The sequence below is a fragment of the Cynocephalus volans genome, chromosome 10 (genome assembly GCF_027409185.1).
Source record: "Cynocephalus volans isolate mCynVol1 chromosome 10, mCynVol1.pri, whole genome shotgun sequence".
Taxonomy (NCBI): domain Eukaryota; kingdom Metazoa; phylum Chordata; class Mammalia; order Dermoptera; family Cynocephalidae; genus Cynocephalus; species Cynocephalus volans.
In genome coordinates this window covers 15711892-15833787 of record NC_084469.1, presented here as the reverse complement: position 1 = coordinate 15833787, position 121896 = coordinate 15711892, and the positions used below count along the sequence as shown (strand labels likewise).

Here is a 121896-nt window from a genome sequence, read left to right as displayed (position 1 = left end):
TCCCAGGGATGCAGAGATGGCTTAGCATAAGCAAATCAATAACTGCATTAATAGAAAGACAAAAGCCATGTGATAATTTCAATTGACACAGAAAAAGCATTTGACAAAATTCAACATTCCTTCATGATAAAAACTCTTAACAAACTTGGTATTGAAGGTATGTACCTCAATACAATAAGGGCTATATATGACAAACCCACAGCTAACATCATACTGAATGGGGAAAAGCTGAAAACTTTCCCTCTTAGATGTCAAATTATACTACAAAACCATAGTAACCAAAACTGTAGGGTACTGGCACAAAAACAGACACATAGACCAATGGAACAGAATAGAAAGTCCAGAAATAAATTCACACACATACAGGTAACTGATCTTTGGCAAAGGTGCCAAGAATACATATTGAGGAAAAGACAATCTGTTCAGTAAATGGTGCTGGGAAAACTATATCCACATGCAGAAGAATGAGACTAGACCCCTCCCTCTCACAATATACAAAAATCAACTCAAAATGGATTAAAGACTTAAATTTAAAACCCAAAACTATGAAACTACTAGAAGAAAACATAGGGGAAACAAGCCATAACATGGGGCTGGGCAAGGATTTTTAAAATAAGTCTTCAAAAACACAGACAATAAAAGCAAAAATAGACAAGTGGGATTACATTAAACTAAAAAGCACATCAAAGGAAATTGTTAACAGAATGAAGAGACAACCTACAGAATGGTAAAAAATATCTGCAAACTATACATCCAACTAGGGGTTAATAGGAAGAATATATAAGGAACTTAAAAAGCTCAACAGCAAAAAACCCAAATAACCAAATTGAGAAATGGGCAAAGGATCTTAATAGACATTTCTCAGAAGAGAAATGACCAGTAGGCATATGAAAAAAATGCTCAACATTACTAATCATCAGGGAAATGCAAATCAAAACCACGAGTAGATACTACCTCACTCCAGTTAGAATGACTGTTTTCAAAAAGATAAAATAAGTGTTGGTAAGGATATGTAGAAGAGGGAACACTTGCACACTATTGGTGGGAGTGTAAACTAGTACAGCCATTATGGAAAACAGTATGGAGGTTCCTCAAAAACTTAAAAATAGGACTACTATGTGGTCCAGCAATCCCATTACTGGATATATACCCAAAGGAAATGAAGTCAGTAGGTTGAAGAGAGATCTGCACTCCCATGTTTACTGTGGCACAATTTACAATAGTCAAGATATGGAATCAACCTAAGTGTTCACAATGGATGAATGGGTAAAAAAAAGTATATACACACAATGGAATACTATTCAGCCATGATAAAGAATGAAATCCTGTTATTCGTAACAATATGGATGGACTTGGACATCAATAAGTCAAGTAAGCCAGGCACAGAAAGACAAATTCCGCATGATCCCACACATATGTGAAATCAAAAAAACATGTGAAATTTTTTTAAAAAGTTGATATAGAGATGGAATAGAACAGTGGTTACCAGGGACTGGGGAGACAGAGGGGAAGGGAAAACAGGGAGAGGTTGGCCATATTGAATTACAATTCAATATGAGAAATAAATTTTGGGGTTTATTGCATAGTATGGTGGCTATGGTTAATAGTTTTGTATATTACATAATAGCTAGAGGAGAGGCTTTTGAGTGTTTTTGCCACAAAGAAATGATAAATGGGTAAGGTGATGGTTACATTAACTACCCTGACCCAGTCATTATACAGCATATATATCAAACATCAGAGTGTACCCCATAAGCATGTAAAATTACAACGTGTCAATTGAAATAAATGGGAAAAGAGTTTACTGTAGGACTTATCTCTGTTTTAGGTTAGTTATTAGGTCTAAAATTCTGAAACTATCCTCATAAATCTTCTACAAGGAAAAAATGTTCAAGGTGAATAGGCCACACATACTTTTTGCTTTTAGAGGCATTATGTCATCTGATCTTTACAACAAACATACAGTGCAATTATTTTCCACATTTTACAGATGATCGAACAGAGTTTGATTCGTACAAGTTTAAAAAGCACATAAAATTTACCATCCTAACCATTTTAAGTATACAGTTTAGTAGAGATAACTCTATTCACATTGTTGTTCATTTGTGTAATTTTGAAAGATTATGGCAGCAGTTCAAAAGTAATTTGGTAAATTTGAAAATTCAAGTGTTAGAAACACATTAGAAACTTTTGTATTATCTCTAATGGCCATGTTACTATAAGGGTTATTGTTCATTAATATGGGAATTAGCTGAAAATTAGTTTTCTTTTTACCTACACTCTTCTCATTAAGCATATTTTACCTTTTTGCTTGTATTTATGACATAGACTTACTTTTAGTCTTACATTGAGGGCATTGGTGTGATTCATAGTATTATTATTTCCCAAAGATGTGAGAAGAAAATTAACAGTGGGATTCCAGACCTCTGAAATCAACCTGATCTTGAAACACCATACAGGCACAGTTTAGACAGAGCTACTGTATGTAATTTAGTAACAGCCTAAGAAAATGGACACAGTTCTTTCCAGGGCAGCAGACATAAGCAGCAATAAATACCCAAGCGCTACAGCACAGGATGACGTTATTCTGGCTTTGTGCCGTTTATAACGAAAACCTGGAAAGAGCAGAAATCCCTTTGAACTTATATTTGCAAAACTTTATGTCTATTATTTTATCTTCTGAATTTCCTTTATTTTCTGTTTATTTCCTCATACCACCACTCTGTTGGGTGCAGAATTTGCTTAGATATGTTTGAGTGGCCCTGATTTACAGGTGGTAACTTGCTTACCCGGAGAAAGGTATTGGGGAGTGAACTGGATGCAGTTTAGCTGTGGCTCAATAGAGGGAGTAGAGGAGCTGAGACAGGAGCCAGCGAGAGAACGTGTCTGATTAAGTAAGTGTTGTGTGCGCGCACCGGGAGGAGGGGAGGGGTGGGGTAGGGTGGGGGGTGCCTCTAGCCGCTCCACCCTCACTTTGTCAGCAGGTAGAGAGCGTGATTGCAATCCCAGGGGGGGGAGTCAGAGCTAGAACACCAATTACAAACCGCAGGCTTCCTGCTCTAGGGAGCTGATCCAGAATTGTCTTTCTGGAAGGGAAGCACTCGAATCCTTCCGAACTTTCCAAGTCCATCCATGATTCAGAGATACTGCCTTCTCCCTCTGGGATTTTCTGTGTTTCTGGTAGTGAATTGTTGCTGATGTGCTTGCAACCTTGCTTCTTTTCTCTTTCAAGATTTGATCATTTTATATGCTGTTCGGAGAGAAAAAGAACTTTTGTTAGGAGATTTCGGGAATGATTTTGGATCTTCTATAAGTGTTTTTAGAGTTCTTGGAGACAGTAGCTCTCATCCTGGAGTAAGTTTCTGCCTTTGATCTGCATGGATTATTTTTTCAGGCTGCGGAATTTGTTGGCACCTACCTGTAGTGTGGGGCACTTGGTTTGGTTTGCAGAGTAAGAAGGTGGAAGAATGAGCTGTACTTGGTTAAGCAGTGGAAACCTTTTTTGAGCAGAATCTATAAAAGCATAATTGAATTTGTTTCATCCCCGTGGATTGCAGTGGGCCCAACAGCGCAACAGGTTTGCAGATTTCTTTTGAAATTCTTTTTTTTTCTCCCGCCTCTGCCTCAGCAAAAGAAAAGAATCTATTTAACAAGTTCTTATTCAATTGCTTGTCTTTTCAGCACTTATTCTGAATACTTTATAAGATTTTTAAACTTGACCTCAGAACGCAGCGGGCTTTGTGGGTGAAGTGCGTTTATATTTACTTAAGGGTGCACATTTTAGAATCCTTTTCTGTATACAAAGACCCAAATTCTCATATGTGCCTAGAAATAGCACAGATCTACTCTACTCAGGCTTACTTGTGTTTTTTCAGGGTGTCCTACTTAGAGCCTGTGACTTATCACCTCTCTACTCCCCCTATCTCTTATTCCCCACCCCCTCAAGGAATTTGAAAACAAGTTAGGAATAATCTTTTGTTTTTCTTATGAACCTAGAAAATTACAGATTATAGATCTGGATATTAAGGTAGTTTCCAAAAGCATCTCATGGGAAATTAAAGTGGTTGGCATTCTCAAGCTGGAGAATAAAGTCTGGAATCTCTAAGAGAGAAAGAAAAATGGAGATAGAAATATGATTTTAACTGGGAAAAAATTAGAGAGATAACCTTTTCAAATATTCTAATTTTTAAAGTTGGAAAAGGTTGTGATGCTCAGGATTATGCTCTAATATGTGAAGATATGTAAATTAGCACCTAATTTATAGGCAACTTTTGGTAGAACACAGAAAAATTATAGTATGTCCGGGTTCATGAAAAGTATATAAATTCAGTGGGCCTCAAACTTTGACTACACTGAAATAACAGGTTAATGTGGAAACTTCTGAATACTTGTTGTAGCATCTTTGGACATCCCTCAAAGTGTGACCTGAAATTTTGTTTTATTATTGTTCCCTCTCTTCCCCCATTAAAAAATAAAATCTTCTTGTAGTCTTTAGTCATTTACTATTGACACGTTTTGTGGCTTAAAGAGGGCCATCTCTTCATTTTCTGAGCTGGAGTTTTTCTCTCTCACCTTTGATGCATGACCTTAGCTTTTTACTTTGCCTTGTTTGGTTAATGAACATTGGATTTAGTGCCTCAGCAACTTGATACATATGGAAGTCAACACCAAGTGATCTGATAGAATAAAAATTCATGATGTGACACTTAATCTCAAGCAAAGTTGGAAATTCCAAAGAGAAGTGGTGATATCTTTACTAGTCATAGTGAAGATGGGAGAAAATGACATACCAGCAGCAGAAGTGGGCTAAAAACATCCTCCTGTCTGCCCAATCAGGAATGCTGCCTGTTTTGGGGAATATACTTTAGAGAAAGGAAGGGCCAAAACTACGACTTGGCTTTCTGAAACTGAAGCATAAATTCTCTTCTCCTCCGTTTGTCTGGATCTGAGAAACCCGCATTTGGAATTAGCTAGTGGAAGCAGTATGTATGGCCAAAGTGCATTGCTGCAGCTGGTAGCATGAGTGGTGGCCACCAGCTGCAGCTGGCTGCCCTCTGGCCCTGGCTGCTGATGGCTACCCTGCAGGCAGGCTTTGGACACACAGGACTGGTGCTGGCAGCAGCGGTGGAGTCTGAAAGATCAGCAGAGCAGAAAGCTATTATCAGAGTGATCCCTTTGAAAATGGACCCCACAGGAAAACTGAATCTCACTCTGGAAGGTGTGTTTGCTGGTGTTGCTGAAATAACTCCAGCAGAAGGAAAACTAATGCAGGCAAGTATAACTTTATTATATTTCACTTTCCATCTGTTTGAAATATGCCTTTTTCCTGTGGTCTCCTGAACAAAATACCATACAAGAAAACTTAACACTGCTTAGCTTTCTATTTGTTCCATTCTAAAGCACATTCTTATGTTATACTCAAGAAGAAATATATAAATCCTGTATTTTAGAAGATTGTCTGTCTGCTTATTTTTAACTAGTATTGTATAGCCTTTTTAGATACACATAAAAAAAACCTTTCAGAATATTTAAGTGATATATTCTGTGCACTATTTTTAGATAGATGAAATTTATGGGCTTGTATTTAATTGGCCTGAGGACTGTACTTTACATTCTATTTAAATTTGAAGTGAGCACTGAGGGGGTTGATTTTAATGGTCAGCAACACCCTGAAATTCTAGAATGCCTTTGGAGCATATTTGATTACTGTGTCACTTTTAAATTTTAGTCAAGCTTGAGTGCTACTACTGACCTTATACCACGTGTGACACCCTATTGCTAAGCCCAAAATGGAGAGGACTGGATTACAAAATGGACACAAGGTGCAAACCTGCCTCCTGATCACTTTGGTCTTGTCCACACATAATCATCATTTTCAAAAATTTAAATTTTACATATGTGTGTTATTGACCCACAAAGTTTTTCAGACACATTTTTGCAGGCTTTCAGGCTGTGAATTTTGTCTAACTCATTCATAGCCTGTTCTTTATATGTTGAATTTACTAACTGGCTGGGGCCATAGCATTTCATAGACCAGTTGCTCATTCCTCATGGCGAAGACTGAGCCTGAAGGGCTGTACCTTTTTAATGGGCATTCGACAGTCCTACTCCATAAAACGATGTTGTTTATTGATGAAAATTTATTTTATAAACGTACACTTCTTGCTCTAGCTCTTGGATACAGGTTAGAATGTTCTTAAATATGATCTAAGCATCCAAACTCAGATTTTTATTTTGTAATATGAGCAGGCTGTGAACAGAACCAAAGTATTGTATGCATTTAAATTTTTGTCTACTTAGAGAAAGAAGGTAGGAAAATGAAACAAATTATAGAACTCTTTTCAAAACACAGGTTTTTAAAATATATGGTTTAGTGGTTCTTCATTATCACTTCTTAGGCAATAATTTGAAAGCTGGGATAAATGAAGTAAAAGAATTGGGTGAAATGGAAGGCTGTGCTATTTAGAAAAATAAACAGGAAGAGTGTTTCTGAAAAAAATGGCATAAGATTTTTTGGATGAGTCTATCATTTAATTTGGACTGTAAGATGGAATTAGGAATAAAAGTTGAAATCATAAATTATTTTGAATACAGCAATTGGAAAGGAAACTTCGTTCCTGACCTTGCCTAGTTAATACCCTGAAGCATGAGTTATGTGCTCCATTTTAATTTTTACCATAAATAATTTCACTATAGAGCCATATTTTAGTATCTTGGAGGTCTTTGAGAGCCACAATAAATTTTATGCCTTATTAATGTCCTGTGATAGCATGTTCAAGGGGTTAATCATACATTGCATAAAATGGTTTCCTCTTTTATTTTAAATCTGTTGACTTCTATTATCATAAAGCTCTATGTAAAGTTTCTGTGTTTTCACAAAGGAAAAGGTAAACAAGAGGTACCAGTAGGCATTTTCTTTTCCATTCATTATTTTATTAATCTTTATCATATCATCTCATTCTGCCCTTTTTCTCACTCTGGCAGACCTCGCTATCTTGTTTTTTGTTTTTGTTTTTTCAACTATTAACTGTGAACCTGTCAGTATTTGTTTCTGTACTTTGTGAAGAGGGAGTCTCACTGAATCTTGGCGAGCACTTTCAGACTTTACAGTGGACGTAGTTTTATGTCATTGGCAGTGATCAGCCTTTACCTTGTCTGTCCACATATGCTTCTTCTAGGTCAGTAACAAATTTCTGCACTCGCCTTGTATCAATCTCTGGATACGTTGTGTTGGTCCTGCTTTATTGTTTGTTAATCAATTTTTAATCCACAACAGTTATTAAATTTTCTAATTTTGGTGTATGTGCTGCCGAAGCAAGCACTACTAAATTTTCTTAATAACCTCATTTGAGAAACCTTATCTCTAAAAACAAAAAAACAAGTTTTAAATTATATATGTCAGTCTTTGTTTTTCTACTATTTGATTAACTCTTTCAAAGAACTCTGGTGTGTTAGAGACACGTGGTTTACAGTTCTAGAATCTTTGCTGTTTGTTCTTTATCAGATTACACTACAACTCAGGTTTACTCAACTGTGGTTGACCCAGCCTTCCATTTAACTGAAGTTCTGTTGATATCTCCTGGAGTTGTGCTTTGCTGCACTTTAGCTTTGTTGGCAGATATTTATACCCTGGTGTCACAAATCTAAAGGCACTCTTCTCTACTGGTTTTGAGGAATTTTGAATAATTCTATGTATCCTTCTACCTATGAATTATTCCAGCTGCCTGTTAGGATTGGTTGTCTCCAAAGATCAGCTCTTTGTAAAATTGGGGGTGCTGTGCACTGGAAAATGTAAAGGTATGAGAAAGTGATTTAAAAAAAATAATAACCTTGTGGTTTCTGGAATTCTCAGAGAGTTTCTGAAAATTAGACATTTCTTCACATTTTGCTTAATTAATTCAGGATATGCACAATTTCATAAGAACCAAATTAACTGGATTTTCATTTATATTACACTTTTGATTTTCCTTAGACAAAGGGAGACATTCCTTGACAATATGCCCTCAATTTGTTTAATAATAACATAGACCATAGCATTGCTTCCAAAATAATCTCGCTTGTCTCATCTTCATCTGATGGCTGTATATTCAAGGGCATTGAAAGTCAAGTTTGATGAATTTTTGTCCAGATTCTTATCCCTCACTCTGTGCTTAGGTTTCTCTTTGCCAACAGTAATCTCTGCTTTATAAGGTATATTCGAAGTTTCAAATTATAATACTCTTCTAAACGTATTAAAAGAAAGTCAAACTAGAAGATGAAATGTTGCCTTTGCTCTATTGCCTTCTATTTCTAAAGTTCTCTCTTTTCCATTTCAAAACTTCCCATCTTAGTCCTGACCAAATGATATTACTTTCCTTTCTGTTTTGCCTGAGAGTTGCTTCTTGGCATTATTATACATCATTTCAAATCCTTGTGCAGGTTTGCCATTTTCTTTAAAGTATCTAATTCTTAGGTTTCCCCTACATTTGCCAAAACCTTTATCTCTTCCTCTTCTCTGATTTCCTTCTACCTTTTTTTCCTTTTGTTTCCCACTTAATTTGTATATTTGGGTTAACATTCCTCTGCTATTCTGATCAGTGTTTCTCTTTCTAGCCATCAAAAATCCAGGTCAAGGAAATTTTCCAGATCTCCTAATTACTTGGCGGTGACTGATAAAGAGGATTAAATGATAGTAGTTACAATTTCTTACAATTTTTATTTTCATTTGAATATATTCTTTTTCTCCTGGTTTATACCATTGTAGGGGGAAAACGTGCTAGAGCTTATACATTGTCAAACTTCCAGTTTTTTGGTTTGTTTACCTTTTATCAATGTTTGTTTCTATTACTATTTCTAGTAACGTTTTTGCTATTACTTCTAAAAATGGTTAGTCTCACTTTCTTTCTCAATCCTGTTCCTTATTTATAAATATTAGTTAGAGGGACATTTCAAAATTAATCTTCTTTCTTCTCAGAATAAGGATCTTAGTGTAGCACAAGAAAGGTCACCAATTCTTTAACTATCACACTCTTGCTGCTCGGCTGGTTGTCCCGGATTTTTTTAGACTCCAGAATAAGGTTATGATGAAGATTAGAATGTACTGCCCTGAGGCTTCACACCTATAATGGGAGCAGTGGTAGTTTAGCATTTGGCCAGTAGCAATGAACACCTCCTGGACAAATTCCCCTTTGCACGATGTCTCTGCTTGCCTCTTAATTTTACCTATTAGTCAACACGTAGTTATCCCATCTTTGCATTTTTACTTTATTGGTAGTCAGGGCCTGCAACTTTATAATTAAAGTTTTGGTCAAAGCCAGAGAGACAAAGTGACTAAACTGCAGCATAAGGGACTTGACTTTTAATTCTGACTCTGCCACTAAGTAGTTGTGTGATTTGGGACAAAATAGTTTTTGCCTTTTTATGCTTTGGATTCCGTGTCTTTGAACTTGAGGGATTGAAATATAATAGCTGCCAAACGTGTGCTATATACTTTACATGTATTAGCTCATTGAATTCTTATAATAACTTTATGAGTAGACGTTCATTGCTTTTACTTTTTACGTTTTATAGATAAAGAATCTGAGGATTAACATGTTAATATCTGCCAAGGTATTAGCTAGTATTAGCCAGTAAGTGACATAGCTGAAACTTGAACTGTAGAGCCCATGCTTTCCAGCTCTAAAATTCTGTATATCTGAGAATGCCACCAATAGACAGAACCCCAGTGTAGGCTTTGTATAAATAACTAATTTACTTCCAGAGCAGAAAGTAATGAAAGCGACGAGTACCATTTTCTGAGGTTGACCCAGAGTACACAATATCCTACCACCTTCTAATAATCTCTATATTTCTTCTATTTCTCTCATTTTGCATTTCACTTGCAAAGAATTTCTATTTACTCAGTATCTCTCTTTTAACATAACATCTTTCATTACCTTACACTTCATCTTAAAACAGTCTGTGGTAAGTTATCTCATATAGGAACCTGAAATTATAGACTTCGAAGCAGCATGTATTTATTTAACTGAAATTGCTCAAGTTAGAGTTCCTTAGGTGCAGAGATTTCAAAGTAGGTTTTGTGATTTTGCTTTGATGCCAGCCTTTAAAAGAAGTACAGAGTAAATATTCAAGGTACAGTCAACTCTTAGTTATTTATGTCAGTGGAGGTGCAAAAAATCCAATTAATTAATAATTGACTTTGGAATGTGGTCCAAAGTACACCGTCAGACACAATTCCTCTGTGTACACAAATGTTCTTAGGTTCGTGCCTCCCATGATCCCAGCTCGGAGCCTTCTGGAGTTGGCTTTTAGAGCTTTCTAGACCGGACTGTTGTTAGAAGCCTGGCACCCAGAGGAGAGAAAGAAGATGCAGATATTTTTAATGGTGTACTTCATGTGTTTAAATCTAACAAAAATTTTTAAGTTCAAATTAGTAAATCTCTCTAGTTAATAGGAGGTTATAAATGAGGTGTGCCTCTGGTTGTTTTGCCCCTCTCAGGCTATTTAGTATTCATTTAGCAGATTCTGGGGGTGGGCATTCCCTTCGATTTGTAGTGAAGTATGTATGTATGTGTGTGTGTGTGCAGTAACTTTTTTCCTAAAAATTAGCTATAATTTACTGTTTATACAGTATTAAAGGTATTCCTGGAGCTCGTGGTTTTGTTTGTTTGATTTTGTTTTCAGTATAAAGTCTTTACATTTTGTTCACTGGAAAGAGTTTTTGGAACTTCTTTGTGCTTCATTTTTCTTTTATTACCTTCAAATTACTAAGTACAGTAGAAACAAAAATGTTATAAATGAGCAATGTGTTATTATAAATGTCTTGTCAGGAACCAGAATTGGTAGTGGGGTACTGTTAGAGCAGTGTGTGAGAACGACGTCCCATTGAATTTATGTAGTGACTGAGGCAGTGTCTTAGGTGTAGTGGGCACTCAATAAATAACAGGATGCTGGCGCTGAGCAACTCTGAGGGCCGAGAGAGAACTCTTGGATGAAACGAGTTTATGTCACCACATTTTAACATATGTTATAAGAGCTAATATTTCGAGTGTTTGGGGTTTGATATAGCGTGCTGTGTTCCTTTCCACTCCTGACTTACTGACAGCCTGTTGTCTCCTTGATTGCTACTTCAAAATCATAGACATGGCTGTAATCAATATGTTTGAGGTGCTCCTGTATACAGCATTTTTACACAGCATTTCTTTAGTTTAATAGATAGCTCAACTCCTGCTTTTTAGGAAATTCTGGTTTTCCCAGAAAGATTTATAGGGGTGCTGATTTTAAACCCTTGATTGTAAAATATTAGCGTACAGTAGTTACCCCATCTCTGTGGAGATATGTTCCAATACCCCCAGTGGATTCCCGAAACCGTGGATAGTACTGAACCCTGTATATGCCATATTCTTCCATATACATTTATACCTATGATAGTTTAATTTATAAATTAGGGATAGTAAGAGATTACCAACAGTGACTAATAATAAAATAGAGTAACTCTCACTCATAACTATAAAAAATTATGTAAATATGTTCTTTCTCTCTCTCAAATATCTGACTATACTATACTCACCTGTTTTCAGACAGTCGTTGACTGTGGGTAACTGAAACCTCAGAAAGCAAAACCACAAATAGGGGAGGCTACTGTATGTCCAAAGGACTTCACCTTAGTCCTTAAACTTGTGATTCCCAATTCTGTTTTGAGATATCCTAAAGCAGTGGTTTTAAATCTGTTGTGTGTGTGTGTCACAGGCCCCTTTGAGAATGTGGTAAAAGTTATTGACCATATACACAAAATAGACATTTACTTAATACACACAATTTTGCATAACATCTCAGTAAGTTGAGAAATTCTCTGAGATACGTCTAGAGATCTAAAAACTCCAAATTAAGAGCTGCTATCATAAAATAATCCCAATTATTTCAAGAAATGAAACCAATTTCTCAAAACTAATTTTCCCTCAGCTTGCTTAATTTTAAAAGGATTTGTGTGCATTACTTGAAGTCAGACAGACAACAGTATTATGACAGAACTATAAAAAAGTGGCCTGCCCTTAGATGAAGGAACTCTGGAAGTAAAAATTGGTGTCTAACAAAGATCTGCTTATGTATAGTAAAGAAGTTCTGCTCCCCAAATACAAAGTGAAACTGTGCATCAATTCAAGAATGTTTACAACTCTTCAGCGTTATAATTTCACTGAAACACCCATAACAATAAAGGATATTTTACTAATATGTTTTGATATAGGTAGAACAATTGTGGCTCTATGGGGTGTATTTGGTTACTAAATTCAGAGAACAGAGGCTGTAAAACAAACTATAACTCTGGTTACTTTCCACCTCTTTGCTTTCTACTCCTTAAGTTCCATTGCTTTCCCTAGGGTAAGATTCCTTGGGCCCTTAAATTTCTGTTTGTTCTAATGGAAAATTTTGTATATGTATATTTTTATAGCTGAGGTTTGTTGTTGCTTGCTTGTTTGCCTTTAAATAACACATAAGCTTCTTTACATACTCTTTTATCTGGGTTCTAAACAATACAGTTCATGGATAAATTTTGTTTTATTTTGCTCTATACTTTTTAATATATTCGAGTTTGTGTTTAATTTGAAAATTTAGAAACACCAAAATAATCAAAATGATTTAAAAGTTAAGGTTTTTTAAAATTGTAAGCATGAAGGCCCACATTATTCTTTAAGATTGGAAATTAGGTTATTTAGAAATTGTGATCACTGAATCTAATGCAATGGTAGTTGTTCAAGATGGCAACATAACTATCTTCAAGACCACTCTTTGCTTGTTTGTTTTTAAGTCTAGAATACTTGTGTTAAGATGTAATTTGGCAATAATACAACTGTAATTTTAAATAGCACATTTAGTCATATAACTATCAGTTTTGTGCATGCTAATATATCAGAAAGGGTACTGTTGTACTTATGTAAATATATGACAATTGAGAAATACTGTTGCTATTGTTATTTCTCTAGAATAATTTGGATGAGACTGAAGACTTCATGTTTTATGTCTAGTAACTATTTCCCGTAAAATGATTACAGAGTCTCGTTCTTTTTTCCCTTCAAACCATTTTCTACAGTCTTGTAAGTTATCTAATCTTTTACCTGACCCACATTTTATGTTCTTTTATTTTGATATCTTCTACTTAGAATCACATTGATTATCTTCCTTTAAAATTCCTTTTTTTTTTTTGACGGCTGGCTGGTATGGGGATCTGTTACTTTAAACTTCTTGTGGCCAAGTTTCTTTAACTTTGTGAAGGACTCTATTGGCCTTATATTGGAACTAAGTCCTATTCAGTTTTCCATTTCTAGAGTAAAATATGGTTTTGGTAGTGGCGAAGGGAAGAGGAGTAGGTATTCCATTTGTGAAATATAATCATCCGCTTTTAAGCTCCAAAAAAAGCTAGTCCAGTCTTTTCATTTTACAAATGAAGAAATGAGCCCAGAGAGATTATTGTTTGCCAGTCAAAGAACTGTCAGTCTGCTGCTATATCTTACTGGCCAAAATTTTTAGCAAAGTTTGTTTATTTACTTTAAGCTTTATTTTAATCATTGCAGGGAAATTAAAAAGCAGATGTTGGCAGAAATTTCCCCCTGACATTCCATTAAGAAGACATCATAGACTGCTGCTGTAGAATCTTTCCTCTTTGATATCTAGTCAACTAGAAGACAAACTTTGAAACAAATGAATGAACAAAAAGTACTTTGCTGCAGTTTAGCATTACTTTACATGGTGCATATGTCATTTATTCTGCCGTAGAGTCCCTGCACACCAGGTGGTCTGTAGTCCCAGATCATCTCCTCAGAGCAGTGGAGGCACTGTGTGAAGTCTAGGCTGAGAACCTTTCCAAGACTCAAGGCCGCACTGGATTCCCTGGATGCCTTATGACATGGTTCTCCTAATGCATACCAAATAACTGTAGCAAGCACTGTAGGAATTCAAAGGACAAGACCTCATCCTAGTCCAGCCGAGGGGATATGATTTTCATTGTCTCAGGAGTCGTTCAAATGACTGTGGTAATTCTGTCTCAAGTTCCCTAAGACTGAAGAAAAAACAAGCAAACATGAAGTTTTAACATAGGCAACTTCAAGTGGCTTAAAGCTAGAGAACACCCACAACTCAGTCATACCTTCTAACTTTTCACTTTCTAACTTTATCAGTTAGATACAGATTATAATATTCCCTGTGTAATAGTCCTGCATGTGTAATACTCATGTGTAGCATTTTCTTTAGAAGTCCAAGTTACTAGACACTATGGCTTTCTTTTCAAATTGCAAACTGACTTTTTTAATATGTGGAAGAAGTTCCTGCTAAATTATAGTAAAGTTAAAAGTAAATTTAGCTTTAAACACAATTCAATGTATTGAAAATTCTGTTTGAACTGATAGCTCAACTGGCTCACTTTTAATTCTTTACAAACTGCATTCTATAAAGGAAGAAATAAATACCAAGACCCTTTATGTTGAAGGTGAAAAGCATGTGAATATCTATTTCACAAAATTTGTTTCTAACACTAAGTTCTTTTTTCATTATTGACTTTAGTCATAAATATGTGTTAATCTCATTCTCTAAAATGTCTTGCTTTTAATATAATATGAGGGATATAAAGAACAACTCAAAAAATGTACATATCTGCTATGACAACATTAGGTTATCACCTGCTCTAAAGTTTAGTAAACTATATAGTATATGTCGTATATTTTTTATCTTCATTAGAGATTATGAGGGCACTTCAGAGAGTTAATGGAAGGAATCTCATATATTTTAATTCTATTTTTCCATGAGTTTTTGAAGTACCCTTATATTTGGGATTATTTAGTTGCCCCCTTTGGGTATATGAAAAGTCTATAGGTGCCTTATGACCATTTAAAAAGTGAAAGCAAGTCACTTAACCTTCCACCTGTTGGATTGGGGTTGGTGGGATAACTAAATAATCTTTAAGATTTTTTACAGCTCTAAATTTTTAAAGTTTATCCTTATTCTAGAAAGAGACTTAATATACTAAAAAAGATGTGCATCTTTCCTATTTTATTTCTTTTCCCTAGGATAAAATTTGTTTGGTAGGTAATACAAAAAAATCTGAGCAAATTACTTAAAGTCACACAACAAATTGGTAGCAGAACAAAGCATCGTAATCACTTGTACTCCCAGTCTGATGGTCCTACACTGTCTTTACATTCCAGTTAACACACACAAAAAGGAAACTTTCTCTGGAGTTTTATATTTTAAAAGATCTGTAGTGGATTGAGGGCTCTTATTCTAAATCCTTCTTCAAGGCTGTCCCAGTGATCAAACCACACTGACTTCAATCACTAACCTACACCTAAGTGAAACTAACCTTTAGAAAGACCTGAAAGAGCCAGATATACTAGAACCAGGCTGGGCCATGGTAGTAAGAGGAGTAGAATGCATCTGATCCTAAAATACTTTGTGAAGGTGAATTAATAGAGATAAGCTGAACAATTACTCTGGAAATAAAATTTCAGAGCAGCTGGTAAGTGTTCATGCATGGGGTTTGGGGGATAGAGCTCTAGTATGTAAGCATCTGGAGGCATCTGGGAGGAGTGGAAATGGGGCCATCTGATTAGTAACTGTGCCTGTTATCAAACCGTGACTTTCTACATTGTGTATCCCCAGAGTTGGAAAACTTCTGCTGGCAAAAAAAAGAGAAGGGCCGCTGTGCTGTTGCTGAGGGCCATACAGTAGACACAAAAGCTCCTTCTTAGAGGCCTTCAGCAGAGGCAGCTTGTACAGGCAGGCCTGTTCCTCTCAAAGACTGGGAATCAGATTCTTTCCCCAGGGGGTTTCCAACTAGTTTGCACTTCAGAAAAACCTTTTCTTTCTCCTGCTGTTCACGCCCTGCAAAGAATTTTCTTCCAACCAAAGAAATTGTTTTATAATCAAAGATCCTTGTCCTTAGTTGTTGGACATCAAAGAAAGTTTGGAGGAGACTGGGGGATTATGTGAGTGCCTAGAACTTATTTTGAATGCAAACTTGCAATATTAGCAAGTCTCCCAAAGAATATACTCTTCTCAGAGCTGGGAGAGAGCCTAATATAACGAGGTCTTTATTCTTCATTGGTTAGATGTGCCCCAGGCAGGTACAAATGAATTGTGTAGCTCTATCTGGTCTTAACCCATGTATGTTTGGTTCTTGAGGTACAGACCTACTGCAAGAGGTCCCCCTACCTTATCCACCCTTTTAAAAGTTGGTATATAGAAACATTAAACATTATTGATAAACCTGAAACAACCTAAAAAATCCATTTCAACGTCAATGCTTCAACTCTTGGGAATTTGGGGTTTCTCTCAGGGTAGTTGATAATATCACCAAAGGTTGGGAGCCACATTCCCTGCATTCCCTACTGTTGCTGGGTATTGATGATGTCATTTTCTCCCACAAAGGAAAACCTCAGCGCCCTTAGGGCCCGAACTCAGGACTTGGCAGGTAAATGAAGGAGGAACTTAACTTTTGGATTTAAACTGATTGAGTCAGGCATAAAGAGGTACAACCACATTAAGTACGAGCGTCACAACCTCATCTCTGGGGCCTGAATGGACCATTTATCATTTAAGGAGAATTAAAATTTTAACTTTAAGAAATTATTTTCTGAGTAAGAACAGTGATTCATTTAATACTTTGGTTCTTATACATCAGGACATTTATAGGGCACTGCTCTCAGAGATTTTGGCCCCCTCTTCAATATCTTTCTCTGAATCCATGAATTTTCTAAGCTTTTCTGCAACTCATTTATAGATTACCTAGTTTTCCTTCCTAGAGCAGATTAACAACAACAGAAAAAAGAATTAGGAAAAATAAAATGATGGATAAGGCAGATTTAGGCAGAATTATGCTCTAGAAGACTTCCAATCTCTTCCTGCCCCTTCACTGCAACCACAGAATAGTGGTTGGAAATAGAATTCAAGGAACACCAAAAATGCTCAAAACTTCCAATAGTTGCAGCTACAGTTCCCCTGCAAAAATCTTTGAGCACTCTTCCTCAGTGCCTTCTTGTGATATCCTTGTGTCAGGAGCCTATATCATCATCACAAAGGCTTGCCCTGAAGACAAGCCTGGTAAAAATGTCAGTTGTTTATATTTGCTGCTAGAAACAATCCATTATATTTTTACTCTGTTCTGAACTAACATGCCATATAGTTTTTTAGAGAGTCTTTTTCATAGAATCATCAACTGAGCATTCTCAAAAATTCTGAATGCTTGAGTTTGTACTGGGGAGGTACTAAGGATCTGTGAGGTAAGCAGGAATTGCTAAAGATTTTTATTTCACTCAGCAGTGCTAACTTGCCTGTGTTACTCCTATGCAGGTATTAGATTACAGTTTTGTTTTGTTTTTATGTTGGGAATTATATGAGTAAAATTAACTGAAATGAAAGAGTGTCCCTTTAGTCTTTATAGGGGAATAGGGAGTTGAACTGTAAGGGAAGAGCCCAACCTGCAACTCAACTTTCATTTTCATAATTTTATTTTTCTTGAGTTGACGTTTGTTTGAACTGAATTAATGCTTTTATATAAAATGCCCTAGTTTTTTATGCAATGTCAGTCTTCAGGGTATGGAACAGAATTTGGCATTTTGTTTCCATTTTTATTCTTTTGTTTTCTAACGGGAAGTTTGAGTTGGAGCCTGTCTGGCAGGATTCCATACTTCTACCATACCACCTGTCCTGGCAGAGACAATGGAAGCAAAAGTCAAGTTCTTTATGACTGCACCTGCCTTGTAAGTGCTGCCGGAAGATCTGATTTTTCTCCTGTAGTTAAAACTCTACCCAGAAACTCTAGTACTTGGCATCCAAACAGTGGGTGCATACCCCAAAACTTGGATGTCCCAATTTCAGGACTAATTCTCCCATTGACTACTAGGATAGTCTTTGCATGACATTCAACAATTATTTTATTGTTTGTCGCATGGAGGAGATTTAACTTTCTGGTTCTCCTGGTGTTCAAGACTTTTGTGAGAGCCTACTAATGATAATGAATTGTTTGGTAATTTATTATTCAAACATTTCCTTGTGCAATTCTGCATTTAAAGAGCATGAAGGAAAATATGATCTACTCAAAATAGATCAGGAACATATGTCCCAAGTCAGACGACCACGCAAAGTTGCCAGGGGTGAGAAGCTACCATTTCTCTTTGCTGCTATTTCCTTTTCCCACAAATGTGGGTTACCCTACTGGCCACCACTTGAATGCTGTCTGATTAAGCAGTTGTTTTGGAGGCCATCTAACATCCATCATGAGAACTTTTTTCCTTTTGAATTATCAGAGTGTTTCTTCGGTTCCCTCAGGGCAGAGTTACTTCATTATCTTCTAACTTTATGTATAACTGGAGGCCTTCTGGCTTAAGAACATAATTTCTATCACTAATCAAATAATTGAAGATAATATACTCACCAAATGGTGCTCTTTGCACAGTATCCACATAAAAGGATGTAATATGATAATGAAGCAGAAAGGATGTTCTAAAATGAATGGCAACCTCCTACAGTGAAAAGAGCTCTCAGTAGACTTGTATTTTAATCTCAGCTCTGATCCTTCTTAAGAAGTTTTATGACCTTAAGGAAATTTGCTTAACCTCGTTGAGCTTGTGTCTTCGTGAGTAAAATGAGGATAATAGTAATAAATGGCCTGACTATCTGAAATGAAATAAGGTGTGAGAATTGTCTTTGAAAATTACAAATGGGGGAGGGAGGGAGGTTTTGGTGATGGGGAACAATAATCAGCCACAATGTATATCGACAAAATAAAATTTTTTAAAAAATGATAAAACAAATGTAAAGTATTATTATTATTAATAGTAATTAGACTTGAGCTCCTCATTCATCTTGTTACTGTCAGAAATGTTAATTACTGTCAGAAAAGTGTGAGGGTTATTGATTTAGGCTCAGTTACTAACTTTTTGAATTCAATTTGGCGTTAGGCAAAAATAACTAAGCAAGACTATGTATTTTTTATGTAGCTAAAAAGACAAAGCTTTAGCTTCAAAATTTTGTGGGCCAAGGGCCTACCAAATGTTACTGTAATGTAGTACAGGTAGCCTTAGTGGCTTAGAGAATGAGTAATAGCGTATGAGTTCTGGGGTGGGAACTTCAGTTCTGTTACTGTCTTGCTTGTGCTATGGTGAATCACCTGGACCTTTGCCTGCCCTGGACCTTTGTACATGTGGCTGTTCTGCATTGGTAAGCCTTTGTCATCCTTCCATGATCAATGAGGTGATCACTGACACAAAGCAGCTGCTTTCTAAGTTTTTGCCTAGAAAGATCCTAGAACCACGTTATATATCGCTCTTAACATCTTCCTTTCTGAAATTTTAGTGTATTTCTTTTCATTGCTGCTACTCTGAGACAACCACGTGGAATGCTGAAGCTTCAGCTTCCTGTGCAGCTTGCAGTCATGTTTCTAAGGGAAAGAAGAGAAGGACTGTTCAGGATTGTGAAGGGGACTCATTTGCCCAGTTCATTATACTGTGCTGGTCCCCACGTGTTCTTGGAAGCTCAGCAGATAAGATTCTGTAGCCTGCTTGGAAATTATCCCACAAGGCCCTGAAACTCCAAGTTCCCCATCTAAGAAGTATTGGATCAAAATTAGAATAAGCAATGTTTTAGTCATAGCACCTATCAAATATTTGTGGCCCTGAAATAATTTTCAGGTAAAGACCATGCTTTGAGCCATCTCAGAGGCTGATATGCTGCAGTATGAAAAATCTGTATGGAGTGTTTGATAACTTTACCAGTTTGAAGTCTCTTTCCAAAATAGGTAAATAATGGGATAAAGGTAATTATGGGTTTCCTCATCTTTTCTACTTACCTGTTCCCTGTTATGATTAAACACACACAGCTATAACTCTTTTGGAAACAAACTCAATTACCATTATTATCCTTTCAGCACTTGCATGGTATTATAACTCATTTCAATCACTAGTACAACACAGCAAAGGTGGGAGTTAGGAGACAATTGGCAGGGGGGTGGGGGTGGAGAGGGGAAAATATTTTCCCTTTTATTGGTTTTGGGAAGTGTCCTTCCTCTCTGGGCACTTTGTGGGGAAAACTGTTTTCTTCCCAAGGACTAATAAAGATTAGTGAGAGATGTCTGCAAAGCATTTGAAGCTCTTTGAAATAAAGGCAGGGATAAACACTCAGTATCACTGTTATTATCATTAAAAAGAAAGCCCAGCATGTGACGATTTGGGTCACTTCCAGCGGCCTTGTTTGATGCTCATGTTCCTTTTTTTGACCTTTACCTCTTGATATCTTTATACCTTTATTGAGGCTGTTGGACAAAGTCTTGAGATCCTAAGCAATAGGGTGTTAAGAAAGAATCACTGCTAGCCTCCATTTCAATGGGTGGAATTTCTGAAAACGTGTTTCTGTCTTGAGATAGATACCCTGTTCCAGTTTGACATTCTTGGTGGCAAGGTTAATATCTGGTCATTTGAATTTTTATTTCCCATTCTGTTCCTTACCTCAGAGTTGAGAGTTTTAAAGGAAATTTCTTATTAAATAAAATAAATACTAAATTAACTGGAATTTTTAAAATTTGGAATTAACTGTACTATGCTTATGAACTAGAGATAAATTAAAAGAAAGAAGCATGTATAAAGTACCTAAAAAACAAATAATACCAGAACTTCCTAGGGATATTAGAAGTTCAGCCCAGTCTCTTACACTTCAGTAAGTTATTTCATTCTTAAAATGACCATAATGTTATCCTTGTAGTGTTATAAGATACCAAATAAAGGCTAAATTATGTTCAATATGATGTATTTGGTCAGGAAAGTATACCAGTATGTTTTAGAAAGGGTTTCAACAGTACAGTTTGAATTTAAAAGGACTTCTTGGTTCTTGAAAAGGTAGATAAATCACAAATTTTGTTATAGTTCAAGGATCTGTGCTAATGAAAATAACTTACTCCCTGATTGGCAACTGTATTTGAGAATCAGGTGGAATTATCTCTGTCACTCTCTTTTTTTAATGGTGTTGGTCTTTCCTTTTCAGTTTGTGGGGTTGCTGTGTTTTGTAAAAAAGAGCACATTCTTCATAATTCTAGTTGATGAATTGTTTAATTGTTTTAAGTTTTAAATGGTTATCCTACAATAAATTTTGCTTGTACATACACACACACTTTTCTCCTCTAGTTTTTCAACTGAGTCTGTTTTCTATTAATCCCCACCCCAATTTCTGCATCCCTACACACACAGATTCTTTTTTATTTCTAAGCTTAGCTTTCACTAAATAAATGTGAGCTATAGAAAAGAAACTTGAATCTTTCCATCAGAACCAAAGGAACTCAAATTTTATAGGAAATTGAAGTTGAGAATGAAGTTGTAAATCTCGTGCCAACCACTGTTAGAAAATTATTTAAAATTAATATCATATTTGGCTTTGTACCAAAGCAGGTACCATGAAACCTCTGTGGTAATGTGTGTGTTTTTGTGTGTGTATACACGTAAAGGATAAAAAAAAAAGTGAGCGTTTAGGTTAGAATGAATATATAAATATGTGTATATAAAATATAGGAAATATGTTTTATATTCTATATATAGAATATATGTTTTTTTAAATGCTCATTTTAAGTCCTTTAAGGAAAACTACTTTCTCAAAGCAAACCTTGGACCAGTCTCTAAAAAGAGCTGCTGCCTTTGGAGACCCTGAAGCCAAATTAATTTTCTGGCCTTTGAAATTTTGCCTATGGAGAGCATGGTCACATGCAAAATGGATAACCTTAGTACACTACCCCTTTTTGTTCCTTTTCTTCAAGGCCCTTCTCCCACTCATAATTTTAGTTAGCTTCACTTAGCAGAAAATAATCAAATCGAACCTCTTTCCTAAACTGACTTCTTCCCTGCCGCCGTGTCTGAAGTTCAGCTTGTGAGATCTGAGTGTTTTCTTTTCCCGCTGAGTTTTGCTTGCTCATCTCTCTTTAGTTGTGTGGGCCATCTTGCCCCTTAAGTATTTTAACCTGCATAATGGTCCTTCCGTTTCTTCTCTCTCATTTTCGTTTTGGGATCATTTAAAAATCTGTGCCCATTGTCAAATCAAATCTTCTTACTATGAAAATTTGTCATCACCTTTGACTCTTCCGTATTATGTTGACCTTACTTAAGTTGGGATTTTGATGACTGGGCCTGTTCCCTTCTAAGCCGTATACTGTACCGGGTTCACTGTCTGCGTTTCCATACACATTATAAAATAACCATCATTTTGTTGAATAAGCTGGCATGTTGCTGCTATTGCTCATCTGGAGACAGTTTTCTGCAGGCTGAACAGCACGCCAGGCTACATGACAACAGTGTCTTCCCATCAGGAAAAGATCCTTTTTTTTCCCTCCCTATCAAATGGAAGCTTAGATTTTAGAGAAAATTACAAAATACAGAAAATGAAAAAGAACTGAAATCACAGCATCTGTGGTCTTCTCTATCCTTAATAGCAAGGCAGCTTCCTAGAGGATTTTATTGTAATATGTTGATGAAATGTGTATAGTTATTCCTTTACAGTTTGTTTAGAAAGTAGTTTTAAAAAAGTAGTAGAAATTAGCTAGAGAAACCACGTTTCTTTTCTTCCTCTCAAGCTGCAGAACCAGTCTAATCTTTTTTTCTTTTAGTTTGTTTAACACTTGATCTTAATAGTGAGAAAGAAACTAAGTTGTATGATATTTCTTCCAAAAGAATATTTCTGATTTTTGTGTTTTATAGCTTTCTGATTTCATTGCCATAGTAGATTTACTAATAGGGAACGGTGACTATCTCCAGGAGTTCAAGTGTACACAATAATAAGCTGTCTCTCTTAGAGAAGGAATAACTTCCTAGCTATTGTTACAGTCTGGGTTTGGGTGCATGCATCTTACCATGGATCCAGACTTCTGACCAGAAATAGTTGACTTGTGTGTCTGTTTAAAGCTGGAGAACTTAACATCACATTATATTGCCTCATATTGACAATAATGTTTCCATAATCTTTGAATAGATAGGGTATGCTATGACAGACGACTTGGCTGTCTCAAAGCCATTACCTTATGTTTTTTCCCCCAAAGATTTTCAGATCCTGTTTAATATTTGATAGTTTTGCTAGATAGTGAAAGCAGAGATTGTAATGGTAATCTCTAGAGGAGGGCAATCAGTGTTTCTTATCTATTTTCCATATATTGTCAATCTGTCCAAGCAAACCTATTATATGGAAACCGATAAGGAGCTTTGTTTTCTTCTTGATATACTTGCCTGCCCAGCACCATGCCCCACTTTGGAGAACCCTGTGATAGAGTTTCGGCTCTCTAGATAAGATGGAATATCTGTAAAATTGCTGAACCATTGTGCCTCCATGGATTTTCACAACCCTGAAGGTAAGAAGAGTTGGAAGGATGAAAGGGCGCTACTTTTTTCCCCCAAGAGTCTGAAAGTTCAAAGACACAGCTGGTGTTTCAATGGAGCCAGTGCACCTGGAGCAGCCCAGTTGCTGGAGAGGCAACTATTACACTATACCCTTGCTGTTGTTATTTTCTGTTATTACACATACCCTTCCTGTTGTTACTCATTGAGGCGGCTCTTGCCCTCCCCTGTGAATCATCTCCTCAAGTCGTTCTGCCCTTTCGTTGGCCTGCTTTGAACTTCTTGTGTATTCATCTCTTCTACACAGTGGATATAAGTCCTCCAGGTGTGCTCTCACCTGTGTGAGGAGGGTTGTTGAACTATGTTGTTGTGGAACTATGTTGTTTCTGCATATTTCAAAACTGTGGTGATATTACACTCTAAGTTCTTGTTCAGTTGATTTCTTCTGTTTCCCTAATAACTTTCAAAACTGTTTCTCTCCATTTGTACAATATCCAACACATTACTTTTCTTCATTCTATCTGATATCAAGTCACAGATTAACTAGAGACAGGTTCTCGTCCTCCTTTGAGGCTATTTTCTGGAAAAGTATGGGGCAAGATTCTAAGAGATTCTCTGGAATTTCTTCTAAAATTCACCATCAAAGGTTTCCTTTCGTAGTTTTGCCTCTCAAGCTTACCATCAACTCATATTGTTTCTACAGTTTCAGTGCAACCATGATTTCTGTATGTATTCTAAAAATCAAACTGAACTCTAATCTTTCTCCTGGACAGAAGAGCATCCCCAGAATAGAAGAATCTAGGGAATGTTGGAAGTGCTTCTCCGAAGCAACCCAACAATATCCAATTGGGTTTCTATTCAGGGCATTGCACGTGGATTGTTGTCTGTTGTAGAACACATAAAGCATTACAATAATCTCAGAAGTCAAATCAGTCCTTTTCCTGACCTACACTGTAATCAAAATAGCAATGTCAAGTTCATCTGCTCCTGAAGGAAGATAACCTGAAAAATATAGTCTTTTAACGTGAAGGCCTATCCCCCACCACACACGATGGGTCACCTGCTGCTCCATAATAGCAACATCATCCAGCAAGTTAGGACAGGAGAATAAAACAACCACATCCAATTGAAGCTGTAAAGGAAATTCAAGGAAACACAATGCAATAATGATGATTATATTCATATATGAATAAAAGAGCATGAATTTTATCCACTGTTGCCAAATTTTCTTGTGAAAGCATTTTGTGATAAGTTATGTGATATCTTCAACATCACGAATGGAACTAAAGAAGCCGTAAGACCCCTCCTTAGATTTTGAAGACTGTTATTCCCCTTTGAGAGAGTTGTTGTAATGATAACAATTAGATTTGGAGTGTGTGTGCAACTGCCTTATATGTTGACGTTAGATTTATATGTCTTAGTTGTGGGGGCTGCCATTTATTCCACTTTCAAATGTATTCAGAAGCCAATAGGTGCTTAATAAAAACATAGTAATAACTTCCATTTTCCTTTGGAGTTCATAAGTTAGCATACAATTAAATCATGACTAGACTCAGTGTTTCCTGGCTTCGGTCCTCTTTCATATTTGTGTCCCTAGGAAGCTTTTCCAGCACTATTGGTGATGTCTATTTTCCTGTAATAAGTTAGCTGGTTTCCCATTATATCTCATGATTACTAATCAGTATGTATTTGTGTGAAAAACATTTTGGTAATTCTCAAACAGATGCCATTCAGTCTCCTGGGACTCACCCCAATAAAGAGGTGTTTTCTTAGCTCCCCCTAACTTCATTTGCTATAATTTTTCAAGTCTCTTATCCTGTCCTGGCCTTAAGGAGATGTTCTTTTACAACTTGTGCATTGCACTTGGAAACAAACAATATACCTTCCTCTTTCCTCTGTCCCCTGCTCCATAGTAATAAGTCCATTCTTCCCAATCTATTGTCTTAAGGGCTGCTTGCTCTGTCATGTGGTGTAGATTTCTGTTTCATCTCAAGGGTCTTGTTTCCCTACTGCCATCATCCTCTAGCTGCCAGCTGCAAAGACTCTTACCTACAGCTCCTAAATTGCTTAGAAAGGAGTCTGGTTCTCCTGGACCCAGTACTGACCTTGACCCTTTCCCCAGTCCTGAGTGAACATGGAAATTCAGCGTCCTCGGCACGTAATTCATCCCTGTACTCTGACTTTCTTGCTCTGGCCTCAGGAGAGAGAGAGCACATTTTGAACACTCCTCCTTTTGTGTCGGCATCTCTGTGAGGTGCTTTGGAAGGACTCCAGCCAGGCATGGAAGGGCTCTTTGATAATATCTGACGGGTGGGTAAGAATTTCAGGCACCTGGCCAAGATACACATTGCCTGTAATCGTTAACTCAGTCTGTAAACAGTTCAAACGGCACCGAGAGGCCGTCAGTTACTACATTAGAAGAAGCCTTTCATCTCTCTTGCTCAGAAGCCAGACGTCCAGCATTGGCCCCCACTGTGGCGATTGGAGCCATGGTGCTCTGTGCACAGTCACCAAGACCCAAAACATGCAGGCACATACGATGGAAAGTGCTCCAGATGACTGACTTTCAAACTTTTATCATTGGAGTAATAACTAAGTCATTAACTTCCTTTTGTTCTGCACCTGGCTGGTGCTGGAGAGAAAAGGGGGGAAGAAACCAACTGGACCAGGAATAAACAGTGGGGAAGGGATTATCATCTGGAATCAGAAATTTTCATATTTCAGCCCAATTTTTCTACCCACACTAATTTCTGAAAGCTTCACAACCTCATGCTTTACCCTTTCATTTTGCCCCTTTATTCAACATTGATTCCTTTTATGTTTGTTCCTCAGGGTACTCCATGTGTCCAGTAAGCTTTATGATTACTCAATATCCTAGTGCAAGGCAGAATGCTGGGCCCTGAAGAGGACCCAAAGGAGCGTAAGATAACAAACATTCCTGCCCTCAAGGTGCTCACTAACTGAGACCTGAGATAATTCCACCATGAGAGTTCATAATAAGTGCCGAGTAAGGCATACCACGGGTTTCTATAGGAGTTCACAGTAGGAAGAAGGAACAGCCATGTGGACAGGATAGTGGTGATCAAGGAAACTCCTTTCCTTTCTGTGAAAAAAATTTTTGCAGTGCTTTTTTAAAACTAGCTTTTTTCTCTCATGTTTCTCATTGATTTTCTTTCGGTTTTTATTAAATTGCTAATTTTGCTAGGCCCGTATTGAGTGTTCTAGACACTTAGTAAATGGAATCATTAAACCTCTTTTAGAATTTAGCTGATGAGCTAGAGATTTGCAGAGGTGGAGTTCTGAGACCTGTTATGTCTTCCCATTGAGTATTCTGGTATCAAAAGATGATGTGATAAAACTAAGAACAGCTTACTCTAAGCATCTTAATCGCACAAGACCCTTTTCTGATTAATATTTTAAAAGATGTTCAGATTAGTTTTAAGGCTGCTGTTGCTGAAACAGTTTGTTCCAGATAGCACAGGAACAGAATTTAGATTAGGGCACAGGTTTTAAATAAACAGGTGAAATAAAATCCTGCACTCACCAGTATTCAAGGTGAGCATCAAAGTTCCAGTTTTTGTCCCTTACACAAGAATCCCAAAGCAGCTAGATTCTTTTCCTTCACAAAATAGTCTTAACATTTGCCTCTCTTTCTTCAGCTGAAGGAAAATGATAAAAGCCATGAGACATTCTTAAAAAAAAAAAAAAAAAAAAAAAAAAAAAGATCTGCTTTTATAACTTAACTGAGGTTCTCATAACTTATTAGTTAGAAAGCTTTGATCTCATGTCTTCTATTTGCTTTGCTTTGTTTTTTATTTTGCTCAGCTTTCTGGGTCACCTTTTCATTCACTTAACATGTTTTGGATTTGGGGGTTGTCTCTTTCACACCATCCGGGTTTTCTTTGCCGATTTTTGTTGTTGTTTGGTTTTTTTTGTTTTGGTGGCTGGCCAGCACAGGGATCTGCACCCTAGATCTCGGTGCCTTAGGGTTATCAGCACCCCTGTTCTAACAAAGGGAGCTAACCGGCCAGCTGAATGTAGCTTTGGAGGAGCACATATAAAAGAGTAAGCAGCCCTTGAGGATGTGCAGACTTGCAGTCCATCATGTGCTCTGCTTCTGATTTACCAACTTGCTGAGGATGAGCAGTGTATCCTTTCTTTCATCTAAGGCAACTAATACTTTACCCTACTTCATGGAAAAAGCAGTAGCTCAATATTAAAAAGAAATTAAATCCTTTGGAAGAACGTGGGCACGAAAGCAAACAAAATCATGTTTTTTTACCATTTGCCCAGCGTTGTTATTTGTTCATGGTAAACAGGAGAGTGGTTATTTGACAGCATGTGTTAGATCACATTTATGTAGTAGAATTGTATAAATATAGAATTATAAGGTATTCGTACAAGGAAGCTTTGAGGGATGCTATTTGATCTGCTCAGTTCAATGCCCTGGTTAATTCTGAGGTTACATACAGGTTTAATATGACAGGTAAATAATGGAGGAAGCCCTTGCTCTTCTACCTGAATGTGGAGTTTGTCTTTTGGGAAATGATCAGTCTTGAATTTCAGCTTCCCACCCTGGTTGTTTTCCTTCTACATGTAATAAGGGAACTGCCTAGAATTGTTTTGGTCCCTCCAGATCAATAATGGTTCACAAATTTTCGCATGTATCAGAATCAGTTTTAGAAGGCTTGTTGAAACACAGAGTCCTGGGCTCTGGCCTAGAGTTTCTGATTCAGTATGTCTGAGGTGGGGCCTGAAAATTTGTATTTCTCAAAAGTTCCTACGTGATATCGATGCTGCTGGTCTGGGGACCATATTTTGAGAACCACTACCCTAGGTTACTACCTACTTTATAATTGTGATGACTTTAACAGGTATCACCTGTCTTTACGTGGCCACAGCATCCAACCTGAGTTGGAGTGATTGATTGTGGCTTTAATGTCTGCAAGTGAACACTTAAGCTATAGGAGATTTTGTCCTGCTTGCAGAGATGAAGTGCAAACTCAAGGTCAAAGCCCTTTAGCGGGTGGCTTGAAGGCTAGCCCATCTACCTGTAGCCACTGGGCAGATTGCTTACTGACTCTTTCAAGCAGCAGATACAGCATGTAGGAGCATGCTCTAAGAAAAACTGTTAGCTGAGCCACAGAACTAATAATATGACATAAGGAGAATAAAACCAGTGCTCTTGGTTAGTTTCTGTGTCATGCTCAAAGAGAAGGTTTTATAGTTGCTTTGTCTTTATGAATTCTCATTTTTCTTCTTTCCTCTTCCCTGAACTGCAGAACCTCTTAAGTGGTACATTAGATTATGTTACAAGCCAAGTGATTTGACTTTCACTCTGGCATTGCAGGCTACAAAGCATCATCCTTTCTGGAGTTGTTGTGGTGGGACCATCTCAAATGAACCAAGAACCACAAACTCCACTTTTAATAGGCTTCATTTATTCAGCTATTTTAACTTTTTCTAAGTGTTTTCATGTCTTAAACTTAACACTTAAAATGCCATATCAATAATGCTATATCTGAAGATATAAACACCATATGGCAAATTTGTATTTCCAACCCTGTCTTTTCACTCAAACTCCAATTTTTATTTTAAACTGCTTATAGGGTTTAAATTTTCATCTCTAATTCAGCATTCCCAAGACTGACTTAAATTTTCCCTTCTCAAAACTTACTTCTCTTTCTAATTTCCCCCTTCTGTTAATGCATAATCTTTTTTTGCAATTCTCCAGATGTAGAACTTTTAACTCCTCCCTTTCCCTCATCCCTGTAGTGCAGTCTGTCAGCAAGTACTTTCAAAACTTCTTTTATAATTTCTGATTCATCCCTTCTCCTTTAAACTGTTACCACCAGAATTCAAGCTCTTATCATGCCAGTACTAGATTACTGGAACAGCTCTCTAACTGGTTTTCTCTTTCTTCCACCATCGTTTTACTCTGTAATAAATTGTTCTTAAAATAATCAAGGACTTGAGGATTCTTTTTCACATATGAGAGCAAACTCTAACTCTCATCTTGGCATTCATAATTTGAGCCTGTCTCAGCGATCCAAACTATCTTTGCACATCTATGTCTTAGTCAGACAAGCTTCCCATACCTTGAAGACTTGAGAGAAACTGATTAAGAACCCTCTCACCTGGTCTCTTGTTTCTTCTCAGGGCTATAGCTAAGAAGTTCTAAAAATCCATTTGACAGATGGCAATGGACCAGATCCTGCTTAATTTATGTGGCTGTTTTTCTCATATCCAAATCCTGTCCTCTTTAAGGGCTTAACTTGAGATCCATCTCCCCCACAAATTCCGTGGGACCTATTGGCTGTACCACACAGTGTGGCACTTGATAATTAATATACCATTTGTACTCCCATTTACTTTGTATGTGTGTATATGTGTTATCTCCACAAGACTGTAACTCCTACGCGGGACCTAACACAATTTTGGGAAAAAGATATGTGCTCATCAAATACTTGCCACCTAGGAGGCCATGTTTCAGGCTCCTTCTGATGCACCCATGGGGAAAATCTCTATGCAAGCCCATCAGCATCCTACTGAATGGTCGATTCAAGTGATTCCCTATATCTTGACAAGAAGCACTTGGGAGCCATTGATCATCCCAGTTACAATGGGTTTGGGGGACACTGTAGCAGCTGTTATTTTAGGGAGCAAGATGGCTCTAGAAACAGGCCTGATAATGCCCAGGCTAAGAATTAACTTAGTGACAGACAGGTACTAGTGAGGAAAGGGGGTTCAGCCTCTGAAGTATTTCAGGTAGATGTTAGCTTAACAATGAGATATTCTGCTACTTTCTGAGGTAAGCTTACCTAAAGACAAAAGCATGACCTGGGTGGTTATTCCAGCACCATAAGAACTCATTTACAGGCATCGGCAGAGGTACCCACCCGAACAAACACTAAAAAGAAACAAAGGAAAGTGCTCTTAGCATAGTCATTGTGTCAACAGAAATATCAGATAAAGTGGCTTTTATGGAGGGGAGTGTGTGGTGGGGGGGAGAGTTGATGCACCTGTGGTAGGTGATTCAGAAACTTGGTGCCACATTATATGGTACCATGAAGCCACCTTATGTTCCAGCTACTCCATGGTGGCTAATGTCATATAATTACCCATTTGCTAACTGGGCCAAGAGGAAATGTGTTGGATAAAAGCCAGAGTAAGGTATAGTTACATCTTAGCTGAGCCACATCCAGAGCCTATGAAACCAAGTGGCTTTTTATACCAGCTCCTCCTTTCTATACCAGCAAGGCCATTGTCATTGTCAACCTAAAAGTGGTTGATTTTTATAGGTATCATGCAGTTTGGCTTGCCCATTCTTGAGACAAATATGTTCTCATTTAAATGTATTCAAATGACTTCCCATGGCTCACACAAGTTGCCAAATTATTATTATCTCAAGCAGGAAGAGGGTCCAGACAATTCCTGTTGGCTGAACTAGAACTGAACTTAATCCGAGACTGACTCAGCATCTCTGTTAAAGTTGTTTGATATTCCAGTATCCCTCCAGAGATTGTTTCTAAAGAGTGCTCAGTGTGAAGTATGAATCACAAACAAATGGACTCTTGGAGACCAGAAGCTCAAGCTTTCAATATTAATTCAGCACACATTTATCAAGTGCATGTTATGTTAGAACACTGTGTTATGTGGGATGTGAAGAAAGCCCTGCCCTTCAATTTAGTAGATAGGAATACAAAGCAGAAGGTGGAAAAAATGCCATACAATAAATAAGATGTGAACAAGATGTCTGGGGCATTTCTGATGTTGCAAAAGATTCCTCATGAAAGAGGTGGCATATAAACTTACCCTTGAAGGATAAGTAGGATTTTAATAAGTCTCAAAATAGGAGTAATAGGCATTCCACGAGAATGTGAGAGAATAGTGAGTAATACAATTTGGTTTGGACAAGCAGTATAGTATATTTAGGAGAGAAATGGAGATAAAGCTTAAAAGGCAGAGGGGAAGGGAAAGGAATTAATACTTTTCGAGTGGCTACTATGTGCAGGAGCTGCTGGTACTTTAAATATGTTATTTCATTTCATCTCCACAATGATATTCTTGGGTAGGTGGTGTTATCCCCATTAAAAAAATTTTTTTTAATCAAGACTCAGGTTAGGTCACACACAGCTTAAAAATGACAGAGTTGAAATGTGAAACCAAGTTGTCTGATTCCAAAGCCAGACAGTAGATAGCCATTGATGGTATTTGAACAGGACGATGATATGACCATTGCTGTGTTTAGGAAGACTGTTCTTGCAGTGATATATAGAGAGCTTTAGAGTGGTGAGAGACTAGAGACGAGTTAGAAGTCTGTTGTAGTGGTTCAGACTCCAGGGACATAGAAAAAGTAGGTTTCCAAAGACCAGTGATTGGATAGAGGGAGGTGGAATCATGATGACTCTGAGGTGCTCAGCCTGAGTCTCTAGGAAAATGGTGGTGCTATGAGCAAAAATACGTAAGTTAAGAGGGGTTATTTGTTTAGGGTGGAGTCCAGGGAGAGGGTGATAGTTTGGTTTGGTACATTTGAGTTTAAGGTACCAGTAGGACTACAAAGAAATAATGCCTAACAGGCCTTTTGAAGTACAGGAGAATTTGACTTTGGAGACCAATTTGGGAATCATCTTTGAAGATACTAAAGTGAATAAGAACCCAGAAGAGAGATAATAGAGATCAGATAATATATCCTCAGGAAACACATGTTTAAAGATGGGGAGAGGAAGAGAAGAAAGAGGAAGAGGCAACAAATGAGGGACAGAGAAGAGGAAGAGCTAGAATAGCATTATGTCATGAACAGCAAGAGAAAGGGAGTCAAGAAACGGGTCGTCAATGGGTCCAAAGTAGCTTAGACATATTTGTTTTGCTTTAGCATCAATCCTTTCTTTTGAAACAACTGACACCGTTAAGTCCAGACACATTTTTTTTTTCTCTCTTCATTTTCAACTCTGTTATCAAGGAAATTAGGCAACCTGCTCAACATGTGTTTGGTGGTCACGTTTTAAATTTGAGCTAGTGAGAGCTCTCAATTTTACTGCTAGCAAAGTAAAGTTTTGAAGCCGTTCACTAACTCATTGGAGGTTTAGCTTCTAAGAAAGCTCTTGGAATTTTGGTGCTTCTGTTCTTCCACTCTGTGCCTCTTCCTGTGGTTGGTCAGGTTTCCCTTCGTTAGATTTAGCACACGAAATCCATGCCCGGAATTCAGGCACAAGCCCAATGTGTGTCGTGTTGTCTCTTCAAGCCTCAGTTACCTAATTTGTGGAATGGGCGGTGCTAATAAAGGGAGAAGAAAATAGCTAATGAAGGATCATAAAGCACTTTGCTAATATAAATTGCAAAATCAAAGCTGAATAATAATCTTAATTTAGGGTGAAGGGTTCCATTAGCCAAGTAAAAATAAAAAGGACAAAGGGTAGTGTTGCTTTGTACCTTGATAACAGTGTACAAATTAAAAGTGCTGCTATTGATCCTCATTGCCCTGTGATCTCTCTCAACCCCAGGAATTTGACTCCCCTCCCTAACTGTGTAAGTACTTCCCTTATCCGCTCAGTCTGGTGATGGCACCTCCCCGAATCTCCTGACATATGCAAACAGGAACTTCTATTCATCAGAGCCAACTTGATAACTGAGAAGATTCCTCTTCCATTTATCAGTACTTTGATTATCGTTTCATATCTCTTACTATCTGTGCTTAGCGAGAAAAATAAAGAGTTTTGGGTAATTAGGAAGTACAAAGAGCTCATAGTTCACAAAGAGCAAGTCAAAGGACGTTTGGAATATTTGAGACTACCACTGTCTCTGATGTGAGGCGGCCTACATATATCCTCAGGGGCAGGGTAGGCTAGAGAGCTGATCAGCTGCTGGGAAGCTGAAACAGGAAGGGTGCTGATATCAAATGTCACCTCAACTGAAGTCTTTAAAACTTGGGCTTCAGATACATCCACTTTTCAGGATAAAAAGGCTGGGGAAAAGAAATGTAATTCATCTCTCATTCCACCAATGGTAAGAAAAAGACCCACTCAAAAAAAAAAAATATGGAATGCTCTTGGGAGTAAATTGACTCTGAGTTTTCCCAGAACTTTTCCATGCACATCAGTGGGCCAAGTCCTCCTGAAATCTTGGTAGGGACTGAGGTTCAGGAGACATTCAGCCAACACTATGGCCTAAAGCTGGTGGAAAGTGAGAGTTGCTTTTAATATGATAGGGATTTTTCAAAAATTGTTTTTAATAGTTTCTAAGTGGCTCCTTCCAACAAAAGAGCTTCCCATCACATCTGGAAGATAGACTGAAAGGCCCAAAATGACAAATGAGTACTTCCGAAGCAGTATAGCAGGAGTCTACCCATTCATTCCACATTCTCCCGGTACTCATGTGCTATGCTCTGTGAATTTCCATGCCCTCTGTGTTGTCTGACAAGTGGCCTAATGACCCTCATGCATGTGCATGTGTACACACCACAATAGATCTGCAGTCAGAATTTAGTCTTCTGAGAGCAGGAGCCATTCCTTTTTAGAGGGGCAGGCGGATGCTGTTGCTTTCTTCCCCATTTGGGCTTTTGTTTGACTCAGCATATTGATACTGAGGGGAGACAATGGAAGAGTAACTGAGGATGGGTTATTAAGTAGGAAGGTTTTCCTGAAGTGAGTGTTGTTCATGGTTATGGAGGAGATTAAGGTGTGACGATAAAAAGGAAGGAAGAGAAATCTGCCTTGTGATGAGTTCAAAATGCTGTAAATCTGACTTTAATACTTAAGCTTATAGGGAGTATACAGAAGGTTTCTGAAGAGAAAGGAATCTGAAAATAATCATATCCTGATCAAACAAGGCAACCACCAAATTTATTTTACTTCACATCTGTTTATTAAAACAGATGATTCAACTTGCGTTTTTCTTAACATCTACTGTGTGCTTGACATTATGCAAGTGATGAATAGGACCTAGTCACTGACTCCAAGGAGCTCAGGATCTACTTTGCAGGAAGGAGGAAAGGACTAATATTTTATCGGACATCCACTGAGAACCAGGCATTCTGCTGGAGGAAATGGGTAAGAGGGTGGGTCACAATAGAACACCGACTAATAGTAAAAGGTAAGTGTCACTTAAGAAGTTTGAATATTTGGTTAAAAAGCAGCCTTGTACCACCAAGGCCACGGGTTTGGATCCCTGTACCAGCCAGCTGCCATAAAAAAATAAAAAAATAAAAAATAAAAAATAAAAAAAAACCCCCAAACCCCAGAATTTTAATAGATGGTTTTAGGAAGACATATGGGGGAAAACAGTTTAATTCTGAGGACTGAGGGCTAGTCAGAGGATTAGAGAAGGATCCGGTTTGGGCTGGGCTGGGGAATCAGAGCAAAAAGAGGTAAAAGGCTGTATGATTGACGATCTCACAGGAGATAGGAGAGGTACTATTTGTTTTCTCTATAAAGCCAAGGAGATAGGGAAACGGTCCATGCAAAGAGAAAGAAGAAGGAATTTAGCAGAGAACCAAACTACTTTCCCATCAAACATTTTCTGTAAAAGACATCAGATCTGAAACAGTGTTTTTCTGGTTTCATTCTCTTTAATGCCTTGAATTCTGCCCTAAAAGGCTACTTATATATCTTTTTAGTTCCTAGCAGCTAAAGGGATGCTACTGTTAGGAATTACTAAAATATTCAGAGGATGAAAATACCAATTGGCAGCATCCATAGAGACCCAGTGAAATGCTGAGTCCTGAATGGCAGTCCCTCCCAGGCTTGCCCAGCACCATCTCTCACTTTTTCTTTTATCCCCTGCCTGGAAGGTTGCACTGTGGGTGGGAATAAAAATCTACTCTCCCGTTGCATCCAGGCAGCTGCCAGCAGTCTGTTTGCCTTGTTCTTTGCTGGCAAATCATTAAACAGTCCCCCCAAAGCAGGCCTCTTCCCCAGGGCCACCCCATGGACAAGGATTCAGAGCTGTGGTCAAAGAGCTGTCAGCAGTCAGTCTGGAGCCCTTGTGCTGTCTCCAGCACAGGACTTTGCTGGCTGTTGCCTCTTCTGAACAGAAGCCTCCTTGGCCTGATGTCAACCCCCCAGTGGCTTCTGAGGAGAACTCTGGGCATCTGAGTTGGCTGGCGACTTGAATAATTTTGTCCTTTTCCTCCTGATGTAATTTCTAAGTGCAACTACCCCTACATCCCATCTGTTGTTTCTTTACTGAAGCACAGGTCCATCTTCCACATATTTTCCTTTTTGTAGTGTAAATGCAATATTGTGTGTTATTGCCCATAAGCTGGGGACCGGGATCAGCCAAGCATGCTCCATTGCTTCATCCCATCCCCACTTACAATGTGCCAATTAAAACCTGAGTAGAGAAGATTTAGTTGAGCTGGCTCAGTTGGATACAATATCTGCCCTCAAAGGGCTTGTAAGCACCAGGGAAAGTCAGTTGTGGAAGACAGCAGTTTGGAGCAGTCTGCAGGACAACTTGAAACCCCTACAGCCTATGAGCAAGGAGATTAAGCCTGAAAGACATATGTGTATGAAGTAGCCAGGTTAATTAAGCCATTTCACACTCTTGTATTGAAATCACCAAATTTAGCAATGCTTAAGTAGCTCTGCTAGTAGTCCAGATGGGCCTCTGCATATTTAAATAAATAATCTGGTTTCCTCAAGTTTCATTTCTTTGGTGTTTTTACCTGGCTTTAGTCTTTGGCCTTTTAAGCATCAAAATCTTAACTTAAGTAATTTCTTAAAAACTAACACTACCTGCTTCCAGCTAGTTTTTAAATTCCTACCATCTCAGGCATGAGTTTGGCTGGAACAACAACAGCAGAATCATAAAGCAGACTATGTCAAGGCTGTTTGCAGTAGCACAGCAGGTTAAGTGTAAGAGTTCAGTTAACAACCTCATTGTGGTAATTGTTAAGGCCATTCCTCAGAGACCCTTATGCTGGAAATGTGGTGATTAGTTATTACTCCTAGCAATACTGCTGTCTGTGTCAAGATCTCAGCCTTTCTGTAGAGGATCTCTTTGGATAAATCCTAGCTAAACGAGGGGCCTCAGTGGTCCTTCCTATACGATGGAGGTCAGTGAAGTTGGCAAGATCTTCCCTGAGACAGTGGTCAGAACTCAGCTGACCTTTCAGGACCTCTTACTAGGATTCTTGGATGATTGATACCTGAGTTCCTCACCTGGTGGAAGGAGGGAGTCCAAATCACATGACTGGGGAGTCTTCTAAGGTCTTTAGCTTCGTCAGCCTTAGTATTCTATTCTATAGCCTTCCTTCCAGAGATCCCTGATGTAACTAAAATGATATTTGATGGGCTCCCTCTTTTTTGCTCCTAACTTCATGAGCAGCTTCCTCATATCCCTGTAACTAGAGGTCATTCTGGGCTGAGTCAGGACAAAACCTGTTTCTATATGAGAATATAATAATATAAAAACTCTACATCTTAGATGGCTGAGATTTTTCTCCTACTCTCTATCTGGTTACTGCCAAATAAGCTTTCTTCTTTAATAACAATTTATTTCAAAAGCAATTCAGATAATTAATTCTTGTTCCTCCTCGCTTTCTTCTGCCTGCTTATGAGGGTGCTTACACCCCTGTGAATCACCATACAAAGATGCCAGGCAGAGTGTGGGGTCAGGAAAACCCCACCATGGGGGCTGTTTCATGTAAAGAGATCCAATTACATCATGGAGGTTGGACACAGTCTGAGATGAGGATAGGTGAATTTTTAAATTAAAGAATAAAGTCTTTAATGTGGGATGAGGGAGTGAAGGAATGGTAGTCTGGCTGAATGACCATTATTTGGGTCTGAGCTTCTGTGACCTTTAATTTCAGGACACACCTTTCTCATCCTAAACAAACAACAGCTATTCACTGGCAAAGCATCTGTGAGCAGCGTCTGGGTCTGGCTGCCTTTGTTGTGGCTAGGAGAAGAGAGAGATAAACCCCAGGAGAGGGGAAGGAAGCTGAGGTTGGTAGGCAGGAAGAGCACAAGCCCAGAGGTGAAAGGAGCAGACAAACCCTTCTTCTGACTTGTTCTTGAGATGGATTCAAGCTTGAAAATTCTGGAGTAACACCAAGGTCAAGGGTTTGGATCCCTGTACCAGTCAGCTACCAAAAAGAAAAAAAAAAAAAAAAAAAAAAGAAAGTAAATTCTGGGAATGGGAGTCCTGAAGCCTTCCCCTACAATCCCTTGTAGTGTAGTGCTCAGCTAATGTTTGTTGTACCACACAGAAAACCTCCCCAACATAAACACCTGCCAGCAGCATGGTGGAGCAGACAGGATGCTGGGGTTCCATTTAGGAGATCTTAACCTCCTTTAACAAGTTGTATAACCATGTGGTCTGTAACTTGAGTCTCACGTTCCTCATGTGTACAAAGCAAGTTTTGAAGGTCCCTGGTATGAACCAGGCTTATCTGTCAGCAATTCACTTCTCTTTTATAAACTGTGTGCCAACTCGATTCAAATCAAGTTTTATTCATTCTTTCATCAAATATTAAAGGCCTATGATAGGCAAAGCCACAATCTGGAATTCTGATGAGCGCAGTGTTTCCCCTCAGACGTTGCCCGCCCCTGCTTCCTATTGGACTGTGGCACCTCATTTCATTCTGCTCTTGTCAGCTCTCTTGCTCACCAACACCCCAGGCCCCTGGCTTCCTGGATCAAGTAGGAAATACTGGAGGCCTCTGTCATCCGTCTCTGCTAGATCACTGCCATCAGATGGCCTAGGCTTATGCTTCTTTCTCCCCACCAACATTACTTTCTTTTGTAGCTTAAAAAATTACACAGTGAAGCAGGGATACACTTTCCTTGTAAAGAAAAGTTTTTAACAAAATAAAGAGAAATTGCTCTTGACAATTCCCCCACCTCCCAACTTAGTTCATTAGGAAACTCAGCCATCCCAAAGGGATAGCAACATGTTAATGAAAGGATGGGAAAGAGGTCTAGAGGTTTCCGAATCCAAGCCTAAACAATCACCATTAGGATCTAACCTGTAGATGTGAGCATCAACAGGGCAAGGTGACCGAAGTGGGCCTCACTGGATGCTATTCTGGTGCTGGGAGCCAGAAGCAGCAACTTCAGGCTAATCTGTTTTTTCCTAACCACCTAATGCAGGAGCTTTATGATGCTGGTGTGTCCTGCTGCCTGAGATAAAAGTCACGTAGTTCTAAGTTCAGGTAATGGAGGTTGCACAGGAGAGGGTGATTATAAAATCTGGAAAGAGGAAATGGGGAGAAAGGTGCCTTTGATGTCTGGCCAATGTTCCTGATTACAAAGGCAAAACTGTAGCAAGCAGTAAAGTTACCTGTCCAAGGCCTGGGTGAAGGTCTGTACATGGAATCAGAGAACTAAGAGATTATTGCTGCAGAGGTGGGGGGAGGAGAGTGGCTGGGAAATAGGAGACAGTAAAGAATTGCTTGCAAAAGCACACACCCTAAGAGGAGGAGATGCCGCGGATAAAGTAAGTCCAGCATTAAGTTCGGGGCTCAGTTGAGCCCTGGAATGCCCTTTGTGAGGAGGTAATGAGATCACATGGCTTCCTTCATGGGAAGGAGGCGGGCTGAGAACTGGAAGAGCTTGTTAAGTGGGGTTTGGAGGGCTGAGAACAGGAGGGTAGTGACCGTGGAAAATGAGCTATCCCAGACTGTGCCTTGCGGAACGCTGGCATTTAGAGGCACAGTTGATTGCCAAGGGAGGAAGGAGTCAGAAAGGGCTCTGTCCCTTCCAGGAATGAGGAGAGATTTTATTATTACAGATGCAATAATAAAAACAACTACCATTTAATAAGCACTTACTAGGCTCTGTGGTAGGCACTTATATCCATTATCTCCAGTATTCACGATAATCAGGAGGTATTTTTGTTCCCATTCTGAAGATGAAGAATATGGGGCTCAGATAGGTTAAAACTTGCCCAAGGTCAAACAGGTAAAAGAGGGAGTCAGAATCTGAACCCTAGGTTTCCTTGGGAGGGAGGAAAAAATCAGAACAAATGAGTTAAAAGAAGGGAGGACTGAGAGAGAACATACTCAAGAACATGAAATTCAACACACGCTACCAAATGATAGTTCATACGTCTTTCTGCAGCAGCATAAACTGTGTGCAAAGCTGAGTTCTGAGTCAGAATGACCTGGAATGTGAGAGCAAGCTCCTCTTAATTTGCCCCTTGTGGCAGCCTCTGGAACAGGCACATCCCAACTCCTGGCCTTTCAGGAAGGCGCAGACTACCAATCCTTAAACTCACCAAGTATCCATGAGCCCTCCCCAACCACACCCTCCCTGAACCCTGCAAGCCTATTTCTCTTGGCTGTCTCCTGGTGTCACTGAGAGGACAGGTGGCCTGGTGTGGAAATCATGTTTGCATCTTTGTTATTAGGAAACCCTGCCTCCCAAGAAGGCAGATGCATTTGGATCTGTTTTCTCCTCAGGAGCCCTCTTTCTGATGGAAAATTCATCCTCTGGAGAAGGGGGCAAAGACATCTTCTGTGTTGTATCCAAAGAAGGCTAACACTGCCTTGCTAGGTAATCAACAGAGTCCTGGTTTGAATGGTCGTTTTTGTTTCTAATCAGAATACTTGAAAAACTCTCATTATAAAAGATTCAGACCATACAGAAGTGTAGTGAGTATGGTTCTCATGCCACAAATATGACTGTACAAGAAATATTATGTTACTTTTTCTTTTTATCAAATTAAATCTGAGTCCAAGGTCCTGTCCCACTGGGTGGACAGAAATTTGTTTTCAAGAGAACTTCCTCCCACAGAGTTGCACAAAAGCCCCAGGATTTTTATGAAAACTAAAATATCCAAGGGATCCCTCTGATATTTGTCCTCACTGGTAATTACAAATATGTCATTGTCCATATGAGAAGAGAGAATGATAAGCCATAAGGCAAGGTGTGAAGGCAGGACCCAGACCAGGCAGAGCCTTTTAAGCTATGTTTAAGAGTGCAGACTTTATTACGAGAGCTATGAGAGCGGTAACGTGCTCAAGTTAGCATTTTGGACCACTTTGGCTGCAATACAGAGAACTGAGTGGAGCAAGGGAACTCTAGTTAGGAGGTTATTTCAGTAAATCAGAATAGCAATGACGATGGCCTGTATCAGAGTACCCAAGGTGAGAATGGAAGGACGTGTAAGAGAAACATTTTGGAGGTAGAATTGCTAGAATTTGCTGACTGATTGGATGTTGGTGGTTGGGGGCAGTGGTGAAGGAGATTGGGAGACAAGACAGCACGTGGCTCGAGTAACAGATGAGAGTGGTTCCAATGCCAACAATAAGGAACAGTTTGGGGGTAGAATGATTATTTCAGTTTTGGACATGCTGAGTTTGAGGTGTCTCATTTAAGGCTCTTCAGGAAGAAATGTCCAGGGGGCTGTTGGACACATAGGCCTGGAGCTCAAGGGAAGATGAGGCTGCACACGTGTCATCCGTGACCTCTTATGTGGAGACCAAGGCCATGGGATTGGCTGAGAGATACCCAGAGAGAGCATGAAAAGTGAGGAGCAGAGGTTCTAGGACAGAATCCTGGGGGTCACCACTAACATTTTAGAGACTCGTATTTGGGTCCTTACACTTTAGGAACATATAATTAGTAAGGCACATTTTCTTGGTCATGAGTTGGGGGGAGGTATCATGTTTTCAAAGTCAAATGTAAATTTTTTTTTTTTTTTTTTTTTTTACCTAATTCTACCACTTCTTTCCATCTCTTCTGATCTCTGCCACTTACTAGGTGTATAATTTTGGGCATGTTACTTAACCTCTTAGTGCCCCCGTTTACTCATCTTTAAGGTGGAGACAATAATAGTTTCTATCTCATAGTGTTGTTAGGAGGATGAAGAGTTAATACATAAAAGTGCTGAGAACAGTCACTGGCCCACAGTATTTATTCAATAAATGTCAACTGTTGTTATCCTCATCCTCATTATTGTTAGCGTGGACAGTGGAGGGTGTACTCTATGTTCATTTGGAGTTCCATTACTCCAGAGGATGGAACTGAGTTCTAATCTTGTGTGACCTTGACTTCTCTGAGCCTCAAGCTTCTGTTCTTTAAAGGGGGATGATAACACTGCCTCATAATGACATAACATCTGAAGCCCTGGCATGCAAGAGGCATTTACTAATGGTTAATTTCCTCCCATTCCTTCTTCCGTAGTTATTAGTTCAGAACCAGGCAAGTCTGCTGACTCTGATACCAGGTTTTGTCCCTTTCACCTTGTCAGAGATAACCTACTGTGTAGTCCTGATCTGTAAATGCTGGTTCCCCGTTAAGGCCTGGAGGCGAAGTTGTAGTTAAATATTTGCAAAATCTTCTGTAGAGACTACTCTTCTCCAAAGTGACTTTCCAGTTGACTCTCTGGTCGGTGAGAGGCATCTCGGAGACATCGCAAGAAAGCTGGATCATGTGGTGAGATGGAGGAGCAAGCAAAGCCACAGACTTCTGTGGCTGTCATCTGTCCTTCCTCAAGAAAGGACTCACATCTTTTGTTCTGCCAGAGCAGCTGAATTCTTTTTTTTTTTTTTTTTTTTTTTTAATTTTATTTTGTCGATATACATTGTAGCTGATTAATGCTCCCCATCACCAAAACCTCCCTCCCTTCTCCCTCCCCCCTCCCCCCCAACAATGTCCTTTCTGTTTGCTTGTTGTATCAACTTCAAATAATTGTTGTTGTTATATCTTCTTCCCCCCCCCCCCCCGGTTTGTGTGTGTGTGTGTGTATGTGTGTGTGTGTGAATTTATATATTAATTTTTAGCTCCCTCCAATAAGTGAGAACATGTGGTATTTCTCTTTCTGTGCCTGACTTGTTTCACTTAATATAATTCTCTCAAGGTCCATCCATGTTGTTGCAAATGGCAGTATTTCATTCGTTTTTATAGCCAGAGCAGCTGAATTCTGACTCCTCACCACACCAGACTCTTCTCTGTAGTCACCATGGAAATTCTTTTCAAATGCAAGTCTGTGGTCCCTGCTCCGTGGCCTGACTCCTGTGGTCTTTCCAGCTTTATCTCCTGCCTTCCCTCTCACGGCAGACCTAACTGCCTGCAGCCTGTCTCAACCCCAGGCCTCCGTGCCTTGGCACAGGTGGCTTCCTCTGCCAGGAATGTTCCTGCCACCCCGACCCCCTTTTGTTGGTCCACTAGGTGAGCACATACCTATTCAACCTCCAAGGAAGCTCTCAAGTCACCTCTTGTGAAAACTTCTCTGCCCTCCCACGTGAGATTGTTAGTCCTTCCTCCTTGTGCCCTCCCATAGGCCCTTGAACAAACTGGCATCCTAACATCACAGTACAATGCTTGTCTTCTGAGTTTCTTTAAGGCAAAGAGCCTCTCTTATTCATTGTTGAATCCTCAGTGCATTTTTCAGTGCCTGGCACTGAGGAGGCCTTCAGTGCTAGTAGAATGAAGAAATGAATGGATGCATGGACAGACAGACAGACAGACAGATTAATAGAGCTTGTTGAGACAGAGGCTACAGCTTCACTGAAGTAAGAACAACCCAACCTCATGCCCAAGCCTTTTTCTGGAGGTGGGGTACATAACCTTTCTCCCGCACTAACTTTCTCTCATCTCAACATCCCTGCCCAGAGATTTTTATTCACAAAGGTACAGTTCAAAACTAGGTTTTGCACATTTACTGGAAACCTACTATGTTCAAGAGACTGCAGTGAGACAGTGGGAGCAAGTAGCCTGAAAGTGCTTTCAGAAAGTGACTTTGCTTTTAAGTCCATCATTGATGTTATTATCTTCATAAACATATTTATAAATTCAAGATTTTCTCTGGTGCCTCTGATGGTTCTTTCTGGAACTCCTTCAGACTTCAATAGCGGTGGAGAGGGAAGTGTAGGGCAACTCCCTAGTAGGAAATCCCTTTCTTGCCGGGATACATTGGGTTTCCACCATCTGGGAGTCCCTGGCCAAAGGATTATCCAGGGCCAAATAAATCATACTTTGTTCTCATAGTACTCTAACATTTTATTCCGGGAAAATTAGATTCAAATGGGTGTTGGAAGAGAGTTATAGTAAGGCAGCCTCATCTCTTTGATGAGGGGATCCTCGGGTTCCTGTTAGCACGTGTCGGCCTACTTCCCCTTTGGTCATTGTCCAGCACCAGCTGGGCTTAGAGGCATAGGGTCTTGGATTGGAAATGCCACACCCTCAGAGCATATGGGCTGAGCTGGCTGCATCTCCACCGCATCTTTCCTGGGGACAGGATGAGCTCCAGGAATTGTGCCGTCCAAGGCTAAAGTCTTAGCCAGGCCCCATCCCAAGATACTCTCTTCTCCCTGTCAGCACCCTCCTTGATCCCAGGATGGGCACAGGACAGAGGCAAAGAGGGAGAGTGAGAGAAGCCAGGCAGCTGCAAGTGAAAAACCCTTCAAGGAGAGTAGGCAAGATTGTGATGATGCTGATATAGGAACACATGGATATTCTCTTAGCCTGGGGTTTTTGGAGCAGGTAGAAGGACCAGGAGGTGAGAGGGGCTGGGGCCAGGAGAAGAGCCCTCTGCATCTGGCCAGTTTGGAAAAAAGTAGGGCTTGAGGGTTGTTACAGCTGCTTTGCAGCAGGCTCTTCATTCAGGCCCCCTCTGGGACGTTCGTCCCTCCCATCTGCCCCCACTTCCCTGTATCCTTGGCCCTGACGCCTCTGAAATGACAACTAATGGTTACTCGCTCGCTATGAGGCAACCCAATAACAGCCCAATCTTTCATAAAGACCTGCCTGGTTCCTGCCTAGCACAGTATAGAAGGGCTTGGCTCTCGCAGCTCCCTCTTTCTGCACCCCAGAGCCTCCCTAACCCGTCTTTCTCTCTCTCTCTGCAGTCCCACCCCCTGTATCTGTGCAATGCCAGTGATGATGACAATCTGGAACCTGGATTCATCAGCATCGTCAAGCTGGAGAGTCCCCGACGTGCCCCACGCCCCTGCCTGTCACTGGCCAGCAAGGTAGATTCACACTTGACCCTGCACACGCTCTGAAACTTCACCCGGCTCCAGGCTGCGGGAGATCCCTGTGCTCTCTGGTCCCCTTGCCTCCTGAGAGTGATGTGCCTGATTCCCTCAGGTTCTCCTAAGCCATGACTGGGCTGAGAGAGGTGGGAGTTCACGCTTCTGTCCTTCCCCCACCAACCATCAGCAGCAGAACTTTTCGGCTTTCACCCCAGCATGCACCCCACCCTCCTTCCTCCCCATTGCTCGGAGTTCCTAAGCCTCTTCCCCTGCCCGGCACCAGAGCAAAGTGGGAGTCAGTTGGAGGGTTTTCCCAGCCTTCAGAAACATTTACTGAGCACTAGGCACAAACAGCATAAACATAAGCCACTGCCCCCACCCTTATAGAGTTCCCCCTTTTCCTCTGAGGTTGGTGGCCCGCGAGCTGGGTTTGGCTGGCAGACGGGTTGTGTTTAGCCCTCACAGTGGCTTTTCAAAATGTAAATTTACTGCCACATGTAAAAATTGAAAACGTTCTTATAAAAACCCAGATTTTCAGCTTCTCTGGAAGAAAACTCAGGAGCTCTTGCCCCATATTTGCACACACCACGATTGGCGAGACCTGGGCGGGAGCTGCCCCTTTCCACATCCGTGGTCTCTGGTTTGCTGTGCTCCACTCCGGCCTGCTACTGGTGGGCCCTGTAAACATTTGCATTTGTGACCCCTGCTTTAACTAATAATAGCAGTTCCTGTTCTCTGTGTGCTTATCACATGCCAGGTAGAATATGGGACAGATTCTTTTGTATATTATCTCATTTACTTTTCACAAAGATCAGGAAAGGTAGACATTGTTATTCTCCACTTGACATCTGAGGCAAGCGAGGAACAGAAAAGTTAACTTGCCAGGTTGACGCAGCTAGGAAGGGGTGAAGGTGACATTTGAACCTTACCCTGTCCAGTTATCAAGCCTGGGCTTTTAGTCTCTCTGCCCTGCTGCCTCCCATGCTAACTGGGAAAGATGAATGTATGTAAAAAATTGTCATGGTGATAAAAGTCAGAGTATGGTTAGACTGTGTGTGGCACAGACAGGTGTACTTGGGTAAGGGGGTCCTGCTCCCAGGGTGGTAAGTGAGGAGAGTGACACCCCGACTTTTGTGCCAGCTCACTGTACTCAGGCCCAGATCCCTTGGGGATCTCTAGGGCCTCAAGGAAACAGCCTGGGTTCTTACCTCATCCCATAGGGACAAAGATGTGGGCAGGATTCTGAATGCAGTGCCTACAGGTGGGTGAAGCTATTCACGTGGCCCAGCCATGCTGATGCAGAAGGGGCCCCAGGGAGGGGTGGAAGCAGGGCCAGGACGCACTTGCAGGAGCTGGAGCGTAGCATCTCCACAAGGCCATGAGGGTCCTTGATGGCAGCAGAATTTTGTTAGGCTGAAGCTACCCGGCTTCTGGATTTTTCATCCCCCTTGCTTTAGAAAATATGGGCAAATGTCATACATTTGTTCATTTGGTGAGCAAGTTCTCGGTGCATGCTCTGCGCTAGGTAGTATGTGAACATGTGTGTGCGTGCATGTGACAGAGAGAGGCAGAGAGATGCGGGAAGAAGCGTTCAGAGAAACCATGCTGTTCTTCCTTCTTCTCTTCACTTATTATAAAAGCAATATAGGTTTACTCTGGAAACTTTACAGAAAAGTATAAATAAGCTCATAGAAATATCTAAAATTCTGCCACCTAGAGATTCTGCTGTTCTTTAAAGCGGTATGTGTGGCTTCACATACATGTGAAAACCTGGCAAACCGTTAGGATGGGTCCACGTAGGTGGTTTTCCTCTCACCCTCTGGAGGAAAGAGAAGATGTGTACACAGATGCTGTGAAGCAAGGAGCAGGTGCTCAGGGCCCTTTGAGGAACTTAACCGTGCTGGGCCTTTGTTTCTACCTCCATGGGAGGGGACTTTATTTTCTACTCCCTTGATTATCGTGAGGATGAATATAATGTACGGCAAGTGCCAAATAGTGCCTGAGCTAAGACAAACCAAAACGAGAGAAGCCGTCAAGGGTTTAGAAGGAGCACCTTGGCCACTGCCCTGCGACCACAGCCCTAGCTTCCTGCCCCACGCTCACTCCTTGGCTTCCGCTTGCCCAGCTTCTCTGCCCATCAGTCTGGGAGCTGCTCCAGCCCCAGGCTTGCCAGTGGCTTCCAGTTGGTCAGGTCTAAGGCTTCCCTCAGGTCTCATCCTTTGACCTGACCAAGTAGCTATGACCTGGGATCCCTCAGCTCAAAGGAGGTCTGTGAGGGTAGTAATGTGGGTCTTTGAGCTACTTCCAATATTTTAGAAGTCCCACAGTCTTCACTATTCATTTTTGCTTTTGGTTGAAATTCTATCAGTTCAATGAGTTAACACAAGTTATCTCATAGGAAAATGAGTTGTATGTAATAAAGGTAGTTATTTTGGTAGAACATATATATTTTTAAATATGGCTCATGGGAAGTGTAAGGGAAAGGTGGGGTCTTTGGTGAGGAAAAGCTTCAAAATCGCTGATTCCAATCAGCTCTGCTCTGGCTCTTCCTGTTAGTATCAATGGTGCCATCACCACGGACAGGGCTGGGGCTCTCCAGCCAGCCCTGGGTTTGAAGCCTGGCTCCTGCACTGCCCCACAGTGTGACCTGGACACTCACTCACCTCTGAGCCTCCGTTTTCTCATCTGTAAAAGGGGAGTAATAGTGGGATTTATGTCGTAAGTAGTTACAGGGATTTAGTGAGACAGAACGGATGGAAGCCCTTAGCCCTATGCCAAGCACAGAGTAATGCCTCAATAAATGATTGCAGTTACTAGTACTGTCATCGTCACTGACATCATCATCCCACGCTTTTGAAGTCACAAGGCTGATTTTTTCCCCTTCTATCTGTTATCCCTCTTGTTCTTCTCTGAAACTCTTACCGTAATTCTTCTGAACTCTCCCATTCGTGTTACCACCCCCATCACCGCCACCACCCCCGTCCAGCCACCCAGATCGGTTTCTGTTTCTCTGCTGGCAGCTCCACAGCCACGGCTGTGCTAGCCAGGCCCTTATCACCTTATGCCTAGGCTAGTGCAGTGGCCTTTTGCCTGGAAGAAGGGGCTATGTCTGGAGACAAGCAGATGCAGGAAAGCCCTGGCTCTCTTACTGTGGAGACCACTACCTGGTGCTTAAGAGCAGGCACTCTGGAAGTGGAAGTCCTGGGTGGGAATCCTGCCTCCACTGCTTATCAGTTGGTGACCCTGGGCAAATTATTCAGTCTTTCTCAGCCTCAGTTTCTTTGACTCAAAAGTGAGGCTGATGACTTCCTTGTAGAGTAGCGAGGAATAAATAAAATCACGTATGCAAAGCACATGGTAATAGTTGATAAAATAATAACTAACACTTCAAGAGCACTCAGTATATGCCAGGCACTATTATAAGTGCTTCACATGGGTTAATTTATGTAGTCCTCACAGCAACCCTGGGAAGGAGGCTTTATTATTATCCCAGTTGACAGAAGGAAAAACTGAGGCACAGAGTAGTGAGTGACTTGCCTAAAATCTCACAACTAATAGTTGGTGGCAGAGCCAGGATTCAAACCCAGGCAATTTGGGCAGAGTGGATCTCAATAAAGGTTATGTCCCTTCTCCTTCTACCTACCCTTGCTCTCAGGCCCAGGTGAATCCCACCTCTTCTATTGAATCTTTCCTGACTAGCCCAGCCCAGCCAGCTTAGTAGGAACAGGAATCCCTCTCTCAGAGCACACCTATAGCAATTAGGGTCTCTGCCCAAGCTTTCAACACCATGTTCTGCTAAATCTAGGTGTCATGACCTTAGGGGTAGAGGGAGGCCAAGGGTCCTTTCTACCCCACACCCACCCCAAAATGAGCTGCCTCACTTTGATCTATTTTGTATATTGAGGATTTGTGTCAGATTGGGGGGGGGGACGGGTAGTGGAGGGAAGGAAGGAAGGGCATTCTGAAGTGAAAAAAGGTTTGGAAATTACTGGTCTATTCTATTCATTTGTGCTCTAGAATGTCAGCATTATAGTTTTATGTATGTGCCTTGTCTCCACAACTAGATTATGAGCTGTTCTGGAGGGCCTGGCCTTCCCTGGCTTGCTGCCCTGGGCACAGTAGGTGCTCAATCTTTGATGAGCAGGAGATATGCAGAGACTGTGGTCTGGAGAGGAAACTCTAAGGCCCAGAGAAGTGCTGCAGCTGACCAGTGAGCCCAGTGAGTAAGAGACAGGATTTCAGCTCATTCTCATGGCTCTCTCTGGAATGACTCCTGCTGCTAGAGGCCTTGGGCAGCCTTGTTTGCTGCCCCTAGGGCTGGCTCTGAAACTTCCAAAGAGGTTTCTGGGTTGTCTTTCTGCAGCTTAACCTTCCTGTCCCGATGGACTGCCCATCTTCTCTCTGCCTTCCAGATTCCAGTCCCTGAAGAAGCACTTTTTTTCTCCCTGCCTTGCACTTCTTGGGTGCAGGTAGACATGGGGCATGAATAGCTGAAGGTTGGGCTGCCATCTGTCCCCAAACCTTGCTTTTCATTTCTAGAACTCTGGATGCAGGAACCCACTGCCTGGAAGTCCTGTTCGTTTTCCCCTGTTGGCCAACTCTCTGGGCTCTTTGATCACTTTTACAGCTTTGTAATTATGGGCTGTAATGGGCTAGGGTGTTTGAATGTCACAGTAATTGCTTTTCACTGGTCCTACCCCAATGCTTCAAAGAGAAAGGGGTGAGGAAGAAAGGAAATCTCCTAAGAAGGAAGCATTTGCCCTCCCTCATGCTCTTCCAGGCCAGGCTGGGTCCAGGGTCTTGTTCTGGGGATGGGAAAGCTGAGGCCCTGGGAGTCCCAATTCTGTGACTGCTGGAGTGACCTCTCCCACCCCTCAGCCAAGTCCCAAGAATATGAGATTACCAGTAGGTTTCCCCTACCAGGGACTCCTTTTCCCCTGGTACTGCTCCCATACCCTTGCTTGGAGAACTCTGAAGATTGGAGAGCTTCTGTGTGCCTGGAGTAGCCTTGGTGGGGTGGACTTTCTGGGAGGAAGTGGGTGGGAGGAAGATGGAGCCTGTGACCTCTCACTTTCTTCAATGATTCCATTCTGGAGGACCGTGAACTTTCAGTCAGTTAGCCTGGCGAGCCTGGGCCTAGGCTGGGCCTGGGTGTGAGTAGAGGGTACAGCCCAGCTTCTGAGGGAGGGAGGGAAGGAAGAGGGAAGATACCCTCCTGACCAAAACGGGGGCTCACTGCAGTGTCTCCACCGCCCTCCCCTGGCCCCCGGCCTGAAGACAGCAGGTTCTGAGGGGCCCCTGTCCCCTGCCACTGCCTGGGGAGTGGGGAGCAGGGAGCGGGAGCAAGGAGCTGCTCCCAGCCTGCCTGGCAGGAGACCTGCCCCGACAGGCTCTCCCTGGGAAGCGAAGGCAAGCAGAGATCAAAGTGCCGAGAGGGTGAGTAAGTCCCAGCACTGGCTCCTCTTCCTGCTACCACCACTTGCAGAAGGCTTAACTCCCTCGTTGCCTGCCTGTGGAGGGCCCCAGAGACTCAGAGGGGCCCCAGGGGTATGTGGAAGAAGGCTGGAGAGTGGCTGTGCCTGGCAAGGAGACCCCATGCTAGGGCCAGAGCAGCTCCCTCACAGTGTCTGTCTTCGGTCGGTCGCCCTGTGCCTCCACCCTGCTTAGCTCTTATCTCCTTTCTCTTGCCCTCACAGGCATACCCCTAGATTCCTGCCTTTCGTTCTCCTTCTGGCTCTGCTATCCCTTCTGCCTGGTTGGCTGGCTTCAGCTCCCCCAGGCCTGCTCTTGGAGCCCATGGTGAACATGCACGTGCATGTATGCATAGTTGTGTCCTTGTGGGAACAGCCCCTCGGTCCGTACCCCCAAGTCTCTAATGCTACCCTAAGGGAGAGGATGAAGGGGTAAAGTACTGGACAGGGACTCCTCTAAATCCTCAGACTGGAGCCAGAGATAGAGTTGGCAAACTAGAGCGTGGCAGGGATAGAGGGCCTGTGAGATGGTGCTGTGGAGGCCCGAGGGGAGAACAGGGTCCCAGGCTCTATTCTGAACTCTCGCCTGCTTCCTCCATGCACTCCTCCCAGGGGCTCTGGTCACTCCTACTCTTTCTTCTCACACCTCTTAGTGAAGGCAGACTGATCAAACCCTGAAGGCATGGGCCACATCTTATTTGTCCCCAGCCCTAGAGCCAGGTCCACTGTCTGGTACCCAGTAAACTCTTGTTAAGGGTTTGTTCATTACAAAAGAAAGGCCTGAATGTTGTCCTTTGAAGGCTGTGGGGCCTGGGTGAGCCTAGTCCCATGACCCCTTGCATGTAGGTAAGCGAGTGTGCAGGAGTACGGTGCGTGTGAAGTCCTAGGAAGGGATGGATGTGTGAGAGGGTGGGGCTGAGCTGATGGGAGGCTGTGTCACTTAGTGACTCCAGCCAAACTCTGCCCTGTGTCTCTGCAGGCCCGGATGGCGGGTGAGCGAGGAGCCAGTGCTGTCCTCTTTGACATCACTGAGGATCGAGCTGCTGCTGAGCAGGTACCCAGGGAGATTGGAGTGTTCCAGGAGGGGGCTGGATGGAAGAAAATAAAGTTCCCAGGGCGGGAGAAGTCACAGCAGTCCTTGTGGGCACTTTCCCTCCTGCAGCTGCAGCAGCCCCTGGGACTGACTTGGCCAGTGGTGTTGATCTGGGGTCATGATGCCGAGAAGCTGATGGAGTTCGTGTACAAGAACCGAAAGGCACATGTGAAGATTGAGCTGAAGGAGCCCCCAGCTTGGGTAGGCACAACAGACCTGCAGTCCCTCCCCCAGCACCTGCTCTCACCTCTGCTTTGTCCTGTGGCAACTCCCATGAAAGCCCTTAGACTCCTGGAGCTGAGAGAGACCCTAAAAACCCTCTAGTCCAACTTCATCCATCAGCTGCGTGCCTCTGGGCAAGTTTCTCCCCATCTCTGAGCTTCATCTGCAGAGTGAACAGATGAGGCCAGATGGGTTCTAAAGCTGTTTTCAGATCTGTGGTTTCATGGCATGGAGTAGCAGAGCCAGAATGAAACCCTGGCCCCCAGCCCACTGGCCCCCTGATCCCTGGTTGGTGCTTCTCTTCTGGCTAAGAACCTCATCTGGCTGCTCACTGGCAAGTAGCACCCACCTTGCAGAGGGGTCCCTGCGCCTTTTCCCCAGGCACACGGGTTTTCAGATAGTACTTCTTACAGCTGACATCTGGAAGACACTCTCCTGTGAGTGCCCTTGGGCAGAGAGGGATCACCTAACCCCACTGCCAGGTTCATCCTTTCCTCATCCCCTCAGATGGAAGACTCACGGGACCTCCAGCTCTCTATGTATCTCCTGGCCTCATGTTTCCTCCTACACTGGCCCAGCTCCTTCCAGAAGTATGACCCCTTCCCTCTCTGCTTGACCCCCCAGCCAGATTATGATGTGTGGATCCTCCTGACGGTGGTGGGCACCATCTTCGTGGTCATCCTGGCCTCAGTGCTGCGCATCCGGTGCCGCCCCCACCACAGCAGGCCGGTGAGCAGTGTGGACCTCCTCATAGAGGAGGGCGTGTGATGGGGAAGGGTGGGGAGCAGGAAAGAGAAGGTGAGGAAGGGCAGCATTGTTATGCCCATGAAGCAGGCTAAATACCCAGCAGCCTCTCCCCATATTGCTCATTCATTCCTTCCTTCCACAAATACACTGAGCTTCTAGTATGTGTCAGGCAGTGTTCCAGGTGTTGGGAATAGCACAGTGAACAAAAACAACAAAAAATCCCTACCCTCAAGGAGCTTTCGTTCTAGCGGGAAGAGACAGACAATGAACAAATAAGTAAAATATATAATGTTTTAGATGGCAGTATGTGCTACGGAGAAAAATAAAATAGCAAAGAGGAGCAGGGAATACAAGGAGGCAAGGTTAATTTTTAAAAGCAAGTTCAGGGAAGGCCACATTGAGAATATAACATTAGAACTAAATGGTTGAGGGGGTGATCTGTGCAGGTATCTAGGGAGAAAGTAACTAAGGCAGAGCACTGCAAGTGCAAAGGCCGCGGGGCGGAGGAGTGCCTGGCGTGTCTGAGGAGCAGCATGAAGGCTGTATGGCTGGAGTAGTGAGTGAGAGGGCGGAGTAGGAGGTGTGGATAGAGAGTTCATGGAGCCCAGTTATGCTGGACTGTTCAGGCCATTGTAACGACTTTGTTTCTTACTCTGGGTGATATGGGAGCCGTGGCAGGGTTTTGAGCAGAAGGGGTGCTGTGATCCTCTGACTTATGTTTCAACATGATCACTCTTGCTGCTGTGATGAGAACAGACCACAGAGAGGCAAGGCTGGGAACAGAGAAAACAGCTATTATGGGAATCTGGGTGACAGTAATGGTGGCTTGGATTACGGAGGTGGCAGTGAATAGTTAGATTCTGGGTATATTTTGAAGACAAGGCCAACAGGTTTACTAATGGATTGATTGTGTGATGTGAGAGAGGACTCAAGAGTGGCACCAAAATTTTTGGCCTGAGCAATTAAAAGAATGGAATTGCTATTTACTGAGATGAGGAAGACAGGGAGGATGGCTGTGTGGTTGGGGTGTTTAATGGGATTAGGAGTTCAGTTTGGGGCATGTTAAGCTTGACATGCCTATTAGATATCCAAGTTGAGATGTCAAGTTAGATAAAAAGTTTTTCTCACGGTTATCAAGGGAAGAAAAGCTTAATGGTATAAGCGGGGAGGTAGAATGGGAGGCCTTGGCCCGCTTGGCAGAGCCATGTATGAGCTCCAAGGGGACAAACTCCCAGGGTTTTCAATTGACTGTGTGATCTAAGTGGGTGACTGGGAACTGAGTGCATGCTGGGGTCCAGGGGTAAGGAAAGAGGAGACTGTACCCCATTCTGAGCCCCTCTCCTCTTCTCAGAATACCCTTCAGCAGCGAACAGCCTGGGCCATCAGCCAGCTGGCCACCAGGAGGTACCGGGCCAGCTGCAGGAGGGCCCGGGCTGAGTGGCTAGACTCAGGGAGCAGCTGCAGCTCAGCCCCCATGTGTGCCATCTGCTTGGAGGAGTTCTCCGAGGGGCAGGTAAGCCAGGCCTTGTTGTTCACCTCTGTAGCCAGGCTGGGGAGACAGATTGAAGCTGGGGTGTGGGTGGAAGGCTTAGGGCTCGTGTGGGTGTCCTGGCTATATTTGTGTCCTCTGTATCCTGTGTGGGGCAGAGGTAGGAGATCGCCCTGAGGTTTGGTCACTTGTCACTTTCCTGGCCTTCTAGGGGAAGAGCACTATTGTTTGTTTGAGAGTATACCATGTGCCAGGCTGCAGTGGTACCTTAGATGCATTATCTCATTTTAGCCTCAGGGCAGTGAAGGGTGAGGGTAGATTCCTTTTTTTTAACCTTCCTTTTATAGCAGAAAACTGTCTGTTAAGAAACTTGCCCAAGGTCATGCAGCTAAGTGGCAAAATCCAGGTCTACCTGATACCAAAGCCCATACCTTTTCTATTCTACTTGAGGTCTTCTGCAAGGTGATAGCAAGGAGACGCCAAAGGGAGTCAGGGGGACGTCTTGCTTCCTGGCTACTCCTGTGGCTATAGAAACCTTTGGTTTGGACCCCCTTTTTTCTTCCTGTTTTCTTCAGGAGCTACGGGTCATTTCCTGCCTCCATGAGTTCCATCGTACCTGTGTGGACCCCTGGCTACATCAACATCAGACTTGCCCCCTCTGCATGTTCAACATCATAGGTAGGAGGTGGGCCAAGGACTCCCCTGTGTGCAGGCAGATGGGTCTAGAATGTGGCTGCCCTCTGGAAAAGGGCTTCTGTCTTGAAGCTGAGGAGAAAGCAGAACCGCCACAGTAGTCCTTTAAGCAGTGCCTCATCCGCGGGGAAGGGCCATTCACACTGTTTACTGTTTTATTATTTAAAAAATTATTTGTATTTTTATGACAACTTTGTTGATTCTAAATCTGGGTGATTTGTATATTTATTATTCTATTCTGGCAATAAAGTATCCTATTCTAACAAAATCAGTATATTATAACAATTTTCTAAAAGATAAAAGTGAAATAAATATCTTGAGGAAAGAACCTTTTTCTTATTCACCCAAAGGTGCAGTATGGGCTAGCAGTGGCCCTGGGTGAAAGAGCCCCAAATGGCTTGTGGGAGGAGCAGGGACTGACATGCAGAGTGGAACTCCCAGGACAGACAGCCTGAGTGTGGGGAATGAGGGAGTCCCAGGGCACAGGCAGGTTAGGTGTGGCCTTGGTCCCCCACACTCTAAGCTCACAGGCTGCACAGGGTCAGATAGGTTAGCTACAGCCACACCTTTCTGAATGCATTCTCCGCAGACCTGTGCTCTTGGTTCTTTTTTCCAGAGGGAGATTCATTTTCCCAGTCCCTGGGACCCTCTCGATCTTACCAGGAACCAGGCCGGAGACTCCACCTCATTCGCCAGCATCCTGGCCATGCCCACTACCACCTCCCCGCTGCCTACCTGTTGGGCCCTTCCCGGAGTGCAGTGGCTCGGCCCCCACGACCTGGTCCCTTCCTACCATCCCAGGAGCCAGGCATGGGCCCTCGGCACCACCACTTCTCCAGAGCTGCACATCCCCAGGCTCCAGGAGAGCAGCAGCGCCTGGCAGTCACCCAGCACTCCTATGCACAGGGCTGGGAGCCAAGCCGTCTCCGATGCACCTCACAGCACCCTGCCACTTGCCCAGTGCCCCTGCGCTGGGCCAGGCCTCATGACAGCAGTGGATCTGGAGAAAGCTACTGCACAGAACGCAGTGGCTACCTGGCAGACGGGCCAGCCAGTGACTCCAGCTCAGGGCCTTGTCATGGTTCTTCTAGTGACTCAGTAGTCAACTGCACAGACATCAGCCTGCAGGGCATTCATGGCAGCAGCTCTACCTTCCGCAGCTCCCTGAGCAGTGACTTTGACCCTTTGGTATACTGCAGCCCTGAAGGGGATCCCCAGGGAGAGGAAACTCAGCGTAGCATGACCTCTCGGCCCCGTTCCTTGGACTCAGTGGTGCCCACAGGGGAAACTAAGGTTTCCAGCCATGTCCACTACCATCGTCACCAGCACCACCACTACAAAAAGCGGTTCCAGTGGCATGGCAGGAAGTCTGGCCCAGAAACTGGGGTTTCCCAGTCCAGACCTGCTGTTCCTCGGACACAGCCCCAGCCAGAGCCACCTTCTCCTGATCAGCAAGTCACCAGATCCAACCCAACAGGCCCTTCAGGGCAGCTCCCCAACCCACAACGGCCCAGGACCCTCAAAGAGCCAGCCCCTGGCCCAGTTGAAGCCTCCAGCCCCAGCCCCAGCCCCAGCAATCTTTTCAACCTGCAGAAATCCAGCCTCTCTGTCCGACACCCACAGAGGAAACGGAAGGGGGGTCCCTCAGAACCCATGCCAGCCTCTCGGCCCCAGGACTTGACTGTGCACGCAGCTTGCCAGATTTTTCCCCATTACAGCCCCAGCCTGGCATATCCTTGGTCCTCAGAGGCCCACCCATTGATCTTTGGACATCCGGGCCTGGACAGGAGGCTGCTACCAGAAACCCCAGGCTCCTATTACTCAAGTTCACAGCCAGTATGGTTATGTCTGACTCCACGCAGAGCCCTGGGACCACACCCACCTGGGGAGGGGCCTTCTGAATGGAGTTCTGACACCCCAGAGGGCAGGCCATGCCCTTACCCACACCACCAGGTGCTGCCAGCCCAGCCTGGTGAGTTTTCAGGGGAAGTGCGTGTGGTAGGGGGAAGAGGCTAGAGCTGGGTATTGCAGGACAGGTGGAGTCAGTGAACAAGGGGTTGATGAAAGCTGAGGAAAATACAACGGAGGTGACATTCAAAATATTGGACAACCGGCACAGCATAGCATGCTGGCTGGAGTGCTGGGGCACTGTGGCTCTGTCAGCTGCTATCCCTTTAGATGCCAGATCACAGGTAGGCCACAGTGGAGGTACTAGTGGCCTAGTGTGGCTGAGGCATTAGAAAGGCACCTTGGTGGCTTGGGGCAGCAGCTCAAATAAAGTGTTTCAACACTTTAATAATTGGTACAGCTCTACCAAAGCTCACAGCTCAATATTATCTCTAAATACAAAGAAGGCAAAAAGTGTTGCTTGGAGAGAGCGTGATCTTATAGGAGAAATAATTACAGATAACCATAACACTAGGTCATATGAGAAGAGCTACATGAATGATGAAAGAAAATAGAAACCACAGGGGGTTCCTGGCAGCCCTGTGGGTCCTTAGGTTTTCTCCTCTTCCCTGTGGTAAAAGAACAAGTAAGTCTTCCCTTCCAAGCACCCTTGTTAATAAGACCAATTTCATTTTCTTGGGGACTCAGTGCATCCCTATATTACAACCAATGGTGATAATGGAAATTCTCAACTTTAACTTGGTGTTTATTTGCCCAAATATGTCACCTTCTTCACCTTCCAGGGCCTTCCACCTCCCACTCTTCTCCCATTGTGTGGATGACACAGCTCTTTGTCTACATCCATTGCTAGGATTACCCCTCTACCCCAAAAGGGGACCCAAAGCTCCTGAATATAAGACCTCACAGTCTAGGAATCCTACAGGCAGGATCAGGAGCTGCTACCATCCGTGCTTATGATTTGGACCCTGTCGTGTGTGTACTTTCAGTGCTGCCAGTGCCAGACCACCACCTCCCTTTTCCTTGCTCCTCACATCCAATCAGTGCCAGGTTCTGTCAACTGTTTGTCTGCCAGCTTTATCATATTCTCCTCAAGTCCAGTACTGATGGCCCCTTCCAGTGTCTTAGGTACAGCCTACAGATCAATTTGGGAGCCTCCTAGCTCTTCTCTTCCCTCCTACAGGGCTGTGAAGGCTGGGTGCTACACATCCAGTGTTGTGTCCCTAGAGTTGTGCAGCACAGCCCCCCTGCTCTTAACCCCATACTGCTGCCAGGGTCACCTGCCTACAATAAACTATCAGAAATCTTCAAATGTTCGGTTTTGTCCAGAGAAAGGAAAAATCCAACTTGATTTGGCCTCAAGGCTCCAGAACCAGCAAGCCCCCATCTTCCTTCCAAACCCTATTTTCCACTCTTTCCCTTCCCCTGCCCCATGCTTTAGCCAAACTGGGTAAACACTTCTTGTAGTTCCTGCAGCCCAGAATGTCCTGCTGCCTTCCCTATGCCCGTAAATTCAGTTTCTACTTATATCCTGCAGGACTGGCTCATTTATGCCACTTCCAAGATTTCCTGATTGCTGCACTTGGATGTGCATCCCCTTCCGTGATGCATCTCTTTTGACACCGGTCCTATCCCACTGGCACGATAGCCATTTGCATGCATGCCTTCTCTCCTGCAAGGTTGTCAGGTCCCTGCTTATTCTTTCTGGTCTCCTCTTTGGCACATAGTAGCAGGCCAAACTCACAATGAATGCTTAATAAGTATTTATTGGGTGAATGAATGAATTGGTGTTCATAACACACTGGTTGCTATATATGTTTGGTATTGGTAACACAGTGGTTGCTATATGTTTTTCTTTCTCTGGATTTGTTTTTCTGTCCCCTGTGTCTCAACTGGGCATCTTTCAGCTTTCTCTCACTCTTTCTGGACATATTCCCTGCTATTCCCTCTCTGTGGTCCCCTTCCAGCCATATTCTCCCTCAGGTGGGACCCTTGATGACTCTTTTCTCCCCTCTCTCTAAATGCAGGCTCGGAGGAAGAGCTTGAGGAGCTGTGTGAACAGGCTGTGTGAGATGCTTAGGCCTATCGCCAACCAAGAATGTGCTCTGGATGAGTCGGGGCCCTATCTGGCACAGAGTCCTGCTCCTGGGAGAAGAAAGGACCTCAGCAAGCACCTCTCTTTTTGCCTTACTTCCTGGAACCACTGGAAGAGGGGTGGTGATGGTGGGTGGCGGGAGGTGCTGTTTCCTGCTCCCAGCTCCAGACCTTGTCTGCAGAACACATCTGTAGTACAGCAAGTCTGTGCCCAGCCAGGCAACCAGCTACTGCCTGTGTGGGCTGGATCCCTTGAAGGCTGTTTTTTGAGGGCAGAAATCTAGGTATCAGTATCTAGGTTTTACAAAGGTGCTGCTCCTAGCAGTACCCGAGACCTCATGTTCATAGCAGCCAATGAGTTCAGCTGAATGCATGACCCCTTCTCACCCCCTTCCTCAGGTGAGGTCTGCACATCAGCTTTGACCCTTCCCTGGTAAGGCCCCTGCATCAGGGGCAACCCTGGCTCTATCATTTTCCTTCTTTTCGAAAGGACCAGGAGGCTTAAAAAGGGTATCTCTCCGCAACTTCTCCAGACAGTGCCTTCCCTGGTGCATAAGGGAGGATGTTTCTCCCTTCTTGTTCTTAAATTGTTCTTAAGTGGTCAGAACCACTGTAAGTCAGAGAGGAGGCTCTGGGAAGCCAGAGTGTGAAGTTATGTCCCTGAAAGGGGTACAACACCATGAAGAACCTGGGATGAAGCCTCTGACCTTTAAACTCCTGTGTCACTCCAGCAGCCCCCATTCCTCTGGGGGTTGGGAGTAGAGTGGGGAAACTTTCCAAAGTGGGGAAACTTTTCCTTGAAGAACTCCTGTTACAAAGTCTTGAAACAGGTGGAAAGGAGAGAATTTTTTTGGATGTCATCTGGGAAGAGGGAGGATGAAACGAAGGTAGAAAAAGCAGGTTTACAGCTGAGCAGGAACAACAAAGAGTTCTTCTCTGGGAAGTTTTGTCTCAGAGCAGGGATGGGGCGCAGGGGAGAACAAAGGGAAAGCAAAGTGTGACCCTTGGGTTTGGAGGGCCCAGAGGTCCAGCTCTCCAGTATAAGCCATACAGGCCAGGGACCCACAGGAAGGTGTGCATGTGAGAGTGGAGTTGGAGCTGGAAGTCTGGCTGGGCAGCTTGTACCCAGTGGGCCAGCGTTGGGGGGCCTTCTTAGGGTGACATTCACCCGGGGTAGCCTAACCACTGCTGGCCCCTCAGGCATTATCCAATTGAAATGTGAATGTAGGGGCAAAGAAGATACAGGACCCCACTTGGGAAACTTCTTCCCCAAAGTCAGTGGGAAGACTAGCACCTAGGCACCCACATGGGTATTTTATATCTGAACCAGACAGAAAGACGCTTGAATCAGGCACTATGTTGAGAAATGTATTTATTTGCTAATATATTTATCCATAAATGTGGTGTGGTCTCGTGGTTTTGTTCTGTCGTGACCATCACTAAGGGTAACAACTTCGTCTCCTTTTACATTGAAAGAAAGAAATTATTTCTATCAGAGGCTAGGCTTTGATTTACAGAAGGATAGGGTAGAGTGATGGACTTGGCAACAAGAACTGGTTTGTCAGCCCCTAAAAGCATGGCTTAATGAGATCAAGGGAAGGAGAAAGCATGACTGGATTCTCATCACGGTTCAGTCATAAATTATCTGTATCATTATCGTACTGTTCACACTAATTTACCAAGCTTCAGAGACTTTGTAACCTTGGGCAAATACTCTGTGCCTCACTTTTTCCCAAAAAGTGGGCCTACTTCACAGAGTTGTTGCAGAGCTTACATGAAAATAGCAGAGAGCGAAAGAAAACATATTCCAAAGTAGAAAGTTATTCAGTGATAGAAAACATCCAAACCCCAGTCACAGAGCCCATCTAAGCACAGCATGTAACCGGCCATAAACAGCCCGCCTGCCTTGAAGAAGCTCAGTTTCAATGAGGAGGCCAGGCTGGAAAGACGGAAGAGCAGGGCCTGAAACTATTTATATCACATAGCTCCAATTCAGATAAACACAAGTGAGTGTGCTCTGCCTACACACCGGGCTATTGTGAGGACCAAGAGAGCTGGTGCTGTGTCGGTATGAAGAATCCCCAGGGTCAGGAGGGCTCTTTGCTCTCTTCCTTATACTGCTCAATTTCCTCTTCTGCTTCTCAGGGAAAGGTGTGGTTGTCTGTTGTCCAGTTTTGAACCAAAGAACAAAGCATTTAGCTTCTTATAGGATGAAATGAAGAAAAAAAAACCGAATGTCTTACCGATATTTTTTAGTAAAAGAACTGTGTCTTAATGCTAAGAGCCGCACAAAGTATAAATCATCGGCTGGAACGAACAAACGTAAGGAGTTTTTAAAAATAATTAAGCATGCATTTTTTCCGCCAGCGGCTCACAGGCCAGTATTCCTGCAAACGGCAAACGGCAACCTTATAGTGCTCTCCAGCTAGGACGGAGGGGTGGGGCCGCCCCCGGATTTGTGTTCGGTCTCTACAGAGAAAATCCAGAGGGACACAGTGGATTCGCTGTCCCAGCGCTTTTAAAACGGGATGATAAAGGCAATCGGCTATTATAGGGGATCCTTCCGAGGGCACCGGCGGCCGGGTGCCAGCAGCCTGGATCAAGTGGCCCGCGCCGGGGCATTCAGGCTCGGGCCCGGCCCATTCCCGCGAGGCCCCGGCTGCGCCGCGCCGCCCCGCCCCTATGGGCCGGTCGGCAAGCCCAACACCGCCCCCGCCGCGCCCGCGCCCAGGCCCAGGTGGCTGCCGGCTGCCCCGCCTCCGCTCCTCGGCGGGAGAAACCATCTCCTTAGGCGGGGGAAGGAGCGGGGTGGGCGTCCTCCCGCACCGGAAGAGGAAGTGTGAGGTGCCGGAAGTAGCGGGCATTCTGGGTAATGAGCTGTTTACTTCCTGCGGGCGAAGAGATTGGGGTAGGATCACTTGCTGTTGTTCTTCCAATCGGAGAGGATGGCCTTGGAGACGGTGCCGAAGGACCTGCGGCATCTGCGGGCTTGTTTGCTGTGTTCCTTGGTCAAGGTGTCCGTCGGGGACCTTGTAGGGGCGATGGGGGACAAAGGTGGGGGAAAGAGGGTGGAACGGGGTTGGGGACACTGAAAAGTAAGGTCCAGGACTCCGGGAGGTGGCGGGGGGAGTGGGAAGCCGTCTTAAGAACGCGGCAGGTCTTGCAGCTGAGGGCTCGGACTGTCATACAGGCCTCGAATCCTCAGCTCTTAGCACAGGCCTGGCCCTTTAACAGACGTTCGGTGTGCTTGTGTTGCAGCCGAAGGACACTGGGAGGCAGAGGAGGGTGGGGATCTGCAGCTGAGAGACTAGTTGGAGAGGGTGCCTCACGCTGGGGAGACTAGAGAAAGGAGTAGATAAAACGGAATTGGGAAGAAGAGAGGAAGGAGTGTGAGGGCGGAGCTTAGGAATAGAGCTTTGGGACTAGTACGTGGGGGACCAGATGAGACAGAGCCAACATAGGGAACAAAGAGATTGACCAGGTCGAAGTATTGAGAAAACTACTTTTTCTTTTAGCTTTGTTCATGCTTATCTCTCCTTTTCCTTTTTTCCTCCTCCCAGACTATAGACCAGTTTGAATATGACGGTTGTGACAATTGTGATGCATATTTACTGATGAAGGGTAACCGAGAGATGGTATATGATTGCACCAGCTCTTCCTTTGATGGGTGAGCCCTTTCAGATTCCTGCATTCCCCTCTGCATCACCCCACGCCAAAAAGTAAATGTGACGTACGCGTTTAAAACCATAGTTCTAGTTGGTCTCAGCAATTATTTTGAGACATACTAGTCCTATATATTTAGTACAGTAGACACTAGCCACAAGTAGCTATTGAGTAGTTGAAATGTGGCTAGTCCATATTAGGATATGCTTTAAATGTAAAATATACACCAGATTTCAAAGACTTAGCATGAGGAAAATAATATGAAATATTGTAACTTTTTTGTATTAATTACATGTTGAAATGATAATGTCTTGGATTTACTGAGTTAAATGAAATATTTAAATTAAATTTTATCTTTTCATCTTTATTCTTTCAAACCTGCCTGATTGAAAATTTCAAATGATGTACTGTTATTGAACAGTGCTTCACTAGACTGTCAGCTCATTGATGGTAAGGACTGTGTTTATCTTGTACAGCACTACCTGGCACAGTGCCTGGAAGGTGGTAGATGCTTAATAAATGTTTGTCAAATCAACAAAAATCCTTTTTGAAAATGAAGGGAAGGGAACGGAAGATACAGTAATGGTAGATTATTGCCCCAAAGCTGATGCTTTTAGGTATGTCTAAGAGGACCTATAAGAAAAGTTTTCTTTTGGCAAGGTTGTTTAGTGGGGAGAAGGGGAAGCCAGAGAAACTTAAGTGGCCAGATCTCACTTCTCCTTCCACATGGTAGGAGCCAGAGGGCAGTATTATTTGGGGGTTAAGCTTTATGCACAAATTGGGCTCAACCCTCAGTACTTGCTAAAGTGGTGCCAACTCCATTCCATCTTTGATTTCCTTTAGGGGAAAATAGAAGAATGGACAAAAAAGATGTTGGCATGGAACCTTTGCTTCCTACTTACGCATGTGCACACTCAGATACTCTGTTCCCTTTGTTCATTTGTCAGTCCTATACCATTCAGTACTAACGAATGAAGGGACTCCCATCTATGGCTAAAGTATTAAGTTAGCTGCTGTGAGAGATACGAAGAGTTACAAAATGAGACATCTACTAGTAAGAGAGAGAGTGTGAAGTTTCGCATATTGGGGTGGATGTTATTGTGGTAAAATATACATAGCAAAAAGTTTGCCATTTTAACCATTTTTTTAAGTGTATAATTCAGTGGCATTAGTGTATTCACATTGTTGTGCAGTCATTACTACCATCAATCTCCAGAACTTTTTTCATCTTGCAAAACTGAAACTCTGTAACCATTAAATGCTAACTCCCTTACCCCCTTCCCCCCAGTCCCTGGCAATCACCCCTCTTTCTGTCTTTATGAATCTGACTACCCTAGGTACCACATAAAACTGGAATCACAAAATATTTGTCCTTTTGTGTCTGGCTTATTCCACTTAGCTTTTCTTCAGGGTTCATCCATGTTGTAGCATGTGCCAGAATTTCTTTCCTTTTTTAAGCTGAATAATATTCCATTGTATGTGTATGTACCACATTTTGTTTATTCATTCATCTTTCAATAGTGACTTGGCTTCCACCTCTTGGCTATTGTGACTATGAACATGAGTGTACAAATATCCGTTCAAGCCCCTGCTTTCAGTTTTTTGGGGTATATATCTGGAGATGGAATTGCTAGCTAATTCAGTGTTTAATTTTTTGAGGAATTGCCATACCGTTTTTTTTTTTGTTTGTTTGTTTTGGTAGCTGGCTGGTATGGGGATCCAAACCCATGACCTTGGTGTTATAAGGTCACGCTCTAACCAGCTGAGCTAACTGGCCAGCCCATACTGTTTTCTATGGTGGCTGCATCATGTTATATTCCCACCAATAGTGCCCAAGGGTTCCAATTTCTCCCCATCCTTGCCAACACTTATTTTCTGGGTTTTTTTTTTTTCCAGTTTTTATTTTAAATAGTTATCTTAATGGATGTGAATTGGTATCTCATTGTGGTTTTGATTTGCATTTCCCTAAGGACCAGTGATGTTGAGCATCTTTTTTATGTGCTTATTGGCCATTTGTATATCTTGAAGAAATATCTATTCAAAGTCCTTTGCCCAGTTTTGAATTTGGTTTGTTTTTGTTGTTGTGTCATAGGATTCATTTATATATTATAGTGAATATTTTGTTTTAAAGAGTTGGGGGCTAAAGGAGATCAGAGGAGGGCTAGATGACCTCAGGCAGAAGTGGAGGAGGCAGCATTCTTTCCTCTTAAGGAAAGAAGTACGGGATTTTTGAGGAAGTTGAAGTGAGAGAGAAGTAGAAAGAATATCCCAAATAAAGAGAGTGACTGGAGCAAAGGCAGGCGGTGGGAAAAACCAGGATATGTTTGGAGCAGTGGGAATTCTGTTCTGGTTAAACCATAAGGTTGGGTAACAGGGACTGTACAGCTAGAAAGACAGATTGTGAAGGACAGAGAAGAATATGCTTGTAGCCAGGAGGATGTGTCTATCTTAGATCAGTCTGCAAGGCCAGGGACTAGTGTTTTCCTACTTGTCACCCTTGGAAGTGGGATCAGTTCCACTCATAGCACACAGCTGGAAATGTAGGATTTGGTTGGGAAGTGAGTCTCCTCAAGTAAGAATCCAAGATTTTTGCCAAGAGAAGAGGGAATGGATATTGAGGAGGCAGTCAGCAAATGCCAGTGCCTAGTAGAGACCTGACACAATAGGCAATCAGTAAGCATTTGATTTTCATGAATGACAAAAATGACCTCTGTAGCTTCTGAAAACACCCAATGCTTATCGTTTTTGCTCAAGTAGTAGGCTTCTAGCCCTTGAATGGCCTATCTGTTATCAGTGCTCTGGAATCAGAGCTGCCTGGGAAGGACTATTAGGATAACAAGGAGAGTTAATGCTTATTTAACACCTTTTCTGTGCTAGTCTGAACTAGGTGTTTTTCATGTATTTTCTCAACCTTTGAGTCTCATCCTATGAATTTTTTTCTTTTTTTCGATGGCCTGTACAACGTGACCTTGGTGTTATAGGGCTGTGCTCTAACCAACTGAGCTATCTGGCCAGCCCTTCCTTACTGATGAAATTCTGAGAGAGGTCTCCGTGTGTATTTCAGGCTGCACAGCTGATTAGAGAAAGAACTTGGCCAAGTCTTACTCATTTCCGGTAGGAGGATCCATTGTTTTGATTCACTCTCCACTTTGCACTAAGCCCTGCTCCTCAGTGGTTGTGTTGGTTGTAGTCAGTGTAGTACTGGCCATCTACTGCTAAAGCTGCCGTTTCCTAGGGAATCGGTAGGCTGAAGATGTTTTTGAGCCTGATGAGATAATCTTGGGGATGATGACTGACCTGTGACTGGAGGGCCAGGGACATAAGAATGAAGGACCTTTGTCAGTACCAGCTTTGAGTTAGCCCCTTCCCAACATTAGAACTCAGTTTTCTCTGCTTTCCAGTGGAGACTCAATATTTGCTTTTTCCTGGGTTTCCTCTCCCAGAACTGTTGTGCTAGCTGAGCAGTTCTCTTGGTCTCCCTCCTCTTTAGCAGGGAGGCTCAGGCTGACTCCATTTCTTTTCCCTCCCTAGAATCATTGCAATGATGAGTCCAGAGGACAGCTGGGTCTCTAAGTGGCAGCGAGTCAGTAAGTGTCTCTCTTTCTCCTTATCCTGGCCTAGTTATGGTGGCGTTATTATATCAGGTCCAGTGGGGGAGTCTTAACAGCAGGGTGAGTGACCTCAGGGTGGGAAAAGATGGGGTAGTCATGTGCCCTGTCATTTAACACTTGTAGACAAAAGAAGTGGTAGTTCTTCTCTTGGAGGAGTTGCAGCACTTGTTTTGTTTTTAGCTTAAGCCTCCATTTGGTCGTTAGTCTTAACTTTCTCCCACTGCAATCTTCTGTCTTCTCTCTCAGGTAACTTTAAGCCAGGTGTGTATGCGGTGTCAGTCACTGGTCGCCTGCCCCAAGGTAACAATAATCTTAATAACAGCCGATGTTCATATACTGTACCAAGCTCTGCAGAAATCCTTTATGTGAATTTATGCCAATCCTTCCAGTGCTATTAAGTGCTGCACTTTACAGATTAGGAAACCAAGGCACAGAAAGGTGAAATAACTTGCCTGAGGTCACCACCTAGTAAGTGAGGTAACCAGAATATGAACTCAGGCATTCTCATTCTAGAACTTTTGCTTACACGTGTCCCTCTTTTTCTTCTCACTCTTACAATGTCATTGTTTGCCAAACAGTTGCCTGGATATTTAGTGGTAACAAGCCAACCAAGCAAGACTATTAATGAGCAGTCTAGAAACTCCAGTTTACTTATAACCATCCCCCACTCCCACCCCCCAAAGGGGCAGCTGAGAGGCCTTTCTTTTTTTTGTTTGTTTTTAGGGGTTCTTACCCTTCTGAATCTTCCCTCACAGAGCTGTTTCTTTTCCTGCCACAGGAATCGTGCGGGAGCTGAAAAGTCGAGGAGTGGCCTACAAATCCAGAGACACAGCTATAAAGACCTAGCAAGATAAGATGCAGGGCTGCCAGCATCTTTGCTGTCCACTGCCCGCCTCTGCTTAGTTTTGTTGTGGAACTAAATGGACAGAACGTCAAATACTCTCCACCTCCAACTCCAAGACTCAACAACAGTAGCACATCATGTTCCTGGGCCATTTTACCATCTTTGGACTACTGGTGGGGGGTGAGAGGGGTTTGGGTTGGTGGATTAACAGACTGAATTGAGGGAAGAGTAGGATGCTGGTTTTCCTTCTTACAGCCCAGGGCTGTGCCCTTGTCCACGGGCAGGACTCTGGGTCAAATGACAATAAACATGGGCCCCTAGAAAGTTCTTAAGGCCATGATGCATGCCTTGCTTCCCTCTCCCTTTCTCTTAGCTAAGCACAGTAAGAGCTTGCTTGCCCTGTAAGCACCTTTCCAGAGCAGCAGAGGCCCTTCTGCTCCCTCTATCCTGTCTCTGAGCCTTCAGGGTTGCAGCCTTTCTAGGGTGCTTCCTCGGCTCTCATTAGAAGGGGTGCTGTCCTGAGGCTAGGTAGCCCCATCAGTCCGGTAGGCCCGGTGTCTAGTGGTTGTATCCTGCCTTGTAGACCTGGCACAGCAGTGTCCCCTGAAGAAATACTGAGGCCTGTTAGTGCCCTTTGTCCCTTGACCATGTTTAAGACTTCTTTTATTCCTTTGTGTGGTTTCTTTTTACTGCTCTTCCTATATTTAGGCCAGTCCCACTTACCCACATTTCACATTCCCCTGACTGGAGGCCCTCAGGCCTTAGGTAGTCTTAGTCTCACTTGTTCATGACTCTATAGGAGGTAGGCCCTTCCTTTTCTCCTCTGGCCTACCAGGGGCCTTAGGTAATGTCACATTATTGGCCAAGGTGAGTTATTTGTTTTAAAATAAAAAATTAACCATAAGTTCTCATTTACTTAGATTTCCACAGAAATTCTATTAATATCCCCATTTTGATTTCCCTAAGTTTCTTCATGTGTAAAACAGGAATGAAAAAAAACAGGAAAAAAAAAAAAAACCTGCCTATTTACCTCAGGATTGTGATTATTGAAATGAAGCAATATGAAAATTCTGTAATGTAAGTCTTATATAAGGCAAAATGCAGTTGCTGTCCTTTTGTTAGCCATTTTTCAATATGCCAAAATAGCACGGGGAAATGCCCAGACCCACAACTGCAGATTGAGCTCTGACTCATTAGCAGAGGTGCCTGCTCTAGAGTTTTGTGTTTCTTAGCCACCTGGTGTTGCTAGTGAGTCATTTTCTCTTGTTACCTGTGTGTGAGAAGAGATGCTGATTCTCGAGTCTGACTCCTCTCCCCACCCCCCCATCACACCCCCTTCCTTGTCCTCTTGTAGGCCTGGGACCAGCCAGGCTGCAAAATTTCCTCAGCCCAGCAAACTGAAAGCCCCATGGGTAGTGGTTTCTGTTTAATTTCAGTCCGAAAGCAGCCTCTGTAAGCAAGCCCACCAGGCTAGAGCTTACATCTTGGAGAGAAGAAGTGGGTTTCAGCAAGAGTGCCTAGGCTGTGCAGCCAACACCCAGCTTTCACTGGCTTTCTCAAAAAGTCCCTTGGAAAGCCCCAGCTGCTGTCCTGTGTGTCTGACCCGGACGTGGCTGCTTGGTGTGAATGGAAACAGTTGTGGGGAGGGGCGGCAAGAGGAGCTGTGCACAAATAACCACACTCAGGCTGCCTTGGCCCCACACTAAGCTGAGCCCTAACTGTCAGTCTCACAGGAAGTGAAAGACACAGGCACCGATGGTCTTGGGGGAGGGGTGACCTATTGCAGTGCCTGGATTCCACAGATTCAGTGTGCCAAGTGGGCTCTGCCTGGGAGCTGCTTCCAAATGAGCTTCTTTGCCTTCTCTGGCACTTGAACCTGCATGTGGTACCACTCAGCAGCCCAGACAGGCACTAAGGTGCTGGAGACCCATCCCCTACTGGGAGCCTAAAGGACCTAAGACAAGGACTTAGGCACTGTGTGGAAGAAGGGTTCTCAGGCACTGGTACTGCTGTCTTGCATTCCACAGCCGTGAAGGCTGTCCTACCCGCTGTGTCCATCAAAGTTTTCATCATTCTGACTGCTGAGGTTCTGAGTCTGCCCAGGGTCTTAAGGTCTTCCCTTGGTGTCTTGGTCAGTAGTATGGCTTTCTCTTTCAGAAGGGCAAGGCTCCTCCCTGGTTCAACAAGGACAAATCAGACAGAGACTAGGAATAGAGTAGTGGCCAGGCTGCCTTCCACTTGCCTGCCTATTCCTCAATTCCTCATTCTTGCCCTACCCACCATGTGTTGTGGGGTTAGGGTCTTCCAGAAACTGAGGGGCTAAGTGGCATTGCACTGATGAATGCAGCGTCTAGCCCATGCAGGGGCTGGTAGCTGATAGAGTAAAGGTCAAGATATTCTGGTCTTACAGGGGAGCAGTTTCCCAGGAAATGATGGTGATAGGCTCGGAGTGGGCTTACCAGGTTTAGGGACTGAGGCCTTGCTCTTGGTGTGGCCACTACCTTAACCCAGCCTGTCTACAGCTTGCTTCTCAGACCCCCTCCCTGACACCTGATCTCTCTGTTTGTATAAAAGAGGCAGGTAGGTAGTGTTTAAGAACAGTCTAATAATATCGTACTTTGAAAGTCTGGTTCAGGTTTAGTATCAGTAAAGCCTTTTGTATAAATAGCATTTTACAGTTGACAAAGGGTTTTCATATGCATTATCTCATTTGATCCTCACAAAACCCCTGGGACACAGTTAACATCTTTATTTAGTGAAGAAGAGACTTTGGCTCCGAGAGTTAAAAAGTGACTTGGCCGTGATCAGGGAGTGGAGTCGTAGCTCAAGAAATACAATGCCCATACGCAGTTTATGGCTGCTAACTTTCTGACATAGTTATTCCCAAACACGGCAGCTTTGCACCTTTTGTGAGTGATCCACTGAACCAGTGTGAGGCATTAGCTTTCTGTTGAATGAAGTTACAACACATTGTTCCTACACAGTGTACCATCAACCACCCTACTCCCACCAGCTCTAGTCCCCAAGTCTAAAACTAACCAAAGAGCAGGAGGCAGTGGGGGCAATGGCCCAGGGAGGAGATCCTTCGGATTTGCAGAGCACTGGGAAACTGGTCCAGCCCTCCATTTTCCCCTGGATACATCTTTTGTTCTATCCAGCAGGTCTTAGGTACCTGGTGACCTGTGCCCCACACCTCCCAGCCTCTGTTCTGCTTTTTCGTTTTCCCCACCTCCCTCAGTCTGCATTCTGATTTGGTACCATCACAGCTCCCTGGAATGCTGAGACTTGTGTGTGATGAAGATACATGTATCCAACTAAGGGCAAGTCCCTGCCTCCCAGCCCTGCTGTCTCCACCAGCCTCTAGCCCTGTGACTTTTCTAAGTCACCTAACCTCTAACATGAAGTTTCTTCTCTATGAAATACAGTTGACAAAACTATGGTGTTGGGTGGCAGGATAGTGGCTACCTCTGACAGGTGGGAGTGGCAGAAGGCATGTGGGACACCTAAGGTGCTGGTTATAGTCTGCTTGATCTGGATGCTAGTTATGTGGGTCAGTTCACATTCTGAGAATTTCGTTACTTAAGATTTGTTCACTTTCTGTTTGAATGTTATACTTTTTCTTGAAGGCTGGTGCGGGGATCTGAACCCATGACCTTGGTGTTATAAGGCTGCCCTCCAACCAACTAACCAGCCAGCCCTGTATGTTAAACTTTAAATAAATAGTTTGTTTAAAGGTACAGTTGACAGTCTGTGTTTTAGGGTCTAATTAATACATTAATTTAGGTAAAGCAATTTGAGAGCTAAACTACTAGGTGTATGTAAAGGGATGTCATATAAAGTTGTCCACCTCTAAATAAGTTCCAGTTAGGTGTGGCAAGAATTTCATCCCTCCAGCAGTTGGGCAGTAGGTGTTCCAACATCTCTGTCATACAAAGGTATGTCAAAATTGAAACATTTTGCTTCAAGCACCAAGGCCTTTTATCTTAATCTTTCTGTTCTCATTTTTTGTGGGATAAATTTCTTTAATGTATTATATACTTTCTTCCTATTTGGATACAAGATTCTGAATGCAATTTAACTTCTAGTTGGCTCAAAGTCATTGTTATCAACCTCCATTTTTATATTGTGTGGTGAAATGGCTCCAGGACTGATTATTTTTCTACCTCTTGGATTCGTATAAGCTGTCACTTCTGTTGCTCATGTGTGGACCCTTCCAGTCTGAGCTGGGAGAACAGTCAGTCACACTTGCTGAAAATTGCTGTAGGGTGAGCCAGTGAGGCTTAGATTGAGGAGGAAAGCACATGGCTGCATGCCTGGGCCTGGGGGTTTAGAGGCCTTCACCAGTGGGAGGGTGAGGTCCAGAGTGTTGAGGCTGTAGAAAGAGTTGAGGCAGATCACAGAACAACAGGGCTGGGAGAGTCATGATTTACGCTAGCCCCTCGCTTTAGGGGTGAGAGGACTGAGTCCCAGAGGCAGTGGTCAGCCCAACTTCAAGAGAGGGTCCCTGCTACTTCATATGACCTACACTGCCTGGCTCAGTGCCTTTTGCCTAGAGGTGCCTGTGTTTCTTTTTGCTCTAAGATCGCAGGAAGCAGGAAATGAGTACAGAGAAACCTGTCCTGTGCTGCTGACCCCAGCATGCCAGATCCTTTGAGAAGTACAATGGAAAACATCTCTCTTCTAGGCCTTGGCACTCCCCTGTCCTCAACACTCGCCATCAGGGTAGAGGGCAGGCATTATGGTGTCATGGACAGAGGGCTTGAAGCCCAAGGAACTTTCCTTAGGGGTCCATTCCACAGCACATGGAGGCCTGGGCCTGTATGAAGTCAGGGAGCTGGAAGGCTCATTTCTAGAGCTCATACGTGCTGCTTCCTGCCTGTATACTCTCCTTGCCGCAAACTGAGCTTTCTACTACAGAGAGAACTTGAGGGAAGTTAAGGAGCAGCTTCAGACGCCAGGGTGGGGGCACCCCATCTTCTCTCCAAAATGGATTCCTCGTTCCTTCTTCTCCAAACCCAGCAACTGCCACCCCTTAAACCCCTTCCCCCATCCCAGAAAATACCTGGAAGGAAGTGAGCTCTCTGGGGCCAATAGCTGGAAGTAGGGGTTTAACTGTTACATCATCCCTGGGGGCTTGAGTAGAAGGCAGAGGGGAAATGCAAATCCATGCTTGGGAGGGAGAAGAACTCCTCTGAGAGGAAGGGGTAGCAGCCATCGCCCAGCCTTCCTCCTGGGCCTGTGGTCCCAGCCCGGGGTTGGGGAGGTCTGAGGCAAGGGAATGATCATAGGCCTTGGTACAAGCCAGCGCCGCCCCACCCTGCGCAGGCAGCTGCAGCACTTTCTCTGGGCAGCTCAGTAGACTCACTTCCTTAGCCCTGAACCCCAGTGAAGCCAGGAGATGGAGGGCGGGGTCTCAGGTGGAGGGTGGAGCATGGTCTGGAGTCCGGCGAAGCCAGACTGCCCTCCCTCCAGGCCAGATGAGATGGAGAAGAGACAGAGGTGGCCTTGTCTGTTGGGGAATGAGCTTGAGGAAGGCAAGTCTCAGTCTATTGTACTCCTGCAGCAAGAGGAACTAAGCTTAGATTTGGAGAATCCCTCTGGTCTCTGCACCTTCCCTCCCCCTTTACAGACACGAGGGGCCAGACCTGAGAACCACATGATGTCCTTGCAAAGGGATCTTTCACTGCAACTGGAGGCAAGAATATGAATAAGAAGTAGCCATTGGGCTAGTGTTTCTAGAATAATAATCTGTTCCATCAGTATGGCAATTACCAGGTTATTGCATTTGATTCTCAGGGCCATCCTGTGAGGATTATTATTCTTTCACAGATGAGAAAACGGAGTTTCTGTCACATCACTTGCCCAACCAAGGTCAGTGGCAGGCGAGGCTACACTGGTGTTTCAGCCCAGCCCTTTCCCCCGCACAACACTGCCCTACTTATTGCCTCCCTTCAGTTCTGCCATGGCAGATGGGGATGGGGGTCCATAACTGCCCATGGCAGATGGGGCAGGGGCGTGGGCATCCTCCTTGTTTTCCCTCCTTATTCTGCCTCCTTGAGCCCCAGCCTGCAGGTGGTGACCCTGGGTGTGTGGGTCCACTGACAGCACCAAGGCCTCTTGGAGGGTGAGGGCCTCAATGCCTCCCATGCTCACCCACTCTAGGACCCCTCTAGGAGGACCTGGGTCCCCTGCCCTGTGCCTTGCACCCATTTTGCCCCGGGTTCTCACCTCCTCCCTCCCTGCAGCCACAGCCCCATGACGTGGCCACCCGTTCCCCATTGGCCCTCCTGAGAGCATTTGCCCTTATTTGGCCAGGCTGGCTCCAGGCCGAGCCTCCACCCCCAGCCCAGCCCCCGCAGGCCTGTCTCTCTCACTTCGTCTTTTTGAGGTTTGGCTCTGAGGCCCAGGCGGGCGTCACTTCAAACGCACTTTCTGGTTGAGTCACTTTTTAACGGCTCCAGTGCTGTGAGCTGCTGCTGCTGCTGCTGCTGCTGGGGCCCCCAGGCTTGCTGGTCAACCCTCCCCCATCTGACTGCTTAATAGTCTGAAGGAAGGGACTGAGGTGGCCATCCGCTGTTGGAGAGATTCTGCAGGCCACTGGATTACCCATTAGACCTCCCTGCTCCCCCACCCACAAGCCTGGGGGCAGAGAAGTCTGCCCTGGGCCCTTCCCTCTGCTTTTTCTAACTCCCTTCTCTAACTGGGTTTGTGAGGAGAGACAGGGCCTCAAAAAAGACCTGTTCCTTTTGGGGCAGCTTTGAATTGAGCTCCCTTGGGGGAACAGAAACGGGCTGCAGATAGTTGGCCGATTTTCAGGAAGGTGAAACATACTTGCTGAGTTTCCGATTCCTCATCTCTGAGATGGGGATACCATCATTTCCCTCACTGGTCAAGGTGATGATCAAATGAGATTTAGACTGTGTATTATCAAGTTCTCTAGGTGCCCGGGCTGCCCCCTTCTCAGCTCAGCATGTAGAACATGGACATGAACGGCACGAGCCCAGAATGGCCCATAGGGCAGTCCTCACGAGCAATCTCTTCTTTTCACCTCACACCTTCTTTTCCAGCTGTGCCTAGGCATGTAAGAGTCCTGTGGGGTGCAGGAGGCTGGCCGGAGGGAATAGATGGCCCTTTGCCCCCTGTTCCCAGCCAAGATAAGGGGAGAATTCTGCTAAAGAACCCTTCCTAGATACCCTACCTTCTCTGTGCTTTGGGAAATCTGCCCTTGTGCCGGCTGGGAAGATCCATGGGCTGCCCAGTAGCTGGACAGGTTTTGGAACACAGGTACTGCTGCTTCCTCTTCCAAGATCTCTGGGCCCCTTTGCTCACGAGCACAAACAGGTCCTTTGGTCAACTCCCTCCCCAATTTTATGGATGTGGAAATAAGTTGCAGGGAAAGGGGCAGATTCAGTGACTGGCCCAGACTTACACTGTAAGTAGCCACAGGGTAAGGACTAGACTCTTATCTCCTAGTTTTGTCCTCTGCTTGGTGGTCTTCATGTTGCGGGTAGGGAATTGGGCTGATGAGAAATCATAGTGTGTCAGGCAGGGAACTAGCTCTAGGGCACACACACACACACACACACACACACACACACACAGTTAATTTGTACACACAGGGAACTAGCTCTAGGACACACACACACACACACACACACACAGTTAATTTGTACACACAGGGAACTAGCTCTAGGACACACACACACACACACACACAGTTAATTTGTACACACAGGGAACTAGCTCTAGGACACACACACACACACACACACACACACACACACATACACACACACACACACACACACAGTTAATTTGTAGCAGTTAAAACTGGAGCAGGCACATCTATACAAGTTAAACCAGGCACCTGTGTGTAGAGGGAGCCAGCAGGGAGCTTTCTCTCATTTCCTGCTGTGTCCCTAGGAGACCCCAGAGTAGAACTCTTCTGGTTTCACAACTGCTCCCACAGCAGTGGTCAGGGTGACCTTCCTCCTCACACCCCTTTTTCCCCACAGTCTGTCCTGCCTCTTCCCAGATGCTGTGGAAAGAACCCTGAACTTGGCCCTAACTCGCTTTGTGCCCTCAGGCTGTCTTCTGCCTCTCTGTGGGCTTTGCAGCTCCGTTTCCTGACTCAGGGACAGTTGCTGCCTAACCTTGCTGCTTAAAAGTCCTTGGATCTCATGGTCCCAGGACAGCCGAGCCAGAACCGTGCTCCAAAGCAAAGTGACCTCCTAGGGTGGGCCATTGTGCACTGGAGCTGCCCCTTGCCAGACAAAGTAGAGCAGGAGAGCATGAAGTGAAACATAGAGGACTCTGGGCAGTGCCGGCAGGGTCTGAGGAGGAGACAGCTTGCTGGCTCTCCTTGCCTGGAGGCCTCTCAGCAATTCTTGTGCTCCAAAGGCTCTGAGATGAGGGTTAGCTCCGTTGGTTAGAGCATGGTGGTTAGAGCGTGGTGTTATAACAACAAGGTCAAGGGTTCAGATCTCCATACCAGCCAGCTGCCCCCCCCCCCAAAAAAAAATCAAACAAAAAAACCCATAAAGGCTCTGAGATAAGGCAAAGGATCTTCCTACGTGCTGAAATGACCTCTGCAGGGGACATGCTCTGTCTTAGTTTCTTGAAGCACTTTCCTCTCTCAGCACTGCTTTCCTTGGCTGCCTCTCCAGGGAGGTGAGAAAGGGTCTTAACACTTAGGACTGACTCCAATTGGCTTTTGCCCCATTTTGCAATGCTGGTGGCTCAGTTTCCCTCCTTCGTGGCCAGGCCTGCCCCTGACTCTAGCTCCTTGGAGGGCGGGCCTACTCTGCCTTTTCAACTTCCTGTTTGTGAGTGGTTAGGTCCTGTGGCTTCTCTTCTGTTGTCTCTTCACAAGGCAGCTTATCTGGGCTGCCATCTCCACCTGCCTGCCTGCCTGCTGGGTGAGGGCCCCTGGCCGTGCAGCTGGAGGGGAAGGCTTGGTTTTCTTCCCTGACTTCATGTGCAGACAGCGAGCTCATGTCATTTCTTCCACCCTCTGGGCCTGTTCTTCTTCCAGGCAGAAGGCCTTCGAAAGACCTTTTTCTCCCTGTTTCTCATTCTGAACCCTCTTCCACCTATACTCACTTCCTCCTGGAAGCCTTCCCTGATGGGCCCCTGTGACTCTGAGGTTGCCGCTACAGCATCCAACCCTCCAGTCTCATGAGTCCCGTCAACCCCTGCCAAGGACTACTTGTACCCATTGCTATGATTTAGTCAAATATAAGTGTATGTTGAAGTATACATGAATGTTCTACTTCACCTCCTCAGATTCAGTGCTCACTGGAAGTAGGAGCCAAGTGTCCCCATCAGTCCTGAAGCTCTGCCCCTGCTCTGGGTACAAACTGCTCACTCACACCAACATTCAAAACTTGCATACTGCTGCCTGTCAGACTGGGAGTGCCTGAGGATGGGTCCTGTCTCCTTTTCTCCTCAGGATCACCTTTACCTGCCCACAGACTCAACTTGGCACACACAGATGGCTGTCCCTGAGACCAGTGGGGTGGGAGTAGGAGTAAGGGAGTGTGGGCCAGGAGCACTCAGGATCCCGGGTCCAGACCCCAGCAGCCTCACCCCCTCACCTGGCCAAGGGCTGTTGCCACCTTGTTTCTGCTGCCTGCTGCCCCCATTCCTACTTCCTCTGAGCAGGACTCTGACCCCTGGCATAAGAATGTCAGAACTGTCCCTAGTGGGACTCTGGAGGACATTTTACAGCAGAGTCCAAGTGCCCTGAGGTTGCCCTGGCTCCTACCGCCAAGGGGTGGAGTTTGAAATATCAACTTGAACTTCTCTCTCCTCCACAAAGAGAGACATCAGACCTCTCTTCTCTCTAGACCGGCTGGTCAGCTCAGTTGGTGACAGTGTGGTGCTGATAACACCAAGGTCCAGGGTTTGCGCCCTGTACTGGCCAGCCACCAAATAAAAAAGACCTCCTCTCTCAGCCAAAGGCCAAAGTTGAGAGTTTAGTTTTTCTCATCCTGGGGATCTCAGGCAACAGGCGGCTTTGGGGGCAGACATAGGAGTCAGGCCTCTTTCCCAGAGGTGACTGTGTTCTGAACCTACCCCCCACTTTCTCCAGTCACCCTCCCAACACTGGCTCCCATTCCCAAGTGAGGCTTCCTGTGTCTTTCGGGGAGGAGGCAGGTGTGACCAGGAGTGTGTAGCAGGCTTTCCTCAAGGTGTGTCTGGGCCTGCCGTGTCTTTCTGACAAGGAGACTGCATTTTGGGGCTCTCTGGGCAGCTCTGTGTGTGTGTGCTGCTGTTCCCTCAGGCACCTGCTGGCCTGTCACACAGGCCACCTGTATGGGTTGTAACTACGTAGAGCAGGGCTTCCAGTCCAGCAGCCCCGCTCCACTCTCAGGCGTACACCCCACCCCATATATCACACACCTATTCTCGTAAAGCTTCTTACTGTATCTGTGTCCTTACCTCAGACTTGCCCCTTCCCCTTCGCTGGCCCTGTCCCATTTGTTCTGGTTTGAGGCTCAGCAGAGCTGGGAGTCATCACTGGGCTAGGGAGAAATCCAGGGTGAAGGCACCCTGAGCCCCTCCTCAGTACCATTTTTCTTCAGCCCCAGACTCAGGCTGGGAACCAGCAAAAGTCCAACCCTCCAGAAACCTCCTTATGCCGGAAGCTCTGTGGATGGAGAACTGGGCCCTGGCTCTCACTTAAAAAAAAAAAAATCAGTTCAGTGACGGTCTTTGGGCATTGAGGATGTACAGGGAAAAACAGCCTCTGTTGTCAGAGGGGAGCAGGCATGGGGACAGTCCTGCTCAGGACAGGAGAGGGCTGGTTTGGAGACCACTGGAGTGAGGCGTATGGCCCTTGGGACCTCAGGTCTGACTTGCCACAGTCATAGGCTGAGAGGTCTATGGCAGAGCTGGGCACAGAGGCCAGGCCCTCTGGCTCCTGTTCTGTGACTCTCTTGTGCTGGGACAGGACGCCCCTGAAGTGGTGGCTATGGCAGAACCCTAAGCAGGGGTGGGAGATGCTCTAGGAGAAGGGGCCCTGCAGGACAGGGCTCAGGAACCCAGGTTATGCACAACTGTGATATTCTTATCCTCTTATCGCCTGGGGCAGCCACTTCCCCTCCACCCAGGGTCTGAGGCAGCAGTGGTCTCTTAAAGGAGCACTGTCCTGTTTCTGGCCAGCTGGCCCTACAAGGCTGCCTTCCTCACCACTTTCTCTTCTGACCCTAGGGGGTGAAGGGCCTTCTCCCCCTTTCTCTGTCCCATTTTAGGGGCCAGGGGATGGATAACAATTTCCCAGGTTGAGGATCCCCATTCCTGAAAGGAAGGATGTGGGTCAGTCTCCTCCCTCTTGTCCCCGCTATGCCAGCCCTCTTCTAGGCCCTGAATCGGAGAGATCCCTGAAGTCTGTGTGGGCCTGTCCCTGAATGGAGAACCCAGAGAAGAGGCCCATGTACCTCTGAGAAGGAGTCACTGAGTGTTTCTCATCCAATCCTAATCTCCTAGCCCCCAAACCCATTTCACTTGATTCCAGAACCAAGTGCACTGCGGGGCTTGGAGAACCCTGGAGAAAATGTGTGGCCCAGACTCAGCCCACCCCAGCCCCCCGCCCAGATTCATAACCCGCTCCCCTCCCCCAGCCAGGGGCCCTGGGCTGGGCAGCTTCCTGCCTTCCCCATGGGGAAAGCGGGGGTGGCATGCAGGTGGGTGGGCCCCGTGCCCACATCCGGCGGCCGCCAGAGACTCCCCTCTGAGCCTCTTTCCCTCCACTCCTCCAAGCCCCCTTTTTCTCCTGTCCCCATGGTACCTATGTCCTGCCTTAGGATGCTGGTCCTCATAACTCTTTCCCCTGCTCTTCTCCCCACAGGCCCTGAGGAGAGCATAAATACCCAGCCTAGTGCCCAGAGGCCCACCTGGCCTAAGTGTGGCTCCCATGTGCTGACGGGCCAGGCCTGGTCTCCTGCAGGCTGGGGCTGGGGGAGGGGTGGCTCTGTGGGGTGCTGAGGGCAGCTGACCGTGTGGAAGGTGCTGTGGTGTGCGGGCCTGGCCCTCATGCACCGGTTCCTCCATGGCCTCTCTGGGCTGCTCATATGGAGGAGTCATGGCTTGGTCTGCATGTCGAGAAGAGAAGAGAGTTCTCTGGGCTGGGGCCAGCGGGGGTGGGGCTCAGGGAGAAGGTCCTTTTCTTGTACTGGAATGCAGGACTCTTGTTTTGGGCACTCACCAAAGGCCTGGGGAGGTTGGGGACCCAGGTCTTTGTCTCCTGGGGTCACTCCCAATTCCCTGAGTAATCCCACTGTCTTGAACTGTTCCCTGGAAGTGGTGCTGTTGGGGGAAGGGCAGGCCTAGGGTCCCAGAAGCCACCTGCCCAGGGCGTGTGAGATGGTCTCTTCAGCCCCCCTCCCACCAATACCCAGCCTGTCTCTGGTTTCCTGTCAGTCTGTCCTCCCCAGGGAGGGGAGGGGCGCGCTAATCTCCGCTGCGGTATGGGGGCGGGCTCCAAGACCGTTGGGCTCCCTGAGATCTGGCTCACGTGGCCCAAGGGTTATAAGCCCTGACCGCCCTGAAGGGAACCCCACTTCGGAGCCTGGAGCACAGGGTTGGCTCCCCTCAGTCCTGCACTATCAGGTAAGGGCCCAAGCTTCTACTTCAGCCCCAACCGGGGCGCCTCAACTCTGGGCCTCAAGGGGCCAGGAGGGACTTGGCTTGTGGGCTCTGGGCGGAGAAGCTTGGAGGAGGGTGGGGGCGGGCAGGATCTTGGGTGCCGAGGCTCACTGCGAAGCTCTAGGTGAAGAGGTGTAATACCCTCAAGCTCTACCAGCCTTCATGGTGGGCAGCTTCTCAAAATCCTCCCTAGTTCGGGAAGGTAATATGGCTCCTGGCCCCAGATGAAGAAAGAGGTGTTTATGGTGCCGAGGGAAGAGGGTTGAGTAGTAGGGTGGGGATGACAGAGGCTGTAAAGTGGGACCAGCGCCAGCGAGAGGTGCTAAGGGTCTTCCTCTGCCCAACATGGCCACCATTTCTATCAGATACTCCTGGGCTACTGCCTGGGGAGCAGCAGGGCAGTGAGGGAGGCAGGACCTCGGGCCGGTGGGGAGGCTGGGGACCCAGCCTTGGGGAGGCAGGACCTCGGGCCGGTGGGGAGGCTGGGGACCCAGGCCTCGGGGAGGCAGGACCTTGGGCCAGTGGGAAGGCTGGGGACCCAGACCTTCAGAAGGAGAAGGCTGTGGCTGCCTCGGTTGGACTCTGGAGGACGAGTGCTGTGGCTGGGAGGGGTCAGCCAGGGGGTTACAGAACTGGGGACTGGGGTGAGGCCTCCAAAGTAGCCATGGTCTCTACCTGCATGTCCCTGAAAGTGGGGGGATGGGGTGGAGCCTTGGGGGAAGGGAAGAGGGAACCAAAGAGGAAGTGGGGGGAGGGAGGTAGAGGAGGCAAGTCTGGCGCCATGCTGAGTCACCGCCCACAAGGCCCAGGGCGGGCCCTCTGAGGGCCATGGGCAGGGTGCAGGGGTCTTAGGAAGACTTGGGGAGGGTTGGGGGGCTCTCAAAGCAGGATGCAGGAAGAGGAGCGGGTGGCCTGAAGAGTACACCAGATGGACAGACAGACAGTGCAGTCACCCATAAAGTAGAAAGCACTACTAACAGCACTGGAGGGTGTAGTGTTTCCTACTTTATGGATGAGTGTACTGTGGGCTTCGGAGACCACGCCACGGCTGCCGCCACCCGCCACCGTCTTCCTCGATGCTCAGGACCACGTGTGACAGGTGAGCACCTCACGCAACCTACTGATCTCCCCAGATCCCTGAAAGGCCTCCGCTACCCTCTAAAGCGCATCCCTACCTGATTCTAGACAACTGTGGAAATGCCACAGCAGCTGAGGAGCTGCCTCAATGCCTGGGAGGGTGTGGGGAGGGCTGGACATGTGCACCCTGATGCTGCAGCCGCAGTGGACGAGGACGAACTGGGCAGGGAGGGTAGACGGAGGGAGTGGTGGTGGTGCCAGGGGCCCCGGCACTAATAAAGAATGGACTCTGCTTCTCTTTTGTCTGAGACTCTGTTGCTGGGGGTGGGCGGCTGAGTGGGGGTAGCAGGCACATGGATGGTGTGGGTGCACAGAAGGGCTGGGAGGGAGACTCTCTCACTCTCACTCTCCCAGGAGAGAAATGGGTTTGGACTTGGCTGTGAGATCAGAAGAAGGCTCTGGGCTGGCCGGGCCACAGCAGAGAAGGGAAGGGCCTGGGCCACTGGGGTGAGGCTCTCCGGGCAATCTGAAGAAAGAGGGTAGGACACAAAGGGGCAGGGGTCTGAGGTGCCCTCCCACCTTTTACCCTGGCTCTGGCCCTGCCGGCTCTCCACTCACTCTACACCTGCAAACCGAAGGCTGCCTACCTCCAATTTTAATCTAAGAAGTTTAGGGGGTCCTTGGTAGTATAAGAACTGGGCAAAAACACACTATGGCACACCCACACAGCATCTTAAGCATAGACAAGGGCGCAGATAGTAATAAACAAAGCACACATGCACCAGCATGCATGTACCTTTACACACACAGGCCCCCTACATATGCGCCAGTAACACACATATACAGTGACATATATACATGGGACATGGCTGGCATGTCATACAATGACACACAGGGATATACACACACAGGACACATACGTATTCAATAGTACACACACATGCAATGACATGAACATATGACACAAAGAAGAGCATACAAATACACACATAATGACATTCACATCACAAACAGTGGCTCAATACATGTGCATATATAGTGACACATTCATACATGATAAATACAAAATAGATACATGGTGATATATATATATATAAACATGTCATTGTAATGTACGTCATTATACATATTTATGTGACTGTATGAGTATGTCATTATATATCATGTAATGCCATATAATGGCATCCATATATATATATATATATATATCATGATGCACGTGCTATAATTTATAAACTCACACAATGAAAGGCTCACATATACATTGACACTATGCAAATAGACATATACGCAACGACACACACGGAAACATGCATATGTATACATCCGATGAGACTCATAGACACATAACAGCACAAATATACACACTGGCTTCCCACACATACACAGAAATAAATATGTCTATTCTATATATGCATACTATACATGTGCATGCACGAAATGGCACGCATATATGCCTTGACCTAAACGTCACTAGCACACATCTTGTGTGCATTGCTCTGCACACTGCTTTAGGGAAGTGAAGTTGTCACCTACTCCCTATGCACTCCTGCCCCCCAGTTCCATCAGCTCCGGACTGGGTGGAGCCCATGGTCAGGTCTCCTCCGTGGTTCAGGGGCTCCATGGTTTGGTGCCATTGCTGCTATTCTGCGGAGGTGCCACACGAGGGCCCCCGACCTTGGCCAAGACAAGCTTGTCTGCTGAGTTCCAGGTTCAGAGGGGTGAGGAGCTACCTCTCCAAGGCTTGTCTCTGGGGACTCAATCCAGGCCCCTGCCCCCACATACAGCCTGGGTGGGGGAGTTCCCACGTCCTTGTCCCAAAAAGCCAGTTTCTCATAGCAAAAAGGACTAAGGCTGGACAGAAAATAAACTTCCTGACAATTTGGGGCAAAGCCATCCCAACAGGCCATGTGGTCTCCCTGCTGGCCTGGGACAGCCAGGCTGCCCTCCAAATGACGTGTGCCAGAGGAAGCCGAAGTGATTCTCTCAGCCTGTTTCTATCTCTGTCTCTTTGTTTCTATCTTCCTCTTGATTTCTGTCTCTCTCCTTGTTTCATTTAAAATCCCATCTTTTCTAGTCCTGCCCTTCTCTGTGGCTGGATCTCTATCTATCATCCCTCCCCTGTCTCTGTCTCCACCAGTCTCACCAATGTGGGGAGGACCGTCTGCAGCCCTCTTGCCTCTGAACCGTGGAATATAGCACGTGTGGGGATGAGGGGTGGGAGGCCACACGTGGAGGGCGCGGGGGCCGGGGTCTGCAAGGAATCTGCTTTTCCCTCTGTCCGGACCCTGCCAGCCGGTCCAGCCCACCAGTCCAGCGCCATCACCATGGAAACCAGCAGCCGACTTCCTATTGGTGGGCAGGAGGGGAGGAGGAGGGGAGGGGAGGGCTGACTCTCCATTCTGAGAGCTCCCCCCCATTCTGAGGCTCAGCACTCCTCCGCGCCCACCATCTCAGGGCTCTGGGACTGTAAGGGACCCCTGCAGTCTCTAGAGCTGAGGCCAGCAGGGGCAGAGACTATGAGGCAAGCAGCCCATCGACCCAGGCCTCCTTAGGACCAGCCCGGCAGCTCAGCAAGCGAGTGAGCAGCAGCGGAGAGAGGAGCAGGAGATAAAGGACCACAGCGGACCGTAGTGGATCACCCCCAGCAGCTCCTGAGGACCCTAGCCAGGCTGAGGGGCCGTGATAGATGGCCAGACTCACAGATGCTGACGGACACACGATGACACCAATGCACATAGCTGCACAACACTGACACACTCAGATACAACCAGTGACAGCATCACACACTGGCTCAGCCCTGCAATACAGACACCACCCCCCCCAGAAACAACTGGTAACTCCGAAACAGGCACAGACAGTGACACACAGCACCACCCCTTCAACACACATAAGTGGGGGCACGCATCCTCCAAACACACACAAGACAGCGTTGACTCACACAGACAGACCCGGAGACACACACGCACACTGTCACCCAGGCGCTGCTGTCGGTGGCCTCTGCACATCCTCCCCACCCCCACAGGGACACCCTTATACTTACACCACATACTCACGCACACACATAGCCACGAGCAAACATAGCTCTCATCCCTCCGGCTCCAGCTCCAGCAGCCCTGACGCCTTCTGCAGCCTCCTTCGTGGGTGGGGAAGAACTCAGCCCACCTTGAATGGAGACTCAGTGAAGCCAAGAGCTCAGGGGGGAGAGGGTCTGGCCTGGCATGACCCTTGCCAGCCTCCCCACTTGGCTGGGTAATGTCCTCTGGCCCAGGTCCTGGGGTCCCTTCGCAGTACCATGGAGCAACTGACAACCCTCCCACGGCCTGGGGACCCTGGAGCCATGGAGCCATGGGCACTGCCTGCCTGGCAGAGCTGGACTCCAGGCCAGGGGGGCGAACCTGGAGGCGCAGTCCCAAGTGATGCTGATACTCCAGCAGCTCTGAAGATTAGAGCTCTGAGTCCCGAGGAGAGTCCTGAGCCCAAGGGAGGCCAGAGCTCTGGGCTTGTGGGGGGCATTGACCCTGAAGGAGCAGAGGCCGGGCCACCCAGCCTGGGGCAGCAAGAAGCGAGCTCTGGACCTAGCTGCCTGAGGCTGCAGGATGAGGATGCGGAGGCTTTCCCTAAGGTAAGGGAGCTGTGGAGGGCTGGGATCTGCAAGGCGCCGAGCCTCTCACTTGCCCTCCAGTCTGGCCAGGAGGCAGGACAAGATGTGTGACCCCTCTGCCCACCTCTCCTCTCTTGGCCTGTCTCTGTCTATGGGTCTGTCTCTGTGCCTGTCTGTCCTACCTTCACTGGGCAAGAATACCAGTGGCTCCATTTTTTTTGGTCATCTGTCTGTCCTGACTCTCTCCACCTGTCTCTCTACATCTGGCCCTGCTCCTGTCCCCTCCCTCTCCGTGTCTCTCTCCGATAGTCTGTCTGTCTGTGTCTCCTCCTCCATGAGTCTCTGTCTGTGCTGGGGGGCTGGTGGGTAGGGGGATGTGTGGAGGCATATGGTGGTGGAAGCAGATTCAGGGGTGGGGTCTCCATGCTGGGCTGAGCCAGAGAGGACGAGGTTTGGGGTGAGCGTGATCAGTCTCTTGTAGAAGATGGAGGGACTAGGACTTTGGGGGAGGGCAGGGGACTCACAGGCTGTGAGGAGTCTGGAAGAATGGAGATTGGGAACTCAAGCTGCATTTCCCAGGAGGAGAAGATGGGCATGGGTGGGAAGGATCAGGGAATAGCAGGAGAGGTCTCAAGTTTGGGGATACCACTGTGGGCAGGGAGGACTGGACAGCCCCTTCTCCCAGGCCTCCGGTGTCTCTCTCTTAAGGCCTGGGATGTGGGAGAGAACCTTCTCATCTCCATGTCTCCTCGGACTGTGGAGGGGGGATGCTTCCACGTGGAGGGCTCTGACTGGGTGGGGTGGGTTCCTGAGGCACTGTACCCAGTCCTTTCCTGCGCCAGGCCAAGCTGAACATGGGCTTCGGGGACAGGCCCAATTTGGAGCTGCTGAGGGCCCTGGGGGAGCTGCAGCAGCGCTGTGACATCCTTAAGGAGGAAAATCAGATGCTGGTGAGGCTTGGAGAGCAGGGTCCTGGGTCCTGGCTGGAGCCAGGCCCACTGCTCAGGGCCCTCCTCACCCCATGAACAGCCCTCCAAGTGGGGGCTACCTGGAGGTGACAATCCCAAGACCCAGAAAGGGCGAACCCCTGCCTAGAGTTGCCAAGGACCCCACTGTGGGCCCAGGGCTCTAGCCCAAGGCCTGAGCAGTTAGAAGTGGGTCTGTGGGGTGCTCCCCACACACCCCAATTCTGGCTGACTCCTTGTCAGAGGAAGAGCAGCTTCCCCGAGACAGAGGAGAAGGTGCGGAGGCTGAAGCGGAAGAATGCCGAGCTGGCGGTCATTGCCCAGCGGCTGGAGGAGAGGGCCCGGAAGCTGCAGGAAACCAACCTGAGGGTGGTGAGGACAGGAGGCTGCTGGGTGGAGGCTGGGTGACCAGGGAAGAGGGGACCCAGGGGCTGGGCCTGAGGGGCTGGGGATTGGGAGTCACAGCACCCAGGAAAGCAGGAATCAAGGGGCTTAGGTGTGGGAAGGGCAAGGCTGGCCAGGCTAGGAGGCTGAAGGTTTCTGGAGCAGCAGGAGGGAGACAAGGGCCGGGTGGGGAGCTTCTGAGCAGGCAGGGAGGAGGATTCTGGATCGCCACGTGCCGGCACTGGCTGCAGCCTCTCACTGAGCTCATCTCAGGGTGGAGAGCTGGCGTGGGGGCAGGGAAAGACCCATCACAGTGGCAGCCCTGAATTAGCAGAGTCCTGAACTAAGATGCAGTGTTAACCCTTTCAGTCCTGCTTGGGGACTGCTGGGATAGGGTCAATGAGGTCGCTGGTCCTCTGAGACCCCAGACAAGACGGAAGCAGGAGAACACTCTTCTGGGTTTTCATCCTAACTCCTCCTCTGAGAGGAGCTGAGGAGTGGGAGGAGTGCCCCAGCCCTCAGGTGACCACTGGCCTTGCCCCTCCTCTGGCTAGGTGAGTGCCCCCGTGCCCCGTCCAGGGCCCAGCTTGGAGTTGTGCCGGAAGGCCCTAGCCCACCAGCGAGCCCGGGACCTCAGTGAGACAGCCAGCGCACTGCTGGCCAAGGACAAGCAGATTGCTGCTTTGCAGCGGGAGTGCAGGGAGCTGCAGGCCAGGCTCACCCTGGTGGGCAAGGTGCGAGGAGACCCTGGTCACCCCTTCCAGCTCAGCCCTACGCAGGGCCATCTGCCTGGCTTGTGGGATGTGGAGGAGATGTTAATGAGATGCAAATGAAAGGGGAAGGTGGAGGCTGCTGGGGGTAGGTTTCCCTGGCAACGGCCCAGGTGGGAGAGGGGAGAAGGCGCCTGAACTGAAGGGGGTGGAGCCGTGAGTCCCAGACCTGGGCATCTCTGTGCTCCCGGCTTGGGTCTGGCTGTATGAATCCACACACCTCTCACACTCGTGGGAAGGGATGTTCCCCAGGCATCCTGCACAGTGCCGGCACACCGAGAACGCCCAGTAAATGACTTACTGCGAATGTTTGCGCACGAGTTAGCGGAAGCATGTGGCCGTACACGCATGCACGTATGACCAGGCATGTATGCGTGGGAGGACGTGCACGTTCCCGCGCGCCCGAAGCCCCTCCGCCAAGGTGGGGGGCAGGCTCTGCCGGGCATGGCGTGGGGCAGGCAGGGGTCAGGCCTGACTCTCCTCCCTGTCCCCTCACCCCAGGAGGGCCCCCAGTGGCTCCACGTGCGGGACTTCGACCGGCTGCTGCGCGAGTCCCAGCGGGAGGTGCTGCGGCTGCAGAGGCAGATCGCCCTGCGCAACCAGCGAGAGCCGCCCCCGCCGGCCCGGCCCCCGGGCCCCGCTGCCCGGGCCAGAGCAGGGGCGGCGGCTCCCGGGGCCCCGGGCGAGGTGAGCGCCAGCACAAGGGCAGGTGTGTGGGTGGATGGGGAGGCGACCCCGGGATCGCTCCCTGCACCGCGCTTAGAGCCCCGACGACCCGGTGGCGGCGTGCGCGTTCTCGGGCTGGGGAGCTTGCCCACCCCGGGGCGCGGTCCCCCTCCAAACCTCCCGCGCTCGTACCTGCGCCGCGCCCGCCCCTGGGGGATCCGGGCCTGCGTCCCCGGGGCCCGCCCGGCCCCCCTGCCGCGCCGCCAGTGGTACGGCCCGGCCGCAAATCCCTGGTTGCCCTGGCAGCCACCCGGGCCCAGCCCGCGCCGCCTCCTCTCGCCGCCGCGGTAGTGCGGGGACGCCCCCTTCAACGCCCGCCCGACCCGCCAGGCCTGTCCCGGGCTACCCGGGACAGCGGTGCGTCTGCCCCGGCTCCAGGTAGGGGCGACCCTCACTGAGCGCGGGGCGCAAGCAGCCCCTGTCCCGAGGGCCGGGGACCTATTCCAGACCCCCAGAACTTAGGGGACTGGCTCCTCTCCCTCACCCTAGGTGGGCAACACCTAGGCCCGCCTACTTCTGGGAGGAGGCGTGGGAGGAGGGACCCGTTCGTGGCCAAGGCCTCCGGGTGGGGGATGCCTCTTGCTCAGATTTGGCCCCTCTGGCTGGCCCAGGAAGGGAGATGCACCTCCTATCAAGACCTGTCCTCTCCCAAAGTTTGCACGGATAAATGGGAGATGCGATAGGGTGGGCTTGGGGGAAGCCGGGAGAGTCTGGCCAGGCTTGCATTGCTCTAGGCCGAGCCCAGATGTGGATGAACCAGAGCCTCTAGCTCTGGGAACACCACATCCCTAGGTGCTCAACAGCCTCCTAATTCTCTGCCAGTCGCTGAAGGACACCCAGGACAGTTATTGAGTACAGAGCAGGACTGCTGCTAGAAGCTAAAAAGGGAAAGCTTTGGCCTCGATAAAGGTCCCATCTCCCAGGGCACACTTGGGTCCCAGGATCTCAAAGCACTTGTGGTTCCGACACACGGGTGTAGCCTCCAGACTTCCACATCTGCTGGAGGTGATGGGCGGGCAGTACCCTCCCCTTCCTAGGCAGGGATTTCATTGCTGACTGTGCCATGAGTGGGAACCTCCCCGGGGCAGGCTGGGCTGGGGGCAGGCTGCACTGGGGCCATGTTCCCAGATGCCAACCCCCTATCCCTGGCCATTTCCAGGCCGTGCCCCTGGAGAATGTGACCAACCCACCCGTGGTCCTAGGGGAGCCAGAGAAACAACAGAGGGTGCAGCAGCTGGTAAGTCCCAGGTCAAGGGCTGGAGGCGACCTGCGGTGGGCAGATCTGCCTTCTCACATGAGGAGCCCTTGTTCTGACTCCACAGGAGTCGGAGCTCAGCAAGAAGCGGAAGAAATGCGAGAGCCTGGAGCAGGAAGCCCGGAAAAAGCAGAGGCGTTGTGAGGAGCTGGTGAGCTCCTGAGGGCTACCCAGAGGCCACTCCTGCCCTCCCCCGGCCAGCCAGGTGGCAGGCTCCCTCTCAGCTCTGCCTTCACCCTCTGGCCCTCAAGGACACACTTTCTCTCCTGTTCCATGGATGCTTTTCTTTCCCGGCTGATGCAGGTTCCAGGCGGGGGAGGAAGGCAAGGGCCTCTGTGCTGGGGGAGGAGGAATGTGGGTCCTGGGCCTCTTCCCAGAGCCCCTCTGCTCCCCTCAGGAACTGCAGCTGAAGGAAGCCCAGGATGAGAATGCCCGCCTCGTGCAGGAGAACTCTCGGCTCAGCAGCAGAGCCACCGAGAAGGAGCAGGTACCCGGTGGAGGCCCGGGCTCCTGCTGGGGCCCTGGCCCTCGGCAAGGGACTTTCTCCTCTACCCTCTGAACTGGGGTGGGGTATGAAGGGTACATTTCCCCCAGCGAGGGAGCTGGTGGGACAAGGCTCACACACCCTGCTCCCTGCCCCTGCCCTGACACCAGGTGGAGTGGGAGAATGCGGAGCTGAGGGGCCAGCTCCTGGGGGTGACAGAGGAGAGGGACTCAGCCCTTCGCAAGAGCCAGGGCCTGCAGAGCAAGCTGGAGAGCCTGGAGCAGGTTCTGAAGGTGAGGGGACTGTGTAGGTGGGGGAGGGTCCTGGGCCCTGGCACAGGGAGAAAGTGGGACAGTAGAATATGTGCCCATGTGGGACACTGGGATCTGAGGCACTGCCAGCTCCTTGCCTTGTCCAGCCTCAGTTTCCTTATTAATAGAGGGGATCTGGAGTAGATGGTATCCCAGGCTCCCTCATCTTAGATCTTGTGTAGAAACGGCGGAGGAGGCCTTGACCCCCGGGCCTTGTGTTCCAGCACATGCGGGAGGTGGCCCGGCGGCGGCAGCAGTTGGAGGCAGAGCATGAGCAGGCGCGGCTCAGCCTGCGGGAGAAGCAGGAGGAGGTCCGGAGGCTGCAGCAGGTGGGGCAGGAGTGAGGGTAGGGGGCAGGCTGCTGGACGCCAGCTTCGCCACCCGCTCCTCCAGCAAGCATCTGCCCAGAGCCCACCGAGTGCCAGGCCCTGTGCTAGGTGCGGGGGAGGCTGCCGGGAACAAAGGCCAGGTCCCTGACCAATCAGCAAGTAAGCAGATCCATGAATCAGATGCTTTCAGACACCACCAAGCACAGTGGGGGAGGTGAACAGGGTGATGTGACAGAGAGTGACTGGGATGGGGTGAGAGCCACTTTAGAGAGGTCATCAGAGATGGCCTCCCTGAGGAGGTGACAGCTGAGCTAATGCCTCAAGGATGAGGGGAGTTGGTCAGGAGAGCCAGAGGTAGAGCACACCAGGGAGGGGGAATAGATGTGCAAGTGCCCTGTGGCAGGGAGGAGCTGGGAGAAGGGTTTGAGACCAGGGTGGCTAGAGTACAGCAGGGGGTGGACAGAGTGGGAGCAGGCAAGAGCCACATCGTGTTGGGCCTTAAAGGCCAAGGGAAAAGTTTGGGTATTTTGCTCTATGAGCAGTTTGAAGCTGCTGAAATGTCCTGAACAGGGAAGTAACATGATCTGATTCGTACTTTTACGTGGCCGTGTTGGTGGCACTGTGGAGGATGGACTGTGGGCATGGCATGGAGCAGGGTGATCAGCTGTTAGGGGCTGTGGCAGTGGTCCAGGAGGGAGGCGATGGTCGTCTGGACTAGGGTGCAGGCACTGGAGGTGGGAACAAGTGGATGGACTTGCAACATGTTTTGGAGGTAGAATTGACAAGACTCACTGTGGGAACCCAAGTGAATCTCTACCCTGTCACCCGTTTGCTGTGTTAACCCTGGTGGAGCACGGGGCTTTTCACTCCCCGGGAGGTAGGGAATCCTGAGTTCTGAGTTCTGTTTTGTTTTGGATTGTGGGTTAAAAATTCAAATGGAGATATCCATAATGGTTGGACATGTGAGTCTAGAGACATGAGGAAGCTGGTCTTGGAATATTTGGAGTCATCGATGTGTTTAGTTGTGCGACTAGATGGGACCCCTGGGGCGAGAGTAGAGAGTATAAAGTGGTCCCAGCACTGTGTCCGGGGATGCCCTACCATCCAGAAGGGGTAGAAGACAAGGAGCAGGCAAAAGAGGCCAAGAGAGGTGGGAGGGAAGCCAGGAGGGTAGATGTTCCAGAAAGAAGCAGTGTCAAGCTCTGCCTCTCCTTGACCCCCTTGCCTTCCGTCTCAGGTATGGTTCAGGGAAGGAGAAGCCCATCAGCGCCCACCTCCCCAATCCCCTTTCCCTTCTCTCTCTGCTGTTTCTCCCCTCTCCTTCCTTCCCTTCCTCCTTCCTTCCTCGCCCCCCCGTGCACCTCCCTCTACCCCACCCCCATTCCTCGTCCTTCCCCCCAGCACTTTGCCTCCTTCCACCTCCCTCTACCCCACCCCCATTCCTCGTCCTTCCCCCCAGCATTTTGCCTCCTTCCACCTCCCTCTACCCCACCCCCATTCCTCGTCCTTCCCCCCCAGCATTTTGCCTCCTTCCACCTGTAGGCCCAGGTAGAAGCCACGAGGGAGCATGAAGGGGCTGTGCAGCTGCTGGAGGTAGGGTCCCTGGGGGTGGCCACCGGCCCCACCACCTTGGGGGGAAGGCAGATGAACTTCCGAGAGAGCTAGAATGGACTGAGTGCATGTAGTTGTGGGGGGAGGGTGTGGGGTGGCAGGAGGGGCCCTGACATGCTCCAGGGCCTGGGCGAGTTCCCTCCACCATTGGCCTGTGTCTCAGGCTGGGGCTCAGCTGGGCGGGGGGCTCCTGAGTGTGGTAGCTGAAGTCTCCCTTTGCCACCCACTCCCAGAGGCTGCCTTCACCTGACGCGTCCTACCATTTAGGAACTGCTCAGTCAATCTGGGGAGCTGAGCAGATGGCGTCCACTTAGACCCCTCTCTCTCCTTCCCTCTCTGGGTTAATGACCTACAGGGCTAAGGGTTCTAACCTCTCCTCTGTGCTTTCTTTTCCTGCCACAGTCTACCTTGGATTCCATGCAGGTACAGACCCCTTATTGCACCCCTGTCTCCCGATTATCCCCTCCCTACATCCCTCAGGGCTGGCTGAACTGCGTCCCCTCCCTCAGGGCCCAAGCGGTTCCAACGCTCATGTCCAACAGAGGGGGGTGTCGCTGGTAGCAGACCTGAGAATCTGTAGATGGGCTGAAGTTCCTGCGGGACATGTGGGCTGTCCCCTCGTCCCAGACCTGCTGCTGTGCGTGACAGACAAAGGGCCTTCCCTCCTGTAGCCACTCAGACCATGAGGAAGTTTGTCACCAACTGACTCATGCTCTTCGTGATATTGGCCAGGGGAGAGCCCCTGATATTGGGACTCTCCTGATACCTGAGAAAAATTCTTGAGAACTGGCCCATTCCCATCACAAAGATGTCAGCTCTCCTGTCGAGTCTCTTGCCCACTGCTCTAAGGACAAGGGATTTGGGTCACTGACTGGGGGAGGGCGACAAGGGACTGAGCTGAGAAAATTCCTGAGGTGATACTGGCAGTGGTGATGGGGGTGGGAATGATCCCTGTTGACCTAGAAGGCAGCCAGAAGCAGGAGTGCCACTGCCCGTGACATGAGGGTTGGTGAGTGTGTGAGGCTCCGATGTCCCCCAGCCCTGGACTTCACCCTCAGCTCAGACACCGTTAAGGGCAGTGGGGCAGCCAGGCCAAGAATTGATGCCTAGGCCTGGGGGCTGGGTGGATGTGATGTAAAGCTCAGTGTGGGCTGTGTGGAGATGGCATAGCCGGCATTGGGCAGCTTTGCCAGGCCTGGTGATTCATGGTGGGTCTTGGCCTAGGCCCGGGTTCGAGAGCTTGAGGAGCAGTGCCGCAGCCAAACCGAGTGCTTCAGCCTCCTGGCTCAGGAGCTCCAGGCCTTCCGCCTGCACCCCGGCCCCTTGGATCTGCTCACCTCTGCACTGGGCTGCGGTGCCCTTGGGGACCGCCCACCACCCCCCTGCTGCTGCTCCACCCCACAGCCCTGCCATGGGTCCGGCCCCAAAGGTAAGGTAGACCCTAGTGACACTGGCCTGGAATCTCTAGGCCTGGGGCTTTTGTATAGAGCAAAGAGTTTAGGATCAGAGAAGGTCAGCAACTCATCCAAAGCCACACAGCAAGTTAGAGCTTCGCCTGGCTAGAATCAGGCTCTGATGGGGCAGGCATCTCAGGCTCCTGCTTCTTTTCTTCCAGCAAGACCTCTCTGATCATTGCTGGGGGTTGGGCCCTCAGAGTCAGTAGCGGGCAGTACGGTCTTGTGAAGAGTTGGGGCTTTGAGGTCGGTCAGGTCTGCTGGTACCATCTCCATGCACTTAACAGTCAATGTGATTTTGAGCAAGATGCTTAACTCCCCGGGACATAGTTTCCTAAGCTGTAAGACAGGCATAATTAAATGCATCTCATCAAGCTGCTCTGAGGATCATGTGAAATAATATATTTAAGTCACCTACACCTCTCCTTAGTAAGATTCCCCTCAAATATTTCCCTTCTTGTATGGAAACCTGGCTATGGAGGGCCTGACCCTCATATCCAAGAAGCTCCACCCTATCTCCCTGGTCCCTCCTCAGGCCACAGACCCCAAGCCCATGTGCCATCTTCTCTTTAGACCTTGACCTTCCACCGGGCTCCCCAGGGCGCTGCACTGCAAAGTCTTCCGAGCTCGCCCCTGCCACCCTTACTGGGGTCCCTCGAAGGACGGCCAAGAAGGCAGAGTCTCTCTCCAACTCCTCTCGCTCCGAGTCCATCCACAACAGCCCCAAGTCATGCCCTACACCTGAGGTCAGTGCCGGGAGGGGCCTGGGGTTCTGGCGTTGGTTTGGGGAAGGGAGAGTGAAAGAGGTCTGACCTCTTCTGGGGTCCTCAGGAGTTTGGGAGGTGGAAGGGCTGTGGATTCCTCCCCGTGGGCGGGGAGCTCAGGTGGAGCCTGTCCCTGCTCTCCAGGGCTCTCCTTCAAGCCTCACCTCGAGGCCACCAAATCCCACCCTTCAGGGGCCCAGGGAGGCCCTAGAGTCCTGGGCTGGGTGGAGGAGACACTTTGGCGCCAGGATCCACGTAATGAGACTTTTCATAAGAGCATCTGTAGCAGAAGCACATGATGGTGTGAGAGAGCACAGGTTCCAGGATTCAAATCCCAGCTTTGTCTTATGCAAGTCACCGACCCTTTCTGAGCTTTGGTTTCCTTATCCTAATATTGGAACTAATAAAAACTGCTTTCTAAGGTTGTTGTGAGGATTACATGAGAAAATATAAGGAAAGTGTCTCAGTGCAAGGGCATGCAGTAGATGCTTATCATATGGCAGCTATTATCGTGAAGTTCTTGAACATCACTCATAGCTCTTTTGATCGCCTCATCCCTCTTTCACCCACAAACCCCAGAAAGTGGAGGGGGGCAGGTCAGGAGCAGCCTGGCTTATTCACGGCTTCAGAAAGTGGGGGAACCCTGCCTCGGACCTCTACTGCCCCCTCGTGGGGTAGAATGGTGCTGCTGGCTTTGGATGCACTTGGGGAGGGGCTGCCCACTGGGTCCCTTTCTCCCAGGCTTTGGCAGAGAAGATAAGACAGCCTGTTCCCAGGCCAGCACCAGCAATTTGAACCACAGTCAGAGAATCAGGGGTGCCCCTGCTGTGGGCCAGGCAAGTGGGCAGGAAGTTCTGAGTTCCAGGGCTGAACTGGGTGAGCATTGTCAGGGGCTAGACAGTGGCTAGTGGCAGGAGCTTCTCCAGCTCCTCTGCTTCCTTGCTTCCAGCTCTTTGCAGTCAGGGTGCTTCGCTGCGTTTTTACCTTCAGGATCTAAACTGCCATCGACACCACTCCCTGCACCAGCAGAGCCTGGCCCCCCGCAGGTGGGGATGGTGGTTGCATTTACTGGGCTGGTACAGTAGGGACCAGGGCTCAGGGAGGAATGCAGGTTATCCCCACTCCCCCTGCCCAGGGCAACTGGCCTCTGCCAGGACCTGCTGGCTCAGGTGCTGATTTAGAAAACTTTAGGGCTTGTCGCCATGGCCTTGAGCAGCGTGTATGTGCTCACTTTCCCTTTTCAAAGCCGTGGGGTCCTCTGCCTCAGCCTGGAAACCTGCCGCATTGCCTTTGGCCCCAGACCCTGGAGAAGAACCAGTCCTATCTGTTTGCCCCCAGGTGGACACAGCCAGTGAGGTGGAGGAACTGGAGGCAGACAGTGTCTCCCTGCTCCCAGCAGCACCAGAGGGCAGCCGGGCAGGAGCCAGGATCCAGGTCTTCCTAGCGCGCTATAGGTGGGCTCCTCACCCTTGCTGCCCACCTACCCCCCAGCATTTGGGGTGCCTGGGAGGAGGAAGCCAGGTGAAGATAGAGACCCCTGGAGGTGGTGGGGGTGGTCCAGGGACCCCAGGTCATTCTCATAAGCTAGTTGGACCAAGGTGGGCTCAGTGAGTGCTCTGCTTGGCTAATGTGGATGACCAAGTCTCCATAAAGGCTTAGTGCAGTGGGAGAGAGGGGACGGGACATGGAAGTGGAATGTAGGTCACTGTCCTCCTCCTCGCGCCTCCCCCAACAGCTACAACCCCTTCGAGGGCCCCAATGAGAATCCGGAGGCAGAGCTTCCGCTGACAGCTGGCGAGTACATCTACATCTACGGCAACATGGATGAGGATGGCTTTTTTGAAGGTAGGAAGGTAGTAGGGGTCATTCTGTCCAATCCCCTGCCTTTAAGCCCCTGTTCCTAAAGACCTCCACCCGTCTACCTGTCTTCTCTGCCCAGTGTGCTCAGCCCACCATAACTTTTCAGACTCAACTAAGAGGCATACAGAAACCCCAGAAGGTGGAGGGGGGCAGGCCTGTGGCAAAAGACAAAGAAAGAAAGAGGTCTGGCCCCAAGCAGGACAGGGCAGGGCCTAGCACAGTCCAGGCGATGGACAGAGTGTCACAGGAGATTTGTGCTGGTAGACAGGGCATGGCAGTGTTTTACAGTAGTGACACTCGAGGTCATGCATGTAGCATAGATTTGATGCTGGACTTCAATCAGTTATGGGGAGGAGGAATCAGGGTCCAGATCCCAGGAGAAGGTGTTAGCAAGTGGTTAGCAGTTGGCCTTCAGTTGCGCTTCAGAGCAGTTCCCTAGTTCCCGTAGGAAGCCAGAGGGCTCATCAGGCACCCGAGACAGATGCCTCATTGAGACTGACAACAGGGTAGGGCCTGCAGAAGAAATGGCCATGGGAGACTCCCCGAGGGCGGCCCTGGCCTGGGCACCAGGCTGCATCCTTCAGCAGCGGGGAGGATGGCATCATGTAGACTGGGATGAGTGGGGACAGGGCAGGGTGAGGGATGCAACTGTGTGTGGAGATTTAGGAAAGATTCAGATCTGAGTCTGTAACACCGGGAGCTTTGGAGCCTGCTCAGCTTGTTTTCCCCGGGTCCTGGGCATGTTATTTGAGTAGCTGCAGGAATGATAGTACCTGACTCTGTGCCCTAAACAGCTAAACTCCCCATAGGGGTAGGTTATCAAGAGCAGGGGTCAATAGCTTCCAAGAAAACTCCACTTTTTTTTTTTTTTTTTTTTTTTTTTAATGAATACAACAACAGCAAAACCAAACACCTTTATTTAGAAGGAGGCAGCAAAAACATAAGTATTAACTAACTGCAAATCACTAAAATTTGATCTGTACAGCCTAGGGTAGGTTGGGATAGATTCAAAGGCATGTAGACAACTGGGTAGGATGCCGCATTCCTTGTCAGACTTTAGTTGGGGGACAGCTTCATGTACATCTGTCCCACCTGGACTGTTCTCAGTGGCACGAGTGTCTGGAGCACATGCCTGACTGGCCCAGGCTCCAGCTTCAGCCTCGCAGGCTGTAGATTCTCTTAGTGCGAAGGCTCCTGCCTCTCATCTCACGCTGCTCAGTGCTAGGGCTTATGATCGTTTCCTAGGGCTGCCATAACAAATGACCACCAACTGGGTGACTTAAAACAACAGACATTGATTCCTTCACTGGAAGTCTGAAATCAAGGTGTTGGCAGGGCTACACCCCCTCTGGAGGTTCTAGGGGAGATTCCCTTCCTTGTCTCAGCTTCTGGTGGCTCCAAGTGTTCCTTGGCTTGTGGCCACATTACTTCAATCTCTGTGTCTGTGGTCACATGGTCTCCTCCTCTTCTCTCAGTGTCTCTCTTCTGTGTGTCTCTTATAAGGCCACTTGTCATTAGATTTAGGACCCACCTGGATAATCTAGGATGGTCTTATATCAAGATCCTTGACTTAATCATGTCTGCAAAGACACTTTTTCCAAATAAGGTCACATTCACAGCTTCCAGGAATTAGGACATGGACATATTTTTGGGTGCCCCCCCTTCATCCCACTACAGTGCTTATTATATTATCTAATTTACTGGGAGTGCCCGTGGTTTCTTCAAGTCTCCTTTTTTCCCCCTCCTGGCATAAGAGGTGGGGGGTGGGGAGCACAAATCACTGTTGGGGAAACTCCCAGGCACCCCTGCAGCTCAGCCCTGCCCATGCCCACCCCTGCCCTAAGCCCTGGCCCATGCTCCCTGCCTCCCAATAAGGCACGGCAGCCACCAGCTGACTGTTCCCTGAGAATTTTTTTCCTTCTTTAAATTGGCTGCGACATGACATGCTGTGTACCGAGCTTCCTTCTTCCTTGACATCCCTCAAACAATCAACAATAAATGTTTTAAAATACTCTATTTTCCAGTCTTCAGGAGAACTCACACAGGTAAATCTCACCATGAGTGGCTGCCTGGATTGACTGCCAGTCCTGTGCCTGGACATAGGCCTGCTGTGGGGCCTCATCCCTTCTAGAATCCACAATTGAGTCTTTTCTCTGGCACTTAGTTCTTTTGTCTCTAAAGATTTCTTTCCGTTCCCTGTTGAGGTGGTTTCCCTCTCTCTTTGTGAATGTCTGTTTTTCACAAAGGGAAGTTGAGGGGCACCCTGGCCCCCACTGTTCAGGCCTACATAAAACCCACTTGGGGCCTTTCCAATCAATAGCATCTGTTTTCTCATCTTGACCTGTTTATTTTTTTCAACTTTTTAATATGAACGTTTTCAAACGTACAGGAAAATCAATGAATAGTACAACGAACACCTAGATACCCGGCACCTAGATTCAACGAGTGTTGACATTTTGCCATATTTGCCTGATCCATATGTGGGTTAAAAAGATGATGTAAAAGCAAGTCATAGATGTCATTTCATTTTATCTGGAAGTAGTTCCACATGCATAGCCTTAAAATGTGGACGTTCTCCTACGTCCTTGCAGCAACAGCACCACCTGGGAGCTTGTTAGAGCAGAATCTCAGCCCCACCCAGACCTAACTGAATTAGAATCTGCATTTTAACAAATCTCCAGGTGATTCATATATACACATTACAATTTAAGAAGCGCTGTCCTATATAACCAAAATACTATTATTACAGCCATGAAGACGAATGATAATTCTCTAATCCAGATTTTGACTGCTCTTGTCTTTTAAAAGCACTCATTTGAACCAAATGCTTAAGATCACCCCCTAGCTGTTGCTAAAATGCCTTTATTGGGCTGGGTTTTCTCTGTCTCCTGTCTGTCTTCCCCTTCCCTGCCCTTTCCTGTCCTCCCTCTGCAGGAGAGCTCATGGATGGCCGAAGGGGCCTGGTCCCTTCCAATTTCGTAGAGCGTGTGTCCGATGACGACCTCCTGACCTCTCTCCCTCCGGAGCTGGCTGATTTGTCCCACAGCTCAGGCCCTGAACTCAGTTTCCTGAGCGGAGGCGGAGGTGGCAGCAGTAGCGGGGGCCAGAGCAGCGGGGGACGTAGTCAGCCCAGACCAGAGGAGGAGGATGCGGGGGATGAGCTCAGTCTGAGCCCCCCACCAGAGGGCCTGGGCGAGTCTCCTGCTGTGCCTTATCCCCGCCGCCTGGTGGTCCTCAAGCAGCTGGCCCACAGTGTGGTGCTGGCCTGGGAGCCACCTCCCGAGCCAGTGGAACTACTCGGCTTCCATGTCTGCGTAAATGGGGAGCTGCGGCAGGCCCTGGGGCCTGGGGTGCCCCCCAAGGCTGTGCTTGAGAACCTGGACCTGCGGGCTGGGCCCTTCCATGTTTCTGTGCAGGCCCTGACCAGCCGGGGCAGCTCCGACCCTCTGCGCTGTTGCTTGGCAGTGGGTGCTCAGGTCGAGGTGGTACCTAGTCAGCTGCGGGTCCATCGGTTGACAGCCACATCTGCTGAAATCACCTGGGTGCCCAGCAATAGCAACTTGGCCCATGCCATCTACCTCAATGGGGAAGAGTGCCCACCTGCCCGCCCCAGCACCTACTGGGTCACCTTCTGCCACCTGCGGCCTGGCACACTCTATCAGGCCCGAGTGGAGGCTCAGGTCCCACTCCAAGGGTCCTGGGAACCAGGCTGGGAGAGGCCGGAGCAGCGGGCTGCCACCCTGCAGTTCACCACACTCCCAGCAGGTATGCAGGCTTGGCCACTGACACTCATGACACCCAGGAGGCCGGGCCATAGGGGATGGTGGAAGGGCAGACTGGCCCTATTTGCATCATCAGGAGAATGACAAATTGGGCTGGTATCTCTGGTGGGGGGCATCCTATGTTACTGGGTCTCGTGCCCCCTCCCCCAGGCCCACCAGATGCCCCCCTGGATGTGCAGATTGAGCCGGGGCCCTCCCCTGGCATCTTGATCATCAGCTGGCTCCCAGTCACCATTGACGCTGCCGGCACCTCCAACGGTGTCCGGGTCACTGGCTACGCCATCTATGCTGATGGGCAGAAGGTATGGCCTGGGGGCTCTGCCCTCCTGTGCCCTGGGAGCGGGGTGTGGGGTCCCTCCTTGCCATGCTCAGAGGCCTCGTCTCCCTGGCATGGCATAGAGATGCCCAGCCCCCAGCATTTGGGCACTGTGCAACAGATTGGCAGCTTGTAACAGATTTGAAACGGCTGAAGCCATGTAGCCAGGAGGGTTAAATGAGGTACAGCAGGCAGAGGGCTCAGCGCAGTGCTTGGCATGAGGCTAGCTGCCATTGTTGTCATCGTGTTCTCACACTGGCTCTCTCAGCCTCCCCTTCCTGATCTGTGCTCCCCCAACTGGCAGATCATGGAGGTGGCCTCGCCCACGGCAGGCAGCGTGCTGGTTGAGTTGTCCCAGATGCAGCTGCTGCAGGTGTGCCACGAGGTGGCTGTGCGTACCATGTCACCCCACGGCGAGTCGGCTGACTCCATCCCAGCTCCTGTCGCTCCAGCCCTGGCTCCCACCTGCCTGCCAACCAGGATCTCTTGCCCCTCATCACGACCAAGCCCAGAGGCCAGACCACCCCTTGCTCCAGCCTCCCCAAGTCCTGGAGACTCCAGCTCTCCCCTCCGGCACCCTGTCCCCCATGGAACTCAAGAGCCCCCCGGGGGCCCTCCGGCAAGCCCTCCCAGAGAGACACCAAAAGGATCCCAAGAAAAGCCTCTAGCACCTTGCTCCCAGGTACCCTGCCTGGGGAGGGGGGAGCAGGTGCAGGCTGGGTGAAGGGCCTGGGGCTTGGGCCCGTCCTCAGTGCCTTCTGTTCCAGGGGGAGGCCCGGGCAGCTATGCTGGGTGCCTCAGAGGAGAGGAGCGCCGTTGAGCCAGCCCTTGGTGAGAGAGGCCCTGGCCCTGCGGCTCCCTCACTGGCCCATCAGGAGGCCGAGTGGACTGTGGAAGAGGCCCGCCCGGTACCCTGCTCCACCCGGGGAGCACTGACCCAGAGGCCACCGAGTCCTGAGGCCTGCCACGGAGGAGACACAGGGTCTGGGCTGAGACCCAGGACTGAGGTAGGGGTTGAGGACACAGTGTGCCACCTCAAAGAGTCAGGGCCTGCCTCCCCGCCTTCTGCCAGTCCAAATCCGGTTGCCCTCTCCTCTTGTGCCCTGCTCCGGCCGGCTCTGACACCTGTCTGTGCTGTGTGTGCGTTTCCTTGTTACATTTTTCTTCCCAGATTTTTCTCCTGTCGGCTCCCATCCCCCTGCCTCCTACCTCCATCATGTACCCCCCCAATTCTGGGCATGGCTCTTTCTCCCTCTGTCACAGGACCCTTTTATTCTGGCTGAGGCTGACCCTGCCTAGAGCCCCCGTGCCCCTCACTGCCCTGCCCATCTTCCCTCCCTTGCCTCGCCTCTTGCAGAGGGAGGACGCGGCAGAACTTGGGGTTCGCCTTGTGAACTCCCTTGTGGATCATGGCCGCAGCTCAGACTTGTCGGACATCCAGGAGGAGGAGGAGGAGGAGGAGGAGGAGGAGGAGGAGCTGGGTTCCAGGCCTTGTTCCTCCCAGAAGCAGGTTGCTGGCAACAGTATCCGGGAGAGTGGGGCAAAGGTAACGGGGTGGGGAGGGGCTGGTGGGCCTTGGAGCTCAGGCTCCAGGGACCTCCATGCCATGTGTCAGCTGCTGCCCTGGCCACCACCGCGTGCCAGCAACATTCTAGGTGTGTGGCCTGTTCTAAGTAGCAGATATAAAGTGGCCCAGGATCAGCCTCTGCCCTCCTGGGAAGAAAGGGGAGGAGGAGGAGCTCTTTTCTGCACCTTCTCTCCTTCCAGCCCACCAGATGCAGTGCCCTGGCCAGGCGAAGCTGGTGCTGTTTGAGATCCTTGTGCTGGAAGCTTCTGGGGAGGGGATGGGGAGGCCTCCGCACTATGACAGGCATGGCCTGCTCCCCGATGCTTCTGTCCCACAGGTGTGGGACCTTTTCCTTGGCTGTGTTCCCTAATTCTTCCTCTGGCTCTGCCCGGATGTGTGTGGGACTTTGGGCCAGCCACTGTCCCTCTGGCTCTTTCCTCTCAGAGGAAGTTGAGGGAGAGCTCTCATTTGAGGGCAAAGATCACAGCTCTCCTCTCCCCTACCACCTCTCTTCCCTGCTGCTCCCCACCCCACATCCTTCCCACCCCCAGCCCCAGCCCGAGCCCTTTTGTGAGACTGACAGTGACGAGGAGATTTTGGAGCAGATCCTGGAGCTGCCCCTCCAGCAGTTCTGCAGCAAGAAGCTCTTCAGCATCCCCGAGGAGGAGGAAGAAGAGGAAGAGGAGGACGAGGAGCCAGGGGCGGGCCGAGACTCTGGCCCACCTGAACATGCATTGCTGGGGCCGGGCTGTGACAGTGGTCAGCCCCAAGGACCTGGCCTGTGTCCCTTGTCTCCTGAGCCCTCCAGAGCTGGGGACCGCCTGGAGTATATGCCTGGACTAGTTGGTGGAAGCAGCCGGAAGAGAGGCGGTGGTTCCCCTGAGAAGCCCTCAGACCGCAGGCGGCCTCCAGATCCCCGTGAACACTGCAGCCGGCTTCTCAGCAACGGCGGGCCCCAGGCCACTGGACGACCAGGCCCCACCCGGGAGAGGGGTGGCCTGCCTGTGATTGAGGGCCCCAGGACAGGACTAGAGGCTGGTGGGAGAGAGCGGCCAGGTCCTTCCTGGAGGTGCCCCCGGGGCGGGGCCCCAGAATCTGCCCTGGCCAGCTACCTGTCCCCCAGGTGCTTGGAAATCAGCATTGAATATGATTCTGAGGACGAGCAGGAGGTGGGCAGTGGGGGCATCAGCATCACCAGCTCCTGCTACCCCAGAGATGGGGAGGCCTGGGGCACAGCAGCCGCAGCAAGGCCCAGGGGGCCTCTGAAGGCCAGTTCGGGCCCCAGCCCCTACTCCCGCCTCCCAGCCTGGGAGAAAGGGGAGCCAGAGCGGAGAGGCCGCAGTGCGACGGGCAGAACCAAGGAGCCGCCCTCCCGGGTCCGTGCCCACCCCACGCCAGGCAGCCCCCTGCCTGCTGCCGCCTGGCGGCCCGCTTGCTGCCCCCCAGCCGCTCCCATCCCACGCTGCGCCTCCATCCGCAGAGGGGCCGGGCCTCCCGCGCCCTCCCCGCCTCCCGCCCACATTCCACCGCTTCGCCGCTTGCGCTGCTCGGACTGCGATGAGCCATATTCTGTTAGCGCTAGTGGCCGGTGGCCGCCTTCGGGCAGGTGTGGCCCTTCTCTCCACATAGCTAGTTATGTCTCCAGGACACTGACTGATGCCCTGTCCAGAGTCACCTGGCTGCTTGGCCAACTCCAGTCCCCTCTACTGCACTCATCCAGGAGGGCCGGGGCTGGGGCCTCCCCTCCTTCCACGGGGACGTCTGGTGTCCCCAGCGAGGCTGCGAGGCTGGCTGGAGAGGAATGCTGTGCTCCTGCTCTGCTGTGCTGCTTACGCTGAGGGGCAGAGCGGGGACGTGCGGGGGGTCCTCTCCCCGGGGAAGGGCCCACCGGAGGGGGAGGTGTCACTTCTGCCATCTGTTGCCCCCTCTTTGCAGGCAGCAGAGACTGGGGAGCCACGAGGGCAGGACAGCTCGGGCTGGAGGGGCCCCCAGAGGAGAGGGGCCCGAGCCCCCAGGCCAGATGCCGCTGAGCCGGGTGAGCACCTGGTGGGGGCCGGGCCAGGCTGGAGGGGGCCTTTCCTAAGCCCTGGCCGGAGCTCGCCGGGTCACTGTCCCCCTCCCTCTCCACAGCCCCTTCGAGGAGCCCCCCAGAAGCCCCGTCTGACCAGGACCTGCCTGTCAGGGTCTTTGTGGCTCTGTTTGACTATGACCCCGTGTCAATGTCACCCAACCCTGATGCTGGAGAAGAGGAGCTCCCCTTCAGGGAGGGGCAGGTCCTGAAGGTGACTGACCCACTGTCTGGGCCCAGAGCTCCCCAGCTCCAGCCGGCGTCCGCCTCCCCGCGTCCCCGCGGCACTGGAGGCATCATGGAGGCGCGGTGGAGAGCACAGCTCCTAGGGCCAGATGTTGTGGGTTTGGACCTGGCTCCGCCACTTCTAGCTGTGTGACCTTGAGTAGAAACCTGTGTAACCTTGGGCCTCAGTTTTCTCATTGGTAAAACGGGGGGAATATGAGTGTCTACCTCATGAGGCTGTTTGTGGGTTAAGTCATTTAATGTACATAAGGCACTTAGACTGCCTGGCACACTGTCAGCACAGTAGAACTGAGTGCTGCTGACAGTTTTATTATTCCTCCAAGTTTTGATTGAAGGTTTTTTGCTTTTGCTCTGAGTTAGGGAGATGCAGTCTGGGTGGAATGGGGCAATGGCCGTGTAGACAGCGGATGGTGATGACCAGAAAGGGCTGTTTTCTTTGGTCCCTCTGATCTCTGTTCTTTTCCCTTATTTTCTGTTCCATGGCCTTCAAAAGGGAGAGCGTTCTGCCACAGTTCCACATGGGGTGCTGCTGGGGTTCAGGGCCTGGGGACACAGGGAGCATGTTGAACTGGCTTCCTGAGACCCTGGTCTTTGCCTCCAGGTGTTTGGGGACAAGGATGCTGATGGCTTCTACCGGGGTGAAGGTGGGGGCCGCTCAGGCTACATCCCTTGCAACATGGTGGCTGAGGTGGCTGTGGACAGTCCCTCGGGGACACAGCAGCTGCTGCAGCTGGGTTATCTCTCTCCAGATGTTCTCGTTGAGGGCTCAGGTACGACCTGCTGCTGTCCCTCACCCACCTCCCAGCACCCCATTCCAACTCAGCCCCACCCTGAGTGATATGTGTGTCTGGGGTGGCTGGGGTGCCTCACTTATCCAGAGTCTAGCAGAGCCACTGGAGCCTGGCAGAGACTGAGACTACCTGGGGTGGGCGTCTGTTGCTGAGGGGTGGGCCTTTTTAGGAGAATACAGGAGTGCTAGCCATGTATTTTGGGTCCTGGAGCCAGGTGGGGCTCTTGTAGGGGATGGGAGATGAATGCCTTTAAGATACAAGCTCAGGAACCCTGGCACAGCCCTGAGAGGAGACTCCAGTCACTGTCCTATCCCCTTCCACATCTCCCTTGCCTCAGTTTCTCTCATATCTGCTTCCCTTCCTGGATCAGGGAATGGTTCCTTTGTGTACCCCACAGCCCGCACAACTGGGCCTCCCCCCAAGCCCCGCCGCTCTAAAAAAGGTGGGTAAGACCCCAATCTCCCTTGGGTACCTGTGAGAATATGTGTGTGTGGGTTGAGGTGGGGGTGGCACTGCTTGGGTCTCTGGGGAGACATCTGTGGGATTTTGAGCAGGTAAAGGGAATCAGGGCAGACCTTTGCACATATCTACCCCCTCCAGTGGGGGGCTTCATTCTGGTGGGGAGGGGGGATGGTTTGCTGAGACCTCTGTTCCCAAAGGCACCTGACTGTAAATTCTGTGCAACCTGGAGCATGTCACATACCCTCTCTGGGCCTTAGTTCACTACCAAACTACCAAGAAGAGTAGGGCCAATGTGCTCTCTGAGTATGCTTCCCCTCCTCTGTCCTTTGCATGAGGGCGAGTATCCTCCCTGTCCAGCACCACCCCAGCCTGGGATAGAGAGGAAAGGGAGAGACGGGGCTTATAGACAACATTCTTTCCACAGCTGAGTCGGAAGGCCCTGCCCTGCCCTGTCCAGGTGAGATGTCATCCCTGGGCAGGTGAGACTGGGGAAAGAGGTGGGGTGGGTTGCCTCCCTCTGGCCTTTCCCCAGGGGCTACAATTAATGGGGAGGTGGTGAATAGGGGGTCAGCAGGTCTCCAGTGCAGAGGATAGTATGGAGTCGGGGGTCTCGAGAGAATCCTGAATCTTCCCCCGCTTCCCCTGCAGGGTCCCCCAAGGCAGTCCCTTCTGCTGACCTGAAAGCTCCCTGCTCCATGGTGGCTGCATTTGACTACAACCCCCAAGAGAACTCCCCCAACATGGATGTGGAGGTGAGGACCCTCACGAAGAGCCCAGCGAACGTGCATGGGTAGGGGGTGGCAGAGTCTCCCTGGGCCTAACACCTGCCTCTTGCTCTCTCCATAGGCAGAGCTGCCCTTCCGGGCAGGGGACGTCATTACTGTGTTCGGGGGCATGGACGATGATGGTTTTTACTATGTGAGAACCTCGCGGGGGAGGGGTGTGCCATGCCCTAGCTCAGCTGCCCTTTCAGAGAGGGCTCTCTCAGAGCTGGGCAGGGGGATGGGCAAGGGTTCCTGATGGAAGCCTGGAGGAATGGAACAGGTCATCTCCTTGACAGTGATTTTGGCCCCAGGCTGTTCCCCAGTGCCTCAGGGTAGAGGAGGCGGAGCTGGGGCCTCTGCCCTGGTCTCAGTCTCATGTTGTCTCATCCTCAGGGAGAACTGAACGGACAAAGGGGCCTGGTTCCATCCAATTTCCTGGAGGGCCCCAGGCCTGAGGTGGGCGGCCCGGACAGGCAGCCTGGGATATCCCAGGCTGAGAGTCAGGTGAGTGAGGTGCTGGGCTCCAGCTCAGCAGTTTGGTCACCACCCTGCTGGTGTGGAGGTGGGGCCAGGGCAGTGTCCTGGGAGCGGCGTGTCTGGGATAACACGGGGGGCGAGCCTGTGTCCAGGGTGGAGCTGCCTGCCCCAGCCAGGGCACCTCCCTCCCGGTATGTGCCTCTCTCTGCAGAGGGGTGATGGCTGTGACCTTGACCCCCAGGCCATCTGACCCAGCTGCCAGCACCCTGGGACTGATGCAGAAGAGGGGGCCCTGTGGAAAAGGACCCTGCCCTCACACGTCTAGCCAGTCATAGCCCTGGCTTCAGGGTAGTCCCACCCTGCTGGGTCTCCCTGCCTCCCAGGCTCCTGGGTTCTCATTTTTAGAGCCTGCCCCTCCAAGCGATGGCTGGAGTACAATTCAGCCTCCAGCCTCAGAGGGCAGGGAGAGGGTGAGGAGGTCATGCTGCAGCCAGAAGACTCAGGGTTCACGATCAAAAGCTGTGCCAAGTGGGACCTGCCCCTGCAGCAGCGCCACCTGGCGGCTGGGTGGAGAGCTGCGGGCCTGTCGGTAACCCGTCTCCTCTCTTTGCTCCCTGTCCTCAGAGAACGAGGAGGAGAAGAGTCCAGTGCTAGATGGAGATAGATATATGTAGAGAGAGCAACATGTAAGTGGGGGACCGGCCCCCTGTGTCCTGCGCCCCCTGCTCCCTCCTCACCATGACCGGAGCTCCTTCACCTCAGAGGCTGGCGCTGACCTGGCTCTTCCACTTCCTTCTGGGGAGTGGGAGGGTGATCTCGCCATGAGCCAGATTTGCGTTTAGGATCATCCCTCCCCCTCGCTGCTCCCCTTGCCTTGTCTTTACCCCAGGCAGTGCCAGCTGTCATAGCATTACATGTCATCTTAGTATAGGATGTCCCACATTAGCTGGCGCCTTATACTCTATAACATATGCGGCTTCTAGAACATCACATGGCATCCATAGTATGACTCATCAGTGGTATTATGATACTATATGACTACGGTATTATAATATTGTAATTATTATTGGTGACAGAGGATGACACTGTAATGACACCAGTAATAATAGGTTCCCACCCTGGTCCTTTGCATCATGACCTGTTGGGGTGATCAGATACATGATTTTACTTCCAACTGTCAATGTTCTCTGCTTGGGGGATAAAAGGGAGAGCTTGAATAGTTGAAATCCATAGATAATCCCAACCGTTCTTCTCTGGGGCTCAGAAACCCCCTCTTTTTGTTTCCCCAACCACCCCTCCCTCCTGGGATGTTGTGGAAGGAACCCAGGGCTGATGGCCGGCTGGGAGCCCCGGCCCGGCCAGTCAGCAGTAGATACTTTGACCTCCTTGTGGGCAGGCCGCCCAGGGCCTCGGCGGGGAGGGCCCAGCTGTGTACCCCGTTCCCTTGCCTCTGGTCTGGGCTCTGGGCAGCGAGTGGGGGGTTGAGGGTGGGTGGGAGGAGGGGAGGACACGCAGTCTGGCAAAAGCTGGCTGGGCTGTGTCAGGTACAGGTGAAGGTGGGGATGTGGGAATATGGGGGACGGGGTTGCCTGGTGGCTCCCCTGTTCCTCCAACTCCCTGTCCTTAGGCCACTGAGGAGCACTGTCTGGGTGGGTCTGAGGTGGAGGGAGCAGCTCAGGGTTGCAAATGGAGCTGGAGGACTCAGCAAGGGAGAAGATGCTGAAGGAGGAGTAGTTCTGGAGCTAGCTTTTGGTGGAGGCGGAGTGGTGCCTCCAGCTGGGAGTCCCTCTGGAGCCCGGCCTCCCTTGGTCCTCTCAGGGGCCATTCAAGGGAGGGTGCCGATCTCCCTCCGTGGAGTGGGCACTGGCTCCACTCCCTGAAAGCCCTGGGGCTGGACGGGGACGCTCCTTCTGTCCACGAAGTGCTGTAGATGCTGCCTTTCCTGGAGGGGCTGACATGTGGAAGTTGGGGGCACCTACCCTGAGGGTCAGGTTCTGACAGCTCTGGAGCTCTGTCAGCCCAGCACTCTGTAGGGAGAAGGGAAGGGGCTTGCACAGGGTCACCAGTGAACAAAGCAGAACTGAGACTCTGCGTCCCGTCACACTCCCAGCTCGGCGCTCCCTCGGCGGTGTCCCCCACATTTGCCTCTGTGCTCTGTGAGTCAGGGCAGCGGTGCGGTGCTGAGGCCCTGCTTCTCAACCGTGGTTCTGTGCCATGGGAGGCTGCAGGCCCCTGAGGTTGTGGAGAAAAGGAGTCAGGGCTGGGGCAGGGAGTCAGGCCCTGATCTTGCTCCTTCTCTCTCCCATTCCAGGACTGGGTCAGCATGACACAAGGGCCCCCGTTGCTCCCAGGTTGGCCCTGTGCCCTCAGCCCTGGCAGCTCCCACAGAACTGAACTGGGGGGGCCACAAGGCACAAGTGAGAAGATGCGGGGTCTCCTCTCCAAGGGGAAGCAGCTCCTCAGGAAACTGGGCACTGGGAAGAAGGAGTAAGCTGTGGCCTATCTTACAGGCAGAAGTGGCCCCTGAGGTCCCCAGAGGCCCACAGAGGCCCCCAGAGGCCCCCAGATCACTGTCCCAGCTGGGCTGGGAAGGCTCCAGCTGGGCCCAGAACTCCTGTTGTCTGAGTTAACACTGTGGCACTCAGATGGAAATCAAGAGACTTGGTGAAGATCAGAGCTAGATGGGTCCTTGAGGATGAATCCTCTAAATGGGCACCTTCCTCTTCCAGGAAGGGAAACTGAGCCCCATAGTAAGTAAGTAACTTGGCCAAGGTCACCAAACACCTCCATCAGACCAGGATTAACCAGGACTCTTGACTCCTAGTCCACCCACTTAGTCTACTCCTGGTTTCCCACCTGTTATGCCAGTCCTTCAGCCCTCCCCATTAAAAGGATGGGGACTCTAGGGGGAGACTAGGGCCTGTTCCCTCTGAGGGCTCTGGCTGTTCTGATTGTGTCCCTCCCCTGAAGGAAAGTCTGCAGTGGACTTTCCCTGAGCCCACCTCCCCCGGCGCAGGCGGTGCAGGTGGTGCAGGCGGTGCAGGTGGTGCAGGTGATGCAGGCGGGGCAGGTGGTGCAGGCGGGCGGAGCCATGTATATATATGTACATACTCAGTGCCTCAGTCCAGCTTCCTCCATCTCGCTTCCACCGCACAGGCCCAGGAAGGAGAAAGGCCAAGCCAAAGCGGGCCGAACCCTGCTCCTTAGTGCTCCACCCTCCCTGCAGGGCCTCCTGGCCCCTGTGTGCTCCCACCCCCAAGGACACAGGGGGCAGCGGGCAGAAAGCAGGAGTTGGGTTTGCCTTATTTTGCTCATTGGATTCAACTTCTCTTTTGCATCGTTTACCCCTGTCCCCTCTCAGAGTCCAGGGGCTGGGGAAAAGGACAGATTTATGTAGTTATTTTCATACATTCCCTGTTCAGAGCTGGGTAGGGGGTTCGACACCCTTACCCTAACCACCCCATCCCGCACCCTCTGGCTGGGTGAGAGTCCCTTTGCATGTTTCCTTTGCTGTGGTGGGAGATTGTTTGACTGAAACCCCATCCCCACCTTGGTCTCCAGGGGTGTGGAATCGTGGGGGCATTTGTTTAAAAAGATGTTTTATTATAATAAAGTCTATTTTCACAAAAATCTATGCTGGACTTTACTTGGGTGAAGGATTCCTTGGAGAAGAGGATCATGCTGGGGCTTTGGGCTCTTGACTTTAGTAACCAGAAGTTACATCCAAAGGGTGACTGGAGCAAAAACTAATCAACACCAAGCAGCTCTTGGGTTCCTTTTCTTAAGAAGGTTTGGCAGCTTCCTGAGCCCATGGTCACAGGGCCAGGTGTTTGGAGTTGGGGCTGGGTTGTGAAGGGAGAAAGAAACATGGGAAAGGGGGCAGGGAAATGAGAGACGGCATCTCAGTTCCAAGAATGTGGGCTGAACACACACCGCAGTCTCTTTTCCCATGTACCAAATCCACAGAAATAATAGATGCGAGAGAAACAGAACAAACAAGCAAACATTTGACAGCAAGAAAGGGGGCTCTCAGTTGGCTAGGAACAGCAGGATTCTAGAAAAGACAGAAAACAGATGAGAGATCAAACTTAGAAACCTCAGAGCAGTTATGTGGGAGAAGTCTGCATGTCGCTCTGTGCCTAGAGGTGGTACAAACGGGGCAGAAGAGACTCAAAGTGATAAAGTGGTTAGTGGGGATTCCTAGTGGGGAACAGCCAGATTGATTGACTGCTGTGTATTCTCCTTATCCCCAAGAGCCAAGAAGCAAAGGTGAGATGTCTGCCTTTAGATAGGAACAGTGAGGGTGGCAGCTTGGATCAGACCCAGGCGGTACTTGAAGAGCCAGCAAACTGCAGCATATTGCACCCCACTCCCTGTCATACTGAAATCCTCCAAGTCATTGCAGCAGTTCCCACCCAACTGTCTAGCAGAGACTCTCAACCACAAAAAACTATACTGATATACCCACGATGTCCAGGTTTCAACCAAAAATTATGAGACAAAACAGAAATCAAGAAAAAACAACCTACCATTAGAGACAAAGCAGTGAACAAAGCAGATTCAGATATAAAGCAGACATTGAAAGCAACAGAGAGAATTTAAAATAACTATGATTTAAAGGCTCTAATGAAAAAACATGCATGAGTCGATAAGGATTTCAGCAGAAAGATAAACTATAAGAGTTAACTGGAAATGTTAGGAATAAAAAATAAAACAACAACATAGTAACAGAGAACAAGTCCTTTGATGTCAGCAGACTTGACAGAGCTGAGGACAGCATCAGCATACTACAAGACGGGTCAGTAGAAATGACCCAAACTAAAATATAAAGAGAAAAAAGTGCGTGAGGGACAGAAAAAAGACCAGAGTATCCAAAAGCTGAGGGACAATATTAAACATGTATAATTAGAATTACACAAAGAGAAGAGAGAGAGAATGGAAGAAATATTTGAAGAGAAAATGGCTGAGCATTTCCCAAGGTATTGAAAATATAAAATCACAATTCACGAATCTCAGAGAACCCCAAGCAGGATAAATGCCAAACACACATATACCCACACAATCACCTAGACACATCATATTCAAACCGCTGACAATCAAAGATAATGCAAAACAGGTTCACTGCAACTGGTTGCAACTTGTTTGAGTCTAGTGAGACAGAACACCCACACACAAGTTGCATGAAGCAGATTTATTACTTAATAGGCAGCAAGGGACAACAAAAACCTAAGACTCGTGAGCTAGTCTCGTCTGCATGTGCCCCACTTGCACTAGAGCAGAGGGACCCTGGAAAGCAGCCTACACTCAGTTTTATACCCTGGGAGCATCATGACACACTGGGCTAAAGTGTTAAAGAACATCTCTTTTCTAGAAGGGAGCTGGAGCATAGACCAGGCTGTTCTAGTCAGTTCCTCCCTATCTCAGTATGTTGCGTTCCGAGCACATACTACGGTTATTCTTGAGAACTGCAAGTGAGATAACTGGGTTGGTGCAAGAACACCTGGAAAACTGTACTGCAAATAAAAAATCTAGGATGAAGAAATACAATTGGGTTTTGTATACTGACCGTGTATCCTACAACCTTGTTAAACTGACTTATTAGTTCTAGTAGGGTTTTTTTTGGTATTTCTTTGGAATTTTCTATGAAGGCAATTATGTCACCTGGGAATGGAGACAGTTTGATTTCTTCCTTTACAATTTGTATGCCACTTATTATTTTTTTTCCTTGCCTATTTCACTGGCTGGGATCTCTAGTACAATGTCAAGAGTAGGAGTGGTGAAAGCAAACATCTTTGCTTTATCTCTAATCTTAGGGGGAAAGCATTCAATTGTTCACCATTGAGAGGCATCTCGTCTGAGTTTTTTTGTTCTTTGTTTTTATTTTTGTAGATACCCTTTATCAGGTAGAGGAAGTTCCCTTCTATTCTTAAATTACTGGGAGACTTTATCAAGAATCAATATTGAATTTTGTCAAGTATTCGTTCTCCATCTATTGAGATGATCATGCACCTTTTAAAAATCCAGACTGTTGATAAGATGAATTAAATTGATTAATTTTCAACAATATTTGCATTCTTAGGATAAACCCCACTTGGTTATGATTTTTTAAATATTGTTGAATCCAATTTGCTACTATTTTGTTGAAGACTTCTGCATTTTTGTTGGAGTTATCTTATTCTATAGTATTCTTTTCTTGTAATGTCTTTGTTGGGTTTTAATATCAGAGAGTCTCATAAAATGAGTTAGGAAGTTTCCATTATGTTCTATATCATGGAAGAGATTGTGTAGAACTAGAATTATATCTTTCTTAAATGTTTGATAGAATTTGCCAGTGAAAGCCTCTAGGCCTGGAGTTTTCTTTGTTGGAAGGTCTTTAAACTACGAATTAAATATCACTAATAGGTATAGACTATTCAATATATCTATTTCTTCTTGAGTGAACTTTTTAGTTTGTTTCAAGGAATTTTTCCATTTTATCCACGATGTCACACTTACGTTTGTAACGTGTGTCTGGTCTGTGGTGATTTTCCTTCTTTCAATACTGATGTTTGTAAGTTGTCTTCTATCTTTTTTGCTTCGTCAGTCTAACTAGTGGTTTATCAATCTTATTGATGTTTCAAAGAGCCATCTTTTTGGTTTCATTGATTTTTTTCTGTTTTAAATTTCATTAATTTCTTCTCTTTATTTCATTCATTATTCGATTTCTTACTTTTATTCCTTCTTTCTGCTTGTTTTGTGTTTAATGTGATTGTTTTTTTCTTTGTTTTTTTGTGATCATCTTTTTCTTGTTTCTTAACAAGGCATAATTCTCAAACCATTGATTTGAGACATTTCTCATTTTCTAATATAAGCATTTAATACGATACATTTCCCTGTTAGTGTTGCCATTGCCATATCCCACAAATTTTGATATGTTGTGTTTTAATTTTAATGTAGTTCTAGGTTAAATTTTTTTTTTTCTTTGAGACTCCTCTTTGACTCATGGGTTATTTAGAAGTGTGTTATTTAACTTCCAAGTGTTTGATTATTTTCCTGTTATTTTTCTCTTACTGTTTTCTAGTTTGTTCCCATTATGGTCAGAGACCATACTTTGTATGATTTTAATTCTCTTAAATTTGTTGAAGCTTGATTTATGGCCCAGAATATGGTCTATTTTCATGATTATTCCACATGCACTTGAATATATGTTTATTCTGCTATTATTAGGTGGGGTGTTGTATAAATATAAGTTATTTCCAGTTGGTTGATGGTACTGTTCAGTTCTTCTATATCTTTGCTGATTTTCTCTCCATTAGTTCTATCAGTTACTGGAGAGGAGTGTTGAAGTCTCCAACTATAATTGTGGATTTATCTATTTTTCATTTTAGCTCTGTCAGTTTTGCTTCATGAATTTTGAAGCTCTGTTGTTAGAGATATATAAAACTAGCATTGTTATGGCTTGTTAGTGAATTGGCCCTTTCCCTCTTTATCATTGGGAAATTTCTTTCTTTGAGATCTATTGTGTCTGGTATTAATAAACTTGCTTCAACTCTCTTTTGATTTATGTTAGCATTGTATATCTTTTTTTATTTTATTTTTATTTTGCTTGCAGCCTAATACTTCTTTTATTTTTATTTACAAGTTTATGTGAAGACTTCACCTGTTCTGGTGAAGATGGAGTAACAGAGACTAGATCTACCCTCTCATCTGAAACAACCCCAAACAAACAAACAAAATGTATAAAATAATAGCGTTAAAGACTCTGGAATCATGCAATAAAGGGCAGTGATCCCTGGTAGAAAACAGATGAGGGGATCTCTACAATTACTCCAGCGTACTTCTTTGAGAAACTTTTCAGCCTGTGTGGCAGAAAGAGAAAACCCAGACAGAACCATGTAGGTTCCTGAGTTGAGAAGACAAAGTCAAGAATCCATGGAGACCAAGGCCACTAGAGTTTGCAGGACAGAACACCAGAAAGAGGAGAAGCAACCTGGGGATTTGCAGAGGGTCCCCCTCAAACTCAGTACAGATCAATGCAGGTAGGTGAGGAAAAGACCTGAGCCAGATAAAGAACCAGATGAAAAACCTGAGAGAAAAATATCAGGTTCTTAGACAGGACAGGGAACAGTGGTAGTTTCCATGAGCCTTACTGGGAAACCTCCCAATTTATAGCACATTAGGTTGAATGCTCAGACTGGTCTTCTCTCAGTACTGGGTAAAACTTTACCCTGCCACTCTCTGCAGAACGTGTTGCTTCATGTTGGGGGCTCCAAGGTGGCACCGGCCATGACAGCAACAGCCATGCAGAACAGGAGGGGACAGGTGCTGGCACTGGTGGTGGGGCGTCCTTAGACAGCACTGTGGACATGCTTCCCACACTGCCTGGGTCGGACACTGGCAGGAGGAGGGTGCTGCTCCAGAGACTGGTGGTCTCAGAGCCTGGATCTCTTAATGGGCTCCCACTGCAGCTGGCTACCCTCCAGTCCAGTGCTCGCTGGATCCCTCCGGCGCTTGGCCCACAGGTGCACCCGTGCAACTGTGGGCCTGAGTGGAGCTGCATGGCACTACTGTGCATGGAGCAGCCCCTGCAGCCCCGTAGCCTTGAGGGTCAGCTCCCCCTTCTATCCTATAACTTTTAACCTACCTATATCATATCTGTAGTGGGCTTCTTGTAGATAGCTTATAGTTGGGTCAGTTAAGAAAAATCACTCAGACAATCTCTATCTTTGAATTGCTGTGTTTAAACCATTTATTTACATTCAGTATAATTATTTATATTTTGGCCTACAGTTATTTGTTTTTTGTTTGTTTCCTTTGCTCTTTCCTGCCTTTTTTGGGGGGGGTTATTTGAATACTTTTTAGTATTCTTTTAAAATTTATTGCATTAAAAAATATATAGGTACACACATTATACTCATATATCTGTATATATACACACATATAGTTGTATATGCATATATATTATTTTAAAGTAGTTGCTTAGGGATTATAGCATACATATTTAACTTTTTATTACTTAAATCAGTATTTTCCCATTTTAAGTAGAATTTAGAGATTTTACCATCATGTATTTCCCTTAATCCCCCTACCCAATTATCTTATGTCTCTATATACATTGAAAATTACGTCAATGTTATAATTTTTGCTTTCAACCAGCAAACAGATTTTAAAGAACCCAAAGGAGAAAAATAGTCTATTATATTTATCCAGATGCTTACCATTTCTAGCCAATGATGCTGGACATCATCTTCATTCCAGATGTCCCAAGTTTCCTTCTCATGTCATTTTAGAGAAGATGGGCTGGCAGTGAACTGTCAGTTTTTCTTTATCTGAGAATGTCTTTATTTCACCTTCATTCTTGATGGCTATTTCACTAGGTATAGAATTATGGGTTGACAGTGCTTCATTTCAGCACTTTAAAGATATTGCTCCACTTCTTTCTGCCTCACAACTTCTAATTAGAAAGCCACAGTCATGCAAATTATTGTTCCTTTATAGTAATGCATCATTTTTCTTTGGTTGCTTGTAAGATTTTCTTCTTTGTCTTTAGTTTTCAGCAGTTTGATTATGTGTTGAGCATGGATTTCTTTCTGTTTATCTTATTTAGGGTTTGCTGAGCTCTTGACTCTATAGGTCTATCTCTTTGCCAAATTTGGGAGATCTTCAACCATTATTTATTCACATATTTTTCTTTTTTTTGTTTTATTTATTTATTTATTTTTCTTAATTTTATTTTGTCGATATACAATATGGTTGATTATTGTGGCCCTTTACAGAAACCCCCCTCCCTCCTCCCTCTCCCCCTCCCACACAACAATGTCCTTTCTGTTTGCTTGTCATATCAACTTCAAGGAATTGTAGTTGTTATGTCATCTTCCCCCCCACCCCCGGTTTTTGTGTGTGTGTGTGTGTGTGTGTGTGAATTTATTTATTTATTTTTAGCTCCCACCAATAAGTGAGAACATGTGGTATTTCTCTTTCTGTGCCTGACTTGTTTCACTTAATATAATTCTCTCAAGGTCCATCCATGTTGTTGCAAATGGCAGTATTTCATTCATTTTTATAGCTGAGTAGTATTCCATTGTGTAGATATACCACATTTTCCGTATCCACTCGTCCGATGATGGACATTTGGGCTGGTTCCAACTCTTGGCTATTGTAAAGAGTGCTGCAATGAACATTGGGGAACAGGTATACCTTCGACTTGATGATTTCCATTCCTCTGGGTATATTTCCAGCAGTGGGATAGCTGGGTCATACGGCAGATCTATCTGCAATTGTTTGAGGAACCTCCATACCATTTTCCATAGAGGCAGCACCATTTTGCAGTCCCACCAACAATGTATGAGAGTTCCTTTTTCTCCGCAACCTCGCCAGCATTTATCATTCAGAGCCTTTTGGATTTCAGCCATCCTAACTGGGGTGAGATGGTATCTTAGTGTGGTTTTGATTTACATTTCGCGGATGCTGAGTGATGTTGAGCATTTTTTCATATGTCTGTTGGCCATTTGTATATTTTCCTTAGAGAAATGCCTACTTAGCTCTTTTGCCCATTGTTTAATTGGGTTGCTTGTTTTTTCTTGTAAAGTTGTTTGAGTTCCTTGTATATTCTGTATATTAATCCTTTGTCAGATTTATATTTTGCAAATATTTTCTTCCACTCTGTTGGTTGTCTTTTAAGTCTGTTAATTGTTTCTTTTGCTGTGCAGAAGCTCTTTAGTTTGATATAATCCCATTTATTTATTTTTCCTTTGGTTGCCCGTGCTTTTGGGGTCGTATTCATGAAGTCTGTGTCCAGTCCTATTTCCTGAAGTGTCTCTCCTATGATTTCTTTAAGAAGTTTTATTGTTTCAGGGTGTATATTTAATTCTTTAAACCATTTTGAGTTGAGTTTAGTGTATGGTGAAAGGTATGGGTCTAGTTTCATTTTCCTGCATATTGATATCCAGTTCTCCCAGCACCATTTGCTGAAGAGGCAGTCTCTTCCCCAGTGTATAGGCTTGGTGCCTTTGTCAAAGACCAGATGGCTGTAGGTGTGTGGGTTGATTTCTGGATTCTCTATTCTATTCCATTGATCAGTGTGTCTGTTTTTATGCCAGTACCATATTGTTTTGGTTATTATAGCTTTGTAGTATAGCTTAAAGTCAGGTAGTGTTATCCCTCCAGCTTTATTTTTTTTGCTCAGTGTTGCTTTGGCTATGTGTGGTCTTTTGCAAATCCATGTAAATGTCTGGATAGTTCTTTCCATTTCTGAGAAAAATGTCATTGGAGTTTTGATGGGGACTGCATTGAATTTGTATATCACTTTGGGTAGTATGGACATTTTCACTATGTTGATTCTTCCAATCCAAGAGCATGGGATATCTTTCCATCTTCTTGTATCCTCTCTAATTTCTCCCAGCAGTGGTTTGTAGTTCTCATTATAGAGATTTTTCACATCCTTGGTTAACTCAATTCCTAAGTATTTTATTTTTTTGGTGGCTTTTGTAAATGGGCAGGCTTTCTTGATTTCTGTTTCTGCATGTTCACTATTGGAGAATAGAAATGCTACTGATTTTTGTGTGTTGATTTTGTATCCTGCTACTGTGCTGAAATCATTTATCACCTCCAAGAGTTTTTTTGTAGAGGCTTTAGGCTGTTTGATATATAGGATCATGTCATCTGCAAACAGGGACAGTTTGACTTCATCATTTCCAATCTGGATGCCCTTTATTTCCTTCTCTTCTCTGATTGCTCTGGCTAGTACTTCCAACACTATGTTGAATAGGAGTGGTGAGAGTGGGCATCATTGTCTAGTTCCTGTTCTTAAAGGAAAAGCTTTCAGCTTTTCCTCATTTAGGATGATATTGGCAGTGGGTATATCATATATGGCTTTGATTATGTTGAGATACTTTCCGTCTATACCTAACTTATAGAGAGTCTTTGTCATGAATGAGTGTTGAATTTTATCAAATGCTTTTTCAGCATCTATAGAGATGATCATATGGTCCTTGTGTTTGATTTTATTAATATGGTGTATCACATTTATTGATTTGCGTATGTTGAACCAACCTTGCATCCCTGGGATGAATCCCACTTGACCGTGGTGAGTAATTTTACGTATGTGTTGCTGTATTCTGTTTGCTAGTATTTTATTGAGGATTTTTGCATCTATATTCATCAAGGATATCGGCCTGTAGTTTTCTTTTTTGGTTATATCTTTACCTGGTTTTGGTATCAGGACGATGTTTGCTTCATAGAATGAGTTTGGGAGATTTGTGTCTGTTTCAATCTTTTGGAATAGTTCATAAAGAATTGGTGTCAATTCCTCTTTGAATGTTTGGTAAAATTCTGCTGTGAATCCATCTGGTCCTGGGCTTTTCTTTGTTGGGAGCTTTCTGATAACAGCTTCAATCTCTTTTATTGTTATTGGTCTGTTCAGATTTTCTACATCTTCATGGCTCAGTTTTGGGAGCTTGTGTGTGTCCAGAAATTTATCCATTTCCTCCAGATTTTCAAACTTGTTGGCGTATAGTTGTTTATTGTAGTCTCGAATGATTCCTTGTATTTCCGATGAATCAGTTGTAATATCACCTTTTTCACTTCTAGTTTTTGTTATTTGAATCTTCTCTCTTCTTTTTCTTTTGTTAGCCATGCTAATGGTTTGTGAATTTTATTTATCTTTTCAAAAAACCAACTTTTTGATTCATTGATCTTTTGTATTGTTTTGGGGGTTTCAATTTCATTAAGTTCTGCTCTGATCTTAATGATTTCTTTCTGTCTGCTAACTTTAGGTTTGGATTGTTCTTGTTTTTCTAGTTCTTTAAGGTGAAGTGTTAGGTTGTTCACTTGCCATCTTTCCATTCTTCTGAGGTGAGCATTTAATGCAATAAATTTCCCCTTTAATACTGCTTTTGCAGTATCCCAAAGGTTTTGGTATGATGTATCATTATTTTCATTAGTTTCAATAAATTTTTTGATTTCCTGCTTGATTTCTTCTTGGACCCATATGTCATTAAGTAGAATGCTGTTTAATTTCCATGTGTTTGTATACTTTCCAGAATTTCGTTTGTTATTGATTTCTAGTTTTAATCCATTATGGTCTAAGAAAATACATGGGATAATTCCAATTCTTTTGAATTTGTTGAGACTTGATTTGTGACTTAATATGTGATCTATCCTTCAAGAATGATCCATGTGCTAATGAGAAGAATGAATATTCTGAGGTTGTTGGAATGAATGTTCTGTAGATATCTGCCAAGTCCAATTGGTCTAGAGTATTGTTTAGATGTTGTGTTTCTCTGCTGATTCTTTGCCTAGATGATCTGTCCAATATTGACAGTGGGCTGTTCAGGTCCTCTGCTTTTATGGTATTACTGTCTATTTCCTTCTTTAGGTCTAATAGAGTTTGTTTTATATATCTGGCTGCTCCAACATTGGGTGCGTACATATTTATGATTTTTATGTCTTCTTGATGGATCAGTCCTTTTATCATTATGTAGTGTCCCTCATTGTCTCTTTTTATGGTTTTTAGTTTAAAGTCTACTTTGTCAGATATAAGAATAGCTACTCCAGCTCGTTTTTCTTTTCTGTTTGCATGGTAAATCTTTTTCCATCCTTTCACTCTTAGTCTATGTGAGTCTTTAGGGGTGAGGTGGGTCTCTTGAAGGCAGCATATAGTTGGGTCCTCCTTTTTAATCCAGTCAGCCAGTCTGTGTCTTTTGATTGGGGAATTTAAGCCTTTTACATTAAGAGCTGTTATTGAAAAGTGTTGATTTATTCCTAGCATTTTATTGATTGTTGTTTGGTTGTCTTAGGTGTCTTTTGTTCCTTGCTTTCTGATTTACTGTTTGTTTTCTGTGTTTGTTGGTTCCTTAGGTTGTAGATAGCCTTTTTGTTTGTTTGTTTTCTCTTCATGAATGCCATTTTTATTATACTAGTGGGTTTAGATTTTTCTTGGGTTTTTATGGCACTGGTAGTTATTTTTCAGGAACCAAACCCTGTATTCCCTGAAGAATTTCTTGTAAGGGTGGTCATGTGGTGGTGAACTCCCGCAGTTTTTGTTTGTCTGAGAAATATACTATTTGCCCTTCATTTTGGAAGGATAGCCTTGCAGGATAGAGTATTCTTGGCTGACAATCTCTGTCTTTTAGTATTTTGAATATATCATCCCATTCTTTTCTGGCTTTTAGGGTTTGTGATGAAAAGTCTGATGTTAGCCTGATTGGGGATCCCTTATAGGTGATTTGACGCTTCTCTCTTGCAGCTTTTAAGATTCTCTCTTTGTCTTTGAGTTTTGCCAATTTGACTATAACATGTCTTGGAGAAGACCTTTTTGGGTTGACTATGTTTGGAGATCATTGAGCTTCCTGGATCTGAAGATCTGTGATTTTTCCTATACCTGGGAAGTTTTCTGCCACTATTTTGTTGAATATGTTTTCAATGCAATCTCCTTTTTCCTCCCCTTCTGGAATACCCATGACTTGGATATTGAGCACTTAAGGTTGTCTGACATCTCTCTCAGATTTTCTTCAATGCCTTTGATTCTTTTTCTTTTTTATTTTGTCTGCTTGTGTTATTTCAAACAGCCCATCTTCAAGTTCAGAAGTTCTCTCTTCAACTTCCACAAGCCTGCTGGTTAAACTCTCCGTTGTGTTTTTTATTTCACTGAATAACTTCTTCAGTTCAGCAAGTTCTGCTACATTTTTTTTCAGGGCATTGATTTCCTTGTATATTTCCTCTTTCAGATCCTGTATACTTTTCCTCATTTCATCATGCTGTCTAGCTGAGTTTTCTTGTATCTCATTCAGTTTCCTTAGAATTATCACTCGAAATTCCTTGTCAGTCATTTCAAGGGCTTCTTGTTCTATAGGATCTAGAGCTTGAGATTTATTATCTTTGGGTGGTGTACTTTCATGATTTTTCGTATTTCTGGTATCTTTTCTTTGATGTTTATTCATTGTGGCAGGGGGTTTCACAGCCCACAGGTTTGACACTATTGACTGACTAAGGTGTTGCTGTGGTTGCCAATTTGGTATGGCTACCTCAGTGACTACTCAGTTGGCCACTAGTGCCTTGCGTGTGTGGTTGCCTCGGGTCTTGGGCCTCTCTGGGGAGCCCCCTCTCTGGTCAGCTTGGACTCTGCTGGGCTGCTGGGTGATGGGGCAGTACCACAGGGTATTGCTCCTGCTGCTGCCGCTGACACCACTGCCACCGGCTCCACTGCCGCCGGTTCCGCTGGTGCCGCTTCCCCCGCTGCTGCCGCTACCGCCGGTGCCGCTTACGCTGCCGGCTCCTCCGCTGCTGCTGCTGCAGACTCCACTGCCACCAGTTCCTCCGCTGCTGCTGCTGCCACCGGCTCCGCTGCCACCGATTCCTCTGCTGCTGCCACTGCCACCGGCTCCGCTGCTTTCATCCCCAGAGATTTATCCACCTTTTCTTGCTCTTGGAAATGCACAGTGCACTCTGGCAGCTTAGCTGGAATATGTGCTTCTATTGCCTCTCAAGAAATTTCTTCCTCCCCACTCCATCCTCACTTCAGTCCATCTTGTATATTTTGCTTGGAATTTTCTCCCTAAAACACTTTTGCCAATTCCATCATGTTAAGTTTTGGAGGCTTGGAAGTCCAACGTCCAGGGAACACATCTGGTGAGGATTTTCTTTGGTGGTGGCTTTACAGCAACAGAGGGGTCTCACATGGCAGAAAATGGTGGAGCAGAGAGATGATCTCATTCACATATTTTTCTGCACCACACTTTTTCTTCTGTCTTTCTGGGACCTCGATAACACAAATGTTAGACCTTTTGGTATTGTTGCACAGGTTCTTTAGAGGGTTGCTTTTCCGAGTTCCTCCTTCTCTGGCATCTCCCTGGTACATTCTGATACCCAAAGATTCTTGGTCTCTGGCCATAAAGCTGGGATCTATTTATTCTGTTCTGTGATTCACTTCCTGTGATCATGCCTGCATATAGGGCCACACAGAGGGAAGACAAAAAGAGAGAGAGAGGGAAAAAAAATCCCCAAAACATTAAAACTATTCAGGGTTAGCCTCACCCTCCTGGGAGTGCAGCTCCTCTGATTGGAAAGGGAGTTTCCCTTCCTCAGAGTTTTAGGCTCCTTCTGGTCTTCTTTTCTGCTGCTGCCACAGGACGGCTTGGGAATTGGGGTGTGGGATAATGGAGAAAAGAAAAAAGAAAAGAAAAGGAGAAAAATGAGGGATTTCTGGACTCTCTGAATTTTAGAAGACCTCTTTCCTGTTCCTTAGGCCAGGACTAGAGGCTCCTGGAGCTCCCTCTGTCCCCACAGATGCTCTGTGTCAAAAGATGCCCACCTTGGGTTTTGGGCTGCAGTGGGTTCAGGTTAGGGGATACCAGAGAAAAAGTACAGTAAACTCACTGTTACTTGGGAGATATGTTCAAATATATTCTTCTCCCCCAATCTATTTGCTTTGATTTACTTTCAGTCTTTATATACTTGCTCCATACATTCAGTGCAGGATTTGCAGCTGCATTCATTGAGAGACAGTGTGGAGTGTGCTTATTCCATGTTACCTGGAACTGGAACTTCTCCCTACTAGGATTTTGACTGTGATTGCATAGAAACTATAGTTCAATTTGGGAAGAATTGACATTTTCACAATATTGAGTCTTCTGATCTAGGAACAAAGTATACCCTTACATTTATTTAAGTCTTTAATTTCTCTTAGCAAAGTTTTGTAGTTTTCACTACAAATCTCACACATCAGTTGTCAGATTTATCCCTAAGCATGTCATATTTTTGGTGTTATTATAAGTGGTATTGTTATTTTTATTTCAATTTCTGATTGTTTGCTGCTAGTGTATAGAAACACAACTGATTTTCAAATTTTGGCCTTGTATACTGCAACCTTGTTAAACTCACTTGTTCTAGTAGATTCTTGTAGATTCCTTAGAATTTTCTACATATATGATCATATTGAATATAAACAGACAGGTTTACTTCTTCCTTTCAAATTCTGATGCCTTTAATTTCTTTTTCTTGTCTCATTGCACTGCACAGAACCTGCATTACAATGTGGAATAGAAGTGGCTGGAGCAGACCCCCTGCCTTGTTCCTGACCTTAGGGAGAAAGCATTCAGATTTTCACCATTAAGTATGATGTT

At 46.9% G+C, this 121896-nt stretch overlaps 3 protein-coding genes across 7 annotated transcripts; all 3 read left to right on the top strand.

The window, feature by feature from the left end:
* Positions 1-3260: 3260 nt before the first annotated feature.
* On the top strand, positions 3261-59311 carry RNF43 (ring finger protein 43). Of its 2 annotated transcripts, XM_063111396.1 has the most exons (10): positions 3261-3354; positions 4634-5271; positions 44125-44247; positions 50701-50775; positions 50884-51015; positions 51661-51765; positions 53135-53296; positions 53848-53950; positions 54582-55937; positions 57898-59311. In XM_063111396.1, exons 2-10 carry the CDS (start codon positions 5020-5022, stop codon positions 57939-57941), a joined length of 2352 nt encoding a protein of 783 aa, XP_062967466.1. In that variant the 5' UTR covers positions 3261-3354; positions 4634-5019; the 3' UTR covers positions 57942-59311. The 2 variants fall into 2 exon arrangements, with proteins under 2 accessions (XP_062967466.1, XP_062967467.1); XM_063111397.1 differs by lacking the exon at positions 4634-5271.
* Positions 59312-60843: 1532 nt separating this feature from the next.
* Positions 60844-66409, top strand: SUPT4H1 (SPT4 homolog, DSIF elongation factor subunit). 2 transcript variants are annotated; one of them, XM_063110870.1, is made up of 5 exons: positions 60844-60978; positions 61525-61631; positions 65159-65214; positions 65485-65538; positions 66017-66409. In XM_063110870.1, exons 1-5 carry the CDS (start codon positions 60910-60912, stop codon positions 66082-66084), a joined length of 354 nt encoding a protein of 117 aa, XP_062966940.1. In that variant the 5' UTR covers positions 60844-60909; the 3' UTR covers positions 66085-66409. The 2 variants fall into 2 exon arrangements, with proteins under 2 accessions (XP_062966940.1, XP_062966939.1); XM_063110869.1 differs by having other exon boundaries at positions 60844-60996.
* Positions 66410-83102: 16693 nt separating this feature from the next.
* On the top strand, positions 83103-105467 carry TSPOAP1 (TSPO associated protein 1). Of its 3 annotated transcripts, none has more exons than XM_063110467.1 (31): positions 83103-83432; positions 84254-84361; positions 84620-84748; positions 85315-85494; positions 86032-86217; positions 87416-87493; positions 87579-87662; positions 87909-87998; positions 88166-88288; positions 88531-88635; positions 90178-90228; positions 90649-90669; positions 91471-91675; positions 92274-92446; positions 93803-93918; positions 94200-94309; positions 97259-98089; positions 98257-98408; positions 98727-99104; positions 99190-99429; positions 99780-99968; positions 100541-101365; positions 101925-102024; positions 102120-102271; positions 102905-103073; positions 103492-103536; positions 103981-104013; positions 104205-104308; positions 104403-104474; positions 104714-104824; positions 105422-105467. In XM_063110467.1, exons 1-31 carry the CDS (start codon positions 83103-83105, stop codon positions 105449-105451), a joined length of 5520 nt encoding a protein of 1839 aa, XP_062966537.1. In that variant the 3' UTR covers positions 105452-105467. The 3 variants fall into 3 exon arrangements, with proteins under 3 accessions (XP_062966537.1, XP_062966536.1, XP_062966538.1); XM_063110466.1 differs by having other exon boundaries at positions 103465-103536; XM_063110468.1 differs by lacking the exon at positions 85315-85494 and having other exon boundaries at positions 103465-103536.
* Positions 105468-121896: the final 16429 nt, after the last annotated feature.

Coding starts and splice junctions, on each gene's coding strand:
- RNF43 (XM_063111396.1), top strand. CDS start 5,020: ATGAGTGGTGGCCACCAGCTGCAGCTGGCTGCCCTCTGGCCCTGGCTG. Junction 5,272..44,124: donor CAGAAGGAAAACTAATGCAG/GCAAGTATAACT, acceptor CTCTCTCTGCAG/TCCCACCCCCTGTATCTGTG. Junction 51,016..51,660: donor TGAAGGAGCCCCCAGCTTGG/GTAGGCACAACA, acceptor TTGACCCCCCAG/CCAGATTATGATGTGTGGAT.
- SUPT4H1 (XM_063110869.1), top strand. CDS start 60,910: ATGGCCTTGGAGACGGTGCCGAAGGACCTGCGGCATCTGCGGGCTTGT. Junction 65,215..65,484: donor CTCTAAGTGGCAGCGAGTCA/GTAAGTGTCTCT, acceptor CTTCTCTCTCAG/GTAACTTTAAGCCAGGTGTG. Junction 65,539..66,016: donor CACTGGTCGCCTGCCCCAAG/GTAACAATAATC, acceptor TTCCTGCCACAG/GAATCGTGCGGGAGCTGAAA.
- TSPOAP1 (XM_063110466.1), top strand. CDS start 83,103: ATGGAGCAACTGACAACCCTCCCACGGCCTGGGGACCCTGGAGCCATG. Junction 99,969..100,540: donor TCCGGGAGAGTGGGGCAAAG/GTAACGGGGTGG, acceptor TCCCACCCCCAG/CCCCAGCCCGAGCCCTTTTG. Junction 101,366..101,924: donor CCAAGGAGCCGCCCTCCCGG/GTCCGTGCCCAC, acceptor CCCTCTTTGCAG/GCAGCAGAGACTGGGGAGCC.